Source organism: Eumetopias jubatus, unplaced genomic scaffold (genome assembly GCF_037043125.1).
Source record: "Eumetopias jubatus isolate StellerSeaLion01/CBP00866 unplaced genomic scaffold, mEumJub1_p1.0 scaffold_8, whole genome shotgun sequence".
NCBI classification, from domain to species: Eukaryota; Metazoa; Chordata; class Mammalia; order Carnivora; family Otariidae; genus Eumetopias; species Eumetopias jubatus.
In genome coordinates, this window is record NW_028274814.1 from 79117554 (window position 1) to 79222504 (window position 104951).

Below are 104951 nucleotides of genomic sequence, written 5' to 3' on the forward strand. Positions count from 1 at the left end.
TGCTCCCCAGCACCTCCCCACGCCCCCTCCTCCTCCCCACCCATGCAAAACCAGAAAATTAATCTTCCCTTCTGCCTGTGATATGGCGGGCTGCATTACAAGCTGGGCGTCGAGATAAACCGGGGAGCCGCGGGACAGCGGCCCAGCGCAGGGGCCCCGGGTGGGGCCGGCCTGGGAGATAAGGGCCTCCCAGCCCCATGAATTATTCACGGGCACTTCCTCCTCCTGCTCAAAGGCTGCCCTGAGCGCTGAGATTGCTCCTTCCAGAGGGGCCTGGGTAAGGTGGGAGGAGGGTCCGTGGGGAAAGGCATGGGCTGTGGAATGGTCCTCCTGAGGTGGGGGAGGGAGGCAGGGAGAGGGGAGGGCTGCGCTCAGCTGAGGGACAGCTCAGAGACATAAGTGCCCCACTGGGCCAATTGTTGCAGAGGATGGAGGATGTCCCCAAGCCCAAGGGACCCTCAGATCCAGCTATGGCCCCCAGGGATGCTCCTCATTTATGCAACTCACTAAACACTTTTGAGCAGCTATAAGTGCCAGGCCAGGGCCAAGTCCTGGCATCCTGGAGCTGCAGATGCAGTCCCTGCCCTCAAGGTACCCAGGATCCAGGGCACCTACTGAGTGTGGGTAGAGCACAGTCACTGCCCCCTTCCATTTGCCTTGTCCACAGCCCTTACCCCCTTCCCTCCTGTGGAGGTCTAGATAGCTACTACCCCTTCCGGGGAAGCACTTCACCTTGAGGAGGGGGTGCGAGGACAGACCTGCTCTCAGGGCAGCCAGAGCTCACGAAACAGAGACCAAGGCAGCTGGTGCAGCAGGGAATGGGAGGTCAGTGCTAGGGTGAGGGATTAACCAGGGAAGTTTCCTGGAAGAGGAAAAGACCCAGGCAGTCTGTGGGTCTTTTGTTTCTCCTTTGTTCACTCTTCAAAGAGCCAGAATTTTAAAGCAGGGAAGGGACCTTAGTGGTCTCTTCCATATCTTGCAGTCTCCATTACCACCTTCTCCTCATCCTTTCTCCCCCCTCAGTCTCTCTTCCCTCCTCCCCCCCCCCACCAACATCTGCCCTTTTAATCTCTGCCTTGGCCCCAATTTCTCCACCTCTCTCTTGCACTCTGCCTTTCTCTGTCTCTCAATCTCTCTGTTTTCTCTTTAATCATCCCTTTCTTCTGAAGCCATGACTCCCTGAGTGTCATGATGACACACAAACTGGGATGTATGATGGAAGAAAGGTGCCCATCTCTTGGACCCCTTCCGTGGGGAGGAAGGGAGAAAAAAGAATGGTCCAGCATGGTCCTGAATGTGGACGAGAATTGTCAAGACCCTGAGAACGTCAGCAGAGAGGCACTGACCCAGGAAAGAGACAGATACCACCCCTCTGAAGAGCCAGGAGTGAGAGGTGCTAGGAGAAGGTAAGGACCAGAGGAGACCCCTTCAAATTACAGAGGTAGGGACTCAGCCTGGCAGACGACCTTGAACCTCCTGACTCCTGGAGCCCCGCCGCACTCCGCACTCCGTATGAGTGAACAAGCCACATTCTCTGAGACCCACATTCAATTGGAGAGGAGTGATAAGGGGCGTGGGAGAAGGGGTGGAGAGTGAAGTGGGGCTAGAGTAAGAGGAGTACATGGGGAGAAGGGTGAGCCCCAAAAGATGGAAGAGGCAATGACTTGGGTGGGAAAGGGAAAGGGAGGGCAAGCTAAATGGGGGAGGAGAGAGATCAGAGACAGGACAGGTAGAAGAGAGGAAAACAGCATGCGGTTGAAGGGAAAGGGCGAGGGTAGCAGAGAAATGAGCCAGGAGGGTAAGAGGAGCATTTGGACCAGAGAAGAGAAAGCGGGGGGGGGGGGGGGATGAGAATCACAGGGGGTGACAGGGAACCCAGAGGGGTGAGGGAGGAGTGTGTTGATGGGTCCCATCAGCCTCAGGTCCACAGCCCCTTCCCACCCGCCTGCTAATTAACTCCTTAACTGTCTGCATTTGCTGAGCTGGCAGATGAAGTGGATGCAGACAGATTGGGGCTTGTGTGATTTCACGCATGGGGGAGCAGAGAAGAGCTGCCTGGGAGTCCCAGGGGGTTTCGCCCCCCTCTTTGCCCTCCTCCCTTCCCCCTTTTCTCTGAGAGGCTGGAGGATGCTTCTGTACCTAGAGCAGATGGGGCCATCTGCAAAGGAAGTGTCCATGGGGAATTTGCCCCCATCAGCCTCTCCGGGATGAAAATAATACTTGCTACTATTGATGGAACACCTACTGTTTACTAGGCACACATTATTTCATCATTGTGAGCTTTAGCCAGATTTTATGGCTTGTTGAAAGAGTGAGGCTCAGACAGGTTGAGTAACTTGTCCATAATCACACAGCACTGGTGTGACAGAGGTGGGATTTGAATCCCAGGTCAGCAGGCCAAAGCTCTGGTGGTGGGGGGGTGGGGAGTCCTGGCCAGATGTCTCATGCCAGTGGAGGGAGGAATATTTCCAGGCCTACTTTTCTCTCAGCCCCAGGGCAGAAAGGGCACTGAGATCTAGGGACTATAGAAGCCAGAAAGGAGGAAAGTGTGGGCAAGGGACTGGGAGGAGGCTGAAGGAGCTAGGATCTGTCACATCCTGCATAAGGGGTAGGTGGGTCCAGAGAAGCAGAAAGGAGCAGTGGGACACTAATCACAGTCCTTGGATCCCTCAAATATCATCTTGCTAAGTCAACTTCCCCTTTTCCTCATCCTTGCAACCCAAACCGCTGTCAGTATGACTTGCCCCTCTGCCACTCTATGCCGGCAGCCCTGGCCCATCCCTCATTTTCACTCCTGGCCTTTGCACTAGAGTCACTTGTCAACACATCCACCTCTCCTTTGACACTGGAAAATTTTATTTTTTAAAATTTTTTTAAAGATTTTATTTATTTGAGAGAGCGAGAATGAGAGAGAGAGAGGGCACATGAGAGGGGGGAGGGTCAGAGGGAGAAGCAGACTCCCCGCTGAGCAGGGAGCCGGATGCGGGACTTGATCGCAGGACTCCAGGATCATGACCTGAGCCGAAGGCAGTCGCTTAACCAACTGAGCCACCCAGGCGCCCAACACTGGAGAATTCTGAAGACAGTGACTGTGCCACTCCTCACCATGTCCCCAGGGCCAATCCTGGGATTTCACACAGTGTAGGTTTGCCGAAATGTACAGGGCAGGGATGGGGGGAATCTGGGGGGGGGGGGAATCCATCTCACTTCAAATGAAGAGGAAACAATAACATGATGTACTTAGGTTGTGCATAAGAAAGAACTTCCAGGGCGCCTGGGTGGCTCAATCGGCTAAGCATCTGCCTTGGGCTCAGGTCCTTATCCTAGGGTCTTGGGATCAAGCCTCGCCCCTGCATTGAGGCCCGCCTGAGCTCCCTGCTCAGCAGGGAGTCTGCTGCTCTCTCTGCCCTTCCCCCCAACCCCACCCCCACTCGTGTGCTCTGTCTCTTTTTTTTTAAAGATTTTTTTTATTTATTGAGAGAGAGAGCGCACACACAGGAGAGGGGCAGAGGGAGGGGGAGAAGCAGGCTCCCCACTGAGCAGGAAGCCCAATGCATGAGATCCAGGGCTCAAGCCCAGGACCCTGAGATCATGACCTGAGCCGAAGCCGGATGCACAACCGACTGAGCCACCCAGGCACCTGCTCACTCTCTCAAATAAATAAAATCTTTAAAAAACAAAAAAGAAAGAAAGAACTTCTGAGTCTGGGCCTGTCATACAAAGAACCATACTGAAGCCTTGAGTCAGACCTGTGGATTCTCAAGATCGAGGTTTCTCAAGACTGGCTGCTATATATTAGAGGTCTTGAAAAGTTGGGATATCTGAGCCCCACACTCAGAGATTCTGATTTAATTGGACTAAGGTGGAGCCACAGCATCACTTTAAAAAGCTTCCTAGATGATTCAAATGTATAGCCCGGGTTGAGAACCTCTCTCAGATTCTGCCCTGATTTGGCTGCACTGGTGCTTTTATGGCTGGATCTAAACACTAATGCTACTAATAGTAGTTACTTATTGGAGATTTACTAGGTACAAGCTAATGTGCTACCACTTTCTGTGCATTAGCTTATGTAATCCTCAGAAATTCCTGTGAAATAAAGATTATCCCCATCTTACAGATGAGGAAACTGAGCTCAGAGAGGTCAAGAGACCTGCCCATGCTAATGAATGACAGGGCCAGTTCTGGAAGCTGAGATTACCTGATTCACAACTTTTATCTTCCCTCAGACTCTTGAGGCTGTTCGTTGGCCTCGATTAGTCCTTGTCTGCCTCCACCTCACCTCATCACCTTCCTTCCACCCCCGCTGCTCCCTCAATAACATCCCAGGTGACTGAAGCAATTTGCAGCCATTTGAGGAAGCTCCATGTGTCACTCAACCTGCGAGGGTGGGGAGTTATGGGAATTACAGATGCTCCAAGATGGTCCTCTCCTCCCCTGAGACACTTGGAATTCAAGAATCCTGCCCCATACTTCCCCCGTCCCTGTTTGGGGCCAAATTCCCACTCCCAAATGCCCCCTTGGGTTGATTCTAAGTATCTGGAACAGTGCTGCCACCCAGTGGCTACCCAGGGGTATGGCAGCCCTCCAGCACTGCCTGGTGCTGCTGGACAGCTCCCCAACTCAAGACCAGAAACCAAGATCCTCCCTTCCCTTTGGCAGCACCATGAGCAGGCCCCTAGTAAATGGATCCCACTCTCCCTCCTGGGGTCCTAAGCCCACACCCTCTATAGGGATCTCCCGCTCCCTTCTCTGGTTTCTCATGTACCCCCTGCCCCCAACACCTCACAACTTCTCATCCAACTTCTTTCCATTGTGCCAGACCCTTCTCATTACAAGTTCTTTCTTCTCACTTAAAGCCCTGGGAACACATCTCTCACCTTCCTTCTGCCAGAGCTGTGCCAACCTGCAAGTGGATTGAAGGAGTTGCTAGAGACAGAATTCTAGTCCCCCACACCCCCTCTTCCTCATCTGACACCATCAGACCTCAACAGTCTCCGTGCTAAGAGCCCCTAATGAGCATCAGCAAATTAACAACTTCCCTTTGATTGCTCCTTCTCTGTTAATTGGATAGGGAGGGCCCCCCAAGGCCTCTCAGGGAGGAGAAGGGAGGGAGAGAGAGAAGGAGAGAAGTGAGAGCTATAGGAGCAGCCCCCAGGCCTGGGCTTAGTGCCCCAGAATTCTGCTCCATTCCTGAGTACAGCTCCTCCTTCCATCCCTTCCTCATCCTGTCCATCACCACCCTCCTAACCCACCACCTTCCCACCTCATCCCATCCCCTTCCCTTTCCCTGCTTCTTGACTTCTGTCCAAATTCCCTTGACCTCTGGCTATCTCTTTTTTCTCTATGCTCCTTCTTTAGAGGTTTGGCAGTGAGGGGCTGCAAACATGCCACCCTGTAAAGGCAAGCCCAAGGCTACAAGGATGAGGTTTGGGCAGCCAAGCTGTGTTTGTTTACATATGTGCATGTGTGTACATGTCACACATAGGTGGGAGCAGAGAGAAGAACAGGTGTGAATAAGTGTAAGCTCCTGAGTGCCTACCCTGTAGGCCAGACCTCTGGGATGTGTGATATCTGTGGTGTGTGTGTGTGTGTGTGTGTGTGTGTGTGTGACTGTGAGTGGCGTGGTGTGACTCTGGTCTTATGAGTGTGTCTCCATACGAGCAAGTGCTTGAATCAGTCAAGTGTGACTCGGAGCTTGCGTGTGTGTGTGTGTGTGTGTGTGTGTGTGTGTGTGTGTGTGCGCGCACGCGCCACCAGAAGAAGCAGCAGCAGAGGCAGGAGCATCGATCCGAAGGAGACAGCGCGGGGAGGGGGACGCTGGGGGCTGACTCCCTCCCTCTCGCGCGCGGGGGACGCGCGCGCGCGCACACACGCCACACATAGTCACACACACGAGCCATAGGGCCTCGCAGGCAGGGAGACGGCTCCCGGACCGGAGGGAGGCAGAGCCGCGGAGAGCGGCCGGGAGGAGGGGGCGAGGCAGCGGTGGGGCGGGGGAGCCCTCGGTCCCGCTCCCGCGTCCGGGGGCCCCGCGCACACACCGGCCCAGAGACACCCTCGCAGACACTCGTAGGCGCGCACGCGCACCCTCTCCCCTCCCCCCTCCGCCTTCCCTCCCGCCGCCTCCCGGCCGGACGATGGATCCCTGCAGATCCCGGGGCTGAGAGCACCGCGCACCGCGCCGAGCCCGGGCGGACCGAGCCGAGGCGGGCGAGCGAGCGAGCGCGCGCGGGCGAGCGGACGGAGCCGAGCCGAGCCGGGCCGGGCGGGCCGCTCCCTGCAGGGCTCTGCGCGGCGTGCCGCGGCAGCCGCGGGCTCCCGCTCCGGGCCATGAGCCCCTTCGCGGCTCGGCGCTGAGCCCGCGTCCGGCCCCGCGCCCCAGGACCCGCCGCGGCTTGCCGGGTTCCCGAAGCCCCCTCAGGTGGGTCTCCGATACCCCCGCCTTTGGCTGCGGGACTCCCCAGCTCCCCGAAGCCAGGACTTTCCTACCCTCTCGCTTTCCCCAGCTGCTGGGGCGGCTCGGTGGCTGGGGAGGGGGGCGGGGGCCGAGCAGGGGATCTGGCTGCGTCGAGAAGCTGGACTGGAGGGGGGTTGCGTCCGGGGCGGGGACAGCTAGCTATCATAGGGAACCGTGCTCCCCGCCACCATGCATCCACCTCGGGCTGCCCTCCACCCCCCACCCCCCACCCCAAACATAGACACAGCTTGCGCCGTTAAAACTGGAGACGCCCGCAGGTGAGGACTCGGGCTGGGCCCCTCCCCGCCTCCCTGAGGGGTTTTTAGCCCAGGTTTAGCTTACCCGGGTGAAAACCCAGTCCTGGGGACATCCTTGGCCAGGAGCTCCTGACCCTGGGTTCTGTCCGTCTGGGCGAGTTTTTGTCTCCAGGATGGGGTGGACATTCCTGTCCCAGAGTGACCCCACATCTGGAGGGAACTCCTGTGCCTGCCTGTGGAAAAATATTGGGACTTCCCTCTGGCTCTCGGATGTCTACATCTGGGGTCTCCCCTGGCCTGGGAAGCTTTCCTGGGAGAGCATTCTCTTGGCCTGAGCTGACCCCAGAGCCCCCGCATTTGGAGGAACCCTTTTCTAGGAGTGCGTCCCTTGGTCAGCCACCTCTGGGCTCACACACGAGGGAAGTCTCCTGCCCCAGAGGCAGTGACCTCTGGCGATGGGGATCCCGAATGGATGCCTTTGCAGGGACCCCCATGTGTACTCTTATCTCAGGATAATAGACTCTCCCCGCCCCCTTCCCCAGGATCCCCTCGGTCAGGATGGAACTGAAGGCGGAGGAGGAGGAGGCGGGCGGCGTCCAGCCGGTGAGCATCCAGGCCTTCGCTAGCAGCTCCACGCTGCACGGCCTGGCGCACATCTTCTCCTACGAGCGGCTGTCTCTGAAGCGGGCGCTCTGGGCCCTGTGCTTCCTGGGCTCGCTGGCTGTGCTGCTGTGTGTGTGCACCGAGCGGGTGCAGTACTACTTCCATTACCACCACGTCACCAAGCTCGACGAGGTGGCCGCCTCCCAGCTCACCTTCCCCGCCGTCACGCTGTGCAACCTCAACGAGTTCCGCTTCAGCCAAGTCTCCAAGAATGACCTGTACCACGCTGGGGAGCTGCTGGCCCTGCTCAACAACAGGTGGGTGGCTCCCACCCGGCTGCTCACTGGGCTCCCGGAGTTGCATGCACCCCAGCTCCTGGGTACCCCCCTCAGGTGCTTGCCTCTTGAAACCCACCATAGAGCCTGGACCACCCTGTCTTAACTCTCAGGCACCCCCAAACCTGCCACTCACAGCAAAGGAATCGGGGTACTGCTGAGCAACGCAATTAAGAGCACCAATCTCCGATCGCAGCGTAGTCCCAAACAGTTCTGCCCCTACCCAGCCTGAGAGAGACATCAGCAGCCTCTCTGGAGTGACCTTTGCCACCCTCCTGCCACTGTGTCTTGATCTCCTCACTTGAGGGCTGGGGGCAGACCATCTTTAAAGGGTGGAGACTGTAGTATAAAAGACAGTCCCTGCCTTGATCTCTCTGCCCACCCCTCCCTTACCCATGCCGCCACTGCACATCCTAACGTCTTTTCAGACCCCATGGGGCAGGTCCTCTGGACACACCCAGCTCTTCTGTGCCTATGCCCAGGCCAGTTCCCCGGGGGCTGATGGTTGACCCCAGATGGATCCCTGCCACCACCTCCCCCAAGGTTGGATATGGGACCCTGGAGGCCAAATGGAGGCAGGTATGGGAGGTCATGCTGATCCATTCACCACTCACCCCTGGCCTCCAGGTATGAGATACCGGACACACAGATGGCAGATGAAAAGCAGCTGGAGATCCTGCAGGACAAGGCCAACTTCCGCAGCTTCAAGCCCAAGCCCTTCAACATGCGCGAGTTCTACGACCGCGCGGGGCACGACATTCGAGACATGCTGCTCTCCTGCCACTTCCGGGGGGAGGTCTGCAGCGCTGAAGACTTCAAGGTGGTGAGTGAGTCCCCTGGTGTGGGGCAGGAGTCAGTCCTGCCCCCTGAGGAGGAGGAGAGGATTAGGAGCCCCAGGGCCTCCCATGAAGCTTGCTACTCCGGAGAGGAAGCCGTGTGTCCCTGGGGTTTGCTTCTGTCAGGAGAGGACTTGGTTCAGCACAGGGGTCCATTTGCTCTGTGTGAGGGCCTCAGCATCAGCCTCATGACCACGATGACAGGAAAAAGAGCGCTCAGTGCACAACACACAGAGGTTCACACACACACACACACACACACACACACACACACACACACACACACACACACACACACACGCACACAGAGCCTGGCATGACACCCACCCCATCACGCTTACTTTTTGGGCCACAGGTGTCAGAGTTGGACATGGTGGTGGGTAAGCTGCAGCCTTGTTACTTGAAATGAGGTCTGAGGACCATCACCTGGGAAATTGAAAGAACTGCAGGACTGAGCCACCTGACTTCCCAGACCTACTGAATAAGAATTTGCATTTTAACAGGTGATTTGGATTTAAGTTAGAGAAGCACCATGAAACATGGGAAGTAAGGGAAGCTTTCTCTTACATAGCTAGACAGGTAATTCTCTCTGTGCCACCCTCTCCCACACACACATGCATACTGTCTGATTGGGTTCCCCCCTGGCCAACAAGAGCCAGGGTCTGAGGAAGGAGAGATTATTTGGGGTACACAGTGATGGCCGAACTGGAGGCTCCCTTTGCTTCTTCTTCTTCTTCTTTTTTTTTTTTTTTCATCTCCTTGCTTCTTAAAATGGAGATGCCCCTCAGTCAGTTAAGCATCTGCCTTCGGCTCAGGTCATGATCCCAGGGTCCTGGGATCAAGCCCGCATCTCACTCTCGGGCTCCCTGCTCTGCGGGGTGCCTGCTTCTCCCTATCCCTCTGCCTGCTACTCCCCCTGCTTGTATATGCCCGAGCTCTCTCTCTCTCTCTGTCAAATAAATAAATAAAATCTTAGAAAAAAAATGGAGCTGCCCCACAGACCCACCCACCACTCCCCACAGATGGGGCTGCCTCAAAGCCAGCATCCTGGGGAGGGTTAGGGGAACTGACTTGTATCTCATGTGCCAGCTGATCCTGGGCAATTCATACAGGCTCCCGAGAGGTTACAACCAGACAGAGGCTGGAAAGGGACCAGAGGACCTGAAGCCAGATGTGAAAAATAACAGCAGATGAGAGGCTGATGCTTGTAACTCTTCAGAATGCTTTGTAGGCTCTCCTTCAATCCCCGGGATAAATAGCCATATTATGTCTATTTTACAGATGCACAAACTGAGACACAGAGAGGTGGAATGAGTTGCCTGAGCTCAAGTAGCTGGTTAGTGACAGGTTCAGGATTAGAACTCATGTCTTGTAAAGTTCCAACCTAGTGTGCTCTTTTTGTTACTGTTGCTGACCCTGGAGTCCCCGTGAATCACTTCCAATTCTGGTGATTGCTCTTTGAAAACCCAGTCTCCCCTAGTACCCCTCTGCTATCCATGCTCGCCCCTAATTCTCTGTTCTCAGAGACTCCCTTTTCTCCCTGCTCATTTTCTCCCCTCCTTGCTTGCTTCTTCCTAGCATTATGGGAGCATGAACCCCATTTGTTTGTGTAGAAATGTTGGAGCCGTGGTCATGCTTGTTTTCTTCCTGCTGAGGTTACACAAGAATTCCCAATCTCTTTAAGCCCTGCTCTGCAGACCAGTTTCGTGGGCCTTTGTCAATCCTGCCAGACAAAGGTTACATGACCATACTCCTTGCTGAGCCAAGCTGACGGGGAGCATAGGGTGATGCATTAACCACTTCCCTCTTATCCTTTCTCAAAACAGGGAAAGTCCTGGATTCTCCAGAGCCTGAGACCAAAGGGTTCCCAGGCTCACCAACTATGTACCAATGAGTAGTAGGAGTTAACTGAGGGTGAAAGGCAGAGCCTTCTTCCTCCCCAGCATACCCAATACACGGCAGAAGGGAGCAGCAAGGAAGAGAAAACCCATTAGCTTGGATGGTTTGTAGTATTGGATGAAGGGCAGAATACTTGGCTCAACCTGAGAAGGTATAATGTGGGGGTACAATAGTCCATAGAAAGTGTTTAATTGAGGCTCCATTTGTCCCTCAGGTCCAGAAAGATTCCAGGTGGTGACTCTAGGACATGTTAGGTTCATGAAAATGGAGATACTGAAATGTGACTGGTCCATGTTATCTGAGGGGACAATTCTAAGTAGTCAGATGGAGTTATGACTGATTCACAAAGTTCTGGAGCAATCTGAGTTCTTCCTCTTGCGTGAGGTTGGGGTGGGGGGAGATATGAGAGCTAGTAGCCTGCAGGCAGGCCCAGCACTGGCGTTTCTGGGTTCTGGGTTGCCAGGGAAGACTAGGTTTTTTATGTTTTTGAGCCCATGTCAAAGACTTGACCCGGAATCTAGCTGCACCCAAGGCTCTCAGCCCCTCCTTCTACCCTCTCTCATTGACCTCCCTGTCAATGTTTCTGTGTCAGGAACTCTACCACTTCTGCCCTTATGGATGTTCCTACACAGATGGGAGTTTGGTTGTGAGTCCATGTCTGACATCTCCCTGGGGGAAAAGAAGGGCTCCAGCACCCTCCCCCAGCTCCCTGGTACCAAGGGGCATAGACAGGCTCCACTTTCTCTCTCTTCTCCTTTGGTCTAATAGTTAACATCTGCCTCTCCATCCTTGCCATTCTCTGCTAGGTCAAAAGGTGTGTATCTAGCCCCTGGACAGATGTGGCACTGACAGAAAACATTTGCCTATTGGGTCAGAGCTTAGGAGAGACCGTCTTGGCGTCTTCTGCTGCTTTGAAACAGAGGTTCTAACTGGAAGTCCAAGTCCTGGCTCAAAGTTTTTGCAAAACAAAATGTGCACAGGTACATGTGAAGTATGCTGTGGGTTTCCAAGGGCCAAGATCATCCAACTTGTGAGAACCCTGCTCATGGAGGACAGTTCAGGAGGCATAGGAAGGAGCATATTCTGGTCCCTCCGCCGGCAGGGGTCTGCAGTGATGAGCGTTCCCCCTCAGATGTGCTTCTGAATCCAGCTCAACCACAGGGGGATGGACTGGTGGTCACAGGGTGTTTGACTGGGTCCATCCCCCAGCTTTAGCTGAGTCAGCTTGGGAGAGTGGGGATAAATATGGGAAACCCGGGCTAAATCTGGGAGAAACTGGTTTCAGACTGAAGAGGCAGAGGGTCCACCTTAGTAGCTCTCTCCTAAGCTACCAAAAAAGCAACCAACGACCCACTCTCAAGGACCCCTCTTCCCTGGCCACCTCTTTTCCTTTGAGATGGGATGCTTGGTTGCCAGGGGTCTGAGGCTCTGCTCTCCCACCCCACCTCAAGGCCAGTCAGGCCAAGGCAGGGCAGGGGCTCCATGGTGAGGGACCAGGGGCGCAGCTGTGTGCCCGTGTCTGGGTGGGGGCCGGAGGGAGTGAGCACAGTCGCAGCTGGTGCCAGCCTCCAGCTGCACCTTATCTGTCCCTGGCAGTGGTAGCGCCTATGTGGCTGGAATGCTGAGCAGCCCCAAGGGGAGGGGGCTGGCAGATGGCTGCCCAGTCAGCCCTATGCCATCCTCCTCCTCCAGCTGAGACCCAGAGCCTTTGCCTGGGGGAGAGAGAGTGCGGAATTAATTTCTGGACACTGGAAGAGAAGGAAGGGGAGGGCAGAAAATGGAAATCTTGGGGGTGGGTAGGCAGTGGAGACAGTATTCTCTCTCAGGAGAGGGTGGAATTGGGGGACAAGGGATAGGGCACACGAATCCTTGAGGGGGTCCATAGGAGTCCCCCCAGGACCCTGGAGTGGAGGCAGGAATTCCGTAGAGGAGAGATGGAGTGAGGGGGATGGGCACGGAAATCCCCTCAAGGTTCCGGAGGGGGACAGGACTCTTCTGGAGCTTCTACAGGGATGAGAAGCTGATAGAAGCAGTGGGTGTAGGTGGGTGATCCTGGGACCTGGAGAGGGGTGGGAGAGGCCATCTTAAAGCAAGCTGAGCCAGGGATGGCAGGTCCCAGAGAGAGCCAGGCCAGCATGAGGGCTTCCTTATCCCCGACTTAGCTCTGCCCCTTCACTGACACCCCTCACACCCACACACCCTAGCTTGCCTCGCCTGCCTCCCACCCCATAGCAGCTCAAACCAGGAGTCCCTGGGGGAGGGCCCAGCCTCACTACCTGGGTCTCTTCCCTCCAGCTAGCAGGGAGTTGGAGGGCTGCTGAAGGAAAATGCTGCCCAGACTGCTGTAGAGAGCAGGAGGGTCCTGAGCCACCCTGCCCAGGGGCAGAGGCCTGGTGGTCTTTGTGGGGGGTGTGGGGGGAGGCAGGAAGGGGAGCATGCACAGATTGCAGCGGGACAGAAGAGAGGCTGGAGTGGAGAGGTTAACCTTCCAGACTTATCCTTCCTTTCTCTCTCTCCCTCCGAAGTACCTGAGGTTGGAGGGAGGAGACTGGAGTGGAGCCAGTTGCAAGAATCCAGGGGACCCAGGTGGGGTCTCTCTCTCTCTCTCTCTCTCTCTCTCTCTCTCTCTCTCTCTCCCTCCCCCCCCCCCCCCGCCTTTCTGTCTCTCTCTCTCTCATACACCTATACACACCAGCATCCTTTGGATAACGTAGTTTCCTCGCTCTCACCTCCTCTCCCTCTCCTTCCTTCCTTCCTCCCCTGCAGTTCTGGACTGCACCTCTCTCCCAGACTGCAGTTAGCTAAGAGGCTACTCTCAGTTAATTGATCTCCGGGCTGCTGGCTAAAGTAATAGGGAATTGATGTAAGTAACTAAGTGCCTCTGGGGGCAGAGTCAGAAATGCAGGGGTGGGGAGGAGCGCTTCCAAGCCTTGGGCCTTTCTCCTGCCCCAGCCTGCGGAAAACTCAAAGGTGTGGTCACTGCTGCACCTGGTGTGCGTCCAAGAAGCAGGGGGGAGGCCTGCTGAGAGGTCCCACGTTTTTGCTGTGGGTGGAGGTTGCTTCTGAGCATGCTTCGACTTTGTGGAAGGCAATTTCAGTTCTGGGGGAGAGGGGGCATGATGTAGGAGACCCGGGTTGTTGGAAACACAAAGCTCCGCTTGGTTCCTTCCTGTGACAGAGCCCCTTCGAAGTGCCAGGCCCTGCGCTGGGCGCCAGAGTGTAGAGGTGAACAGACAGACCCAGTCCCTGCCCTTAGGGAGCTTAGAGTGAAGTGCGGTTCCCAGGGAGGCTCCAAGCTGAGCGGTGGGGATGATGACAAAGGCAGCTGTAGGGAACAGGGAGTCACGTGCCAGGTAGCACAGGACCCTGGACTTCTAGGTGGAGTCCTTCCAATCTCCCCAGCCCAGCTCAGCTATTCAGAAACTCCAGTTTTATAGACTGAGGGGCGTCTCCACCGAGCTGTCCTCCCCTAGCAGGTGCGCAGCCCACTGCTGTCCAGCAGGGGTCATTGCCTGCCATTGGGCACGCCCCCGGAGCACACGCCTGCCAGCACTGGAAGTCTGAGGTGGCAGCTCTGGGAGCTTCTAACCTCGGGCCGAGAACCTTCCAGTCAGGACCCTTGTCCTGGATTCTGGGAGGCAAAACTGGGAAGCAGACAGCAAGACTGAGAAGTGGTGCCTAGTTCTGGTGGAGGATGCGGCTGAACACTGGGACCCCCTGGGTTCTATTTTAGGCATAGTTCCATCTGGCTTCTAGGCACAATTTCCTGTGAGGTAAGGAGGCTCTAAATAGATGGCTAAATTATTCTTTGCCAAGGGGCAGCCCCTCCTTCAGCCTCTGGGACTCCGGCTAAGCCCGCCCTGGCCCATGCATGGATGGCTGTGCGGTACTGACTTTCCCAGACACGGGGATCAGACATCTTCCTCGTGGAAAATTGTATAATGAGCATGAAACAGCTGTGTATTCACCTAGAGGGGAAGTTCCCTTAAGAAACTGTAAGGGGAGAGACTCTGCCACCCCAGGCTCTCCAAGGCCACTCCCAGGGGAGAGGGAGGGCAAGTGGTAGTTTTTCTGAGCTACTATGAGTTCTTGGAAAGAAAACCTTTCCCACCTCTCTCATGCTCACCCCCTTGACATGGCAGCAGTCCCGGGGGTGGGGGCGCTGAGAGGTTGGGTCATGTAGCTTAGTGTGTGCGTCTCTAATTGATGCGTTGCATCAGCCAGCCAGGCTGGGGACCTCCCTGGGGTGAGACTGCTGCAGTGGCCTTGACCATGGACAGTGGCCGACTCAGCCTTCCTGTGACATGCTCACTGCATGTGTGCCCCGAGTGTGCAAGAACGTGGATGTGGATTAGGGTATGTAGTGGACGTGTGTGGATGTGCTTGGGGGCGTACACAGCTCACTTAGTGTGGTTGTGGGAGGGAACCTGTGTGCAGGCAAACCTCTGGTTGCATGCAGAGCACATACCAGCAAAATTAATCATCTCTTCCAGTCGAGCTTTGCAATTTACAAATTCCCTTTACTTTAGCTCATGACCCTCCTTATTCTGGGAGGCAGGCAGATATTAATATCTTCACCTGAGAGATGAGGAAACTGAGGCCCAGAGATGTTGGGTGACTTGCCCGAGGTCACAGAGCCGGTGAATGCCAGAGTGGGACCTTGACTTCAGATCTGCGAAGTCCAGCTTCTTTGTGTGTGACTGCTGGAGCAGGTGTGTGGAGCAGGGGGAGGAGGGTGTCCGGCCCCCAGCTTGCCATGCTCTCTAAAGAAGCTGGCGGCAAGACGCAAAAGCAAGAGTGCAAAGGAGAAGGAACCCCAGACTCGGGCTGGCCACACCAAAGCCTTTTGACTCCTCTGCCTTTTCACTGCACCATTTGGCCAAACCCCAACCCTAGTGGATGGCCCTACCACTGGCTTTCCTCAGGCGGCTCCAGGGCAGCCAGGCTCTGCCAGAGGAGGTCACACAACAGACCAGCTTGAAATCACCTTGTGCTCATGATCAACATCCTGAAATGGGTGGGCAGTGCCCTCTGGCAACTCCCTGTTTTCCGGGTCACCTTGCTGGCCCCAATGACTACTTCAGACTTCTCCGCTCATCTCAAACAGCCACCCTTCCTGGCCCCCCTCGCACCCTCGGCAGATAACCTTGTCTTCTGCTTCATAGAGAAGATAGAAGCCTCAGCCAAGACCTTCCCCCCTTTCGGAAGGGAGCATCCCTCCTCTCTAGGCTGAAATCTCAACCTCGCCTTTCCATCTGATCTCCTTCTACCTGTATAGGAATGTTACCCTAAAGATTCTGCCTCTCCCTTGTCTACAGTCAGTCTCTCCCTCTCCAGTGGAATCTACCAGTTGCCACTGAAACATGCTTAAGATTCTCTCATCTTGAAATATATAGCTACAACAGCTAACATTTATTGAGCACTTACTATGTATCAGGGTTGAGGTTAACATAAAAACCAAAAACCAAAGGTCTCCCAACTCCACAGCTCCCTCCAGCCCCCCCATTTCCTTTCCCAGACAAAATTCTGAAAAATGATATATATATATTCCACTGTCTTCATTCTCTCATCTCAAACTCACTCTCCAATCCACTTCAGGCTGCCTTCTGCCCGCCCCCAGCACTCCACCAAAACGGTTAAAGCTAAGGCCACCAGTGACCTCCATGTGGCCAGATCCTGCAAACATTTTTTATTCTTAATCTCTCAATAACATTCAAAATGGTTGACCACCTCCTCTTTTTTAAACTGCTCTTTCCTGGGGTGCCTGCATGGCTCAATCAAGCATCCAACTCTTGATTTCAGCTCAGGTCATGATCTCAGGGTCATGAGATCAAGCCCTGCATCTGGCTCCATGCTCAGCATGGAGTCTGCTTGAGATTCTCTCTCTCCCTCTGCCCCTCCCCTCAACCCCGCTCATCGCACACTCTCTCTCTCTCAAAAAAGAAAAAAAAAGTGTGAAACATTTCCAACACCCCAGAAATTTCCTTTGGGCCCCTTCCCGGTCAATACTACCCCACAAGAGTTAACCATTATTCTGACTTCTGTCAGTACAGATAAGTTCCACCTGTTTTGAAGTTCCTAGAGTATAGTACCCTCCATACAGTATGCACACTTTTGTGCCTGTCTTCTTTTGCTTAGGATTTTGTCTCTGAGATTGTCTCATTCTGTGTGGTGGTAGTTAGCACTTTGTCAATGCTGTGTAGTATCTCATTATATAAATACACCAAAATGTATTTGTCCGTTCTACTCTTGCTAGACATTTGGATTGTTACTAGTTTTTTGGCTGTTATAAATAAAGCTATCATGAACATTCTTGCTTATGTTTTCTGGTTGTCCTATGTACTCATATTTTGGGTATATAACTAGGGGCTGTGGTTAAGTCACAGGTTGGGATTCTGTTTGGCTTTGGTGGATATTGACAAATCAAGCTTGATCTCTTTCCCTCCCTCCCTCCCTCCCTTCCTTCCTTCCTTTCGACTTTCTATCCTTGGGCTGTCTTGTCTTCACTCATGACTCTAGTCAGCATCTAGACCCTGGCAGGCCAGATGTGTGCTTCCGTCCAGCTTTTTCCTCCCAGACTCTGCGCCGGTGGCCAATCTCCCCCTTCACATCTCCACTTGGATGTCCCTGAGGCTCGAAAAACCCAGCATGCGCAAAGCCAAATTCATCATCTTATCTCCCAAACTGGTCCTTTCCTTGTGTTCCTGGCCTAGTGAGCCACCCCACCATTCAGCCTCTTATGCAAACTAGCAAGCATCCCTACATTCCATCTCCTTCACCTCCCTTAACGGGATCTGCCACTCTTGGCTCCTAAACATCTCTACCCTATCACCCCATTCCAAGCTGGTCCACTCCCTGTCTCACCTACACCCGCGATGGTTTCCTGACAGGTCTTCCGGCACCTCCTCTGGCTGTTCCCAAGCTGTCTCTTCAAAACACTGCTCCGATCACTTGAAACCCTTCCATGGCACACCTCCCATTGTCCTTGGACCAGAATCTTTGCTGTGACCTTCAAGGCCCCGGAAGGGTCTGGGTCCTGCCTGTTTATCCAGCCTGTTCTTACCCCGCTCTGGCTCTCCAGCTATATTCTCCTCCTCTGAGCTCTCCACCCAACCCACCTGGGGTCTTCAGGGCCTTTGCATGACTCTGCCCTCTGGAATATTCTTCCCCCACCCCACCTCATACAGACCTAATTACTCCTCCTTATTCTCTTTATTTTTTAGATCACAATTCAAGCATCACTTCCTCAGAGAAACCTGCTTTGATTCCCTAGGGTGGGTCAGATCCTTCTGTCACTCCCTCCCATAGAGCCAAATTATCTTTTCATAGCATTTATCATGATTTGCAATTAAATATTCACTTGTGCAATTTTTAGAAAATGGTGTCTGTCTTCCCCATTAGACAGTAAGCTCCACAAGGGCAGGATCCCGGTTCATTGTATATTCTTCATGTGTCCTCAGCACATAGACACTCAGGAAATAGTTGATGAATAAATGAAAGAATAAAGGAGGGAGGAATTTGCAAGGGGAGATCTAATTCTAATCTCATGCCTACCACTTGCTCTCCATGAAACTTGAACAGGTCACTGTGCCTCAGTTTCCTCATTTGTCAAATGGGGGTGAGGTTACTCAAACCTGCTTATTTCAGTAGGTTGTATAAGGATCCCATGAGATAGCCACTGAAAAGCATGAAACATTCTACAGATGTTGGCAGCAGTGAGGCGGGGGGTGCGGGGGTGTGTTTAGAAAGAGATGCGGAGAAAGTCAGAAACCACTGAGTTGCCACACACAGTTTGAGAGTGGTACTGGGTAGGGATTGACCCGGGGAAGACTTGCCTCCTTGGACAGAGGATTCAGAAGTGGATGTTGTCCTGCATGGGTGTCTGCTCGGCCACTTCTCCTGGGGCCTCTGTGTGCTTGCGGGTCTGCATGTGATGCTTGAGACTCTCCTTACCTCCCATTACTGTGAAGAGTTTGGATTGGTCTACTGGAACAAGATGAGGCGGGAGAGGATGTTAGAGGAGGGAGGAACTGCGGTTGGGGGGGCGTGTGTGTGTGTGTGTGTGTGTGTGTGTGTGTGTGTTGCCCCACAAGGGAGCTGTGTGTGGTGATGTGTAGGTGTGCAGTGTGGGTTTTTGTGTTGGTGTGGGGGAAGACGGGCCCTGCCATCCTGGATGCGCTGTCCTCTGAAGCTTCTCTGTGTGTGCATGTCCTTCTGTCTAGTGAAGCCGCGTGGTGGAAGTGTCCCCTGCCTTAGTTTCTTCCCTCTGGAAGTCTAATCACTTCCCCTTCCAGGAAGTCTGAAGGAGAGGAACAGTGCCCTCTAGTGGGTATGGAACACATGGGTAGCTGCAGCCTCCCCACCCCCAACCCAGGCCTAGAACTTACCTCTGCACAGCCTGATGACGTGCAGAGCTCTCTGAGAGCTGAGGTCAGCTAGTGGGGAAGCAAATGCACACAGGGCAGGAAACATAAAAGGAACCCCTTAGTTCATGCAGAAGAAGCCTGAGGACAACAGCTGGAGGTGGGGTGAGGGTTTATCTCTCTCCTCATCTCTGCAGTGACCTCGCTGGTTGCCGTGGGTGTTCCTGGTCTTCCTTGGTTCTGGTTTCTTCACATGGTCCCTGCGTCTTGCTCTTTCATTCTCATAGTCTCTGTCCTCAAGGAGCTATTGGTTACTACTCATGCCTGAAGGGGCTTGAGCAGAATTGGGCCCTTCATTCTGTTTCCTGGGTGGGTACTCACTATGCCCTGTGCAGTCAGGGAAGGCTTCTCGGATGAGGTAATGTGTGAGCAAGGTCTTGAAAAATGAGGAGAAATTCTTCAGATGGAGTCCAGGGAAGGCATGGAGCTGTGGATGAGCCTAGCGGGTCTGCAGAATGGGAGAAGGGCATGGTGGCTAGAGGCTAAACTGCTGTGGAGGGGTGGGGAAGGGAGGCTGGAAGGTAAATTGCAAGGGCCTCACATAACTTTACCTGAGATGGGGGTGATTTCACCAAGAGGCACTAAGGAGTGAAGAAGGTCTCAGGGCTGGAGAACCGTCAGAATTACATACAGAATTATATAAGGTGGGGAGAAACTGTGGGGAGGCAGGGAGTTAGGGAGACCAGTTGGAAGGCCAATGTTTAGGCAAAAGAGTTGGAGGCCGGTCTGAGGGCAATGGGGAAAGGATGGAGAGGAGCCAGATCTCAAAGGCTGCTCTTCTTTTGGGGCCTCTGTGTCCCTGGCAGCAAAGTTGAGGCCAAAGGTCCCACAGCAGTCAGTTCTGCTGGAACTTGGCATCTTGCCTCCCATCCCCAACATACTCCAGGGTCCCCGCATGCAAATGGAGAAGGGAAGAGGTGTAGGAGCAGGGAGGGAGAGGAGAAAAGGAGGGGAAGGGGGCCTGGGGCTGTGGGATGGTTAAGGAATCACAAGGTCCAAGTAGACTCATCTGACCCCCACTGCTTTGTCTCTGGCCCTGCAGAGGAAGGGTTAACATGCTTCCCCTCCCTCCCTCCCTCCCTTACACTCCTCCCCTCAGGTCACCTTCTAGGCCCTGGAGACTTGACTGGTGGCTCAAGTTCCTCCATCAGTGGCCCTGAGTAACCAGAGCACAGAGGGGCCAGGGACCCGGGGTCAGAGAATGGTAAACTGGGGGCAAGGGGACCCTCAGAAGGGCAAGGGATGAGGGTTTTGGGGGGCATCCCAGGTTGGTTCCTGACACTCTCCACCTGACCTAGCAGGTTGCTCTGATCTCAATTTCTTCCACCTACCAGAAAGGATTCCTCGAACTCCTCTCCTGGACCAGTGAGGGGTGGGCAAGCTGGGAGGGGAGTGGTGATCTGCCAGGAAGCTTTTCAGCTGCAAGAGACAGGGTGCCTCCCCCCTGGTGCCGGGAACTGGCCATAAATGAGTCTGTGGTCAGTGAGAGACCTCTGCTAATGGAACCTGGGCTGCCCCCCAAGCCACAGAAGGGAAAGGTGGAGGAGGGGAGAGTGACCTAAGTGCAGCTCAGCATGGGGGTGGGTGCTGACTGGAAGCTCAGCCAGGGTCAGGGGAGGGAGCGGAGGATAAATGCGGTCAAGGACTGGCTGGAGGGAAATTGGAGGTCAAGGCAATGATTGCAGGGGAATTAAGGGTTCAGGAAGTAACAGAGTAAATTGGGGTCACGGCAGTGACTGAAAGGGAACTGGGGTCTTAGGAGTGTATTGGGAGAAGGTGGGGGTGTGGTCAATGAAATAACTGGAAGGGGGGAGATTATGAGTCAGGGGGAGTCAAGGTGGAATTAGAGGTCTGAGAGAGTACGGAGCTCCAGGGTCTCAGGGGAACGGCTGCACCAGGTGGGAATGGGGGTGAGGGCCCAGAATTGGGGTAGGAAGACCAAAGGAAGGGCTGAGGAGTAGATGAGAGGGTGACAGGGAGGCTTGAATGTCATGAGGGAGGGGCAGGGACTGTTGCTCCGGGCTGTGGGAGCAGAGGCATCTGCTAGGGCCCATCTCACCTGGAGCCCTGAGGCTTTTCCATGGTTTCCACTATCTTCCACCCTCTCTGTCCTGCGGGAGCTGGTTACCGGAAAGGGGCTCTGGCCCCGCTCCTCTCCATCTGCCTCCCTTTCCCACTGCCATCCATTATTCATCAGCCCAGACGCCTGCCCTCCCCCTCCCCGCTCCGGGCTGGGCAGGCAGGTCCTCCTCTCCACGCCCCGCCCCACCTCCGCCACACCGCCACCAAGGCCCGGGCGAGGGAGAACAGCCGGCTGGCCGGGCTGCCGGGACCCGGCCGACTCGGGCTGGGTGGCTGGCCCTGCCAGATCCTGCCCGAGATCCTGTCTGCTTCTCCCTTCTCCTGCCAATCCCCCAGGGGCCAGGAAGCCTCTGAAGAAGATGCCCATCCAGATCTTCTGCTCTGTGTCCTTCTCCTCTGGAGAGGAGGGCCTAGGGCCCTTGGGAGATGTTTGGGGTCCCCACCAGCGGCAGCGGCAGCGGCAGCGGCAGCAACAGTGGGACAACTCAGAATCAGAAGAGGAGGAAGAAGAGAAGGAAGAGGAGGCAGTGAGGAAGGAGCCTAGAGAGGGGGATTCACCCATGGATTTGGTGGCCTTTGCCAACAGCTGCACCCTGCACGGCGCCCGCCACATCTTCGTGGAGGAGGGTCCAGGGCTGAGGCAGGCCCTGTGGGCAGTGGCCTTTGTCCTGGCCCTGGGCGCCTTCTTGTGCCAGGTGGGGGACCGCGTCGCCTATTACCTCAGCTACCCGCACGTGACTCTGCTGGACGAGGTGGCCACCACGGAGCTGGCCTTCCCGGCCGTCACCCTCTGCAACACCAATGCCGTGCGCCTGTCCCAGCTCAGCTACCCCGACTTGCTCTACCTGGCCCCCATGCTGGGGCTGGATGAAAGTGATGACCCTGGGGTGCCCCTCGCCCCACCGGGGCCCGAGGCCTTCTCTGGGGAGCCCTTTAACCTGCACCGCTTCTACAATCGCTCCTGCCACCGGCTGGAGGACATGCTGCTCTATTGCTCCTACTGCGGGGGGCCCTGTGGCCCTCACAACTTCTCGGTGGTGAGTGGGGGCCCACGCCTGGCACCGTCCCCCAGGGGTGTCTGCCATGGCTCACCCTGAGCATCCCCGGCCGGGGCTGGGGGCTGGTGGCCATCCTGCCCCTCCCCCACTTCACCTGGGCCACCCCCCCCACCCCTTCTGACATGCCTCAGGGAGGCCTGGCCGGAGAGCTTGCCCTGGGAGCCCCAGGATCTGCGACTGGGCTGCTATTTTTGGATCTGTACCAGTACTGCTCTTCCTGTTAGAATCTGGATATCTATCTGTACTGGTTGGTAATTAGTTGCTGCCCCGAGGCCCCTGGTGTCTTCCTGAATATTCTCCAGCATCTCCAGCCCTTCCCCAGACCTCCCTGTGATCCAGAAGAGCCTAGGACCTTACTCTGTCTTTGAGGTTGCTTTGATCTGATGGTGGGGACCCACACCTGGCCTTAACAATTTTGACTATGACCCCTGGACTGGAGCTGGGGCAGGTGTCACCTGGTCTCCGGAGGTGCAGGAGAAGGGTGTGGAAGGGAGGGGGAGGGTGAGGACAGTCCCCGACTCCACCCCACCACGCCCCTTCTCAGTAGTGACCACAGCAGGGACTTGAGTGCATCCTCACTTGGTCTTTCAGTGCTCCTCCTACAGTGTGTGTGTGTGTGTGTGTGTGTGTGTGTGTGTGTGTGTGTGTCCGTCTGTCTGTCTCTCTGAGGGAGAATAACAAGTCTTCCTCTAAATCTTCCCCTCCCTGCAGCTCTAGGTGATCAGGGATCCTCTTCCCGGGGGAAGCCCTCGATGGGGAGTCAGCCTCCTGCTTGCCCTCCCACTCTGGAGTCTAGGGTCTTCCTTGCTGAGAGACCAAGTGGCACCCCATCCCCTCCCCAGTTCAGCTTCCAGTTCTGTCTGGCCTGACTCTTCTACCCCCTCCAGGTGCCAGATGCCAGGCCTTCCTTTCCCACACACCTACCCGCCCCCATCCCCCACTTCCGCCCTGGCGCAGGAGCAGGTGGGTGTCACCATATAAGTGCGTTGTGGACCAACTGCAGACAGGGATCTGGAGGTTTGGGCCACTGGACCTCAGGCAGGCCAGGAAATAGAGGAACATGCGATAAAATGAAGGAGTCAACCTGGCTTCCTCTGGACCTAAGGGTAGAGCAGACATTTCTCGCATAGAACCACCAGGTGGCAGCAGCAGTCCGCAGGTCCGCAGCACAGCTCAGCCCTAGCAAGGCTGTCGTTTTCAGCCACCCTGGAGTCCCTCACGCCCCCAGATGGAGGGTAGGCATGGGTGTGTGTCTGGAGCCTGTGACAGAATGCCACAAAACCTCATAGCGGGCTGGGGGGTTAGGAGTCGTGGGAGTTCCCTCTCTACCTCATCTGTGGACTTTGCCTTTTCTTTTCTGGATGGGGGTGGAGGTTGTTCTAGGAAGGGAGAAGGGGACTAGTACCCCCCACACCACTGACCGCTCTGGTCTGGCCTGACGCTGTCTCTCTTTCTCTGGGCTATGTCTGTCCCTTACCTTCTGACTCACTTCGTGGACTTTGTCACCATGAGGCTGTAGGAAAAGCACACTCACCCCATGTGTGGGAACCTGGAAACATTCCAAGAAACTGGGGGGAGAGGGCTGTAAAGAATTGGTTCGCTCTTCCCTCTGTGGCTCTGTCATCAGAGCCGTGATAAGGGCTGTTCCAAGGCCTGGAGTGGGAAGACTGCCCCCAGGGCAGAGAGCTCCTCTGAGGTCCTCTTAGTTCTGCACAAGCATTGCTAAGCGTTCCTTGCCCTGGAGGCTCAGGACCAAATCCAGTACCAAAGCTGGGCTTGGGTGAGCATGGTCCTTGCGATGGCAACTGGGTCTGCTCTCAGGTTCTGGTGATGACAGGACAATGATAGACACAAGGGGCTAATGGCTGGAGAAAACGAAAACGCTTAGCTTGGTTTGGGGGAAGGACCTTGGGGAGAGCAGAATTTCAGATGCCCGGGGCAAAATCCAGGAGAAGAGAAGATCTCAGGAGGCCCTGGGAGCTTGGGCCTGAAGAGAAGGTCCCAAGGAGGGACCGGGAGTATGGCAGTGACGGGATCCTGGCGATGGAGGTGTGTATGTCAGGGTCCCAGCAGGAAGAAGACTGCCACTCAGATAGTTTAATTGAAAAGACTCGAACAAGGGGACTGTTTATAGAGTTGTGGGCAGAGTGAAGGAAACTCTGCCTGAAGGGGCCTGAGGCACCTGGTGATAGTGGGAAATTGTCACCAACAGGCTAAAGGGGCACAAGGGAACAGCAGTGCTTTGCAGGGAGCCCTCCTGGCAGGATCTATAGTCTCAGAGGATCGAAACCACTGCCAGAGCATTCTCAGAGGGGTGAGGGGTGGGGAAGGATTCACACCCTGATCGAGAGCTCCCTCCTTCTGCCCTCTGATCCCTCACTGAGAGCTTGCATTGGCCAACCCAACCCAAAGCCTGTCCAAGTGGCAGAAGAACACGGGCAGTGCACCCCACAGAGATCAGCTTTCCCGGGGCCCGTATCAGGGCAAAGAAGGGCAGAGAATGAACGGGAGGGAGGACAAATGGAGAATGGGCTGCACAGAAGGGACTGTTCCTGAAGCGTGTTGAGATTCCAGCAGCGGAGGGGTCTGGGGACAGCCCTTGGTAAGTAGGGGGTGCTGGCAGGACTCTCAGGCTCTTCACTCTGCCCTCGCCAGGTCTTCACACGGTATGGCAAGTGCTACACATTCAACTCGGGCCGAGATGGGCGTCCACGACTGAAGACCATGAAGGGTGGGACTGGCAATGGGCTGGAGATCATGCTGGACATCCAGCAGGACGAGTACCTGCCTGTATGGGGAGAGACTGGTATGTCACTTCTCTCAGGGGCCCCTTCCCATGGCCCTAGCCATCAGCTTCCACCAGGGGACTCCTGAGATCCACTGTGGGACCTGAGGCAGGACTCGGGCTCTCCTCCCTTCCTCCCAGCATCTTGCCATCTCCATCTCCGACTCTACCTGCCTGCCACCCTCACAGTTCTCTAGCTCTCCCTTCCTGGCTCAGTTACTCTCCAAGGTAACCAGCCATCCCTTTCCATCAGCGGTCGTCGCTCTCTCTATAAATAACTCCCTCTCTTCTTGGGCTGCCTGCCGTCAGTCTGGTCTCAGGGGACCTTGGGGCTGAGAGAGCTAGGGAGAAGGGAGACAAGGAGGGAGAGAAATAGAGAGTGTCTGGGAAAGAATCTGAAACACCAAGATGCATAGCCGAAGCCAGGTAAGAAAAGTATGCAGGATGCAAGGTTCATCAGGGCAGCATGGAGCTAGCAAACCCGAAAGGAGGCTGGGGATGGGCCAGGGCCCCTATAGATTAACCCCTCCCCCAGTGTCCCAGTGTGCACTGTGCTTATCCCTAGGAGAGGAAGCATGGCCCCAGCTCTGAAGGAGGTTAGGGAGTCAGAAGCCCTCCCAATACACCCCCTGCCCCTCATTCCCATAGATGAGACGTCCTTCGAAGCGGGCATCAAAGTGCAGATCCACAGTCAGGATGAACCTCCCTTCATCGACCAGCTGGGCTTTGGTGTGGCCCCGGGGTTCCAGACCTTTGTGTCCTGCCAGGAGCAGCGGGTGAGAGGGCCACAAGAGGCTGGTCCCAGGGTGGGGTGTTGAGGGATCGAGATGGAGTGGTGGGTAATCAATACAGGAGGGACGGGTGAGCTAGGGCCTGGGTACCGATCTGACGATTGAGCAGCATGAATGAACAGGAGTGCTCTATAAACTCTGAGACCCTCACAGTCTGCGGAGGGACAGGGAGCAGGACTCCCGAGTTCTGCATCTTATCAGAGAAGTCCATCGAGGTGACTCGGGGAGAAGTCCCCACACCCCCCAGCTCCCCGGCTCTCCCAGCAGCTCATCTACCTGCCCCCGCCCTGGGGCACCTGCAAAGCTGTTACCATGGACTCGGATTTCTTCGACTCCTACAGCATTACTGCCTGCCGCATCGACTGTGAGACACGCTACCTGGTGGAGAACTGTAACTGTCGCATGGTGCACATGCCAGGTCAGGCCCCAAAGCTCCAAACACGATCTTGGGGCCCCTCAGCCTGCACTGCACTGCCCCTCACCAGCTCCCCACGCATATCAACCTCCTGCCAACACGGAAGCAAGATTAAATGCCTTCTCCCCAGCCCAGTTCTAACCCCATCCCATACTCCTAAAACCCTTGTCCCTCTCACCTCAATTCCTGCCTGTACCCACAGAAACGTGCGGGAAGGGGTCTAGGAGGGATGGACTGTGGGGTGGGTCACCTGCAGAACACACTGGGGGCTAGCTAGTCCTGCCCTCCAGCCCACTCCCATCTTCCAGTTTCTAGACTCTTGGTACCACCATCATCACAAGACCCTTTAATCTCCATCCTGCACCACTGTCTTTTCTCCTCTGTTAGGGGATGCCCCATACTGCACTCCAGAACAGTACAAGGAGTGTGCGGATCCTGCTCTGGGTGAGCACCCCTGTCTCGGGGCAGTCTGGGGGAAGGAAGGAGCCACATGCATAGGGGTTTCAGACCAAGTTCCTAGAAGCTTCAAATAACTCCTGGATCAGGCTTCACTTGAACTCTCTTGTGTCTGACTTTAGCAAAGCTGGGAATAGCATCTCTAAAGGCCCCTCTGAAAAATCAGCAGGAGTACCTGGGAGGGGCCCTCCCCCTCTCTCATCAGCATCTCGGCTGCTTGACCCCCGAGGGCCCTGAGGCAATGAGATACAGGATTGAGAAATACCCATGGGGAGCACAAGGTGGGCACAGGGCTGAGGTGAAGGACAGGTCAGAAAAAGAGAAAGGGGCCCAGGCTTCCTTTGGACAGGGCCAGAATGTTCATGTTAGGAAGGTGCCGGCCGAAGGGCACCACTCAGCTGGTGCCTCTCGCCTGGTCGGGCACAGACTTCCTGGTGGAGAAGGACCAGGAGTACTGTGTGTGTGAAATGCCCTGCAACCTAACCCGCTACGGCAAGGAGCTGTCCATGGTCAAGATCCCCAGCAAAGCATCAGCCAAGTACCTGGCCAAGAAGTTCAACAAGTCTGAGCAGTACATAGGGTAAGGGCTCTGATTGTGCAGGGCAGGGCCCTTGGGCTGGGACTGTAAAGGGTATGAGTGGGCTTTGAGGGGCCGGCAGACAGGAGGAGATGGGGATGACAAGGGGAAGACAACCAAAGAGACGGGTGGGCATGGAGGGCAGATCAAGTTGGAACAAGCAAAGCAAGCACTTCTCTTTCCTCATCGCTTCATTCTGTATCTTCATTTTCACTGCTATAACTGGGATCACTCCACGCCTGCCAGTGTGCAGAGCGTCTTTTTGGTTTTGCCATCACATTTGATCCTCACGACAATTCTACAAGGCCGGTACCCCCATCAACATCTCATTTTATGGATGTGGAGACAGATTCAGAGAGGGTAACTTGCTAAGGTCACCTAGCCAGTGAGGGACAGAGATGTGACCTGAACCTAGGTCTCCTCCCCCAACCCCTTTGCAGGGAGAACATCCTGGTGCTGGACATTTTCTTTGAAGTCCTCAACTATGAGACTATTGAGCAGAAGAAGGCCTATGAAATTGCAGGGCTCCTGGGTGAGCTGCTCATGGCACTGTCCCCTTCCCATGCCATGGGCATGGTGCAACACCCTACCACCCAAAGCAGGCTGCCCACCTCTGTCCCACAAGTTCCTTCCTCCCCTGCCATCCCCCCGACCCCCCACCCAGGGCCTTTTCCCAAACACTGTTGTCTTGGTATGTAGTGGGAGGAGGGGACTGAACCTTCTCTTAGGGCAAAGTGGAAGAGACAGGCCTGTGGGCATGAATGGGGGACTATTTCATAAGCCTTTGAAAATTTACCCAGAGAATGAGTGTTGGGGTATTTTATGTTTTCTGAATAATATCTGTTCACTTTAGGAAAGTAGAAAAATGCAGAAAAACATAGAGAAGAAAGTAAGAACCCCACCAGAATTGCTTTGTGCTCCTTCTGTACAAAGGCTGTCGATCTTTTTGCAAATACGACTTGCCTGCCCCTGTCCCAGTGAGCTCTGCTGCTTCCAGGTGTCCTGACACCACTGACCTCCCCGTGCCCCCCTGCAGGTGACATTGGGGGCCAGATGGGGCTGTTCATTGGGGCCAGCATCCTCACGGTACTGGAGCTCTTTGACTACGCCTATGAGGTAAGCGGCAGTGGGGCGTTGGGGTGGGGTCACGGGCGGGGCGGGGTTCCAGCCCGCCCAACCACTCACCACCCCACCTCCGTCCCAGGTCATCAAGCACAAGCTGTGCAGAAGAGGAAAGTGCCAGAAGGAGGCCAAAAGGAGCAGTGCGGACAAGGGTGTGGCCCTTAGCCTGGATGACGTCAAAAGACATGTGAGGGAGCGAGAGAGGTGCCCTCCGGCCCCGCCCCTTCCCCCAGGTCCACCCCCCTCCTCTCCCCCCCCGCCCCCCGCCTTACCACCTTTTCTCCTCTGCCTCTGACTCCCCCACACCCCAGGACCACCTGTGGCCCTTCTGATAACCAGTCCCTGTCCTGTGCCGTTCCCCTAGAACCCGTGTGAGAGCCTCCGGGGCCACCCCGCCGGGATGACGTATGCTGCCAACATCCTACCTCACCATCCGGCCCGAGGCACTTTTGAGGACTTTACCTGCTGAGCCCCGCAGGCCACTGTACCAAAGGCCTAGGTGGGAAGGGCTAGGACAGTAAGGGGGCCCTCGGCCGTGCCCCCCCACATCTGCCCTGGGGACGCCCTCCCCCCTCCCAAGGTAGACCCCCACTCCTGGGCAGCCCTTTCCTCTTGTCTGTGGTGAGGAAGGAATCTTGGCCATAGAGCCCTCTCCCTGCCTCTACCCCATTCTTTTTATTTTTACCAAAACTAATCTAAAACAACAACAACAACAACAAACTAAACTTAACTAAAAAGAGAGAATGGGGCAGGTGACCTCAGGCCGCCCCTCTCTGCTCCATGCTGCCTCCCCCAGCTCCCAGCCTGAATTCTGTCTGTCTGGCTGTCTGTCATCTGAGTGTCCACCTACATTCTGCTGCCACCAGTCACCAAAGCCCCTCCCAGTGGGGGGGTGGAGGGGATCCTTGGGGTCTGGAATTTGGCCCCAAACCAGAGAATGTACCTTGAAGGGGAGGGCTAGTGGGGGGGGGGCTTCCCCAGCCTTAAGAGACCCTCTCAGCCCAGTGACCCCCCCAACCCCAAGTCTCCAGGCAGGAACTAAGACCCTAGTCCCCATCCCCACCCCCTTACATGTGAAGTCTCCAGGGAGTTGGGGGTGGGGTATCCCTTGAAGAAATGGATGATGGGGAGAAGATGTGGCCCTGGTGCTGTAGGCCACATCCTGATACCCATAAGTTGCCCCCCACCCCAGAACGGCTGGAGAGAAATCCCAAGAGGTAGCACTCCTCTACCATCCCATGAAAGATCCAGCTGGTTGGCTCCCAGCTCAGGGAGAGGGGCACTGGTGCCTAACCTCACTGGTCCCTCTCCCAGGGGCCCCTGCAGAGGGCCACATCCATAAATTTTCTTATGGAACTCTCCCAAGTCCTCTTCCCCAACTTCATTTGCTTCTCTCAACAACCTCATCTGCATTTTCTATTTCTATATGATACAGACTCTATATTGCTATTATCTCTGTATATACTTTCCCCGAGCTCTGTCTGTCTCGACCCCATCCCCTCTTGTCTCTAAGAACCATCCTCCCACCCAGAGTCCCCCTTTCTGGGTCCCCACTCCCTCCCTGGTCTCTGAATGCCTTCGCCTGTATAAAGGGTTGGACTCTCTCCCCTGCTGTCTGTACTGTGTACACACATCCCTCTGAGAAGCACAAGGAGACGACACGCGCATTGTAACCTTCGCACTGTCTCGGTGGCGACATAAAGGAAGCTGTGAATCACAAGCTCTGCCTCTTTCTGGCCTCACCCTCTCCCCCCAACCCCGGGCACCCTACGCCCTCCCTGTAGCCTTAACAATCCCTCCCCTGTTCCACCATCCCAATGCCCTTTGCCTGGCTGACTGTGGCCTCCCCAGGGAAGGGGCAGCTACAGACAGAGCCCCCGCCCAGGGAATGGAGATCTGCTCTGCACACTAAGCCAAGGGTATCAGAGACAAGGGGAGCTGTGGATTGGTGACTCTTGTAGCTGGAGCAGTGGGGTGCTGACAAGCAGAAGTTGGGGTCCTCAGTCAGTGACCTTTCCTTTCTTCTGGGTGCCCAGCCTCCTTTCCTCACCTGATACCCAAGCCCACCACTTAGATTTTCTGGCGAGGTATGGTTTGGTAATGGGGAAAATACAGGACTAGAGAGGTAGTTGAAAGCTCTGCTGTTCTGTCCCTCCCTTCCTATCTTAAAGAAAAATGAATGAGGTAGAGGGCCTACCATGCCCCCTCCCCCAGGCACTCCTCCTAGGCCAGAGCCCTACCCCTTCCCAAGTCTTCTCTACCCAACTGTCTCTTGGTCTCCAACCCCAGAACAGGACTTTGGCAGGTCACCTGTGCATTGGTCTGGAGCTGCAGAGTGAGGCTATGGGATTTTCGGGAACTCTTGGTTCCTAGAAGTTCCTTGGAGATCAGACCTCTCCAGAGGGAAGCAGGAGCAAGGCCCATGGGTGTGCACCGGATGGGGAACGGCAGGCAGGGCTATGGGTGACGCATGCCTCTGGTCTAATAAACTGGGTTTCAACTATCTCTTCAGTGTCGTTCTTCTCTTAATTGAATAGTACTGAGGCCTTACCAAGAAGTGCCTAGAGCTGAGCTTAGCTTGGGGCCAAACAATCAGGGAGAAGTAAGAAGACTTGAGCCTCCTGGGATGGGGCCGACTGACCATCACACCAGGAATGGTTTCAATCACTGGCCAGGAAAAAAGGGCGAGGTGAAAGGCAACAAAAGTCCCAAAGAGAAGTCCTAGCACAAAAGGATTCTTTAGAGGGGGGCAGGGTCAAAATCCAAAAACAAAATCTGGAAGCAGGCTAAGTTTTAAAGGTCAGCGACAAAGTTGGTTTCAAATTGCGGTGTGAGGTAGTTATTGAGGTACTGTATCTGTGGAATGAGCCCTGGGCTGTGAGCTAGAAGATCTGGATTCTGGGCTTTGGCTTTACGGCTAACTTGTTGGTTGATCTTTGCCAAGTCATTCACTAAGATCAGCTTTCCGGTTTGTAAAATGGAATAAACAGTGCATTCTCCTCTTCAGCCCAGGCTTACAGCAGTAAGAGAAGGTAACGAAAAACTAAGCGCTTTGGAAAGTTAAATCTCCTGCGCCTGCACGAAGCAGTTACTCCCATCACCCCCGTCATCAGAGCACTGAGGCTGAGGTGTGGTCCCCTTTTCCAGGGCCTCGTCTTCCTCCCGTCGGCCTGGGGGCGCCCGCTCACAGGGCCTCTCTATCCCGGAATTCTTCTCTATGGTCTTCCCTGCCGGAGCGCGAACGCGGGAGGGAGTGGTCAGCACGCCTTTTCCGCTAGTCGCCCCCCTCTAGCCCACAGTCTCGCTGCCCCGAGCCTCCCGTGCCGGCCGGCCGGCCGGGCGGACAAGCGGGCGTGCGGGGGGCGCGCGGGGGGCGCGCGGGGGGCGGGGGGAGTTCCGGTTCCGGTTCTTTGTGCAGCTGCAGCAGCGGCTCGGGGGAAGATGGCGGCCCGGGCGGGTTTCCAGTCTGTGGCTCCGAGCGGCGGCGCCGGAGCCTCAGGAGGGGCGGGCGCGGCAGCTGCTCTGGGTCCGGGTGGGACTCCGGGACCTCCTGTGCGAATGGGCCCGGCGCCGGGTCAAGGGCTGTACCGCTCCCCGATGCCCGGAGCGGCCTATCCGGTGAGTGGGGCAGGAGGAGGGGCGCGCGGGCTGGGGGCGGGGCCGAGCGGGGGCCTGGGACTGACAGGGGTGGGGGAGAAGTAGGAGGGACTCTCCTGGGAGGGATTCGGGCCCTGAGTAGGGGTGAGGGGAGGCAGTGCGGAGGAAGAGAAGGGAGGCGGTTAGCATCCCCACCTGCTCCTGGGAGCATTGTTTCCGTTGGGGAGTCAGGGTACAGAAACAGCGTGGTTGAAGTGGGGCCAAAGGTGGGCATGTGAGGACTGGAGTGCAAAAGGGCTAAGGCAGTTCCAGTGCCCGGAGGAACACAGAAAGTGTAGCAAGCAAATTGAGGTCAGCTTCTAAGGAGACGATAGCTGGCAGTACCATCTGAGTAAATGTGGGACTTAGAGAAGATGCCCAGTGTCTCAGATACAAAATAAACTGGGGAGCATTTGAGTATAATCTGGGTATGTCTTAGCTTTGGGGCTGTATTTCCCTGTGGAATTGTACCTGGAGTACAGGAAGCTCCAGTTATTTGGATTTCGGAGACAGAGGGCTCTCCTCCCATTGTGCTCCACCCCACCCCCAGCCTTGTTCATTCAAAGAACTTTGGCCATCTCCCACTTTTTCTTGGTGGGGTTTGTAGGGAAGCCATGACATCTCTGGGTCCTCTCCTCTCTATAGAGACCAGGTATGCTGCCAGGCAGCCGAATGACACCTCAGGGACCTTCCATGGGACCCCCTGGCTATGGGGGGAACCCTTCAGTCCGACCTGGCCTGGCCCAGTCAGGGATGGACCAGTCCCGCAAGAGACCTGCACCTCAGCAGATACAGCAGGTCCAGCAGCAGGCGGTCCAAAATCGAAATCACAAGTAAGATGACTCTGGGGCGAGGGAGGGAGGGAAGGAGGGAGGAAGCCCGTGAGGACACAGGTGATGGGAGAGACTGAACCCAGAAGTGGTGGTGCTATGTCAGCAAATGGGTGCTCATTCTTCAGAATGCCTCACATGGGTGGGGGTGGGGATGGGCGGAGTGTCTTTGATTTGAGAGATGCTTTGCAGTCCCTTCATTTTCCTGTAAACGGAGGTGCTGACCAGTCTGTCTTCATGTTCTGGCTAGTTCTGTCCCAACCTGATAACAGTATTTATTCCAAACAGTGCAAAGAAAAAGAAGATGGCTGACAAAATTCTACCTCAAAGGGTGAGTCCAGGCTGTAGGTCTTCTTGAGGATGTGCTGAGTTTGAAAATAGAAATGGTCAGCTCTAGATCCCAATGATATCTTTTTGTTCCTAAGATTCGTGAACTGGTGCCAGAATCCCAGGCCTATATGGATCTCTTGGCTTTTGAAAGGAAGCTGGACCAGACTATCATGAGGAAACGGCTAGATATCCAGGAGGCCTTGAAACGTCCCATCAAGGTAATGCAGGAGAGTGCTAGGCAGAGAGCCAAAGGAGAGGACTCAGGAACCTTCACTGGGCTTAGGATGAGAAATCAAAGGCACAGCACAGCTCTCCTTGGCATTTAAATTACATCTCCCTTCCGCCTACAAACTGAGAATTACATTAGAACTGAACAGCAAAGGGGGAGGGGCTTTTGCTATCTCTTGCACCAGAAATATACCCTGTCCGTGTTTTTGCCATAACTGCTCTGCTACCTTGGGAACCTGGCACCTTGCATGACTTTGTCTGTTTGGCATCCTCGTGCATGCACTTGCACTCAGGCCAGGGGCCTGTATTCTTCTAGATGGAGTCTGTATCCACCCACCCCAGGGAATGGGTAGATAGTAAGCCAGTCTGTTAGGAGTAATTTGGGGGTTTGGGGAGAACTTGTCTTCAATATTAAACCACTGACCCCCCACCATCAATCCTGTTTCTGCCTTCCTCAGCAAAAACGGAAGCTGCGAATTTTCATTTCTAACACTTTCAATCCGGCTAAATCAGATGCCGAGGATGGGGAAGGGACGGTGGCTTCCTGGGAGCTTCGGGTAGAAGGACGGCTCCTGGAGGATGTGAGTTCAAAGTCCACTGTGGTTGACGTGTAGGGTGGGAGCTGCTGGGAGCAAGCAATGTTGTCTGGTTGGCAGGAAGCCTGATCGGTGCTCACAGCTCCTGTTGGGAACAGCAGGGAGAGGGTCACTGTGTTCCCTGCACTAAAAGACAATGGTTCTTTGTGTCTGGCTCCCACAGCTTGGCCCTCGCTGTGGTATCATATCAAGAACCTTATTGTTCTGGGATTTGATTTGTTGTTTACCTCCCTTCTGATGGTGCTGGCCATTGGACTTAGCGTCTGCAGATTATTCAGTTTTTGGTTTTTGTTTCTTAAAAATCAAGTGAGTTTGCACTTAGCACTTGAAGACATGCTTTTCCCTCTGAGTCCTTGGGGTCCTTGATTCCCATTGCGGTATCGCCACCTTCCCAGCTTGCATTGGAGACCTCTCACGGTTGAAGAGGGATAGTTTTCTTTGCTTCATGGGGAGCATCAGCTGACAGGTATTAGCCCCCAAACTTCCTACCCCAGAAGCTCACCTTTAATTCCTTACACTCTCTATTTTTAGCTGTTCACAAGCAAGCTAATTTGAATGCATTTTTGCAGGAGAACCAGGGCTCCATGTCAGAGCTTCCTTCTCTATATAGGTCCAGTCCATCTGCTGGTGGTGTCATTCCATCCAAATAAAGCTGTTTTTGTTCTGGCTGCTTACTGCCTGTGATTCATTTCCCCTCTAGAGTGAGACTTTTCTCTGTTCAGACTCGCTTTGTTACGGGCAATGGTTTGGCTTAACTTGCCTCATTTCCCTTAGGGAAATGAGGTAGGTAAGTCAGTGACCCTGTACATGTTATTGGCTGCTGCTTCAGGGTTCTGTGGCTACCCTGATGGGTTTAATACCCCCAGACACCGACCTTGTCATCTCCTGAGAGAGATTCAGAAGACAGTTTTGAGTTTTTTTCCCATTGCTGTTGTGGGTTCCTTTTTAATGGGATTTTGTCTTGAGGAATTTCTTCTGGTCTTTTCTAACATGATCTCTCCCCTCTCTCCTCTAGTCAGCTTTGTCCAAATATGATGCCACCAAACAAAAGAGAAAATTCTCTTCCTTTTTTAAGTCCTTGGTGATCGAACTGGACAAAGACCTGTATGGGCCAGACAACCATCTGGTAGAAGTGAGTAGTTCTGTCCTCTGGTTTTTGACTCCATGACTGGAGGATGATGGACTTGGGAGCCCAACTTTAATGTTTAGGGAGAGGGGGAGGTATAAAGGGTTACCCCCGGTATAAAGTACTACCCTTGCAGTTTGCACATTGACCTCCAGGTGGCACTAGCTGTTTAGTTCTGGTACTGTTTGAACCCAAGAGCTCTTGCAGTCTGACTTGTCCCACCTTTTTAATGTTATTATCCTGGGTGCTGCCCCAAGGGAAATTCTAATGGAGGCCTCTTATACATTCCAGGTCATCTCTGCATCTTGCTTATTAATAATGGTGAGATGTAGTTATCCACACCCTACTCAGTTTTTCCTGATAGCAGGTGCTGTAATTGAGGTGGTTAACTAATAGGGTTCTAGTCCTTGCAAGGTTACCTCTATAGATAGATCGGGGACTTCCTTTTGGCTCCTGTTCTGTTTAGATTCACATCCCACGTCATCAGAAATCCTTTGTTAAAAGGCTGGTTACGCAGTGTTCTGAAGACCATATTAGTGACAGTGTTCTTTGGGGTACAGACAAAACAGAATGAGACAGTCCAGCTCCCTGAGGGAAACTTAACCTGCTCCTTTCTTTGCCAGTGTAGCTGCAGCCCCTTAACCTCAACCACTAAGAGATACGGAAAGGTCTTTACCATCTAATAAGGGAAATAAGTCATAGAATCAATAGAAGTTTGTAAATATATTTAACTTGACTTTATAGCAGTAGAGTATAGTGGCTAAGAAAGTGGGCTTTAGAATCAGACATGCCAGACCTCAAATCACAGCGCTACCACTTAGTGTTGTTTGACCTTAGACAAGTTACTCTGCTCTTCTAAGCATTAGTTTGCTCATCTGTAAAATAGGTTTAATTGTGTGTATCTTATGTGGAAGTTGTGGGAATTAAATGAGATGATCCCAGGTAAAGGTCTTAGAAGACTCTTGAACATAGTAGGTATTCAAGAAATGATGGCCACGTTTTTTTTTTACTGTGCACGTAACGTATTATCCATTTGGTGGATAAAGTTACCGCTGAAAATTTAGACTAATTTAAATGTGACCCTAGACAGAATCAAAGGTTAATCTGTTTATGTACAGACAGTAATCCTAGACCTTTATGCAGTGTTTAGAAATGTCTCATGCTATTGCTCTTTCCCAATAGCCTCAGTAATCGAAGTTGAATATTTAGTCATTACAGACGCTCTTCCCTCCCACCCCAGCTCTTCCTCTGGGAGAGCACCCCCTGACATCTTCCTCTCTGTAGTGGCACAGGACCGCCACTACCCAGGAGACGGACGGCTTCCAGGTGAAGCGGCCAGGAGATGTGAATGTACGGTGTACTGTCCTCCTGATGCTGGACTACCAGGTATTCTGGGGTGATGTCAGGGGGGACCTAGCTTTCACAGCCACCTCCCATCAGCAGCCTGATACTCAGAGGTTTAAGTGTAGTTGCGGGTGATTTGTCACCAGACGATAAACTCCCTAAATATAAGCAGAGGGGCTTAGTCATCTCTAAGTTCCTTCTAGTGTTTTTTGGCCCCAGAGAAAGCACTACATTAATGCTTGTTGAATGGCTTGAATGTGTGGCCACGCTAAAGCACCCCGAAATGCATATAGACCCAGCTCACTAGCTTCATCCCTGTCCTCTTTGGTTCTCTGCAGCCTCCCCAGTTTAAATTAGACCCTCGCCTGGCTCGGCTCCTGGGCATCCACACCCAGACCCGTCCAGTGATCATCCAAGCACTGTGGCAATATATTAAGACACATAAGCTCCAGGACCCTCACGAGCGGGAGTTTGTCATCTGTGACAAGTACCTCCAGCAGGTAAGAGAAGGACCCGTTCGTTTGCCGGAGTCCAGTGGAGCACTAGGTGTGCCCAAAATGCCCACTTCTTAGCTGCCTTTTTCCTCTTTCACACAGATCTTCGAGTCTCAACGTATGAAGTTTTCAGAGATCCCTCAACGGCTGCATGCCTTGCTTATGCCACCAGAGCCCATCATCATTAATCATGTCATCAGGTGAGCGCGCGTCGGAGAGGCGGCAGTGTGCTGCAGTGGGCCGACACCGACTTTCACCAACCAGTTATCCGATTTTCAGGAAGCAGGTTGTCAAATAGCAGTGATGTAAATTCTTTAAATTCACAGTTTAGTGAAAAGGAGGGTAACATACACACCCCCAAACTCATTATTTCTTAATTGTTTTATTACATCTTACTAGTATTTCTGTTTGTGAGGTTACTTACATCTGCTGCGTATGTATAGTGGAAATAGTCCGTTTCTCCTGCTGTCCAAGAGCAGAGAGTTCCTGTGAAGACTTTCTCGCAAGCTAAAGTGGCATAAAGCAACAAAGCGATTACCTTTAATTTACGTGGAAACATTTTTGAGCGTCCCAGACCCCCAAAAGGACCTCTTTCGCACAAAATAAATAGAAACAAAGTCCATGTGCTCACAGACACAAGTCACAGCCCTGGCGGCTTGCTGCTGAGATGATGGCTGTGGTTCTCCCAGAGAAGCTGCTCGGGTGCGCCCCTTGCTGCTCGGGGTGCGTGCTGCCTCTGGGATGCTGCTGCAACACCAATGCTGAGCGCCGGTTTTGCTTCTCGCCTGTTCTTGTAAACAGGAAGATCCTCCTCGGAAAAACTTACATAGGTCTTTCAGAAAAGTAAAGTGGTATAATGTGTTATGACGTGTTACTGAACATCTCATCGCAGCTCCGTGATCAGTGACATAACATTGGCAGCTTGAACCCAGCCACGTTGGGAATATTTAAACCACAGAAATCAGCAAATGCTCCAAATTGGCTTTTTTTTCCCTCTCTTTTGGAGAATCAGTTGTTAGACGTTTACCAGCCCATCATGGACGGGCTCCCATCTCTTTTGTGGATGGTAAAACATCCAGCCTGAGACTCCACAGTTCCATTATCTCCTTTCACTGTTCCATTCAGAAGATGGATGGGCAAGGCGTCTTACTGGATATGGAGTGAAGGAATGCCTTTCCCCCTCCTCAGAGCAGCAGGTGGCTGGCTACAGTCTCTTTGCCTTCTTTCCCTTACTCCGTGTTAATTCCAATAAGGCTTTCCTTCCTTTATATCCTGAACTGTCACTCAGCCAACAGTAACTCCTATGATTTATATGTTGGATTGTTAATAGCTGATCTGCCCCGTGCTTAAAGTTAAGCCACTTGTTACTCTTATTTTGTATGGTGTGTGTTTTATTTGAATTTATTTTCAGGGTCAATTTCAGTTTAACAGGGAAAAAGGTATATAAGATACTACAGTGGTAGTTTTCCTTTGGGGAGGGAGAGAAGCTTCATTTTCACTGGATATCTTTTGGACCATTTGAATTTTTACCACTGATTTAAAAAAACACAGTAGCTTTGTTGGGGTTTATATACAGTAGGTCACACACACTTGAAGTATAGTTTGAGACTTTGTCAAATGTAACACCACGTAGCTACCATCAGAAGGAACGTACAGGAAGTTTCTGTTACATGCAGAAGTTCTCTTGTGCCTTTTTGCAATTGACCCCTTACCTTCATTCTTGGGCCTTCTTCTGGATCCTTGTGTAAATAGGGCTTAGGGGACAAGCCCTTTACCAGGCCCTTTTGGTTTCCTCCCCAGTGTTGACCCAAATGATCAGAAAAAGACCGCTTGTTATGACATCGATGTGGAAGTGGATGATACTTTGAAGACCCAGATGAATTCTTTCCTGCTGTCGACTGCCAGCCAGCAGGAGATTGCTACTCTAGACAACAAGGTAGGGGGCCCTGCCTTGGTTAGCTTGGGTGCCACCAGCCCTCTGCCACAGCTCATAGGTTGTCTTTTGATTCTCGACATACCTAGTATATGCCAGCACAGGTGCCAGTTGGAGCTGGATGCTAGGATTCTGGCCATAATTTTGAAGAGCTTGGAGCCTTAGTTTTTGAACTGTGAAATAGAGACTATTACTTTTTTTTAAGGTTGTTGTGAGGATTCAATGAGACGATGTATGTAAAGACACGGTATCTGGCACATGAAAACAATAACTGCTGCTATTTCTGCTGTTATCTTGGTTAGACATAGTCCACGCAGGTAAAGCCAGAAAATGCTCGAAGGAACGCAAAGAACAGGGAGGCTTTCCTGGAAGAGTTGGTGCCCCAACTAAATCTTGAAGGACAAAGTGAGAGTAATGAAAGAGGAGAAAGGGTAGTGCTTAGGGGTGTGGGAGGCAGAGGACATTGCAAAAAGAGAGAACAGGGTATGTAAAAATGAGAGAAGTATGTTCAAGAAGTACAAGCCGTTTAATGTGCTACATCTATTTCAGGGTGCCAGGGATGGGAAGTTTCGGGAAATGAAACTAGACAGGGAAGCAGGAGCCTAACCATGAAGAAGCTTTGATACAGGGAAACTGGTTTCTATTTCGTCCCGAAGACTGGAGGCAGTGATGCTGTTTGCATTTAGAATGATCCCTGGCAGGAAAGTGGAAAGTGAGTTCTAAGAGGGGCGGATTTGGAGGCCAGAAGCCCAGATAGGAGGTCAGTGCAGTAACGCACGGGAGACGTGTGGAGGCCTAAACCTGTGGTACTGACGGTAAGGATGGAAAGAAGTAGATCTGAGAGGTGTCAAAGTGGAACTGAAGAGATTTGGATGGCTGGGAGCGGCTTGAGGGAGAAGGGGGCATTATGACTCCCAGGGTTTTAGCTTGGATGCATGGTAGTATTCATCCAGATTGGCAACAGGAGAACAGAAATGAGTATTGGGGGAAAGGTAGTGAATTTCGTTTTGGAGAGTTTCAGATGCCTTGAGATGTCCAAACAGATGGAGTGGTTGGAGTTTAGAAAATGGACTTGTCTGAAGACTGAGGACTCATGAACCTGTCAGTGAAGGAAGTTGCCAGGACGAGTATGGATGATGAGGGGAGGGCAGGAACAGACCTCCGGAGCACAGGTTTTGAGCCAGCAGTCTGTACCACTGCTCCCACCTCAGAGTGTTTTTGCACCTATTTGTGCTGTGGATTATTTGCCATGCGGCTTCCCCCGTGGTGGACGTTGTGGAGACCAGAAGGAAAACTTCGGCCATGTGGGGTGTGTGACACTGTGCACATACCTGCTGAAAGAATGCCGAGCGCTGGGCAGCACGAGTTGGGGCTCGGTGCAGTACTCCGGGCCTCAGTTGGGAGTGGCACGCACTGTCTGCCGTGTAACTTTGCATTTCCCAGTCTGAAATGTTGGGAGGTCCTTCCTTTCAGATTCATGAGACAATAGAAACTATCAATCAGCTGAAGACCCAGCGGGAGTTCATGCTGAGCTTCGCCAGAGACCCTCAGGGTTTCATCAATGATTGGCTACAGTCCCAGTGCCGGGACCTCAAGGTAAAGAACTAGGAAAGGTGCATAGGGCCTTAGGTCAGTGAGGCACACTTTTGCTTTGTTTCTGTAGCATCTGGTAGAAGAGCCAGAAGGGGAAGTGAAGGACCAGATTTTCTTTAGCCTGCTCTCGAGTCGGTTTTCTAATGAGTCGGGATATGAGGTGGAGCCATCAGTGTTTATCCAGTCCTTACTGTGAGGTGTCACCGTGTACCATGTGGTAGGGGATACGGAGTGCAAACCTGAATCTCTGCTTTCAGAGCAACCTGCATTCTGTTTGGAGAAACTAGGCTAATAGGATTTATGCATTTATTTATTTATTTAAAATGTGAAGATCTAATTGATCTTATTCAAATGACTCATGAATTAGGCAACATCCCTTCCAGTAAATAGGCCCTCTGAGGAGTTGTACAGAATGGAAGGTTTTGATAGACAGGCGTGGGGGGAGGAGCAAGGAAGTTATTAGCAGAAGCAAAGAAAGGATTGTTTCAGACCAGGTTATTTTCTTTTGGGGGGAAGGGAACCGACTGATCCGATACAAAAAAGTTGTAAACCACGTATGTCATGATGGGAACTCACCACTACCACTGCGATAATTCAGAGGAGAAGGGAGGTAGGTGAGGCTGGGATAGCTGGGGAGCGCCCCATGGTGAAGGTGGGGTCTGAGGTGTTTCTCAGAGAGGGGAGCACCACAAGCTCAGGCAAGGAAGGGGGGGTGAGCATTGAACGAGTGAAATGTGCCCGCAGTTTCCTCCTTTCCCGTGAAAGGTGACTGTGACTAATTACAGAGGCCGAGCAGAAGAGCGAGGGATGAGGGGTGCCAGAAAGGGTCCCTGAAAAAAGCAATAGACTTATTGATAGCAAGGGATGACTTCGGTCGTTGTATTAATAGTTTGCGAGGGCTGCCATAGTAAAGTCCACAAACTGAGTGCCTTAAACAAAAATTTATTTTTATCTGGAGGCTGGCATTCTGAAATCAGTGTTGGCAGGGTTGGCTTCTTCTGAGGGCTGTGAGGGAGAATCTGTTCCAGGCGCTCCCCTAGCTTGTGGTAGCCTCAGGCATTCCTTGGTTTGCAGATGGTGTTCTCCAAGTGTCTTCACATCGTCTTCCCTCTGTGCATGTCTGTCTCTGTGTCCAAGTTCCCCCTTTTTATAAGGATACCAGTCATGTTGGATTAGGCCCACCCTAATGACCTCATCTTAACTTGATCATCTGCAGAGACCCTATTTCCAAATAAGGTCACATTCACAGGTACTGGGGGGTTAGGATTTTTGACATCTTTTGGGGGGATACAATTCAGTCCATAACAGGTGTGAAGGAGGGAGACAAGTTTATTCTCTCTCTTCCCCCTCCCATATCCCCCAGACCATGACTGATGTGGTGGGTAACCCAGAGGAAGAGCGCCGAGCTGAGTTTTACTTCCAGCCTTGGGCTCAGGAGGCTGTGTGCCGATACTTCTACTCCAAGGTAGGAGCCTGGGCCTGGGAAACTGACAAAAAGCAAGGGGTCTGAACCCCACATGGGGGTCAGCGGTATGAGGTGCCAGCTTCTGGTTTGTCTCATCTTCTGCTCCCTCCACTATTTTCTCACTAGGTGCAGCAGAGACGACAAGAATTAGAGCAAGCCTTGGGAATCCGAAATACATAGGGCCTCTCCCACAGCCCTGATTTGGCTGCACCGATTCGTATTTGGGCCCTGTGCTGCCTGCCTCATAGCACCTGCCTTGGTCTTGCTTGGGGCCTTCCAGGGGATGCTGTTGGTTCAAGGACAACACCAGAATGAAGAGGGTCTCACATTTCTGTCTCACAGGACACCTGTCACTCTCTTCTCCCACCCCATCCCTTCCTGTCCCCCAGCTTCCCTTTGCCCCACAAAGTTCCCATGTGCCTCTACCCTCCCCTGGTCTACATAGGACCTCTAGATAGTATTAGAGAGAGAACCTGTAGTGGTAATCAGTGCATTGAATGGATTGGGCCTAAGGCCAGGTGGTCTTCAAGGGGACCGGCTACACTGAACCTGCCCTTCAGAGACCCAGGAGTTGGGAACTTTAGCCCCTTCTCTGAGACTCAGGCCTGGGGGCACTCTATAAGCTAGTTGATCTTGGCTCTCCGGATAACAGAATCCAATTTCCTTCCTTCCCTCCACAGGTTTGGAGCACACTCTCCCTTTACTTGTTGCCCTCTAGCACTAAAGGAACCCTGGTTCTTGGGCCCCACTGAGCCCCAGGTCAGTCCGCAGCCCTCTGGATTGGCCTGCTGTCTCAGTGCTTCTCTTACTCCCTCGTAGGGGGTCCACATCAGTATTGGAGTTTAACTAGTGCTCCCTCCCAGCACACTCCCTGTAGCTGCTGTCTTTAGGATCCCCTGCTCTCGAGCTGTCCTAACGCAGGGCATTTGGGTGGGGGAATCTTGCCTTTCTCTGTCAGAGCCCCAGGGATCTAACCTGGGGTATTGTCATTGCCAGCAGAGGCCGTTCCTACCTGCTGTTGCTTGGAGGTGTGACTCATTTATTCACTCCACCCTGCCTCCCCTATCCCTTCATGGAGAAACAGGCCTGAAATCAAACGGGTAAAAGCCCTGGGCCATCCCTGTCTTCCTGTCCCTTGTCTGCCCAGTTGACACCCACTGGTGACTTCTAGGGCACTGAGGAGTGAAAGCGCCTAGGGCTGGCGAATAGCTCTGAGTTGGGTTTGTGACTCTTCCCTCTCCCTGCCTCACAGGATTGTGACTCCCCAGCCCCTGCCCTCAAAGCTTCAGACCCCTCAGGTAGCAGCAGGACCTTGTGATCTTGGCCCCTTGGAACTGAGATGGTTTTGCATCTTTCCAGGAGAGCCTCAGATTCTTCTTCCAGGTTGTATCACCCCAAGTTAGCATATCCCAGGCTCGCAGACTCAACATAGCAGGGTGGGAGACAGCTGGGCACAGAGGGGGAATTCCGTTCAGCCTGGGCTCTAAACCCACAGAACTGACAAAAGCCCCTGCTTCCCCACCCCCTCCTCAGGCTCCTGCGAGCACATCCTCCAGCCCCATATCCCTGCCTCTTCCACACCGGGGACAGAATTTTCTCCCCATCTTCCCCTTCCTCCCATTATCCCATCCCTCCCTTAAAAGGTTCTCCCCACAGACACTGGACAACCTCTGTCCTTGGGGCTGGAACCATGAGAAGGAAGTTCAGCACTCCTACACAGTGTCCCTGTTGAAGATAACTGTTTTTATTAACTGAATTATTATGTTTTTTTCATGGACCAAAATTTTTTTTGTACTGTCCCCTTACCGACGTCACCCAGTTTTAATAAAAGAATCTTCTGAAGGATGGGTCCCCCTACCTATTGAGGGAGAGCTCTTCCCTGAGCTCTTTCTCTGATACCATTAGCCATGCTCATGGTGTCTGTTCATTTTATTTAAATAACAAATATTTCTTGAGCGCCTGCTGTGTGCTAGTTGTGGTGCTAGGCACTAGAGATAGGGTGGAAAACAAGGGTTCTACCCTGTGGACCTCAGGTTCTCACCTGAGAGCTGCTTCTGTCAGCCCAGTGCTCCAAGCAAGGCCGGGTACTGGTTGGGATTATTGGGCTTCCTCACTGGGTCTGAGAGTCCTGCCCCCAGCTCTGGGTAGGGAGGTGCTACGAGACAGTAGCACTGCGATCTCCCTCACCCTGCTGAGCTCCCTGTGGCACCTGCTGGCTCCAGAGCACTGCCCGGGGGGCGCCTGCGGTTCCTTAGGCTTTCTGATCCTGAGCCACCGGTAGGCGAGTTCCTCTCGGCTCCTAGCTAGCGAGGGCCTGCACAGCAGAAGTGTGTGCCTCTGCCTGCCGGTCCTTTTAAGGTTCCACTTTCACGGCCCTGAGAGATTTCAGTTCTTAAGACTGGCCTGGATGTGCTGTGTTGTGCTCCTCATGGCTACAGATAACCTGCCCCTCTGGATTGATCTGTTAGCAGAAGCATGAAATTCTGCATTCCCATCATAGTGTGCTTGCTTCTCACCAGGTGGCTCATACTTGCCTCCTTGGTGCCACTATCTTGTTTGGTTCTACCCAAGAAGGGGGTTCAGAATGTAGGGTGAGTGCAACCACATTCCAAACTTGCAGTAAAAAAAATTATCCTTTGCCTTCACGGGTGGGAACATTCAGGTAGTGCCTTCCATGCAATCAAACCCACCCAGGTTACAACTTGGTCCCAGTTTGGAACTTGGGGTTTATCAGACTTCAGGGAAAAGAAGAATGTGGGGTTGATAACTTGGAGTGGAAAAAACTGATGTCAAGGACGCTGAAATGGCATCTGTTTTTACGCAGGGTAATTCCATGTGTAATGAATGGCTGGCGAGCCACTGTTAATTTCAAGCAGCTAGTCTACAGCTCGCTCTGGGGGAAGGAGCTCTAGTAGTACAGAGAGCTCCTGTAACGAGCCAGTGCTAAATCTGCACACTCTGTATTCCTATATAAATGCACAAATTCGTTGTCTCCATACTACTGAAGATGATTTTAAGGGCAAAATGAGAGATGGGAGAATTCAGGCAAAAAACCAGGGGGTTATTTTATGCATAAACATCCATTCTCTGGGGGTCCCGCCATACGTGCCAGGGACAAAAGAGTTCTTTCTCTTGTGTCACCCAGAATGGCACTTGGCATTGGTCCTTTGTCTCGGTGCCAGCGCAGCAATGGAGGCTGGCTCTGTAGCAGGTGCAGTTTCACTCCTAAGGAAAACCATCAACTACCAACTTCATGTATGTTCCCCGATGAGAGGAACTCCCTGGCTGTGGGAGGGGAATATGGTGGGCCCCTCCTGGGCAGTCCCTAGAACTTAGAAAAACCTCCCCACAGTTGTGCCCTCGGGCCCATTTACCCTTACTCGGTGGTTGCACCCAGACTCCTCTCTGGCCTGGTGCTCACTGCTGTTGCTGGCCAGCAGGGGCCCCAGGGGGTGAAAACGCCCACTCAGCACTCTGCCAAGCCAGGAGGTCCGCACGTGGGCAGACGCTGGTGTCTGCCCTCTAGGCCAGGGTGCACAGGCAGCAGCTGCATAGGGGCATTTGCCTCACTCCAGATCAGTCTAGGAACCAGAGCTGCTTCTCTTCCTTGTCAAACAGATGGCTGTGCAGAGTCCGGGACTGCTCAGTGTGCTCTTTCCAGCCTCTTCCCATGTCCCAAATCACACACCCCACTTACTCTCAATTACAGGATCTAGGAACACAAAGCGCCACAGAAGTTAATGGCTGCCCCAGGTGCTGCCTCCCTTCCCCTTTCTGGCTTCTTGCAAGCCAGCCACTAACTTGAGGGAGCCCCTAGTGTGGTAGCTGGGAAACCCAAGAAAGAACTGAAGGAAGCTCAAAGCCTCTCAAGAACAGTGAACGCTTTAGCCACCGTCTTTGCTCTCCTGTCCTCCTCTTCAAGCCCAGAGAATCTGCTTGGCATCAGAGCTTCTAACTCTGGCGTTTCCCACCTTCTCTTCCTGGAGGACATTCAGGTGAGGATCCTTTGAGGTGAGGAGAGAAGCCCCAGGGGGAGTCCCTGAGATGACCACTGTGGGTAACAGATGACCTTTTCCCTCGGAGGTCCTGGGGTCTCTTATCCTTGGGCTGGGATGCCCCCAAAGCAGGCCCTTAGCTCTTATGTGGTCTTCAAAAGTGAGCCCACACCCGCCCACCTCACACACAGCCCTGTGGTAGAGCTAGCGTGGGGCCAGTGACATAAAGTCTTTGTCACTGCTAGAGGACAAACCTGTAGAGGAGATTTTGGGTTCCTAAGACGCTATGCGGGGTGATTCCTACCTTAGAAAAGAAAGTATTCCTGCATCTGCTACTAGGACTGAATACAATTTATTTCAGTGCTGGGGGACAGAAGGGAAGGGGGGGCAGTCACTTGCTCCTCATCTGGGCTATTTCTTGGCAGACCTCAGAATGAGACCATTACAGGGAGGGAGGGCTGGGGCCAAGGGAAGAAGCTCATTAGCACCATCAGCTGGCAAACCTAAAAGGAAGAGGAGCCTGGACTCTGCCCCATTCCTGTTCACCACCTGTCTCTACCCTCTTCTCCCCTTTGCCTGGCTTCGCCAGAGTCCCTGTCTCCCTCGGCACCCGCCTCCCAACCCGCCCCTGGAGGGCGGGACTTGGCTGCACCCACGTGTGGCGGAGTTATATGCTCCTAGTCGGCAGAGGAGCTGGGGAGTGGAGCACTGAGCTGGATCAGTTAGAGAAGTGGCACCATGGCTGGCAAGAAAGTCTGCATTGTAGGCTCCGGCAACTGGTAAGTGGCTCTGTCAAGGAGTACTTGGGGGTGGGGTGGGGTTCTTGGGGGAACTCCACCCCAAGGCTAGGGCGAGAGGCAGGAGGCAGACGGTGGGTAGGAAGTGCCCTCCAATTTCTTTCCACCCGTGCTTTCTTCTGCACCTACCCCCACAGGGCAGATGGTGCCCAAACCTTTTGGGTCCTTGCCTGCCTGGGCAGCTGCACCTGTTTGCCACAGGAAGGGAGTTTCCAGAGTGCTCCCTGCCTGAAAGCTGCTTGGGCGCGGGGTTTGGGGAGATCAGAAGGCTGGCTCCCTTCTCCAGCTGCAAAGTGTAAGGTAGACTGAGTCTCCTTTCTACTGCCAGGGACACACTTTCATGGTGGTGGGGGCTCACAAGGAAGATGGCAAGGAAATCCTCTGGTGGGCTGCTGTGCTGTCCCCTCACTGCCACCCTGTGCCTCCTCCCCTGCCCCCATTCCTCCCTCATGCCCTGACTCTTCTACTTTCTGTCCTCCCCCTCCCACCAGGGGCTCAGCTATTGCCAAGATTGTGGGAGGCAATGCAGCCCAGCTGTCACACTTTGACCCCCGGGTGACCATGTGGGTGTTTGAGGAAGACATCGGGGGGAGAAAGCTGACAGAGATCATCAACACGCAGCATGAGAACGTCAAATACCTGCCAGGGCACAAGCTGCCCCCCAACGTGGTGAGCCCCAAAACCCTGCAAGGAAGGGAGAGGGAAGTGGAGGGGTGCTTCCTGCTGAGAGGGGGCCATTTCAGCTGCTACCTGGACTTAGGAAGCGTCTTGGGACGGCTGCTGTGGACACAGGGCACCCCTATGCACAACCCCCAAAGTGGTCTCCCAGGACTTTCTAGAACTGAGGAGAACTTGAACCCACCCCCCCCCATACACTTATGGGCTTCCAGGCAGTAAGGGAGGGGGAACAAGGAAGTTGGTTTTCATGGCAACCAAAGACGGGGGGGGGTGGGGGGGGGTGTCTGGGTAGCACCTGCCTCAGGCTCTAATCCTGTCACTTATTCACTGGGCTATTAGCTGAGTTGGAGGCTGTTCCTTGGACTTAAGGTCCCTGGTCAAATCCATGTGGCTTGCTCCCAACCTGGAGAGGGGGAGCAGGGAAGACAGCAGGGAGAGCTTTCCCTTCCCAGTTGGGGGCCCTAAGAAGCCGGGTGATATCTTTCTTGGCCTCTTCCTCCTGCCAAGCTTAGGGCTCCTGTGGCCTCCCTCACTGTCCCACAGCCAAGGGCTAGAAGAGTACTGAGTGGAGTTCCCAGGAGTCCTCAAGAGCCCTAGGCAGTTGGCGGGAGAGGGATGATGGTGAGGGGGAGGGAAGACGGTTTCATTCCTCCAGGTTCAGCCCTTCCAGATTCAGTCCCCCAACTGCCCTTCCTTCTCCCCCCACCAGCCTCACTCTTTAGCTCCTAGATCTCCTGAATGGGCTTCCACAGAGGCTAGAAGTCTGTGAAAGCCCATGAGCACTGGTCACCCCCACAGGTGGCTGTCCCAGACGTGGTCCAGGCTGCAGCAGATGCTGACATCCTGATCTTTGTGGTGCCTCATCAGTTCATTGGCAAGATTTGTGATCAGCTCAAGGGCCACCTGAAGGCAAACGCCATTGGTGTATCTCTTATTAAGGTGCCAGGAACATCTTCATGTGGATGGGGGGGTGCAGCTAACTGCTGTGGGGTCAGGGTGGGGGAAGACAGGAGAACAGAAAATGGCAGAAGAAGGCCAAGAGTTTTTTGGAGAGAGGGGAGGAGTCGCTTTGGGGAGGCTGAGGAATAGGTGCTGGGGACCACTGGGGAGGGGAGGCTGGTTGGGGAGTAGTTAAGAGATCGGGTTGGAGGCCGATGTCTTGAATTTAGGAGGCATACAAGGGATGTCTGGGGATATGAGAAGTGGGCTGGTTTGGAGCAGTATCTGGGATGGAAGCTGGTTTGGGGTACTCTGTGGGGGGTTGTTTAGGGATGTGGAGGGGATACACCGCCTTGGAGAGGTAGGTTGATTAAAGGTATATGGAAGGAGAATTTTCAAAAGGATTCGTTTTCACGTGCGATCTACCATCCTCACAGCAAGCTCTGGCTGGGCTGGAATGGGGCAGGGCCTTTGGGGACAGATACTGATAACAGTGGATTTGGAAGGGGCAGGATTTCTGGGTGGGAAGCCCTCAGTTGGGCATAAAGGACACCTGGCCTGAGCTCCATCCTGTGCCCAGGGGGTAGACGAGGGCCCTCATGGGCTGAAGCTCATCTCCGAAGTGATTGGGGAGCACCTTGGCCTCCCCATGAGTGTGCTGATGGGGGCCAACATTGCCAGCGAGGTGGCTGATGAGAAGTTCTGTGAGACCACCATTGGTGAGAGCCCTGTCATCACCTACATACACAGTGCAGCACACGTCCCCTCTGTACTCCCCTCCCCGCCATTTAGCCATCTTCTCCTCATTAATCAGGCGTCCCAAGCACCAGAGGTGAGGGAGGACTGGGACACCGCCCCCCCCCGGGAAAGGGTTGCAGGTCCTGCTTAGGGCAGGTGTGGGAAGAGTCAAGAATCCCCTTTTAAAGCCTTGCCGCCTTCCCACTTTAGGCTGCAAGGACCAGACCCAAGGACAGCTTCTGAAAAAGCTGATGCAGACACGCAATTTCCGCATCACAGTGGTGCAAGAGGTGGATACAGTAGAGATCTGTGGGGCCTTAAAGGTGAGAGGGGTGCAGAGGCAGCTATGGGGTGGGGAGAAGGCCCTGAAGGAGGGCCTGGCTTAGCTCTACAAGGTTGCTGGTACTCCGGGCTCTCACTCTTGGGCAATTGCTCCCCTTCCCCATCAAGTCCCCCCCCCCCCCACACACACACACGAAGAACTGTAGCAGGAAGGTCAGGGTCATTCAGGCCTGCCAGTTATTCACTATCAAACATTGGACCTCCTTCTTCCTTTCTTCCCATAGCTCCTTGTGGGACATCCCTATCCCTGCCTCCAGTGGGTGGTCCCGGGGGAGGAGGAGATGTCCTGGGGAAGGACCCGGGCTGACAGGAGATAAGACATCCAGGACACCCAGGCAGATTGATGGCCAGAACTCTGGATCTTGGATAGAGCTGAGGACATCAGGGATATGGAACAGAACAGTCATGGATGGGAGGGCCAGCTGGACAGGAGACTGGTTTTTAGGAAAAGTTCTCAAGGATGGAGTATGGGGCAGGGTTGGGGAGCCAGGAAGCACGAGCCCAGGGGTACAGCAAGTGGGAAACTCAAGAGGTGGAAATAGTTGAGGAGCCCACCCACTGTGCTTCACTTAATTCAGTGGCGTGTCATAGCTCATGGAAGGAGCGTGAGGCAGGCGCCGAGGGGCCTGCAGGGAGGGATCCTTTCTCACCTGTGACCTCCACTCTCCAAAGAATGTAGTGGCCATGGGCGCTGGCTTCTGTGACGGGCTGGGTTTTGGCAACAACACCAAGGCAGCAGTGATCCGACTGGGGCTCATGGAGATGATCAGCTTTGCCAAGCTCTTCTGCAGTGGCCCTGTGTCCTGTGCCACCTTCTTGGAGAGCTGCGGTGTTGCTGACCTCATCACTACCTGCTACGGAGGGCGGAACCGAAAGGTGGCAGAAGCCTTCGCCCGCACAGGAAAGGTGGGACCCTGGGGCAATGGAAAATGGAGGGCGGCCCAACAGGTTCAAAGTAGAGGGCTTTGGCTTGAGGCATCTCTTGAGCACAAACATTCAGACTGTTGTGAACATTCCCAGCCTTTCTTTCCTACTAAGACCCCACCTCCCATCCGAGCCCCAGACACTCCACCTCCCACGAACAACCTTCCTCTCCCATTTCCATCACACGTCCTATTTCCTTCACAGCCCATTGAGCAGCTGGAGAAAGAGATGCTGAATGGGCAGAAGCTGCAGGGGCCCCCAACAGCCCGGGAGCTACACAGCATCCTCCAGCACAAGGGCCTGCTGGACAAGTAGGTGTCTGCCCCAGCCCCACTGGGGAAGGGAACCACAGCCAGAAGTGCTCTCCACATTCATCTTCCTGATCCCTCCTCCATCGGTGAAGCAGGTGGAGAGGGAACCCTATGTTTTCCAAGAGACTAGAGTGTGGAAAGAGTCTGCTCTGTCTGCTGTCCTCCAGCTAGTTCATAGTCTTTGAACTACCTCCAGGCTAGTGTTCTTTAACCACACTGCTTGGACACCTCTATGTAGCCTCACTTCTGTCGTTTCCTCCTGTCCTCTGCTATGAGGGCTGGAGCTCTGGGGCAGCAGGAATAGACTCAACTGACTGTCCCACCTCTCTGTCCCTCCACCCCAGTCTAAGCCACTACCTGGAGGCCAACCTTTACGTACCCTGAATCCTCTCCTGGGTGCTAAGGCGTGAGGAGGACAGTCTCTGTGTCAAGGTGCTCCTTTTCAGGGAGCACAAACACAGTGGGGGTGATGGGCTGATCAGAGCGGAGCTCTCTTGGTCTGAGAAAGAATCCTAGTGTAAGAGTGTAAAACAGGTTCAGAAGATCAGCTCATGGCTGGTCAAGGAAAAGCCCCCAGGTAAAGGAAGCAGCCTGTGCAAGAGGATGGGAAGAAGGAAATGCATTTATTGAGCACCTTCACTTTAATACATAATCCCTTCTGCACTACTTTGTTCTGTCTGTCCCGTTTTACAGTTGATGACACTGAGGCTTAGGGACGTTAAGTGGCTTGCCTAACTAGAACAAATAATTCATCCCAGGGAATCATATAGGCAAGTTCAATATGATAGGGAACAGGGCAATTAACAACCTGACCCTAAACCCAGGACTAGAAGTTCAAATTCTCAGCAACTGGAAATTGAGAGCCAGAGTCTGCCTGAGCTCAAAGGTGGGAGAGCAGGGGAGTGGAGGGTTAGGAGGTGGAGGGGGAGTGGGTGGGATTAAAGGGGGGTAGGGGTATACTAGAAGGCTAAGCTGGGTCTTTCCTTCCCCATTCTAGGTTTCCTCTGTTCATGGCTGTGTACAGGATATGCTATGAGAGCCAGCCAGTAGGTGAATTCATCCATTGCTTGCAGAATCATCCAGAACACTTGTGAACGGCGCTGGGGCCCAGGCCAGGCAGCTTCTTTACCCCAATGGAGACAGTCAGCAGCTTGGGGTACCTGGCCACCAGGATCTCTGGGACACTCCATGGAGCAGCCTCTTCTCCTGGAGGATAAGGAGGCTGTGGGGCCCAACTATCTACCTGGGGATCCTGAACCATCAAGCAGCCTATAGCCTCTTGCCACCACCTCTCACCAGAAAATGAGTTGCCTTGTCCCTCTCCAGATGTGGGGCTTTCTCCTTGTCTTCTGGGAGGGGTAGAATCATGCCCCAGTGCTGTCTGCTTTGGGTGTGTCTGTTGCGGGGGGAGGATGAAGGGAGAGGGAGGCAAGGGCTACCCACTGCTGCCTCACACAGACCAGGAGTCCCATCCCCAAGCCCAGTTAAATGGCTAAAGATAAGTACCTCAGCCACAGGAGGAATGAGGCAAGGGCTGCCAAGGAGGGGTCTGGGCTTTTGAGCTGACACAGGCCTCAGGGACCCCTTTGCTCTGACCTCTGCCAGGCCCCACAAAACATCAATAGATCTCAGTGTTTGTTAAAAAAATACAAAGCTCTCAACCCCCTCCTAGCTTCTCCTAGCAACATCTGCGTCCTCAGAAACCTCTGGTCGTTCCTCCCCACCTCCCCCAGGCTGCCCTGGCACCAGAGCTGCTGCCACGCTGGCATCTCTGGCCCTGGGGCTTGTCATTCTCCCCAGGGACTTCCTAGCTCTTGATAGCTCCTCCCCACCATGCACGCCCTTTCTAAGCCTTCCCTCGCCCTCCCGGCCAGCACCCTCTTTGGAGAGCAGGAAACTAATCTGCTGACAGCTACACCTTTTCATAGCAGGCTCAGATCACTCAGCTCCCTATGACCTTTGTATTCGCCCCGCCTCCCTTCTCTGGGGGAGGTGTCAGTTGGGTCCCTCCTGCTTCTATCTTCCCAAGGACATCCTGGGCTTCACCCCTTTCCTCCTCCCAAACCCTGTGCCTGTTTCTCAACTGCCCCCAGAGCAGCCAGGGCAGCTAACCAGCACCTGCATCAGGAGGCCAGGGGGCCAGAGAGTGGCCCAAAGGCTGATCGGGGATTGTGAGCAGGGAGGGGTGAGCAGGTCCTTGTTGATGGCCCCCGACATTCCAAGGCCAGTCCTCCGTTGTCACCTGAAGGCTTTCTCATGAGATATTGACGCCATCAGCACCTCAGGAGCTGGGAAACTCAAGGAGGAAAAAATTAAAACCACCCTACCCACTGTGGTGAGGGAAGAACAGGAAGGGGAGGAGGGAATGTGCTTTGAACTGGCCTTGTTCCAGGATGGGTTGGCAGCCAGGGAATGTCACAGGTCAGCAGCCTGGGCCCCTGGCTACAAATAGGCCCTGTGGGCCTGCCAGCCTCCAGCCATGTTCAGCAGAGGATCTCAGCTTCTTATGTGGCAGCACCTGGCACACTGTGGCTCTGGCCAGCATTATGTTAACCCTTTCTTACTCCCTGCCAAATCAGGGAGGTGGGCTCTGCTTCTCAGCCCTAGCCCGTGAGGATTCACTGTCCTACCAGTGAAGGGTAGAGCTGCCTGGATCAGGCTGCGGGAGTGAAGGGCACGGCCACCTCAGATTTGGCTGGGCCCAGGTCAGGGCTTTGACTGAATCCAGAGCTGCCTCCCCAGGAGGTCAAAGTGGGGGCAGAGAGACAGCTCTTTTCCTTCGGCTGCAGCTGTAACCTTGTTAGCTAGTCCGACACCTTTGCCTACTTTTGTTCACTCCACAGTTAACAATCTGAGGCCTTCCCATCAAGCCTACTACTTGTCTACTCAATAAACCGTGGTTTTTCCAGAAGGGAGTTGGGGAAGGGCGCTTCCGTGCATGCGGCAGTTCGTAGTGTATCACTGTGGTGTATCACTGCATATATGTTTCCAGTCATGCCACAGGGAAAAATGAAGAAAAGAAGGAAATCCCTCCTCGATAATCCCAGCCACTCCCGGCCCCTGGCAGGGGTGCCCACGCCGTCCCTCTCCCCTCAAGTGGCACCCTAATGCCGGCGCGTCTTTGGGTCTTTACCGCGCCTCCTGCAAGCGGGGAGTTCACAACACGGGCCTGAAACGTTAGAGGTTCGTCCCTCGTACCCACTCTGTGGCCGTGACCAAACCTGCCGCCTTCTTGGCGGTCCAGGCCTCGCGGTGCCCGTCAGGTCCCTCCCTACCTGAGTTCGGCCGAAGCGGGACACGCGGAGGAGGGCAGCTCCGGGCTCTAGGGGGCGCGCGGCCCACCTCCAGAGGGCTGACCCCGACGAATCTACCCAGCTCCCGGAGGCGTCGCCGCGCCCAGGCTGGGGATTGGCTGACTCTGAGTCGGCGAGAAAGACCGTCTTTTCTCTGGTGACTGAGTATCCTAAAAGTTCCAGTTCTAGAGCTGGAGTCACCAAAGACCCTCTGTCAATGGAGAATGGCTACAACCCCCAGAATTCAACAGTCCTCTCCGAGAGGAAGACCGATCTGAGGATGCGTAGTAAGGGTGACTGGCCCGGAAGCGCAAAGGCGGCGACCGGCCGAGCTGCGGCGTGCGCAGGCTCCCTGCTCAGTGGGCGGCTTTGTGTTGGTTCGGGCGCGCGCTGACCTCTCTCGCGTCGGGAGCTGAGTCCTAGAGGGTAAGCGGGACGGGTGGGAGGCAGAAACGCCAGCTCGCCGCGCCCGTAGCGCCCCCAGGAAAGGCCGCTACCCTCGCGTACGTGGTCCGGCGTGCTGCGTCCGGCTGCGCTAGGAAATTGCGCAGGCTGTGCTGGCCGAGGCCGCGGCTAGACGCCGGGAAGCGGCAGCACCCAGGTACGCCGTTGCCAGGGCCCCGCAGGGGCCGCGCGTCCGCTGAGGCGCCCCGTCTCGGGCCGGCCTTTGTTTACCCATCCTCCCACGCCCCGGCCTTCAGTGCCCTTGAGATCCCTGAGTATCCTGCGCCGCGGAGCGCGAGCCGCCAGCCGCACCGCTTCCAGCCCAGCAGAGCCCTGACAGCCGTAGGTTCCTGTCAAACCTTGACTCCAGCCCGGCGTCTTGGCCCTCCAAGCTCTGACTTCAGTAGCTCTGACCCTTCCTTGCCTTACAGTCATTTGCGCCTTGGTGTGCGGCTCTTCCGGGCACCCTTCGTGCTGATGGATTAGACAGCTCCACTCCTTTGCCGCTTTCAGCTCCCGGAATGCTCTCCCTCTTCCCTGCTGGTATAAATCCTGTCTGCTCTTCTAAAGGACACAGCCACACCTCCCTCCCCCGCTTACTGCTAACTTCTTGAGCCCCCACCTTTTCTCTGAGCTCTCACTTCGCTTCTTCTCTTCTGGTCGCCGCCCGCCTTCTACGTTATGTAACCGAATTAGGGATCTATGGCTTTTCCCCATCAGCTATAAGCTGCTTTGAGACAGAAGACTTTCTCTTCTCTGTGGCTTTCATAGCAGGAGTAAAAGGTAAACAGATAAATGAGTAAATCTAAGCGGAGGTGGATGGAACACATTTGAGGAAATGATTTCCAGGGGCGCCTGGGTGGCTCAGTCGGTTGAGCGTCTGCCTTGGGCTCAGGCCATGATCTCCAGGTCTTGGGATTGATTGCCCCCCCCACCCCCGTAGGGCTCCCTGCGCAGCGGGGATTCTGCTTCTCCCTCTGCTTGTTCTCTCTCTCTCTGTGTGTGTCTCTCTGTCTCAAATGAATAAAGAAAATCCTTAAAAAAAAAAAAAAAGAAAAAAAATGATTTCCAGAGGAGAAGAACCCCGAGGCTTGAGGTACTCCCATGTTTAGGGGGCCGAAAAAGAGAAGAGCCTGAACTTTGCAGATTGCACTCCTATGGAATTTTCCATACTGGTACTTGCGTTTTTTTTTTTTATTTTTTTATTTTTTTTATTTTTTTAAAGATTTTATTTATTTATTTGAGAGAGAGAGAGAGAATGAGAGATAGAAAGCACGAGAGGGAAGAGGGTCAGAGGGAGAAGCAGACTCCCTGCTGAGCAGGAAGCCCGATGTGGGACTCGATCCCGGGACTCCAGGATCATGACCTGAGCCGAAGGCAGTCGCTTAACCAACTGAGCCACCCAGGCGCCCGGTACTTGCGTTTTATTTCCCTGTTTTTGGAAACCTTCAGTTTAACCCCATCACCCCATAACAGACCCAGCATTGACTTTTTTTTTTTCTTAAGAAAATTGATGTCTCTCAGATGACAGTGTTTTGCTAACCTCAAAAGTTTCATTTCCAAGGTAAATCCTTCTACCTGGGCTTCTAATTTCACCTTTTCCTGGGCCATCCTAGATCTTGTTCCATCCTGTCCACCTCTTTTATCCTCTGTTTAGCCACCAACTTCTTCTCTAAAGCACATTCAAATCTTCCTTACCAATAAGCAAGACATACTAGAATTTCCTTGATCTTGTTGCCTTCTCAAGCTCCTGCCTTATCATTTCTATTCCCTTAACCAGAAAATCACAAGAATTCTTATCTATGAGGTGAAGGGGTTATCCTTCTAATAATCTGTTTCTGTCTCAGAAAAATGCCTAGGCATGTGAAACTTGGGGTTTGTGGGCCTGCTGGAGCTAAGAATCTGTGCTTTGTTGGGGCGCCTGGCAGGCTCAGTCGGTAGAGCATGGGACTCTTGATCTTGCGTGGTGAGTTTGAGCCCCACTTTGGGTGTGGAGCCTGCCTTAAAGAAAAAAAAAAATCTGTGCGTTTACTTAATACCAGTTCCAGTTCAGTACACTAAATTGACTTCTACCCTAGGAATGTGTGTTTACCTGTGATCTAGTCACCTTTTCCCATCCAGTGATCCGATCTGACTAGTGTTCATCGCACTTAACTTGCAGTAATGGTTCCCAGTTTTCATTCTGGCTCAACAGGTGGGAAGGATACAGCCCACCTCTGTCAGTGGCAGGGAGTTGATACAGCAGTGATTTTCAACCAGGAGGGGAGATGTAGTTGAATAAAAAAGCCCCCCAGATGTTTCTGAAATTTCCCATCTGCTTTCTTTCACTATTTTCCTCCTTCATATCAGCATTCCCTTGGCTTCTCTCTCCGGTCTTATCCTCTGCTTTGGTGTCACTTATTATCTCTCTTTCTATCTGTAACCTAGCCTCTCTCCCAAGGTCTGTCCAGATTTGCATATCCATCTGCCTGAAAGACATCATCACATGAATGTTGGGTTGAGCATCTTAATTTTAACATGTCCAAAACCCAGTTGATGATCTTGACTGCCACTCATTGCCACTACTACCCCCATACACACAGTGATACACACCTATTTCTTTTCATTTCTTTTTCCTATTAACAGTATCCCAATCCACAGTTTCCTGATTTGCTACCTTGGAGATGTTTCAGCTTTGCCCTAATCCATTCCGTTAATAAATCTTGTTCTACTTCCAGAATAACTGCTGCATCTGTCCTCTCCTTCTCTACTGCCCTGCCTTAGCTCAGGGCCTGTGGAGAGTTTTGGTTAATGTGAAAATAGAAATCTCTCGTTGGGATTAGACAAGAGACGGAAGTGAAGTTCTAGACACCAAAATTACATCTGTTAGTAGGTCGTCTGTCATTCTCCTAGCCAAGGTGTACCATCCTTTTACTTTGTTAGCTGAGGAATGCTTCCAGCCTTCTTCCTCCAGCCCCTTGAAGAAGTGGTCCTATAACTGGTTAGCATCTAGCCAGGGTAATGGGGGGGTAGGTGGAGAAGGAATAAATGAGGAAGACATTGAAGGTTGCAGGTCTCTTTGCTGGGAGCTTGTTTACCACCTTAGTGTCCTGCTCTGCGTGTGTTTGTGTGTTTTCTTCACGGTCTCACAGCTTGGGGTCCTTTCAAACCTCAGAGAACCCAAACACAACTCTTTCTTACCTCAACCTGTGCCATTTGGTTTTCTTCCTCTGACCTTATTTAATGTCACTTTCTATAGTCATTTGGGAATATAATTCAAGGAAGCTGTCCCTCAGCTCAGCTTGGGTTCCGCTCTTAAGGAATGGCTCAACAGCAGTGTTTAGCCAACAGGACTCACTCTGAGAAGCGCTTATGTGTCTCACCCTACTCTTGACCCCCTAAACCAGCTAATCCTGAGCTTCCCTTCTTCCAAATTCTTGACCTTTAAGAAACCTATTCTCACTGATTTGTCTTTTTTTTTTAAGATTTTTATTTATTTGACAGAAACACAGTGACAGCCAGGAACACAAGCAGGGGGAGTGGGAGAGGGACAAGCAGGCTTCCCGCAGAGCAGGGAGCCCGATGCGGGGCTCGATCCCAGGACCCTGGGACCATGACCTGAGCCAAAGGCAGCCACTTAACAACTGAGCCACCCAGGTGCCCTCAGTCAGTCTTGTAATATCAATTCCCTCAACAGTGAGGAGCCTAAGAACACATTGAAGAACATTTTGTTCAGGATGAAAGAGTCCCATTTTAAACTTTATCTTATTCCCTAGTTCAGAATATCCAGGGAACTGCTAAATTAGAATTTGTCTTTTGCAAACAATTTGTTGGGGACTCAGTAAGTTTTTTTTTTAACCCTTGGGATAGGTTCTTGGTATTATGTTTGGAACTTAGAATTAATGCCATAGAAGGTTAAGTATAATTGAAATAATATAAATGTACTGTTGGCATTATTTCAGGTATATTATGGCTTACACAGATGCTTGAGGGCTAACATGGGAACTTAGCCACCACGAACAAGATTGTTTTCATGGGAAAACAAATTGGTTATTGTGTAGAAGGCTCCCATTTGATCCTCCCAGAGAGAATAATTCACTGCTAATGTTTAATCCCCAACTACCGCCATTAATTCCCTACTAGCCAGAAAAACTGATGTGTGCTTATAGTTGTATATCAATTAAGAACATTTCTGGGTGGTTCATACCAGTCCTTTATTTCACAAACATAGAGGGCCAGGTTTTACCTGTAATGTCATTCAAATGCACCTATTTCCAGCTGTGTTTCTGTATCTCCTTTGCAGACTTTATCTTTCTGAATTTTTTTTTTTTTATTTTATTTATTTGACAGAGCGCGCACCAGAGAGCACAAGCGGAGGGGAACGGCAGAGGGAGAGGGAGAAGCAGACTCCCCGCTGAGCGGGAAGCCCAATGAGGGACTCGATCCCGGGACCCCGGGATCATTACCTGAGTTGAAAGCAGACGCTTAACTGACTGAGCCACCCAGGCGCCCCTCCATCTGGCATATGTGTAGGGGCCGTTCAGAGTAGAGTGTAGACAGACTAAGCAGGATGCAGAAGTGGAGTGACCTTAAAAAGAGAAGGGGGCTGGGCAGATGAGGCCTTATTCTTGGGTCTAAATCCAGTCTCTCTTTGTAGGGGACAACATGCCAACTGCCAAGCAACTAGCTGACATTGGCTACAAGACCTTCTCTACCTCCATGATGCTCCTCACTGTGTACGGGGGCTACCTGTGCAGTGCCCGGGCCTACCGTTATTTCCAGCGGCGCAGCTCCCAGCGCCAGGCTGCAGAAGAACAGAAGACCTCAGGAGTCCTGTAGAACTGCAGGTTTTTCTCCTTGAGCAGAGAGGCCTGAGGCATGCTGTGGAATGATCTCACCTGCAATCATTTCCAAGTCGAGAAAACTAGGGCCTTAATGGTTTTCAAATCCTGCTGAGAAAAAGTGCCCCTGTTTTCTCTGGTCCTGCCAGTTTGGGGCGGCTGTGGAATCACAACAGGAATGGGAGGATGAGGCACACCTGTGGACATTAAATATTTTGCCATGTCTGTGTCTTGGTATTTTTGTTTACTTAAATAGGGTATGGAAGGCAGAGGTGGGGCCTTGACTACCAGTTTCTAGTCACGGACTGGATTTCCATCTTTTGAGCTCTTAGCACCCGTGAAGTGGGGGTATGCAGTTTTAGGAGTAGTAGTGTCAACTCATAGTCTCAGACAGAAGACTGTCCCAGCATCTCTACAAATCCCCTGGAAAGACTCAGTAACGACCACAGCTCTTCTTTGGTCAGTGACCATTCCTAGACCACTTACTGTGTCCAGGTAAAGGGGTACTCTGGCCCGCTCATGGCCACACGTGTGCCTCTCAGTTAAGGAAGGCAGAGGCCCTTGTTCAACAGCCCTATCAAAACTGCTCAGAGTGGAGGAGGCATAGTTCCCAAAGGGAAGGGTTGTTGGGCAGCCTATAGTAATGCAGTCTAGCTCCTTAGGCTCAGTGTGTGTAGCATTAGCATAGGGTTGGTTTCTCCCTATGCCGCTGCACAGGAAATCTACCTGCAGGTCTTTTTGCAGACTTGTGAAGAGGATTTGAAAGAAAACAGTGTATTCAAGGTAAAACCCAACTATGAAGAGAGCTGTTGCTGCCACTTACTCCATTTTGAACCTTGAGGCTTGCAAGTTGACTTCATTCTCATTCTTGCTAATCGCCCGAGGTAACAGTCCCCTTGGACACTTGTCATCTCTCATGCTTTCATGTGCATACTGCTCTGACCTTTGTCCTACTCCTAAACCTCTCACCTGAAAGCCCTCTTCGGTGATTTAAAAAACCCAGCTTTCCTATACCACCAGGCCTTTTACTCCTATCCTGTCTTGGTATGTTAACCAAGAACTCCATGGCCTCTGCTTTCTCACTTCTTCTATGGGAGGGTCACCATTCTCCCAGCTCCCCCGTGCACTTTCAAAAAAGTGTAACATGAGTCTTTTTTTTCATCCCTTCCTCTGCCTCCACCCTCCCCCCGCCCTCTTTTTTTTTTTTTTTAAGATTTTATTTATTTATTTGACAGGGAGAGAGATAGCTAGAGAGGGAACACAAGCAGGGGGAGTGGGAGAGGGAGAAGCAGGCTTCCCGCTAATTGGGGAGCCCCATGCGGAGCTTGATCCCAGGACCCTGGGAACATGACCTGAGCCAAAGGCAGATGCTTATCGACTGAGCCACCCAGGCGCCCCTACGTCATTCCTTTTTGAGATACTCTCTTACATTCTGATTTCTGCTCTAGAACTTGGAGAATTTTTTTTTAAAGATTTTATTTATTTGACAGAGAGACACAGCGAGAGAGGGAACACAAGCAGGGGGAGTGGGAGAGGGAGAAGCAGGCTTCCCGCCAAGCAGGGACCCCAATGCGGGGCTCGATCCCAGGACCCTGGGATCATGACCTGAGCTGAAGGCAGACACTTAACAACTGAGCCACCCAGGCGCCCCTAGAACTTGGAGAATTTAAGTCTTGATTCCTTCTATTTTCTTCCAGTCTGTCAGCCCTTTCTTGACTTAAACTGATTTCCTGTCCAGCGTGTGCACATAGCAGAGCCCCTAAACAGTTCCACTGCAGTCTTTGCCTCATTACCCTTTTCAGTCCCAGGCCTTGCTCCATTAGTTGTCTCTAATTCATACTCTTCTTTCTTCTCAGTATACAGACTTGCTTAAGGCCCACCACCTCCTACCAAAACAAACTACTCAAGATTATTTAAGAAATCTATGTGATGCCACTTCCACAGACTTGAAATTCCTTCCACCAATACCATTGTGTTGAAACTCCTGGTTAACATGGCCTCTATTGTGTCACACCCACTGATGATTTCAGTCCTTCCCTGGCTGTTTCAAAGCTGCACTGAAGTTCTGATTTGGCCACAGGGTGGGACCACTATCTTGTTTTCCTCCTATGTCTTTGACTTTTCCTTTTGATTTCCTTTGGGAATTTCTGCCCACTTTAAACACTGATGTGCTTCAAAGTTTTGTTCTTAGACCATTGCTCTCCTTCTGTATGTTTTTCCTAGATTATTCTAGGTACTCAATTGTTTTAACATGAAAATAGTTAAGTGCTCAGTGTTGATATTCCAACTCTACCATTCTAGCTATATTGCAGTAGGCCAGTTACTTTTAACTCCTCAGTTTACCTCTTGTCTAATTGGAATTAAAAAAATAATAGTTCCTAATTTAAGAGATTAATTTAAAGATTAAATGCAAATTAAGTATTTCTTTGTCTGGCATATGATAAGCACTCAGTAGATGTCAGCTGTTGATGCCTACTGCTGACCTCCAAATCTGTATCTTCCAAATAGACCTTTTGGGCTTCAGCTATACCCAGTTGCTTGACATATCTACTTGAATACCCTATAGTCCTCTCTGACTTGGTGTGTCTACCACTAACCACATTCCTTCTTGTGTCCAGGACCTATTTTTTCCCCCTACTTTAGTTAATGATGCTATCATCAAGTCAGAAATAATTGGAGTTTTTTGTTTTTGTTTTTTAAGATTTTATTTATTTGACAGCGAGAGCAGGAATACAAGCAGGGGGAGTGGGAGAGGGAGAAGCAGGCTTCCCGCTGAGCAGGGAGCCTGATGTGGGGCTTGATCCCAGGACCCAGGGATCATGACCTGAGCCACCCAGGCGCCCCAATAATATGAGTTTTATTAGACTTCCTGTATCCTCCCAACCAAGTAATTGTCTTTGTAATTTTTACCATTTAAACATCTACTTAATCAGTTTAATCCTTATCATTTCTTATAGTTTTGCAGAAGCCTTTTAGAGGTCTTGATTCCAGTCTTGACCTCATCAGATTTATCTGCCAGATTGTTATCAGAGACCTCTGTTTGGAACTAACTTGATTACGGCACTCTCTTGCTTTTGATCTCCTCTGAAGCTCAACCATAGACAACAGGTTAAGAATCTTTGACCTGTAGAGTCAAGTCCGGACTCCTTAGTATGGCATATGAGGTGTGGATGAATAGGTCATTTGTCGTGGTATAATAAACTCAGAAACAGATCAGCATGTATGTGAGAAATTGAGTATGATAGAGTATCACAAACCCATGGGGAAAACTCCATGTTGTGGAGATGGAGATTAGGATTATATATATATATATGATTGTAAAAGTACAAAAAAAATAGATTGAAAGGACACACCAAACTCACAATAGTAGTTATATTGGGGGTGAGGTGAGGTGGAGTAGGGCAGAGGTAGAAGGGGTCTTAAATGACAACTGTTTCTTCTATTCACAAGACTTCTGACACCAAATGTGTTTTTCCCACACAGAACAATTTTCCCACCTCTGCAGACAGCAGCTGAGTCCCACAATTCAGTTCTGCCCTTAGCTACCTGGAGTTAGCACAGACCCCACAGGTTAAAGGCTTAGTCTCACAAGACTGGCTCCCACTTAAGACGCCAATCACAAGTAGTAGGTCCCCAGGTTATCCACACTCTGCCTGTCTTGGCTACAAATCAGTTCCCATGATGACCTTAGGTTTGGTCATTTGTTATAATGGCTCACAGAGCTGAACTAGGGAAACACTTTATTATTCCTGGTTTATTATAAAGGATACCACTCCGAAACCGCCAAATGGAAGAGATGATTAAGGCAGGGTAAAGGCATACCACCCTATCAACACCTTAGTGTGTTCACCATCCCGGAAGCTCTCTCAACCCCAGTGTTTAGGGTTTTTGTGGAGGTCCCATTACATAAGCACGATTGATTAAATCATTGGCCGTTGGTAATTAGCTCAGTCTCCGACCCGTATCCCCAGCCTGAAAGTTGGGAGAGTGAGGCTGAGAATTATAGTCCTCTAATTATGCCTTTGGTCCTGTTGCTATGGCAATCACCTCCCATCCTGAAACTAGCTAGGGGCCCACCAAGTCACCTCATTAACATACAGACATCACTCTGGAGATTAGAGGTCTTAGAAACTGCCAATAACTGGGGAAGAAGACCAAATGTGTATGTATGTATTGCTTTCTTTTTTTAAGTAAACTCTGCCCTCAACATGGGGGCTTGAACTCAAGCCGGAGATCAAGAGTCACATGCTCTACTGACCGAGCCAGCCAGGTGCCCCTGTGTTTCTTATATCACCATGTCACAGGTCTCTAATTTTGTACTTCCTTTACAAGTAAGACTGGAGATAAGACAAAATGTTAGAGATGTTAATTCTGGGTGTTGGAAATAATGGGAGTATATATTATTCCTTGTTTTTCTGCATTTTTTCCCCCAAATGCTCAAAGAAAAACTTGGGGGGAAATATTTTTGATGGCTTCCTGTTCACTACAGTTGTTCTTAGCCGAAGTAGTAATCCCCCCCCTCCACCCATGACCACCTGAGGTAAAAGTGTTTTGAGTGTCACAATGATTGGGAAGCATTTCTGGCATTTGGTGGGTGGAGGCCCAGGATGCTGGATTTTTTGCAATGCCTGGGATAGTCTTGGCACAAGTCCCAAGTCCTGCACAACTATCAGATGTCTCCATAGATATTCAAATAAGTGAAAAGAGTTTAAAATTAGCTGAGCCTATAATCTAACTCTGTTTTCCATATAAACAAATGTACTTTTTGTACGGGTTTAGTGTACTCGGATTTCTCTAGGCATGCAACTTTATATAAAATGGAGGGAAGACTACAGTAATTCATTTTATTCAGAACTTCTGTATGCCATTTCAGAAAGCCATGCCATCGATGGCAAAGCCTGTTCTTGGTATTTGAGTCTCTGACACGATGTGCTTTTAACAGTCTGCATTTGTAGCCAACTGAATTGTTGGTGAATGTACAGAAGGGCAATCACCTGAATGCTAGTATAACTATGTCCAAATATTTACACACACAAATCATTTTATTACAAATTGTTTTAAAATTCTCCTTTGGGGCGCCTGGGTGGCTCAGTTGGTTAAGCGACTGCCTTCGGTTCAGGTCATGATCCTGAAGTCCCGCATCGGGCTCCCTGCTCAGCAGGGAGTCTGCTTCTCCCTCTGACCCTCTCATGCTCTCTCTATCTCATTCTTTCTCTCAAATAAATACATAAAATCTTTAAAAAAATAAAATTCTCCTTTATGTTACTATTAGGATATTATGCTGATTTTTAAAAATTATGTGCATCAATATGTTAAATAATTATTAATTGTATTTAAGGTTAGCAACAGGAGAGTTACAAATGCTCGTTATAGAAATAATTCACTTTTGGTCATCTTTTGCTGTGGTGGTAAGGTGATGTTTAATTTTGTGTCATCTTAGCTAGGCTATGGTGTTCAGTTGTTTGGTCAAACATCAGTCTGGTTGCTGCTGTGAAGGTAATTTTTAGATGTAGTCAACATTTAAATCAGACTTGCAGTAAAGCAGATTGTCCTCCATAATGTGGATGGGTCTCATCCAATCAGTTGAAGGCCTCAAGAGCAAAGACTTGGGAGTTCCCAAAGAAGGAATTCTATGTCAAGACTGTAACATAGGGGGTGCCTGGCTGGCCTAGCCAGTAGAGCATATGATTCTAGATCTCAGGGTTGTAAGTTTGAGCCCCCCATTAGGTGGAGAGGTTACTTAAAAAATTTTTTTTTAAATCTTTAAAAAAAAAAAAGTGTAACATAGAAACCCTGAGTTTCCAGCTTGTAGATATATATATATATATATATTTTTTTTTTTTAATTTAAAGCAATCTCTACATCCAAAGTGGGGCTTGAACTCACAACCCCAAGATAAATAGTCACATGCCCCACCAACTGAGCCAGCCAGGTGCCCCTCCAGCCTATAGATCGTGGACTGCATTATCAACTCTTACCTGAACTTCCAGCCTGCTAGCATTTCAGATTTGCCAGTTGCTACAATAATGTGAGCCAATTCCTTAAATAAGTTTCTTCTTTTTTTTTTAAAGATTTATTTATTTATTTATTTGTCAGAGAGAGAGAGACAGAACACAAGCAGGGGGAGAGGCGGGCAGAGGGAGAAGCAGGCTCCCCGCCAAGCAAGGAGCCCGATGTGGAACTCGATCCCAGGACCCTGGGATCATGACCTGAGCCAAAGGCAGCTGCTTAACCGACTGAGCCACCCAGGCGTCCCTCCTTAAATAAGTTTCTAACTCTGCTTTCTCTCTAACCTATTGGTTCTGTTTCCCTGAAGAACTCTAATAGAGCAAATGTCATACCTGATAAGGAGTTGGTATCCAAGATATATAGAGAATTTATAAGATTCAATTACCTGGGGCACTAGGCTGGTTCATTCGGTAGAACATGCAACTCCATCTTGAGATTGTGAGTTCAAGTCCCACACTGGGTGTAGAGATTACTTAAAAATAAAATCTTAAAAACAAGACAAAAACTCAATACCCAAAAACAAATGATCCAATTTAAAAATGGGGGGGGGGTGCCTGGGTGGCTCAGTCAGTTGAGTGTCCATCTCTGATTTTGGGTCAGGTCGTCCTCTCTGGGTTGTGGGATCAATCCCTGCATTGGGTTCCAAGCTCAGCAGGGAGTCTGCCTGAGATTCTCTCTCTCTCTCTCCCCTTGCCCCTCCCCTGCTCACATGCGTGCTCTCTTTCTTTAAAATGAATAAATAGGGCGCCTGGGTGGCTCAGTTGGTTAAGCGACTGCCTTCGGCTCAGGTCATGATCCTGGAGTCCCGGGATCGAGTCCCGCATCAGGCTCCCTGCTCGGCGGGGAGTCTGCTTCTCCCTCTGACCCTCTTCCCTCTCGTGCTCTCTATCTCTCATTCTCTCTCTCAAATAAATAAATAAAAATCTTTAAAAAAAATAAATAAATAAAAATGAATAAATAAATCTTTTTAAAAAATGGGCAGAAGACATGAATACACATTTTTCCAAAGAAGAAATATAGATGGCCAACAGACATATGAGAAGATGCTCAACGTCTCTTATCATCAGGGAAATGCAAATCAAAACTACAATGAGCTATCACCTCACACCTGTCTGAATGGCTAAAATAAACAACACAAGAAACAGCAGGTGTTGGCGAGGATGTGGAGAAAGGGGAACCCTCCTGCACTGTTGATGGGGATGCAAGCTGGTGCAGCCATTGTGGAAAACAGTATGGAGTTTCCTCAAAAAAGTTAATAGAACTACCCTATGATCTAGCAATTTACACTAAAGCAAAATATCCTACTAGGTATTTACCCAAAGAATACAAAAATATGAATTCAGAGGGATACATGCACCCTTATGTTTATAGCAGCATTATCTACAGTAGCCAAATTTAGGAGATAACTAACTGTCCATCAACAGATGAATGGATAAAGAACAGGTGGTATATATATATATATATTATATATATATAATGGAATATTAGATACAAAAAAGAATGAAATCTTGCCATTTGCAATGACATGGATGGAACTAGACAGTATTATGCTAAGAAAAGTAAATCAGAGAATGACAAATACAATATGATTTCACTCACGTGGAATTTAAGAAACAAACGAGCAAAGGAGAAGAAAAGAGAGACAAACCAAGAAACAGACTCTTAGCCATAGAGAACAAACCGATGGTCACCAGAGGGGAGGTTGGGGGGAATGGGTGAAATAGGGGATGGGGATGAAGGAGGGCACTTGTGATGAGCACTGGGTGATGTATGGAGGTGTTGAATCACTGTATTGTATACTTGAAACTAATATTACACTGTATATTAACTGGAATTTAAATAAAAACTTTATTTAAAAAAACCTAATAGAGCAGATAATGCCAATATTTAGCTGTCCAGTCTGGTTTTCTGGCCCAGGTCCTAGTCCTCCCTTACCTCTAATGGTCTAACAGTCATTTTCACTTGGAACACCTACTGTCGTTTCAAATACAGCTTGTCAAAACCTAAACTCAAGCAATTGTTTAATCTTTTTTTTTATCTTTACTGAGCATGAACTTTCTTTCTCCTTCCTTCCTTCCTTCCTTCCTTCCTTCCTTCCTTCCTTCCTTCCTCTCTCTCTGTCTCTCCCTCCCTCCCTTCCTTTATTTTTTAAAGATTTTATTTATTTATTTGTCAGAGAGAGAGACAGAGGGAGAGAGAGCACACAAGCAGGGGGAAGAGCAGGCAGAGGGAGAAGCAGGCTCCCCACTGAGCAAGGAGCCCAACGCAGGACTCGATTCCAGGACCCTGGGATCATGATCTGAGCCGAAGGCAGACCTTAATCGACTGAACCACGCAGGTGTCCCGTGAACTATATTTAATGAAGAATAGTTATATTTGCTATCAAATTAAAGTGAATACAATCAAATTCATCAGTTATTTCACTATCAATGGACTGCATTAAAAGACAAAGACTAACAGATTGGGCTAAAAAAGCAAATCAAATTATATGTAGTTTCTAATAAACGTGCTCATTATTATTACAGAGAGACTGAATATAGATGGGTAAGACATTCCTGGAAAATGCAGACATAAAAAGAGTGATAATATTAAGAAAAGTTAACAAACGCTACACAGTAAAAAGATCATTTGCTAATGTAAAAAGAAATAAGAAGGGATGACCCTCATAAATTTGTTGGAAACGAACAAAGCAATTAAGAAACTAAAGCAAAGGGTGCCTGGGTGGCTCAGTTGGTTGAGCAACTGCCTTCGGCTCAGGTCATGATCCTGGAGTCCCAGGATCGAGTCCCGCATCGGGCTCCCTGCTCAGCAGGGGAGTCTGCTTCTCCCTCTGACCCTCCCCATCTCATGCTCTCTTTCTCTCTCATTCTCTCTCTCAAATAAATAAATAAAATCTTAAAAAAAAAGAAACAAAGCTGACGTGTATGTGTGCATGTATGTGTATTTATAATATAGAATGGTTTTCCATGACTCTAGAACACTTAGAAACGTTGATTATGGGGCGCCTGGGTGGCTCAGTCGGTTAAGCGTCTGCCTTCGGCTCTCCATCTGCTGCTCCCCCTCTGCTGCTCCCCCTGCTTGTGCGCTCTGTCTCTTCCTCACTCTCTTTCTGTCAAATGGATAAATAAAATCTTTTAAAAAATTAAGAAAGAAAAAGGAAAAATCAAAATAAATTTTCAACTTTCTTGAAAGTAATAAAGTATTTCATACTAAACTGCAGAGTTTAGCAGCCCGAGCTGGTGTCAGGAGATGTATGCCCTTAAATGTCTTCACAAGAAAAGAAAAAAAAAGAAAAAGAAAGCAGGCTTTATAAAGATCCACTGGCTACTCGATCAAGGTCAGATTCCCTCTCATGATATTCAAGACTTCTTTTGTGCTCCATAGCAACCAGTACATCCCTTTCACAGCTCTTTTAATATTTAAATAACACAGCATTCTCTTGCTAATGGAAATACAAGTTTGTACAGCCTTTATCAAAAATGTAAAGTGTTGGGGCGCCTGGGTGGCTCAGTCATTAGGCATCTGCTTTCCGCTCAGGTCGTGATCCCAGGGTCCTGGGATGGAGTCCTGCGTTGGGCTCCCTGCTCGGCAGGAAGCCTGCTTCTCCCTCTGCCACTGCCCCTGCTTGTGTTCCCTCTCTCTCTCTCAAATAAGTAAATAAAATCTTTAAAAAAAAGTAGACACTGTGTTTTGTTTAAGGAAAAAAATGTTTATTTGTGTCATCTATACTAGTCTGTGAGCTTCTTAAGGTCAGGAATACATGAGTATATTTTCTATGTAAAATATTTAAAAGTAGAGGCAAGTGAGGGCGCCTGGGTGGCTCAGTTGGTTAAGCGACTGCCTTCGGCTCAGGTCATGATCCTGGAGTCCCAGGTTCGAGTCCCGCATCGGGCTCCCTGCTCAGCGGGGAGTCTGCTTCTCCCACTGACTCTCCTCCCTCTCATGCTCTCTGTCTCTCATTCTCTCTCTCTCAAATAAATAAATAAAATCTTTAAGGAGCCAGGCAGACAACTAGGAGCCATAACGAGGAATACCTCTGTGAGCCAAGTCCTTATAATAAATGACTACCAGACAGCAGAGCCCTGTTGCTGTCAAAAAGTTTAGTATTGTTTCCTGGGTGTCTTTCATAGAGCAGTCATTTGAGTGAAAGAAGATTCCCAAATCTGCTTTTTTTTTTTTTTAATAGGCTTAGGGCTTGTGGCTAAACTCTGTTGGTGAGGCCTGCTCTGCAGAAGACTTTATTGAACAAGAAAAAAACAATTGCATACAGATGGCTGAGGTGAGGGTGGTACAGATTGTAATCTTACTATCAGTCTGCCGATTCAGTTCCTTTTTTTTTTTTAAGATTTTATTTATTTGAGAGAGAGTGAGCAAAAGAGAGCGAGCATGAGCGTGGGAGGTGGGTAGAGGGAAAGGGAAAAGCAGACTCCCCGCAGAGCAGGGAGCCCGATGCGGGGCTCAATCCCAGGACCCTGGGATCATGACCTGAGCCGAAGGCAGATGCTAGCAGCTGAGCCACCCAAGCACCCTGTCCCTTTTTTAAATAAAGACATTTCTTGTACCTCTAATGTCTAGTCCCAACTAGTAAGATACCTTCCCCTGAGTACTTTTTTTCCCCATGAATACTTTTAAAGTCTCATTTGTTGCTTTAAACTTTTGAGGGCTCCTATACTCTACCATCAAAAATGTAACTCTTCAACATGATAGTCAAGGTTCTTCACTATATGGTCCTAAAGTAGCTTCTTATTCTCACTTCCTGCCTCTTTGATCCAACTCCAGCAGGTTACAGTTCCCTGAAAATACCATAGACTTTTTATATTAAAAAATATTTGATATACAATATTTGATATATAAGTGAATACAATTATTCCAAATGTATTGAAAGCACCAAAAATAAAATATGATACCACTTACCCATCCTACTCACATCCTCCTTCCCAAAGAGAAAAACTATCCATCCTTCTGATGCTATGTTTCCACACTTTTACTATAAAAATACACTTAATATTATTTGTGGTTAAAAAAAGTAATGTTAATTGCATCAAATGGGACATTGTCTTTTGAAACTTGCCCTTTTCACTCAGCATGTTTTTGACATTTATCCATTTTATTTATTTATTTATTTTTAAAGATTTTATTTATTTATTTGAGAGAGAGAGAGAATGAGAGATAGAAAGCACGAGAGGGAAGAGGGTCAGAGGGAGAAGCAGACTCCCCGCTGAGAAGGGAGCCTGATGCGGGACTCGATCCCGGGACTCCAGGATCATGACCTGAGCCGAAAGCAGTCGCTTAACCAACTGTGCCACCCAGGCGCCCTATCCATTTTTTAAAAAATTTTGGTTAATTTTATGTGGCAGCTGGACTGGGCCGTTCAGTGCCCAGACACTTGGTTAAACAGAATTCCTGATATGTCTGGGAGGGTGTTTATTTACGTTTGAATCCCTAGACTGAGTAAAGTGGCTTTCCCTCTCCAGTGTGGTTGGGCCTGAACCAATTCATTGTCAGCTTGAATAAAACAAAAAGGCAGAGTAAGAGAATTCTCTCTCCACTTGACTGTCTTTGAGCTGAGAATCAGTTTGGGACTACATCATCAGCTCTACTGGTTCTCCAGCTTGTGGACTTCAGATCCTGGGACTTTGCTGCCTCCACAATCACATCAGCCAATTCCTTATAACAAATCTTTTATTTATTTATTTATTTATTTATTTATTTATTTATTTTTAAAGATTTTTATTTATTTATTTGACAGAGAGAGACAGCAAGAGAGGGAACACAAGCAGGGGGAGTGGGAGAGGGAGAAGCAGGCTTCCTGCTGAGCAGGGATCCCGATGCGGGACTCGATCTCAAGAGCCTGGGATCATGACCTGAGCCGAAGGCAGATGCTTAACAATTGAGCCACCCAGGTGCCCTAGAGCACCATTTTAATTAATTAATTAATTTCATTTTTTAAAAAGATTTTATTTATTTCAGAGAGACAGAGAATGCAAGCATGTGGGGAGGGGCAGAGGGAGAAGCAGACTCCCCGCTGAGCAGGGAGCCTGATTGGGGGCTCGATCCCAGGACCCTGGGATCATGACCTGAGCTGAAGGCAGACGCTTAACTGACTGAGCCCCCCAGGCGCCCTTTAATTGATTTATTATCCATTAGCATATTCTTCCTCTAGAAATCACCTATTCATAACCTTTACTCCCTCCCCTGCCTTTGTCTTGCTATTGGGTTGTCTTTGTTGTTTCTTTAGTTATGTATATTCTGGATACTAGTATTTTGCTAGTTATAGGTCTTGCAGGTTTGACTGAGGTAGTTTTTCAGAGCTTTTTTATTTGGGAGGTGGTGGTACCAGTGTAAGAATCCCATGGCATCTGTATCATCATGCACCTGTCTCTCCAGAGCAGTGCCATGGGTAACTGATCTGAGGCCATTTTCATGCAAGTTCTTACCTGCGGATGGGGTGGGGATGGGGTGGAGGTGGGGGGTCATGATGTTTTCTAGACCACACAGGAAGTGTGTATTTAAGTTCTCAAATTCCCATGGAGTGTGGGCCCAGAATTTGAGGAAATTCTTGAGTCTCCTGACCCCACAAGCCCAAGCAAAGTTCCTTGCTTCCTTCTTTTGCCAACTGGATGAATTTTTCATAGTTTCCCACCTTTCACTAAGGCTGTTGCTATCTCAGGGTCCCAGCTTTAACTGGAGGTCTCATTTCCAGCTTCCTGCATGGTGTTGTCTCTTGTCAGCTTTAGAACCCAAGTCCTTCCGTCATGTTCCCTTATCGCTCTAGTAACTGAATCAGCTGTTTTACCTTCTGCACTAGTTTTCAGTTCCTTTCATTTTGTCTTTGGTGTCCAAACAAACTTACAAACAAAACAAAACAAAACCTTTTCCTGGGGCACCTGGGTGGCTCAGTTGGTTAAGCGACTGCCTTCGGCTCAGGTCATGATCCTGGAGTCCCGGGATCGAGTCCCACATCGGGCTCCCTGCTCAGCGGGGAGTCTGCTTCTCCCTCTGACCCTCTTCCCTCTCGTGCTCTCTATCTCTCATTCTCTCTCTCTCAAATAAATAAAATCTTAAAAAAACACACACACACAAAAAAACCTTTCCCTGCCATTTCTAGATGTTTGTCTCAGGTTATTTTAGCCCACATTAAGCCGGAGCTGGTATCTTTCATATACTTTGACATCTCTTCTAAACATACCTTTCCATTCCCGTTTTCCTGGCAAAACTCTGCTCATCTTTAATGGCCAAGCTCCACTTTCAAGTTTTCTCCCACCTTGCAAAGAATACCTTAGAAAGTTCTTTTTCGCACTATTTTCCCCCCTTACGGGGGTATATTAGCTCTTTGAGAGTAGAAACCAGATCTTGTTCATCTTTGTGTCCCCACCTTCTGCCACAGTGCCTATCATAAAGTGGGCATTTAAATATTTTATTGAACTGAAAATGTTTCCTTGCATGAATACTGGATATAAAGTCTGAAGAATTTGGTTTACAATCAGCATACTGAATCACCTACTAACTAAACTCGTGATTATTGGGGCGCCTGGGTGGCTCAGTTGGTTGAGCGACTGCTTTTGGCTCGGGTCATGATCCTGGAGTCCCAGGATCGAGTCCCGCATCGGGCTCCTTGCTCAGCGAGGAGCCTGCTTCTCCCTCTAACCCTCCCCTCTCTCATGTACTCTCTCTCTCATTCTCGCTCTCTCAAATAAATAAATCTTTAAAAAAATAAACTCGTGATTATTTTTAGGATTGCGATAACATGAAACCTCATGATACATGATGGGCAATCTGTTTGTGGTTTTTTGTTTTTTAAAGTAATCTCTACACCCAATGTGGGGCTTGAACTCATGACCCTGAGATCAAGAGTTGCATGTTCTACCAACTGAGCCAGCCAGGTGCCCTGGTGTGTGTGTGTGTGTTAAGATTTTATTTACTTGAGAGAGAGAGAGAGAGAGCACGAGCAGGGGGAGGGGAGGGGCAGAGGGAGAGGGGAAGCAGATCCCCCCCCCCATTGAGCAGGGAGCCCAATGCAGGGCTCAATCCCAGGACCCTGAGATCATGACCCCAGCCAAAGGCAGATGCTTAACTGACTGAGCCACTCCAAGTGCCCCTATGTTTGTGTTTTTTAAGCAGTTTCTAAGACTCAGTTTCCTCAATGTGGCAGTTAGAATTTTTCAAAGATGAATGTAACTGTATGTCCCATTGCACATGCTCTTCTGCGGTGAGCCCTGCTACTCTTCATTGAGGTAGTATAGTCTCTCTCACCACCCTCTTGAATCTAGGTGGTCCCTGTGACTTACTTTGATCAGTAGAACACAGTGGAAGTGATGTGTGTCAGCTCTACATGACATTCTTCTTTTTTTTTTTAAAGATTTTATTTATTTATTTGAGACAGAGAGAATGAGAGAGAGAGAGAGAGAGAGAGCGAGCACATGAGAGGGGGGAGGGTCAGAGGGAGAAGCAGACTCCCTGCCGAGCAGGGAGCCTGATGCGGACTCGATCCAGGGACTCCAGGATCATGACCTGAGCCGAAGGCAGTTGCTTAACCAACTGAGCCACCCAGGCGCCCTCTTCTTTTTTTTTTTAAGTAGGCTCCACACCCAGTGTGGAGCCCAGCACAGGGCTTGAACTCATGACCCTGAGATCAAGACCTGAGCTGAGATCAAAAGTCGAGTGCTTGGGGCACCTGGATGGTGCAGTCGGTTGAACATCTGACTCTTGGTTTCAGCTTGGGTTGTGATCTCGAGGTAGTGGGATTGAGCCCCATGCTGAGCATGGAGCCTGCTTGAGATTCTCTCTCACCCCCTCCAAAAAAAAAAAAAAAGTGACACTGGGTTTGATTCTTTATTAGCTGTTTGGCCTTAGGCAAGTTAAGTTGTTTTCACTTCATTTTTATCATATGTGAAGTGCTTAATATATAGTGCCTGGCATGTAATAAAGAGTTATGTGTTATCTATTATTATTTTTACTATTATACCATTCAGTTGCATCTTCTGTCAGATTAAGTGGGACAACTAGCCCTAGATTTACAGAGTAGTTGTTCAGATTTCAAAAGGCTTAAAATCATATCTTTTAAGAGTATTTCATTCATATCTCATAATTACTAGTCTTTTCAACAATATGGCAAGTTGAGGAACTAAATGTAAGACTTCAGGCTAGTTCTGACCAAATAACTATGTAAGATTTTTCAGAAATAATTTTCACATGCCCCAAGGTAAGTCTTTTTAAAAGCCAGCTACTCAGGGGTGCCTGGGTGGCTCAGTTGGTTAAGCATCTGACTCTTGATTTCTGCTCAGGTCGTGAACTTGGGGTTGTGGGATTGAGCCCTACGTTGGGTCGAGGGGTGGGCCTGCTTGAGATTCTCTTTCCCTCTGCTCCTAACGCCACTTGTGCATGCTCTCTCTTAAAAAAAAGAAAAAAAGAAAAAAAAAAAAAAAGGCCAGCCACTCAGTAAGGTAATATTAGCAGGGTCTATATCCCAATAAGGTCAATGAACACCAAGTGAGTACTTGATTCTTAGAACAGTAACCTTTTTCTTCAATTTTCATCCATCTCCCTGACAATGAAGCATTTCATAAGCCTTAATGTACACAAGAACATCTGAAAATATTTTGATAATCTGAATATTCACTAAATGGAAAACTATCCTGAGATGAATACTACCATTGGTAATTTTGCCAAGACCTAAACTACAGAAAAGTCTGGATTAGGAAGGCTGTTTTTCCATAGCTAAAAGAAAACAGAACTAAAAGAGAAAACATCTCAGACTCATTTATCACGATCTTTTAAGTGTTAGCTGGTAGTCTCTGGGGGGGAAATACAGGTATCTCACTAAAAGTGTCTTCAACCAAATCCTTTGTTGGTTTGGTGATACCCACACTTTTATCTGCCCAGTATTTTTTGTGACCACTATGCATGTTTAATTTTTTTCTTAACACATAAAGCCATAGAGTGCAGGCACTCTCTTCCCAGCATGCACAGAAAGGAAAAACTGGGTGTCTAAGAACCTTTAGAATCAGACCTGAAAATTTTCTTACTTAGCTTATGGATTCAGGGATTTGGGGATAGAGTCACTAAAGAGGCTGAGACGGCAGAGGGGGGTGGAAGCACTTTTAATCACAGAAGAGTAAACAATAGTATAAACCGTCAACGGTTCACCCAGTGGCTGTTGTCCTCCTCTGGCCTTCAGCGCACCCTCTGCCACGCCCCCCAACTCCCTGTGTACCATTTAGTAAAGAGCAGGGTATCAGCAGCTGTCCCTGTAATCACCACGTGGGAGGAAGGGAATCTTATCTAGGGGCCACAGGAATCTTGGGTCATCCCAACCATGGTTGTCTGTTTCTGTACAACTTCATGTGAAATATTCCAACTCCAAGGAGGAACAGTGCAGAAACCTGGAGCTGAACTTTACTGTTCTGTTCAGATGGCCTGAGCTTCGGGAGCCATGGACCACGAGGGAGGGGACAGTCCAGAGCCAGCATTATTCAAGATGCAGCCAAATCTGGGGTTGAGGTGGGTTCAGAAGGGGCACAAGGCCTAGGGGCCCCAGTCTAGAATTGTGCCCCAACTCAGGAAATGAAACTCATGCACATGCACAAACGCATATGCACGCGTGCATACACGCGCACGCGCACACACACACACGCACGGGTGCGTGCACACACACAGACACACACACGCATGCACGGGTGCGTGCACACACACACACACACAGAAGCAAATAACATTACTGAAAGAACCTGGAGGCTATTAAATACAAAATGGCAGATTTTTTTTTTAAAAAGTGAAAATATTTGCTTCTTTGATTCTCCTCAGTGCCCTGCAGACCCCCTAGTCACAAGCGTGTAGATGTGGGGAGGCCCAAGAGGAGGAGGCTGCCGGTGGCCCTACGAGTCCATGTGTGCCGTGGTCCCCACACCAACCACCTCACTCCTCAGCCCAGTAGCTGCTTCCTGGGTGACCGTTCACCCGATTGGCACCATTGCTGGAGCTGCTGCCACAGGCGCTCTTGGGGTTGGTGGTCCCATCTTCTTCCTCTGAGCTGCTTTCCACATCACTGCGGTCATCCTTAGACACCTGGGTGGGATGGGGCCAAAGGTGGGAAAGGTGAGGAAAGAACTTGTCTGCTATTGTAAGACAGACTTCAGCCCACAGAGCCCGGGTCTGGGCACTGCTCCCGCTGTGGCCTACTTTCTGGCGGCACCTGACTCAAATACTATCTGGGCCATGTCTATGGCTGGGATTATCCTTTGCCTCTTTCTCGGTGTCTCTCTCATCATCTCTGTTCCCTGTGGAACAAGAAGCTGTGCTGGTAAGGGTGTGTCTCTCAGGACTAGCCTGAGAGAGCTGAAGTCATTCACTGAGTCCGGGTGTAAGCCTGAGGGAAACTCCAGGCGCTCTCTCTCCTCTCCTACCTCAAACACTAGAAAAGACCAGTACAAACAACACAGGTGGCTGTCGTCATTGCTTCTATGTTCCGGTGGTGGCGGCCACTGGAGTTACTCATGTTGGTCATCCTGACTTTTGTTTATCCCCAGAGCTGATCCAGAACTAGGCCTTTTTCTGTCGTTCTCCTCTTCCTGGACTCGGTCCTATGACACCAGAGTATTTCCAGTTCTCTACCATGGACCATAAAAAGTAAAGAAGAGAAACCCAGTGAGATCTGCCAGACTTCTGACCTTCCAGAACTGAAGGATAATCGATGTGGGGTTTTTTAATTTTTGTTTTGTTAAGTAAGCTCTGCACCCAGTGTGGGGCTTGAATTCACAACTCTGAGACTAAGAGTTGCCTGCTCTACGGCCTTAGCCAGCCAGGTGCCCCTCAATGTGTTTTGTTAAAAAAAGAAAAAGTAAAGGAGAGAGGGGGGTGAGAAAGGAACAGAGCTACAAAGCCTGTTGCCAAGGCGTGGGGAACTTGCTTTGGTTAGCTCTAAGACTGCAGCTGCTGACCTCTGAACCCAAGCAAGTGATTACCTGACCTTTAGGAAGTTTCTATCAGAGGGCAGAGTCTATCTAGATTTGAGGTAAAGGGAGGCTCAAAAAGGGGAAAAAATAAAGAGTAGACTCAACTCTTGTCTCCAATTACGAACAAGAATCTGGCAACTTGAGCTCTAGTCAACAATGGCCCCACAGGGTCAGGAGAGAGGCATGCTCGGAGACAACACGGGGAACAGGAAGGAAAGCAGGAAGGAAGAGAGACACATTCAGACGGACGTGCTTTACTGAGCGCTAGAAGCACAGATACACTTACATGCAAGAGATGAAACTGTCCAACTCCCACCAGGCACAGAAAAAAGGAAGGAGGTGAGAAAAGAGTGAAGGGTACAGAGTCTGGGTCTAATCCTTCCTGGATAGGTAACCTGGTCAGGAAAGAAAAGCAGGGGAGAAGAGAGATGTCCAGTAGCCCAGAAGCTACAGCAGGATGCACAGGCACGCTGAGCAAGTTCTAAAACCAGCTGCAGCCATAAGGAACAGGGACACAACAGATCATATATGCCCGGGCTGCATTCCATCCCTCTGTCCTAGACTCAGTGTCTCCTCTGGCAGAGAGCCCCACCCCCCAGCGCTCTGTATTGCTGCAGGCTGAATCCCTAGCCCACGGGCCAATCCCCATCTGACTGCTTCAGAATTTGCACACTTCAGCTATGAGTTTGATCATTAAATGACCCCTTTCTTTGTATTTTTGGGATCTCAGCGTAAGGTGGGTATTTGAAACCCTAAATACCTATCTCATTTAGGACCCCCGCCTCATACAACAGCGGGGTGAGGCCAGTACGTAGCCCCACATCTTGAACATCGCAGTGTGATCATCTTGAGGTGCCTTGTGAACTACCATGCCATTCTTAGGCAATCAAACACGGCCGCTTTTATACAGTTCATAGTTTAGAGTTTTTCTGTGCTAAAAAACAAAAATACGAAATGCACTGAAGTATGTAGGTAAGGGGTAAGAAATGGGTGAGGGCATCTCGAAATGTAATACTGTTCATTATTTAACATAATCATTCCTAAGGGACAGGAGGAAGGCAGATCCTTCCTCCTGCATCTATGTCTTTCCTTCTTTCTTTTTTTTTTTTTTTAGTAATCTCTACACCCAACGTGGGGCCCCAACTCACAACCCAGAGATCAAGAGTCACATGCTCTATTGACTAAGCCAGCAAGGCACCCCTCTAAGTCATGTCTTAACAGGCTCAACACTTAGAGAAAAGGTGAAAACTCTGAAGTCCTAAGCTTTCTGCTGGGTGTGCTTGAGTAGCTGCGGCTCACTAAGCTAGATAGAGAAGGTCTACTGAGTAATACCTATCTTGCTGCCCAGCCCTAAAGAAAGAAGCCATCTTTCCTCCTCACCTTTCCTCGGATCAAAGCTTTGAAAGCAATTCGCACAATTAGGTAGGACCAGATGACATGGAGAACCTGCAGAATCAGGAGAAGACCGTTGAAGAGCCACCAGGAGGGATAAGGCCCGATCATCTCCCAACTCTCAAAGAAGGTCGTGTTCAGAATCCTAGAAGAGGAGGCCAGTGGTGAGATTCTAGAGTCAAAGCCAGGTAGATAGGAATAAAGCCCAGTTCCCTAGGAAGCAGAACCCAGTATGTTTTCTCTCTATACATTCTAACAGTTGAAATGCCAGGTATATTCATCCACAGTGAGAAAAGATAAAGAAAGGGGGCCTATGAAGTTTTCTATCTTAAAAGGCAGGGAAAGATATGTAAATCTCAGGAACTGATGGATTAAGTCCTATCATTAATCGTTTAAAATATGAAAAGTTTCACAAAACCGGGGCAGCAATTTTAATCATGATCCTAGTCATTACTCAGATTGTTAGGCACAAACAGGGGAGTTGGTAGTTGACTCCCTCAGACTAAGGACAATCTCCGACCTACAGTCATTGGCTTTGTACAGAAAGCAGTGAGTGTACGAGTGAGAGTGGTGTGTGTGTTGGTTATGGTGGGGGAGGGCATAAGAGCAGGAAAATATGAAGAGCCTGAGAATTTTGCAGTCAGCGCAAAAGAAGGCAAAGGAATTACTTAGGCATCAAAGGAGGGCTTGTTCCTCAGAGGGGAGTCTGGAAAGCCACAGGCAAGTGAGTTGGATGTTCTCAGTCTGGATCACATCTTCCTAGAAATACTGTGTGAGGCAAGTAAGGTCCCGTGAGAGTCCATAAGGGGTCAGGTTAGGCCCAGGATAAGGCAGGGCAATAGGGTTTTTTGGTGGCCTGTTCCCTGAATTGGCAAAAGGTATCATTAGCTACATACTGACCACTGCTCCATGGCCCTGACACTTACCAGAATGGGTAGATTCCTAGACGAGTGACCACAAAAACTGCACTGAAGATCACAAAAAGGGTGTCACAGAGACGCTGGTATTTGGCATAATTGGCCAGTTTGGCTGCCTGGAGAAAGGAAGAGAGAACTGAATTGGGGGGTGGGGGAAGAAAAAGAATTGAGTTGGGGAGAAAGCCAATTCTCAGATAGGAAGAAAAGTAGAGAAAGAGGAATAATGAGGGAAGAGAGGATGGCAGCGGGGGGTCTCACCTCCAGCAAGAAGTCTGAGGCATCATGTAAACACATGACCAGAGTTCCCACCCGAACCATGTTGTTGATGTAGGAGAAGGTGATGAGCCCAATGGTGGCCAAGTGATGCACAAACATGATCAGGAAGTCCTAGGATGGAACAGAAATAGAAGAGGCAGGTAAAGGCAAGGCCGTAGAGGTTCTATTTTGTTTAAACTCTCCCTTATGGAGCACCCTAGCATTTGACCCAAAACTCTACACCAGTAACTGACCCATAATCTATGTTAATATAGCTCAAAGCACAGAAAATAACAATTTTGTTTGGACGCTGCAGAATATGTAGACCATGTATGCTGACCTGACACTTGGAAATAATTTCCCAGGTGGTAATCACACCAAAAGCAGTATCTTTAAGATTCTAAGACTGTTTTGATAAAGGAAATTTCAACCAAAGGGACCTAAGAGGAGAGGTCTGTGGAGGGGTGAAGCTAAACTCTTCTAAAAAGTTTCAGAGAAATGCTAAATAATCTATCTTAACTGTAAGCACCTTCTGCTTTCAGATTTAAAGCTCTATTTTCCTCTTGGGTTCAAATGCCAAGGTTAAACTCAGAGAAATCTTTAAATACCTGTTATCAGACATGTCTTATAAATACTTCTCAGCCCACTGATGGACAGAGGATGGGAGAAGGCAGGTGAATTTGGGTCAGAGAAACAAGGATGAGAAGTCTGTGCTCTCCACATAGATACAACGGTAGGTTGTAGTTCTTGAGCTGGGGATGGGTTCACAAGTATACGTTCTAGTATGTTTTAAAACCCACATATAGAGGCGCCTGGGTGGCTCAGTCGTTCAGCGTCTGCCTTCGGCTCAGGTCATGATCCCAGGGTCCTGGGATCGAGCCCCACATCGGGCTCCCTGCTTGGCGGGAAGCCTGCTTCTCCCTTTCCCACTCCCCCTGCTTGTGTTCCCTCTCTCGCTCTGTCTCTCTCTGTCAAATAAATAAATAAAATCTTAAAAAAAACACAAAAACCCACATATATATTACAAACCTTTTTATATGTGTTGTGTTTAAAAATAAATTTTTAATAAGGGGACCTGTGTCTCCTGACCATCGGAGAGTGAAAGGCATCTGAACTGAGGATTGAGCTTCTAGATTATACAACAACTAATAACCCAGATTAGTGTCAATCGATTCCCATAAATGCCAACCCTGATTTTCCTCACCAAAGATAATCATGAGTTAGTGACAGATTAAAGTTAGAGCTGCGGGAACCACATTGTTACAGGTGCATACAAACAAAAAGTGAAGATTCTGCCCTTTCTGTCTGCTTATAAAAAACTTAAGTCATTTCCAATTTTGTCACTATGTAGGCAAGTCAACTCTCACTTCTCTGAATCTTTGTTTCCTAAACAATATCAAGAAAACAGTAAAATAAGTCATCTAAAACCCTTTACAGTTGACATTCTTTGAGTAGGTGGAGTTACCAAGAATGGAGAACAGAGTGAGAGCAAGGATCTCCCAATGCAAAACAAAAGCCAGATCTTGCTTTTTTGAAAGCAGGCCTTTTCCTAGATGAGGCCTTGCTATCCCTATGTTCTGACTAATTTCCAGAGCTTTATATATGTATATATTTAAGAGCCTTAGAGAAAACTAAGGAAAAGGGTATGCTTTTTAGCTGGTTAACCATTCTTATCCTGGGCTGCCCTGAATGCCTCAAATATACTTACTTCATCATTAGTCAAGTCTCATTTCTGAGAACATTACCAAGAGCTAACAGTCTCATCCAACCTACTTTCTCCTTCTTCGGTGGTCCCAGGCAGGGCAGAGAACCCACAATAGCAGTAATGGTGGCTGCTAGAAAGGAGGAGGGTGCAATCAATCAGAGTTGAGGGGAGCCAGTGTCCTTACCTTTCGCTTAATGTCTGTAAACTGAGAAAACATAAGAGACCAATAGAAGGCCAATTCCATGATATAATAGTAATAAAGCCCACTTGTGAGAGGCTGGAAGAGAGGAAAGTAGTTAGAATACCAGCTAGTCAAAAATTCATTCCATCTATGCAACTTTCTCTGTCTCAGAGGACCAATACCCCAAATTATTAGACACCCTTTCTCCCCGTCATCTTCCGAGATCTGTAATAGCTAACAGACTGTGGACTGGTGTGGAGAATTAGGCCTCTTCCCTCTGCCCCGCCACATACACATTCTCAGCTGGTACCTTTAGAGATCAGATAAGGTTATCACATACGATAGCACAATCAAATCAGTGTGTCTAGAATTCCGGACAAATCAGTGCTTTTCAGGGGATTTAAGACACTCACGTCTTCTCTTCTTCTACCCTGTTAGCAGCCCCCTGACATTTTTCTAGTATAGATTAGAACCAAGATGCTTCTAAGGGGACTCCAAGTTACCCTTGATTCAAAAAGGACACCTGAGCCAGAAAGCGTCTCATTAAGTACCAGGAAGCTGCTTTTCTTTCCAGCCCAATTAGGGTGAATATAATAGGGAATCTGGAACAAAAAAGATGGCTAGATTTCACTGTTACAGGGGCCCCAGAAATAGATACCCTGAATATATGACTCAAAGAGACTCAGCCTGACCCCTCAAGAATACCAAGAAAACATGCCATCTGCCCTGAGACTGCCCTGCCTACCGTACCTTCCACACATACCTAAGGCCCCTGTCTTGAAAGGGCTCAGACCGTACCTGATACGGATAGCTATGCCAGCACTGTCGGATGTCCCAGAACCACGGTGACTAAAAGAAAACAGATAATGCAGGTCAGCCTTTAGGATTCAACCCGGGCTCACCTATAAATCCCTTTCTCTATGCTAGGAGCACAAGAGAGATGGGGAAGAAAAGGGAATCCTTCTTGACAGAATGTATGGGTCCTTAAAGGGTCAATAAATGCCTAGGTTTTTCTTCTAGAGCAAGAAAGTGTTACTACAAATAGAAAAACCATACTTTGAGGTAAATAAGAGCAGGGAGAGCTCTAGGATAGTTTTTGGAAACATCAACCATCTAGGATATAGGAAATAGGGACGTGGGAAGACAGTGATTCCATTCGACAACAGAGATCTCCATGCCAAAGATTCAAAAGTCAAAAATAATTATCTCTAATGGAGTTTCAATTAAGTCCTTTAAGGAATTTGTTTATTTCATCTAAGTTGTTGAATCTACTACTATTAAATTGTTCATAATATTGTCATTATCCTTTCAACAGCAACAGGATCTATAGTAAGAGCCCCTTTTTCTCCCTGACATCGATCATTTGTTTTCTCTTTTTTTTCCCTAGGGGTTTAACAGGTTTTTTTATTTTTTATTTTTTATTGTTATGTTAATCACCATACATTACCTCATTAGTTTTTGATGTAGTGTTCCATGATTCATTGTTTGTGCATAACACCCAGTGCTCCACGCAGAACGTGCCCTCTTTAATACCCATCACCAGACTAACCCATCCCCCCACCCCCCCTCCCCTCAAGAACCCTCAGTTTGTTTTTCAGAGTCCATAGTCTCTCATGGTTCATCTCCCCCTCCAATTTACTCCCCTTCATTCTTCCCCTCCTGCTATCTTCTTCTTCTTTTTTTTTTCCTAACATATATTGCATTATTTGTTTCAGAGGTACAGATCTGTGATTCAACAGTCTTGCACAATCCACAGCGCTCACCATAGCACATACCCTCCCCAATGTCTATCACCCAGCCACCCCATCCCTCCCACCCTCCCACCACTCCAGCAACCCTCAGTTTATTTCCTGAGATTAAGAATTCCTCATATCAGCGAGGTCATATGATACATGTCTTTCTCTGATTGACTTATTTCACTCAGCATAACACCCTCCAGTTCCATCCATGTCGTTGCAAATGGCAAGATCTCATTCCTTTTGATGGCTGCATAATATTCCATTGTGTATATATACCACATCTTCTTTATCTATTCAACTGTCGATGGACATCTTGGCTCTTTCCACAGTTTGGCTATTGTGGACATTGCTGCTATAAACATTGGGGTGCACGTACCCCTTCGGATCCCTACATTTGTATCTTTGTGGTAAATACCCAGTAGTGCAATTGCTGGATCATAGGGTAGCTCTATTTTCAACTGTCTGAGGAACCTCCATACTGTTTTCCAGAGTGGTTGCACCAGCTTGCATTCCCACCAACAGTGTAGGAGGGTTCTAGGGGTTTAACAGTTTTAATTAAACCTTAAAAAGAACCAGCTTTTGGCTTTATCAATTTTCTCCATTGTTTGTCTAATGCCTATTTCATTCTTTTTTTAATTAATTTATTTTTTTAAAATTTAAATTCAATTAACTAACATATAATGTATTATTTGTTACAGGGGTACAAGTCTACGATATTTCATTAACTTTTTACTTTTTTTTGGTTATTTCTTTCCTTCAACTTATTTTGGGGTTACTTTGCTCTTCTTGCTCCAGATCTTAAAAACCTATTATCATTGATTTTAAAGCTTTCTTCTTTTCTAATATAAACATTTAAAGCTATAACTTCCCCTTTAAGCATGCTTTAGCTGCATCCCACAAGTTTTGGTATGTTGGGTTTTCAGCATCATTCAATTAAATATTTTCTCATTACCCCTGTGATTTCTTGTTTGATCCATGGGTCATTTAGAAGAGTTTAACTTGCAAATATTTTCTAGATATCTTATTATTATTGATTTTTAACTTAATTCCATTATGGTCAGAGAACATATCTTGTAAGAGTTCAAAATTTTAAAATTTACTGAGACTTATTTTATGGCCTAGCATATGGTCTGTCAATTCATTTTCCATGTATACTTGAAGATTATATGTATTCTTCAGTTGCTGGCATAGGGTTCTCTAAATGTCAATTAGGTCAAATTAGTTAACTGTGTTGTACAAATCTACATCCTTAGTAATTTTTTGTCTAGTGATTTTAGTCAATTACTGAAAGAAGAGTATTAAAATCACCAACCATGGTATTTGTCTATTCCATTCCTTCAGTTCTGCCTCTTTTTACTTCATGTATTTTGATGCTTCAATTATAACATTTAGAGGAAAATAGTGTGGTACAGTGAAACAAACAAACAAACAAACAAAAAACCACCAAAAAAACCAACCACCATGGAATCAGGAATCAAAAAGCCTGAAATTCTTCGACTTTGATAATTAACTGAAAAGCAGGAATAATACCTGTTTTATCCACTTTTAAAGGGTTAAAGGGTTACAGAATTTTTGTCAAATGCTTTATAAACCATCACAGACTATGCTGATTTAATCATTACCATTATACTACGCTATTACAATTATTACTATTATCTCCCCCAAATGAGGGGAGAAACAGTAAAGTTATGAAGTTACTGAATTCAGATGCCAGACAGAAGACAATCTATTTAGCATATAAACCTGGGCTGTAGGCATTATAGAAAAAATAAAAGGGGAGGGGGAAAATAAAGAACTAATGGCATTTAACTTTCATCTCTAGAGATGCAGGCATGATTAGAATTCAACAGAGGACCAGAGAGAGTTTAGACTTACCGACCACAGAAATTTAATTCCGTAGCAGAATATACATAAATAGAAAGTGAATCTCCACCTGGGTGGGCAAAGAATAGAGGTTAGATGAATATTCACTCAAAAGAAAGTCTTTGAGGCTGAGGAAGTTAAGACAGCAGACTTGGAGGTAAGACAATTATGGGTGAGAAATACGGTAAGTTCCCAGAGGGGCACCTGGCTGGCTCAGTCGGTAGGGCATGTGACTCTGGATCTCAGAATTGTAAGTTTGAGCACCACATTGGGCATAGAGTTTACTTTAAAAAAAAAAAAAATAATAATAGTAATAAATAAAATCTTAAAAAAAAAATGGAGGAGAAATTCCCAGAATAGGGACAAATACTGTTACCTAAAAAGCCAGAATGATAAGAGACAACTTCCAGCTCTTTTTAAAAGATTTCCACAAGTGTATACTGGCTTTAATCAACTTTTCTTCCATATACTCCCTAATGATAGTGCCTAATTTTTTCTTTTTGCACGACAATGATGAATTGTGTTCTGTGTCCAGAGGATAATTAGTAAAAACCCAGTGAAATGAAGTATAGCATGTCCAGAAAAGGGGTGTTTCCCACCAGAATGTCAATGTAGAGCAAGCCGGTACTATCTCTACCAAGGTGGACAGGGGTGTGCCTATCTACCTATATATGAGTGCAGTTATAGGAAGGTACTCCCAGTCTGTTTGGGAAAAGGGAACAACATGAAACTACAACATGTAGCTTAGTGGCAAGCACATTCAAGACACTAAGGGTGACCAGTCTTCCAGTTCTCTTCTTTCCTGCCTATAATAATTTGAGTTAGTCCTCTACATCCATTGACTACTGTCCTAACAAAAGAAAACCTCAGTCTGGTCACACCCCACCTTCCTCCTCACTCCCCACCTCCCTACGCACACCTACATGCTTTCACAGAACTTAGTGAGCGTTGGAGGCTTGTCCTGATTCCTCCGATGACGAAACCAGCATTGGATCTTTCGGACATCCCAGTCCAGTTGCTTTGACAGGCCCTCCAGCCTCTTCTCATCAGGATACTGTAGATGTATGAACAGAGTCAGAATATCCCTTTTTCTTCTATCCTCTCATTAAATTCCTTTGACTAGCTGAGTGGCAAAGGAGGGGATAACAACAGCAGTTTAAGGGATGTTTATCTTTCTAGGTTTCATCCCAAAACTCATTTTTAGCAAGAAGTCCTATTTTACATTATCAAAGACCTTGACCTTTATACACCTCCTTGTTTGGTCATCTCCCTCCAGCCCAAGCTGAGTGAAAAAAACTATTAAAAACCCAACTGCAAAGGCTATTGTACCCTCCTTATTTTGATTATGTAACTAGATAATGAGAGAAGCTGGAGCAGGGATAAACAAAATCAAGATATGATGTGTGTTTAGGGAGGGCAGGGTTGTGGTGGCTAGTAGGTCTAAAATTCAAATGTATGTAAACTTGATTTAAGGGATCCTGACCCAAGGTATTTCCTTGAGGGGATAAAGCTCTCCTTATAGTTATGTGGACTACCCAACCTATCCCTACCCTTGGAGATACTTGCTCTCTATCCTCCCCTGCCCTGCGGAGCAACCCCTCACATGAATCTTCCTGTTTCTTTGCCCACTTACCTTGGTAATAGATACGAACACCTTTTCAAGGATGGCATTGGGCTGGGCCTGATACGGACCACTGTCCTGGATGCCAACATGGAGTGCACAGGGTTTGGCAATAAACCTGTAATGAGAAAAATCCAAAGCCAATTCTAAATATGGTTTGCTATGCACGAAGTAAAGATCCTGATTAGGGGACTGATGGGAGGCAAAAGGGAAACACTTGGCTGGGAACTAGGACTTTTTTATTTAGTCCTGGATTCTGCCATTGACTCCTTGAGAAGTGACCTGTTTAAGAAATATTAGAGGGCGCCTGGGTGGCTCAGTTGGTTGAGCGACTGCCTTCGGCTCAGGTCATGATCCTGGAGTCCGGGGATCGAGTCCCGCATCGGGCTCCCTGCTCGGCGGGGAGTCTGCTTCTCCCTCTGACCCTCCCCCCTCTCATGCTCTCTGTATCTCATTCTCTCTCTCAAATAAATAAAATCTTAAAAACATAAGCTCTCTTTCCATTTTTTCCTGGCTTCCCTAATCACATCTTGAGCTTTAGAGTCAGAAAGACCTAGGTCAAACCTATTTTATTTACCAGTCTAACACTTACTGCCCATAGGAACTTGGGCAATTTACTTAACCTCTATAAGTCTGTTTTTTCATCTATAAGATGAAGATAATATCACTATCCTTGCTACTCAATATAAGGACCACAAACCAAAAGCATTATTGGTTTTTTCTGCAAGCCTTGTGGAAATGCAGAATCTCAAACTCCATCCCAGACCTGCAAAATCAAAATCTGCATTAACAGGATCCGCTGGTGATCTTCATATGCCCATTAAAATGTTAGAAGCACTGGTCTACTTTATAAAAACTTTATAAGTATTCAGTGCGACAATGTATTATGAAGACCATAGCACAAACAAGATGCTTAATAAATGGCAGTTTTCCTTACATCAAAAGATGAAAAAGATCTTAATTGGAGGGCCCAGTAGAACTGAGACTGTGCTCTTCCTAAATACAAATATCCTAGGTCTTGGTCACCTTCCTGCCTAATCAAAAGATTATGTAGGGGCTCCTGGGTGGCTCAGTTTGTTGAGAGGCTGCCTTCAGCTCAGGTCATGATCGCAGGGTCCTGGGATTGAGCCCCACATCGGGCTCCCTGCTCCACGTGAGTCTGCTTCTCCCTCCTATTCTCCCTCTGTTCTGTCTCTCTCAAATAAATAAATAAATAAATAAATAAATAAATAAATAAATCTTATTAAAAAAAAAAGATTATGTAAATACTTAGAACTTTCAGTAGCCTGAAAGAAAGGAAATTAGGAAGGGTGAGAAATAAATTACCTGTTAGTATTCAGTTCTATTCCCAAATCTACCACTAATAAGCCATATAAACTTAGTCAAGTCACTTAACTCTTGTGTCTTGGCTTCAACATCTAGAAGAAGTAATGAGATGATTCCTAAGATTTGTTTCTATATCTATGATTCCATGGTGTTATCATTGATTTTAATTAGTTTTTAACTTGTAGATCTTTGAAAATGAAGGAACTGTTCTTTGGTTCTTCAAGAAAGATCTCTCTTGGGGCAACTGGCTGGCTCAGTTGGTAGAGCATGCAACTCTTGGTCTCAAGGTTGTGAGTTCAGGCCCCATGTTGGGCATAGAATTTACTCTAAAAAGAAAAAAAATCTTGGAAAAAAAAAGAGGGGCATCTCAGTGGGTCAGTCAGTTAAACATCCGACTCTAGCTCTCAGAGTTGTGACTTCAAGCCCCGCACTGGGCCAAGCACTGGGCTCCACACTGGGCGTGGAGCCTATTGAAAGAGAGAGAGAGAGAAAGAGAAAGAAAGATCTCTCTTCTCCACAACTATAAATTTCTGTGAGCATTAACTCTAGGAAAAGCTCTATATAGTCACTTTCAGGATAAGTCAAAACCAGTTTTAGTTCTCTTAGCATCTTAAGGAGTCCCAAGATGAAATTGTGACTGGGCGGCATAAGATGGAGTGCTCTTGACCTATTTTCTTGATCTGCATTTGAATCCAGAATTTATCTCTAAGGGAGGGACTGAGAATAAGAAACTTTATTATCTTCCTCGGTGAAAACTTCCTTTACTCTTATCATCAAAGTTCCTGAGCCATGGAGAAATATTTATTCAGAGCACAAAGTTAGCCACATCTGTAATCTATGCTCTCCTTTCACACAGGTGGTGCAGAAGTTTCATTCAAAGGCCAACACTAGTAGATACTTTAATTTATATTTCCTGATATATTATTCTGTATACAAATATTTTAGCACCCCACCTCACGTTTAAACTCCTTATGAACACAGAATATACAGGGAATACTGTTTTTGTATTTACCAAGGTTCTGTGTTTGTGCTCAGTAGTTGCTCAGTAACTGACAAGTGACAGGTCTTGCAAATCCTACCCTTGCTCTGTTGGAACTCAGTTTGGACCCAGGATTGATCAGGATCCAGAGAAGTAATTAAGTCAGTCATTCTTTGCTTTTGAGTTTGTGCTATATAAGAGATGAAAGCACTGTCTTCTCTCATCTACATTAATTATATGAAGAGGTACATCCAATAACAAAAACAGCATTTCCAATTCCTACTCTTGCTCCTTGATCCTGGGCTCTTCCTCAATTCAGGAGCAGTCAGGTGAATAAAGGCCCCAAGTTAGATTTTACCAGCTCCGAGACTTTGTGAGTTACTCACCTACAGAATGGAGATAATATTTACCTCACAGGGTTACTTTAAAAATGAAATGACATGATCCATGCCTAACCCAGTACCTGATATTTAGTAAACATTCATTAAAAGGCAGCTGCTATTATTATTATTTTTAAAGGCAGTTATTATTATTTTTACCAGAAACAGTTCAGTCTTGGTTCTCCCTGATGGTATCTCTGGCATAAGGCAAGAAGAGCAAGAAATCTTATTTCATACAACAGGGACAGGTTTGTACCCTGCTCACCTGGGTGAAGCCAAGATAATTTTTCTTATTATCTGGACCTTGGAGTGGACTTAATATCCCAGAGCTGTAATTAGCTCATATCCTGACCTTATTAGTTCACAGAGTGCAATGAAAGACAAAGTCACTGGCATCTAGTCAGTTACAGTTATACAGATACAGACCCTAAGAAAATTTATCTATTTGACAAATATTTATGGAGCACCTATTTTGTGCTTCAGTGTGAAGCACAAAACCATAAATAAGGACTTACCATTGCAAAAGTCTTTTTTCTGATAAAAAATTATGTATATAGATTTATTTAGGTATTTAATGAATCATCTAATGAAGAAAGTGAAATTAGGTATTCATCCTTTCTGTTAGATAGGCACTTATCAAAGCATGCCATAGAGACTCCCAGGGTTTCAGAGACCCTTTCAGGAGGTCTGCAAGGTCCAAACACTCTCATAATAATTCTATAACTTCAGAATCATTCTTCTGTCTCTCATTCTCTCATGAGCGTACAGTGGAATTTTCCATGGGTTACATGACATTGCAATAGACTGAATGCAGGAGCTGACATGAGAATACAGATGCCAAGTACTAAAGAGACTTATAGGGGTGCCTGGGTGGCTCAGTCGTTAAGCGTCTGCCTTCGGCTCAGTTCATGATCCCAGGGTCCTGGGATCGAACCCCACATCGGGCTCCCTGCTCAGTGAGAAGCCTGCTTCTCTCTCTCCCACTTTCTTTTTGTGTTCCCTCTCTTGCTGTGTGTCTCTCAGTCAAATAAATAAATAAAATCTTAAAAAAAAATAAAGAGACTTATAAAAATGTAAAATAATGCTATTATTCTCACATATTTTTTTGTTTTGGAAAATATTTTTCATGAAACATTAATTATATTACCAATACAATCAATTTATTGTCATTTATAAATGAACTAATAAAATTTATTTTTTTAAATTTCCATTTTAGGAGCGCCTGGGTGGCTCAGTTGGTTGAGCGACTGCCTTCAGCTCAGGTCATGATCCTGGACTCCCGGGATCGAGTCCCACATCGGGCTTCCTGCTCAGCAGGGAGTCTTCTGCTCCCTCTGACCCTCTTCCCTCTCGTGCTTTCTATCTCTCATTCTCTCTCTCTCTCTGAAATAAATAAATAAAATATTTAAAAAAAATAAATTTCCATTTTAATTTCTAAAGCAGCCCATGTTGGTAGATACTATCCATAAATCTCTCTGGGATCCTTAATAATTTTAAGAGTGTAAAAGATTCCTGACATCATAGTTTGAAAACTGCTGTGCTGGATGACACTGAGAAATCAAATTTATCTTGTGTTTTTCTGTCATCTCCAGGATCAATTTGTTGCCCAAGTTTTTTAAAATAATTTGAAAGACCAGACTCCCCTTTGCCTGCAGGTCTGAATTAGTTGGCATTTAAGGCCTATAATGAATGGTAAGCTACTCCTATCCACCTGACACTCCAGCAACATGAGTCTAGTGACCCAACCTGATTGTAACGTATCTGTTCTGCTTTGTAGACACCATTTCATTCTGCCCTTTTCCTGCCGTCCAGATACATGGCAGCAGCTGACTGCGGCCTGGGTTAATTAAGATGAAATTACTACTTTACTTTTTCATACCAAAAACAGGAGCTATACTAACAATTCTATCTTCGTGATTCACTGAAACATCACTGATGGATATGAGCTATACACAAATATATTTCAAAGTATAGATCAAGCTTCTCAACTGGGTATAGCAAGTACTATATTTGGGCTGTATTTATCCTGAGATACTGCTCTTAGCTCTCAGGCTGATCCATGGGGCCTGTGGTAGCCAGGTAACCTTAGTCTGTAGACTTTGGCCTCAAATACCTCACTGTGCAATACAAAAATTATTTTCTATGTGTGCAGCAACATGATTAGGCTGGGAAGCAGTGGTTCAGATAAATTTCTGGAAAAATATGAAGTGTCAAAATTTATATATAAAAAAGTAAAATAACCATCAAAGGAATCAAAATAGGGAATGAAGGGAAAGATACAATAAAAAGAGAAAGGTCTTATACAGACTGATGAGGATGTTATATCATTAGGTAGAGTAATGAGTGACAATATCTGAACCTGAATGCTCTCCACCACACACACACACACACACACACACACACACACACACACACACACACACATACACACACAGAGAATATAGCTGTTTATTTTTTTTTTTAAGATTTTATCTATTTGAGAAAGAGAGACAGCACGAGTTGGGGGGAGGGGCAAAGGGAGAGGGAGAAGCAGACTCCCTGATGAGCAGGGAGCCCAAAGACCCGGGGCTTGACCTCAGGACCCCGGGATCATGACCTGAGCCCAAGGCAGACACTTAACTGACTCAGCCACCCAGGCGCTCCCCTCCTTTTTAAGATTTTATCTATGTATTAGAGAGAGAGAGAATAAGATGTTTAAATAAAGATTCTTAAGGCCAGATAAAGTCTGTTTAGAGAATTTAATCCTTAGGTACACAAGCAGCATTCGAAAATCCTCCACCAAGACATATGTACCCCAAGAAATGCAGAGTCCCACAGAAAACAGATTCCGAAACTCCTTTCCCTTTGCAACTGAATTCTTAATCTAATCACATTAAAAATCTGAGTGGCTTCTGTAGGGTGCAAAGAGGAGAAAGTAAAAAAGGCAGCTGCAATAGCATGTATTAAAGCAGAGCTAAGAAACAAAGTATGCTTAGGGGCGCCTGGGTGGCTCACTTGGTTAAGCGTCTGCCTTTGGCTCAGGTCATGATCCCAGGGTCCTGGGATGGAGCCCTGCATTGGGTTCCCTGCTCAGTTCCCCGCGCCACCCCCCTCCCCCGTTCATGCGCACTCTCTCTTGCTCTCTCCGACAAATAAATAAAATCTTAAAAAAAAAAAAGAAAGTGTGCTTAAAGAAATATGCAACGAACAAGTTTGGGGCTGGCAATAGTGGCAGGAGAAAAAACTATACAGAGAGTTAGAGACCAGATCACAGGTGCCTTGTATGTTATGCTAAGCATGAACTTTATCCTATAGTTGATGGATAGTCATTGGAAGGCTTCAGGCCGGGGTGGAGAAGAGATAGATAGATTTATATATTAATAAAGGAGTGTCATCAGTTAAAGGCCACTGTAAATTACAAACTCCATGCTGTAAGTGATAAAGCACTGAACTAAGGCTATAGAAGTGGAAAGGAAAGGACAGACTCAAGAGATGTGGAAGAGGTAAAATTAACAGCACTTGGTGATTGATCAGATGCAGAAGGCAAAAGAGAGTCAAGCGTTCCTTCTGGCTTGGGAAACTAAGTTGATTATAGTGTCCAAACCAAGTAGAGCATAAGATAAGAAAGCAAATTTGGGAGTGATAGATGAATTGTGTTATGCTGAATTTGAAGTGCCCATGGGACACTGAATGGAACTATCTAGTAGGCAAATAAACTTGGAATGGGGTTTAAGACACACAGACACAGATCTGAGAAAGAAAAAAGAGACCAAGAGAATGAGAATATAGGTGGTAGGTAAAATCGTGGGGGTGATTTCAACAAGAAAGGAACACAGATTGAGAAGAAAACCAAGGTCAGGATCCTGGGAAATACTAGCACAAAAGGTACATTTAGAGGACAGGAAGGCCAGAGGTAGAGTCGTTATCAAATGAGGCAGAGATCAAGTAAGACAAGGACTTCAATATCCACTGGATTTGGCAACTTGGGACATCTGTGGTAATCTTCACCAAAGAAATTCCAGTAGAATAGAGACTCAAGAGAGAGTAGTGAGTTACAGTAGTGGAAATATAAGGAGGAAGAAGAAGGAAGTGGAAATAGCTCAGATTCTTAAGCATCTTGGTTAAGAGAAAGGAATCCCTTCAACTTTTGGCATCAGAATCACTCTATAAACTAAGATCCCTGTGCTTCAGATCCATTCTCTTCCTGGTCAGAGATTTCATTCTATTTCTTCTTCTTTTTTCCTATTATCTTCAGCCTCACTATTTCTTTCTTCTCGTCAGACTTAAACATGCTCAAGTTCTTCTCACCTTCACAGCTCTCCCTGCCCCTACTACCCTGGGCACTCTCCCACCTCACAACTGTGAAGTTCTTGGAAAAAGTTCTCTCCTCAAGCCTTCTCTTCTAACTCCCACTCATTCCTAGCCTTCATCCCTCTCTCATCTGGCTTCTGTCCCTACACTCCATTGGCACTGCTCTTGCCAAAGTTGTCAGTGATCTCCCTACTGTGAAATCAAATGGATGCTTTTCAGTCCTCCATCTTACCTGACCACTCGGCCTTATTCTACATTACGGACCATGCCCTCCCTCATGAAATGCTTTTTTCTTAGCTTCCTTACTGCCATATTCTTTCTAGTTTCCCCCCCCCCCCTCCCTCTGGCAGTAGAACTAGACTGCTTGGTATACACTGCTAGTTGAGTCACTCGGACATGCTACTTAACTTTCTCTATGCTCCCTTTTTTTCACCTGTAAAACGAGGATGACTGTAATACCCGCCTACTTCATAAAGTTACTATGAGAACTCAAGGTTTAGCACTGAGAGCAGTGCCTGGGACAAAGTAAGTACTTATTAAATGCTAACTACTGATATTATCAAATACTATAAGGTTGTCCTATCTCTTACCTCCTGCTGGGTTTCTATTTTCCCCTCTGCTAAAACATGCTGTTTCCTCAGAGTTCTATGCACTTTCTTTTCTCACTCTACACTCACTCTGGTTGATCTCATTCAATTAGAGCAGAAGGTCTCAAAGTATAGTCTACAGACCGCAGAGGGTCCCTGAGATATTCTCTAGAGGCCCACAAAGTAAAAACTATTTTCAAAATAATTTTAAGACATTATTTGCCTTTGTTACTGTGTTGACATTTGCAATGACAGTGCAAAGCAAGGGAAGGTGAAACTTACAACACTTGAGAATCTATCAAGGCAGTGGCGGCAAACTGTAGTAGTCATCATTGCCTTCTTCCTTGCTATGTCCTCATTGTTTTTTTTCTTAAGCCAGTTCACTTAAGAATGTCCTTGATGAAGCAATACAAATGACTGATTTTAATAAATCTCAGCCTTTGAGTATATTTTTAAAAAGCACTGTGATAAAATGGGAAGTACACAGAAAGCACTTTTGCTGCACACCAAAGTATATACTTGTCTCATGGAAACACTTGTTCAACTGAGTTGTGCGCTGAAATATATCACTTTTCTCAAAGAATACCATTTTTACCTGAAAGAATGGCCAACAGACAAATCAAGGTTATTTGGATCTGTGTTTTAGGAAACATTTTCTTGAAAATGAATAAAATAAACCTGTCTCGTCAAAAACAACAAAAAGCTATTGCCAATGATAAAATTCAAGCTTTCAAGTGAAAATTATAATTTTAGAGAACTTATATCCACCTTTGAGCTTGACAACTTCCCAATGCTTCAAGCTTTCATGATAAGACTGGTTCTGATGAGATTAACTAATATGATGTTTTTAATACTATATAAAGAAATGTATTGACATTTGGGATATCTATATAACCCAGTGAACCAGTATTTTTCTTTCTTTTAATTGAAGTACTTTTATTTTATGTACAAAAAGTTAGCATGAAAGTAGGTATCTTGGAAATCTGCAGTTAAGGTAGATAACTCATTCAAGCAGTTCACTTAATCCAACTTAATGAAGCCTATATATAGGCTGAAGGAAAAAGAAATTTCCCCAAGAATAATTAAACACAACCACAACAATCTGATTGGGTTTGAGACCCTCTGTGCCTATTGAGACATCTTAGAACTGCTGATACTATCTGAAAGCCAAAGAATACAAGCAATACCCCCCTTTTCTTTTTTAAAAGACTTTATTTGAGAGAGAGAGAGAGAGAGAGAGAAGCAGACTCCCTGCTGAGCAGGGGGCCCAATGTGGGGCTCGATCCTAGGACCGTGAGATCATGACCTGAGCCGAAGGCAGATGCTTAACCCACTGAGCCACCCAGGTGCCCCAGGAATACCCTTTTTAAGAAATTCCGTAATTTTGATAAGAGATAAAATACTGTGATTATTCTTAATGTCCTATCAGGGCTGTGCAGCACCCATGTACATATAACTACTTGACAAACTTGTTTGTTTACAGAACATTAACTACTCAACTAAGAAGACATGCAGAAAAGCAAAACTACAGAGCAATGCTTGGCTAGACTGGATCATTCAGTGATTACTCAAAATAGCCTATAACATCATTTATATCATTCAGGAAATTACTTACATTTTAAAAACCCCATTTTTACCACAATTTTTAGAAAAACCTGTTGTTTAAAGCATGGTCTGATATACTTAGGACTGACCACCTTCTGGTCCTAAAAAAATGAATCAAATGTGAATTTACATTAAAATTCTTTTCAGTTATAAATATTTGTTTGAATTACTTATTAGCACTGCTCAGTAGAAATATAGTACAGGCCACATATATAATTTTAAATTTTCTAACAGCCACATTCAGGAAAAGGAAAAAAGAAACAGGTAAAATTAATTGATAATATACTTTGTTTAGGGCGCCTGGGTGGCTCAGTTGGTTAAGCAACTGCCTTCGGCGCAGGTCATGATCCTGGAGTCCCGGGATCGAGTCCCACATCGGGCTCCCTGCTTGGCAGGGAGTCTGCTTCTCCCTCTGACCCTCTTCCCTCTCGTGCTCTCTATCTTTCATTCTCTCTCTCTCAAATAAATAAATAAAATCTTTAAAAAAATATACTTTGTTTAACCTGATATATCGAAAATACTATCATGTCAATATGTAATCAATGTTAAAATTTGAGATATATTACATTCTTTTTTTTTTCCTTCACTGTCTTCAAAATCTGGTGCGTATTTTACACTCTGAACACATCTAACACATCACATCTGGACTAGTCACGTTTTAAATCCCCCAAAGCTAGTGGCTACTGTACTTAATAGCACAGTTTTAAGATAATTCAGAAAGAATTCTTCACATCTAGGAAAACTTTTTGTTTCTAGGAAAATTGATTTCAATTTTTTTTTTTTAGTTAGAAGTGACTATGATTTAACTCCTTTTGCAGTAACATTTCAATTAACTTCCCCCAAGATTAAGAAGGAGTGAGTTTAAGCACAAACTGTCCAAAACTCAGTGAAGGGCAGCTTTTATCTGCCTAAAAATACCTCTGGAGAGGAAGCCAAAATGAGGTATATCTCCCTTCCACTCTCTAAGAAGGGTGCAGATTTCACTTGCTTGCCTCCTCTTCATTAATTTCTTCTTAACCCATTTAGGAGACCTTAGTTTTCTGAATCAGGCAGTGGCTAAAGTAAAAATATCTGACGTTTCTTTTCTGTGATGAATATATTGTCTTCAGGTATAAGTCAGGAACCCGACCTCAGGCATGACAGTATTCAGAGTTGTCTGCAAAGCATTAACACCCACTCCACACAAAGGGTTGGGGAAAGAAGTTTCCCCAGAGAGAGGACGGACACATAAGGCTTCTGACCGATTGGAGCTTATTAAGAGGTGGATTCTTAGATAAGGGCAGGGCCATGTGACTGTCTTTTCCAATCTTGCTCTGCTGGATCTGCAAACCTGAATTGATTCTATGATTTACAATCCAATAACGCCTGACAGAATGCTTTTAGGGATGCAACGGAATGGGCAGTCTCTCTTACAGCCTAGCTAGCAGCTACGTCCATTTTCCCCAAAGCCTCTCTACCCTGTCTAGAGGACCCACTAATATTGGGTCACAATGCTGTGACTTGACATGGATCTGGGAGGAGGGCAGCAGGCCTGTCAAGGAGAGGGAAAAAAGTTCTACCTTCACTTAGCAGAAGTGGGGGAAAACAAGAAAAAAAAAAAGGCAGTATGTAACAGAGATAGCAAGGCTTACAAGAGGAAGATGAAATGAGTGGTTAAGAAACGTGCACACGCAAAAAATGAGTCACTACTCTTGTTGTCAGTTACATGACAGGCCAGCAAGTGAGTCTGTTCAGTCTCCTGTGACAGAGGATGGTATTGAGAAGGCTCTTTACACACTCCAGTGAGGTTGCTTTGGAAGTAACAAGAGAGAAGAGGGGATTGGAATAATGAATGAACAGCAAGGACAGCTCTAATCTATCTCCTGCATAATTCACAAATAATTTTCTTCTGGCAACACAAAGCTCCTATTGCAATACCATATTCAAAATAAATGAGCCTATATAGCTCTGATGGTATCAATATTAAGTCTCAAGCTCCTACTTGATCCCAAGAAGCAAGTGCTCAAGTGACTAGATATTAAATTTCAAATAATTTTATCATGAACTTAATATGAAAAAGTTTTAAAAAACACGTGGAATTTTCTCATCCCTGTTTTATTAGGGTACAGGGTAGCATGAATATGTGTATGGGGGAGGGGAGAAAGAGAAAAAAAGCTGTAGAAAGGTGCACAACATGCAAATATAGCATGATGAAATTTAACCAGAAACAAAGGAATTTTAGTTTTGCCTCTCTCAGTCAAGCCAAACATCTATTTCAGGTTGAAGATCTAGATTCCGATCACTCCTCTGGGCATCTGTGTAGATGAGGATGGACCCTTCTCAAACATTCAATAAATATTTACTGACCACATGCTATTCCTGAGGCATTTTGCAAGGTGCAGGCCACCACAATACACCACTCAGCAGAGGCCCACAAAGGAAAGCCTCCATTCTTTGGTAGGTAATAATCTCCTACCTGCAGTTCTTCAGCAAAATAGTTAGCTAGATACAAACACTTATTATGGTCAGGCGGCTTTTTTCTTTCTTTTTTTTTTAAGATTTTAATTATTTATTTCACAGAGAGAGACCTCAAGAGAGGGAACACAAGCAGGGGGAGTGGGAGAAGGAGAAGCAAACTTCCCGCCGAGCAGAGAGCCTGATATGGGGCTCGATCCCAGGACTCTGGGATCACGACCCGAGCCGAAGACAGACGCTTAACGACTGAGCCACCCAGGTGCCCAGTCAGGCAGCTTTTCCTAAGTCATCCCTATCAGAGGTAGTTCTCCAGGGAATGTGGGAACTTAAAAAAAAATAAATAAATGCTCAGTGTGGTTGATGAAGAGGATGAGAAAGTAAGACCAAACTGTAAATGCTATGTTTATTCTTTGGGATATATTTTTTTTAAAGTTTATTTTTTAGGGGCGCCTGGATGGCTCAGTCGTTAAGCGTCTGCCTTCAGCTCAGGTCATGATCCCAGGGTCCTGGGATCGAGCCCCACATTTGGCTCTCTGCTCCGCGGGAAGCTTGCTTCTCCCTCTCCCACTCCCCCTGCTTGTGTGCCTGCTCTCACTATCTATCAAATAAATAAATAAAACCTTAAAAAAAAAACAAAACAAAACCCTAAGCATTTTTTTAAAAAAAGTTTATTTTTTAGTAATCTCAACACCCTCAATTTGGGGCTTGAACTCACCACCCGAGATTAAGTCTCCTGCTCTTCTGACTGAGCCAACCAGGCGCAGCTATTCTTTGGGAGATTCTTTTTTATTTATTTTTTTAAGATTTTTATTTATTTATCAGAGAGAGAGAGAAAGAGCACAGCAGAAGGACAAGAAGGCTCCCCACTGAACAAGGAGCCCGACGTGGGACTCGATCCCAGGGTCCTGGGATCATGATCTGAGCCAAAACCACTTAACCAACTGAGCCACCCAGGTGTCCCTCTTTGGGAGATTCTTAAAAGAGCACAAATAGCCATAATTTATCAAGGGGCATAGTGTCAGACTCATTAAAATATGCAGAACAATTTGAAACAAAAATTTGAGAAAAAAACAGAGTCTTCAAGTCAAATACATTATATTAAATAACCAAGAATAAGATGAGCATGGGTTTGTTCTCCAAATCCTAGAATACTAGGAAGAGGGGGTTAAATCTTAATCCTTGAAAAAGGGTTTAAGGAACAGGAAAAGATGGCCACATCATACAGTGGGGAGAGCACGAGGCTTGGGAAAACGATCTGGATCTTCGTTCTAGTTCCTCCCCCAGTGAGTATGAAACCTCTGAAAAGCTGTAGGATGTTTCTAAGCCTTAGTTTACTGTCTATAAAAAAAGGCTGGAGTTATAGCTCTTACAGTCTATGATTACTACATGAATCACTTCTAGAAACCAAGCAGATAGGATCTGAGAAATGAGAAAACCGTAGGAAAGACAATTAACTGCACCAATATTTTTTTTTTTTAAGATTTTATTTATTTGACAGAGAGACACAGCGAGAGAGGGAACACAAGCAGGGGGAGTGGGAGAGGGAGAAGCAGGCTTCCCACAGAGCAAGGAGCCCCATGCAGGGCTCGATCCCAGGACCCTGGGATCATGACCTGAGCCAAAGGCAGTTGCTTAACCAACTGAGCCACCCAGGCGCCCCTGTACCAATATTTCTAATATGTCTTTTCCTATACTCCAAGAGTGGCTTCAACTACCTTTATGGAAGGCCAGTGTAGCAAGAGAGGAAACGACAATCCTGTAGTCAATTCTACTTCTAAGTTAGTAGGTTTTATAAAAAGAAACAAAATAGCAGGACTGCTTCTAGGGTTAAACTTTCCTAAGATCAAACATGAGATGAAAAAAGATGCCTGACCTTATTAGCCAAGGAATATCATACTAGAATGCTTTCAGCTCAGTATCCCCATCCACCCTTATGGACACCCTTATGGACACTGGAGCACCATAGAAACATTCAGATAGAATTCCCACAGGTAAAGGATCCTTTCCAGTGGCTCTGCCAGGGGATATATAAGTCTTCACAGTCACCTGAGGAAACTCTTTGGAACTCTGAAGATATATCCAAGTTTATATGAAATGGGTATTTATAAGCAACAAGCTATTTCCTCTTACCACTGACATGAAGAAATTTCCACACTGGCATATATTTATATGAAAAGCAGAGAATTCTTTCCTAGGACAATTAAATTTTTTCTGTCCTGAATTGTGTATTTTCCTTTTTAGTCATTACATTGTCCTTCTCTTTTTTCAGCCCTCAAATACAGCTGCCAAGGAGGAGAGTACCTGGATCTAGGTTATTAAGAGGGAAAAGTGGTTTGTGCGCCTACCCCAGGAAGACTTAATACAATGACTATACTTTAAAAACTGCAACACTAAGTTCCCAAGGACTCAAAAAAGGCATTTAGATCTTTCAGTTTCATTTGCTTCAGTTAAAAACAACTTTATTTTTGTACGTGAATGTCTGACAGAGCACTCTGGTAACAACACACAAACACTATGAATAAATGGATGAATGACAAGCTAGCTACATATAAAATATTTTATTAAAGATTAGTCAGAAATAGTACGCAGTTTTGAAAAGTAATCCAAAACACATAATACTACTTTTTCAGAGAGTAACAGATTATTTGCAATATATCCCCATCCTAGAAAGGGCATTTCTGCTCTACATGAGGGCGAAATGAACAATAGATGTCAAAGTGCCATCCTCATTACCTTGAGACCTATGCGGAAAGAAGTCTCCTTTCCTGGAGTCTGAGTAGATTTGATAAAATCACCCACAGCTCTAAGTCCACATTATAAAAGCAACACATTAAGTCCTCTGTGAACACTGTATCTTAGCAGATACTAACCACTCACTCAAAGAAAAGTGAGATCACTTTTACCAAGAACACACGGTCGGGAAAAGAATGTTGTCCTCTTTTAAGCCCTACGGCTCTCATCCTTTCAAAATGACCACTCCTCCTTCCATCTCAGGCCTCCAAGGCCTGTTCTGCAACTAATCTGACACCTTCCCATACTTTGGAAGCCTCAGGCTCCACCACGCCTTATCCCTACCAGATTTCTACTCTCTTGCGGGCTTTGGCAGCGGCTTTTTCTCGGGGGGGGGGGGAGGATATATTCACACACACACGTCCATGAACTGACAAACCAAGGCTTGGGGCCTAACCCTGTTCCCCTCAACTCTCAGAAGTGTCCTCACAAGTCGTAGATTCCCAAGAACCCGCTCCTTTCTCTAGGAACGGCTGGCTCTTGCGTTAACCCTTCAGCTTCCACAGCCCCGACTAGTGCTGGTTCCTGTGGCGCTTTCCTGTTTCTCGCTTCGGCTGTTCGGGCTCTCGGCCGCAGCTCACACACAACCTGTTTTCCGTCAGAATCCTTGGGGGCTGGGAAAAGACCTAAAAGACCCCCCAGACGACCTCCGGGATCTAAGATGGAAAGGGCCCAGCGTACGCGCCCCCCACCCGGCCCCGACTCTGGCTCTTTCACCGTCCACGCCCCAAGCTCTGTCTTTACCTAGGCTCCGCGACCACCTCGGCCACCCTCCGAGCATCCCGCGCGGCGGCCCAGGCTCTCCCAGCCCCCTGCTTCCGGGCTTTCCCGGCACTTCTGCTTCCGGTGCTCGGCGTCCCCCACCGGCCCGCGCCCCGGCCCTCCGCGCCCCTCGCTCGCGGACTCTCACCGCTCGAAGAGCAGCCGCACGGAGAATATGCCCGCCGCCACCGGGAACACCGAGAGGATGTGCCGCGCCCGCGGGTAGCCGTAGCCGTCGCCCGGCCCCTCAAGGTCGGCCCAGCTCACATTCTGAGGCAGCCAGAAGCGTTCGCTCCACAGCCAGCCCCACAGCAGGCCCAGGGCTCCCGCCGCCGCTGTCGCCATCTTACGCCCGCCCCGCGGCCACCGCCGCCACAGCTTCAGCGGCCGCCACAGCCAACGGAACCCGCGAGGAGGCGGCCCCGGGGCGGGGCCGGACCGGCAGCCACCCTCTTCCGGCCCCTTTCCGTCCCCGGCAGGTCTCAGCCCGCCTCCTCCGTGGGGCCGGGCCTCTTCACCGCCCATCTCGGCTCCACACCCACCCACCTTCCTGACTGCGGCCCCGGGGGCCGCCTCTCCTTAGGACCCCGCCCCCGTCATGGCCGCGCCCCATTTCCCCGCCCCGCCTCCATCCAGTCCCGCGGGCCTTCAGCTCTGGCCCCGCCCATTTTTTTGCCAAGGGTTTCGGCCACGCTTCTCCTCCTCCTTCACTGTCAGCCAGCCACGGCCACACCCCTATTTCAGGCCTAGCTCCCTTAAGGAGACGCTCCTCCTTCTCAGCCCAGCCGTCCCAAAGGCTGTTCCCGCTCCCAGGCAGGCCATACCTACGTCTCTGCTCCTAGCCCCTGTCACTGGGGCCTACCTCATCTCAGATGGTTCCGCCTAAACTCTCCCCACCTCTAGCATTTTTTGCTCCCAACTTTTTCCTGCCTTCGTGTCCTTCCATGATCTCAATTCCCTTTCACTGTTTTATCTCTTAAAATGGACTTTTGAAAATCCTTTTATTCTTCTCATGGGTAAAAGGAAATGGAAGATATCCAAAGGATATTATCCAAAGAAAAATACAAAGGAAAAAAAAATAAATGATGGCCAATATTTAAGGAAACTTACTGTGCCAGGTACTGCACTGAACATTTTAACACCAGTTATTTAACTTCATCGTCCTATGAAGTAGGTATTTAATATTTTATCGATGGGTAAACTGAGGTCCAGAGAGGTTAAGCAGTTTGCTCAAGGTTATATAGAATCGTGGTAGACCTGGCCTTCTGAGCTAGAAAGTCTTTAGACCTTGGAACCCTGAGCCCTTATCTTATAAACCTCTGTAATTTTAGGTTTCCACATTAAACATTTAACTCTTTTGTGGATCTACATAAACAAGAAGGGAAGCCATAGACAAGAAACCGTGAGAAAGCTAAATTCAGGGGCGCCTGGGTGGCTCAGTTGTTGAGCGTCTGCCTTTGGCTCAGGTCATGATCCCGGGGTCCTGGGATCAAACCCTGCATCGGGTTGCCTGCTCCGCGGGGAGCCTGCTTCTCCCTCTGCCCCTGCCCCTGCTTGTGTTCCCTCTCTCACTGTCTCTGTCCCTCTCTCTGTCAAATAAATAAAATCTTTAAAAAAAAAAAGCTAAATTCAAAATTGCCCCTCAACTGCTGGAGATTCCTGAACCCTGAGTCCGGTCTGTTTAAACCCTGCTGTGAGGTTAATTACCACAGGCTAACTAGAATGACCTGAAAAAAAGATTAGAAGAATTGAATCTCTACCTCTTGTTCAAGGACAGATAAGGTAACTTTATAACTAGTAAGGCAAGCTTACACCAGAAGTTAGAGTTTCAAGGGGAGAGGAAGAAGGAGGGGGAAAGGGTGCCATCCTAAAGTAGACTAGGTTTGCTTTAGCTCAGTGGTTCTCAAACTTAGGGTACCACAGCTTGGATATTAGCTTGTCCCATCTCTCACATGGAGAGTTTGCTGAAAGTTTTCTGGGCCCCATCCAGAGAAATTTTGATTCAAGAGGTGAGACGGTGGAGCCTATGAATTTACATTTCTCATTTCTAACAAACTCATAGGCATGCCACTGCCTCTGGTCTGAGAATCTCTGCCTGGAGCCATTTATTCCTTTTTTTTTTTTTTTAAAGATTTTATTTATTTATTTGAGAGAGAGAATGAGAGATAGAGAGCATGAGAGGGAAGAGGGTCAGAGGGAGAAGCAGACTCCCCGCTGAGCAGGGAGCCCGATGTGGGACTTGATCCCGGGACTCCAGGATCATGACCTGAGCCGAAGGCAGTCGCTTAACTAACTGAACCACCCAGGCGCCTGAGCCATTTACTCCTAACCCAGCAATAGCTTAATGGTAACTACCCTATATTCAAGGTACATTTTTAAAAAAGTAAACCTGGGGGCACCTGGGTGGCTCAGTCGTTAAGCGTCTGCCTTTGGCTCAGGTCATGATCCCAGGGTCCTGGGATGGAGCCCCGCATCGGGCTCCCTGCTCAGCAGGAAGCCTGCTTCTCCCTCTCCCACTCCCCTCTCTGTCTCTCTGTCAAATAAATAAAATCTTAAAAAAAAGTAAACCTGGGGCGCCTGGGTGGCTCAGTCGGTTAAGCATCGGACTTCGGATCAGGTCATGATCTCTGGGATACGAGTCCTGCATCAGGCTCCCTGCTCTGCGGGGGCCCTGCTTCTCCCTCTCCCTCTGCCACCGCTCTCCCTGCTTGTGCACGTTCGCACGCTCTGTCAAATAAATAAATAAATCTTAAAGGAAGTAAACTCTCCTTGATCCCATGGGAATTCAAATCAGAGTCCTGAGGAACAAAGAACATACTAACTTGGCATGCAGGAACAAGCAGGAACTATCTCCCCAAAACCACATTTGTACCATTTCTCAACATCTTGGCTGTTAGAAAATATATAGTTGATGAAATATGTAATGAGAGCAAACTGTGCAGCTTTCACCTTGTCCAGGACTGATCCAACCAGCAAGCTGGTAGAACTAAGTCGGCCCAGTAGTAGTCATAACAGTCTCCTTAACCATCTCAGGTCCCAAGCTGGCCCCTTTTCTTGCTTCACCGGCAGAAAAACACATCATCTTGTTGCCACCACTGACATACCAAGCCCAAACAAGTTGCCTTCAGAGAGCTGAAACATTTTGTTTGGCTATAGGTTCTTTTGTTTTCTAAGAATGTTTAGTATTATCTGG

At 48.6% G+C, this 104951-nt stretch overlaps 5 protein-coding genes across 12 annotated transcripts; 4 read left to right on the plus strand and 1 right to left on the minus strand.

Annotated features, from left to right (window-relative positions):
- Positions 1-7272: 7272 nt before the first annotated feature.
- ASIC1 (acid sensing ion channel subunit 1) lies at positions 7273-28565 on the plus strand. 4 transcript variants are annotated; one of them, XM_088025588.1, is made up of 13 exons: positions 7273-7634; positions 8280-8475; positions 10536-10538; positions 24363-24453; positions 24595-24756; positions 25384-25511; positions 25794-25944; positions 26329-26385; positions 26824-26977; positions 27415-27506; positions 28011-28090; positions 28179-28283; positions 28461-28565. In XM_088025588.1, the coding sequence occupies exons 1-13, from the start codon at positions 7273-7275 to the stop codon at positions 28563-28565; spliced, it is 1686 nt and encodes a 561-aa protein (XP_087881714.1). The 4 variants fall into 4 exon arrangements, with proteins under 4 accessions (XP_087881714.1, XP_027981449.1, XP_087881713.1 ...); XM_028125648.2 differs by lacking the exons at positions 10536-10538; positions 24363-24453 and having other exon boundaries at positions 24606-24756; XM_088025587.1 differs by lacking the exons at positions 7273-7634; positions 8280-8475; positions 10536-10538; positions 24363-24453 and adding an exon at positions 21252-21929 and having other exon boundaries at positions 24606-24756; positions 25791-25944.
- Positions 28566-31484: 2919 nt separating this feature from the next.
- SMARCD1 (SWI/SNF related BAF chromatin remodeling complex subunit D1) lies at positions 31485-43513 on the plus strand. Of its 3 annotated transcripts, XM_028125417.2 has the most exons (14): positions 31499-31714; positions 32378-32565; positions 32851-32893; positions 32988-33110; positions 33579-33701; positions 34732-34848; positions 36127-36228; positions 36525-36686; positions 36783-36880; positions 38481-38616; positions 40087-40209; positions 41423-41455; positions 41570-41671; positions 41798-43513. In XM_028125417.2, the coding sequence occupies exons 1-14, from the start codon at positions 31538-31540 to the stop codon at positions 41849-41851; spliced, it is 1581 nt and encodes a 526-aa protein (XP_027981218.1). In that variant the 5' UTR covers positions 31499-31537; the 3' UTR covers positions 41852-43513. The 3 variants fall into 3 exon arrangements, with proteins under 3 accessions (XP_027981219.1, XP_027981218.1, XP_087882186.1); XM_028125418.2 differs by lacking the exon at positions 41423-41455 and having other exon boundaries at positions 31485-31714; XM_088026060.1 differs by lacking the exons at positions 41570-41671; positions 41798-43513 and having other exon boundaries at positions 41344-41426.
- Positions 43514-43658: 145 nt separating this feature from the next.
- On the plus strand, positions 43659-53306 carry GPD1 (glycerol-3-phosphate dehydrogenase 1). Its single transcript, XM_088026061.1, has 9 exons — positions 43659-45666; positions 46256-46445; positions 46955-47132; positions 47940-48080; positions 48661-48799; positions 49029-49141; positions 49833-50066; positions 50289-50395; positions 51393-53306. Exons 2-9 carry the CDS (start codon positions 46405-46407, stop codon positions 51487-51489), a joined length of 1050 nt encoding a protein of 349 aa, XP_087882187.1. The 5' UTR covers positions 43659-45666; positions 46256-46404; the 3' UTR covers positions 51490-53306.
- A 538-nt stretch (positions 53307-53844) lies between these two features.
- On the plus strand, positions 53845-59177 carry COX14 (cytochrome c oxidase assembly factor COX14). Of its 2 annotated transcripts, none has more exons than XM_028125420.2 (2): positions 53845-54114; positions 58769-59177. In XM_028125420.2, exon 2 carries the CDS (start codon positions 58777-58779, stop codon positions 58948-58950), a length of 174 nt encoding a protein of 57 aa, XP_027981221.1. In that variant the 5' UTR covers positions 53845-54114; positions 58769-58776; the 3' UTR covers positions 58951-59177. The 2 variants fall into 2 exon arrangements, with proteins under 2 accessions (XP_027981221.1, XP_027981223.1); XM_028125422.1 differs by lacking the exon at positions 53845-54114 and adding an exon at positions 54121-54289.
- Positions 59178-75045: 15868 nt separating this feature from the next.
- CERS5 (ceramide synthase 5) lies at positions 75046-102300 on the minus strand. 2 transcript variants are annotated; one of them, XM_028125549.2, is made up of 10 exons: positions 101907-102300; positions 86598-86703; positions 85888-86018; positions 84977-85034; positions 82161-82211; positions 81366-81458; positions 79480-79608; positions 79231-79337; positions 78293-78449; positions 75046-76025 (listed from the first exon to the last, which is right to left on the minus strand). In XM_028125549.2, the coding sequence occupies exons 1-10, from the start codon at positions 102281-102283 to the stop codon at positions 75876-75878; spliced, it is 1359 nt and encodes a 452-aa protein (XP_027981350.2). In that variant the 5' UTR covers positions 102284-102300; the 3' UTR covers positions 75046-75875. The 2 variants fall into 2 exon arrangements, with proteins under 2 accessions (XP_027981350.2, XP_027981351.2); XM_028125550.2 differs by lacking the exon at positions 78293-78449.
- Between the last annotated feature and the right edge of the window lie 2651 nt (positions 102301-104951).

Bases quoted from the DNA above. Each gene is read 5' to 3' on its own strand.
- ASIC1 (XM_088025587.1), top strand. From the start codon at position 21,252: ATGCCCATCCAGATCTTCTGCTCTGTGTCCTTCTCCTCTGGAGAGGAG. The intron at 25,945-26,328 runs GTCAGGCCCCAA...CTCCTCTGTTAG, and splicing joins TCGCATGGTGCACATGCCAG to GGGATGCCCCATACTGCACT. The intron at 28,284-28,460 runs GTGAGGGAGCGA...CCGTTCCCCTAG, and splicing joins TGGATGACGTCAAAAGACAT to AACCCGTGTGAGAGCCTCCG.
- SMARCD1 (XM_028125417.2), top strand. From the start codon at position 31,538: ATGGCGGCCCGGGCGGGTTTCCAGTCTGTGGCTCCGAGCGGCGGCGCC. The intron at 32,894-32,987 runs GTGAGTCCAGGC...TTTGTTCCTAAG, and splicing joins ACAAAATTCTACCTCAAAGG to ATTCGTGAACTGGTGCCAGA. The intron at 36,881-38,480 runs GTGAGCGCGCGT...TTTCCTCCCCAG, and splicing joins ATCATTAATCATGTCATCAG to TGTTGACCCAAATGATCAGA.
- GPD1 (XM_088026061.1), top strand. From the start codon at position 46,405: ATGGCTGGCAAGAAAGTCTGCATTGTAGGCTCCGGCAACTG. The intron at 48,800-49,028 runs GTGAGAGCCCTG...TTCCCACTTTAG, and splicing joins GTTCTGTGAGACCACCATTG to GCTGCAAGGACCAGACCCAA. The intron at 50,396-51,392 runs GTAGGTGTCTGC...TCCCCATTCTAG, and splicing joins CACAAGGGCCTGCTGGACAA to GTTTCCTCTGTTCATGGCTG.
- COX14 (XM_028125420.2), top strand. From the start codon at position 58,777: ATGCCAACTGCCAAGCAACTAGCTGACATTGGCTACAAGACCTTCTCT.
- CERS5 (XM_028125549.2), bottom strand. From the start codon at position 102,283: ATGGGCGGTGAAGAGGCCCGGCCCCACGGAGGAGGCGGGCTGAGACCT. The intron at 86,019-86,597 runs GTAAGTGGGCAA...ATACATCTACAG, and splicing joins TGTTCGTATCTATTACCAAG to TATCCTGATGAGAAGAGGCT. The intron at 85,035-85,887 runs GTAGGTGTGCGT...TTGCCCACCCAG, and splicing joins ACTAAGTTCTGTGAAAGCAT to GTGGAGATTCACTTTCTATT.